At 28.3% G+C, this 144,179-nt stretch overlaps 1 protein-coding gene and 1 long non-coding RNA gene across 2 annotated transcripts; one reads left to right on the top strand and one right to left on the bottom strand.

Moving 5' to 3' along the window:
* Positions 1-26,975: 26,975 nt before the first annotated feature.
* LOC107169787 (uncharacterized) lies at positions 26,976-124,619 on the top strand. Its single transcript, XM_089228587.1, has 6 exons — positions 26,976-27,626; positions 82,881-83,086; positions 84,697-84,832; positions 103,655-103,788; positions 117,829-118,060; positions 124,115-124,619. The coding sequence occupies exons 1-6, from the start codon at positions 27,503-27,505 to the stop codon at positions 124,177-124,179; spliced, it is 897 nt and encodes a 298-aa protein (XP_089084713.1). The 5' UTR covers positions 26,976-27,502; the 3' UTR covers positions 124,180-124,619.
* Positions 42,393-44,552, bottom strand: LOC149055223 (uncharacterized). The gene is made up of 4 exons (XR_016192050.1): positions 43,606-44,552; positions 43,364-43,510; positions 42,868-43,171; positions 42,393-42,802 (listed from the first exon to the last, which is right to left on the bottom strand). It is a non-coding gene; the product is annotated as an uncharacterized LOC149055223 (long non-coding RNA).
* Positions 124,620-144,179: the final 19,560 nt, after the last annotated feature.

Genomic DNA, 144,179 nt, shown 5'->3' with positions numbered 1-144,179 from the left:
AAACGGTCAAATCTAAATGTGAAACGAAAATCTTTGTATGGGATAAACTTTGGAACTACTTATCAGATCTTCTTGATTTTTTTTTTAAACGAAAGAATACATTGAGGAGCAGGCTTTTTGGCTTAAATTTAGTCCAAAAAGTTGCGGGGGTAAGAGGATCATCATACTAAAAATACAATAGTCATCTTAGCCATCTTAGCCATCTTTTCACCAAAAAATATACTAAATAGTAAATATTAAATTTTGTTGTATGTTGTAAGGTTGCTATTGGTTTCAAATTTAAGGCTGTGAATCATTGAATTATTAATTAATTAGTTCGCATTATTAATTTTGCGTTATTAATAGCCGGGTATTAAATGACAAATTAAAGACAAGTCTTGAATTATATAGGATTGATATTTTTAACGAGCAAAGAACTACTGGGGATAGCTAGTAATATATATATATTGTATTTAGTCAGGATGAAAAAAATAATTATCTGATTCTAAAATTGTATTTCATAGAAATAATATTTACTAAGCTTTTTTTTATTTATCTTAATTTTTTTTCATTTTGCTTGGATGATTATATTTTCTTGACACAACATTTTCATGTGTTACGTCCGGCTTGAATTTTTTGAAATTCACATTTGAATAAATATTTCGTTTTTATTATTCATTCGCTTCAGAATCATGACAATGATTTTTAGTAAAACATTTTAAAATTTTAAATCCTGTATACCGTTATGTATTCGAGATAGGCGACAAATTAATGAAATCTTTATGATGACATCGCCAAAACTATTTCGTTTTGTCCGCACTGTAGATTTATAGTTTATATAGGTAAAAGCATCCACGATAACCACATTTTTATTGATTTTTTATTTTTATTTTTACATAATATTCATTTAACTTTTACGAATAATAATAATAATAAAAACACGCAATGGCAGTTACACACAAACACTTAATTATACACGGAAATTCGTAGTACTGTTTTCTGCTAAGTATTTAAAAATGATAAAATTATCTGACCAGTCTACAGTCAGATTATCCATGCCAACTGTCGTGTCTACCTTATCGAGTATTAATAATAACATTAAATTTGTTTGATAAGGATAATATTTCTAGATCACATTCCACACGATGAGATAAAGTATATTACAGACATAAGTGCTGAAAATATTTCGCTGAAACGTCCGCGCTGAACTGTTAACACCATGAATACCTAGGTAACTAAGAAATGGATAGGAAATATCGTATTCATTATGTGTAAGTTTTGAAGTTCAACATGAATAAGAAATTGAGGCCGTTTGCTTACATTTTTGTATAGTATGATCATATGTGTATACAGATAGTTAGACACTCGATATAGGTATACTTGTTTAGCCTCAATCTGTATAATTTAATTCATACGTCTTTATTATCCACGGTCGGCAGCGAATCACTCGCTCCAAAACGACCCATTTCCAATTTTTGGTCTACCTTTGATGAGATCCTCTGAATTGAAACAGATTATATGTTTATAATATCATACGATACGCTTAACGAAGGTATTGTAATATGTACTTCGTTCGTTGAGATTACAGTTTTGATTATATAAAAACAGTGATATTCGGTCTTTTCGTTTATACGTGCACTATTTATTTTCAGTGAAATTACTGTATATATTTTGAATTTTTGTATTTTATTTATTTGTTGTAAATTAGAATGGGTCGATTTGAGGTTATCCTGTCGAACATAAAGTCACACAGTCAGACGTTAAAGTCCCATTGTGCACAACCATCCGCCAAATTCCTTTTTAGATTAGGTTCACTATATTGCTTCGAAACACTTGTTTGTTCAGTTCATACAAGACGACGTCTGTAGAAATTCTCTGTATTTATTTTATTTATATATGTGTATATTACACATAGTATATGCATATAATGTATCTTATATAACCTGTGGTTCCGGATAGATTTTCCAGTTACTGATTATTCCAGGTGACACCATCACTAATCCATACTGATGCAATTAGGATTCAAAACTAAAATAAGAGAAAAACATTTTTTTGGAAATATTAATGCATGCACTATAATAAAGACATCTAAAATAAATAAATAATAAAACATATTTACTTCGGCAAAAAAGTATTTTAAAAGGTTTTTAATCTAATAGCTAATTCCATATCATATACTATAAAAATTATTATACCTATTGTTTATTTATTTAGATAGATAGATAAAGAGAAAGAGAGAGATTGAAAGAGGTAATCTTGTACAAGCATTGAAACAACGTGAATAATGAAGGTGAAATACGCATATACCTATAATGATTGTGTACTCATTCATGTTTCGCATTGTTACTGTTTTAAATTTTATAAACTAGGTAAACCTACTGGCTTAGTACGGTACCAGTGGTAGGTATATAACACGACCGTCACCGGTGACGTAATAGCTCTGATATCGTTTATTGACGCCTCAAAATAATCATAATAATATCGAAATATTGATGATTGAAGTTAAATAATACAAATAAAAGCTAAATTAATAATAATAACTAAGAAAAACAATTCAGGTCAGATCAGGCACATTATAAGTAACATGTTTTGGTCGTAAAAATCCAGATTTGATTAAAATCTGTGTGAAACGTAACTTGTTTATTGTCACTTGTTATTTGCCGTGTTATTGTCATTAAATTATTATTATTATACGCTACATTACACGCCTACCAAATTATTTGACTATAAAAAAGTTCCAATTATATCTTATTGTTATATCCTAATGAATTTGGGTTTAACGGTCAAGAAGTGCACAGGTATGTTATTGTTTGAGTTTCTGCTCTTTTGTACAGCCTAAAATTCATCGATATTTCATATGCATTATGGTTTAAAATTAAGTTCGATATGTGTACTGGAAGGCGATCATAAACAAGACGATAGTTATTAAATTGTCTATGGCTGTTTCTTCGAGATCTTGTTTTTCTCATCTGTAGTCTTGAGTCTATGAGAATCAATCCCAAGTTTAAAACATAAACAACTTTCCTCGTTGTTAGCTAATTAATATTATAAGACATATTCATAACAAATATTTTTTTATTTAAACATTTTAATTTAATTTAATTACATTTTCAAAAGTAACGCAGCCATTAAAACTTTTCTTATTCATGTTTATTAATATGTATTTAATAATTCATTTTTTTATAGTTTAGAAATTATAATACTTATCTATAAAACACTTTAAAAAATCTAACTATCTATGGTATTACAAAAAGACATTGGAACGTTTTAAGTTTCGTGGGCGAAGCTTAAAGTCATCCGGTTTTATCATCCAAGATTATGCAGCCAAACAAATTCCAGCCGTATATTAGAATATAATAATTTTATACTTATCAACGCAATAAAAAATATTGTTAATCCATTAACTACTACGTTACTAACGTTTATTTTAGAAACATTTTTACACTCAACCATAACTTACGCCGTGTCCTACGTGAATCCGGCGAGTGCGAACGAATTCTATTCTGACTATATGCTGTTCATCCGCCGCAGTGCGGTGCGTTCGATACGGCGAAATATAAGCTGTTTTGTTTTTCGCCGCAATTGCCGGACTCACGTAAAACACGGCGTAAATCCTAATTATTACAATTATTAAGTTAAAATTGTTAATTTTATTGCAAAAAAGTGTAAAATCAAAATGTTTAATACGAGTATAATAAAGATTAAATTTAACATTAATTATAATTTACTAAGAAATTTAAGAAATACTTAAACTCATTAAAAATCCACATAACTATTTCAAATATTACGAACGTCCCTAAAGTAATAACATGAGTGCTGCAGCAAATACAATTTTTAATGTGATCAAGCAATAATACATTTTTTATTTATTTTATGTAGGTTACATTAAATTTCAAAATGTATTCACCACCTCTTAATTAAAAACAAATCAGTTTATATATACTACACCATACTTTTTGACGTTTTCATTGAAACATTTAATCATTTTAATCTATATATATATATTTAAAAAATGTCCACGGATACTCTTTAATTTATTCTATTTGTGATTGTTTTGTTCTACTTATTGATTTCCAATTGTTTTGCTAGGTTTTTTCTTAAAAACCAGTTGTTTACTGACACACTGAAGCAATTATCCATTTACTATTAAATTTAGATAACTTAGAAACAGTTATTGATTATCATTGAATAGTTATAATTTACTAGTAAAATTATAACAAATGAGGTATTCCAAATGTTCATATGTATACATATATAGATAATTTTGAGGGAAATATACTCAAACTACGTCGACCTCGTAGAATATATTTCCAGGACACAACCCTGACGTAGAATGATGGTCGCATGATATTATTAGTTATAAATATGATGCCATGGACTTAGGAAACAACATAATCCCAGTAACCCTAGTCTATTTTTTTATATTTGGGTAGTTTAATCCTCTCTATTTAATCAGTGGGGGTTTGAAATTATTATAATTTATAACAACTCATCAAAGTTAGGTATTTATAGAACGGAATAATATGTTTTAAATTCCATTCAATGACTACCTATAGGAAGTACATACTCAACACATTCTACACAGAATTGCGAATATAATTTTTTATTGTTTCTATATTTTAACATTTAAAGTAATTTGATTTAACTAATAATATTTGCATTTCTAGAAGGTCTTTAATCAGGTAATCCTATTTAAAGGTACATAGATATTTTTCAGTTGGTTCAAAGTGGAGTAAATTCAAAAACTTAAATTCTATTCTATCACGATCGTATAAATATTTTTTAATCAGCTTATCGTACTATTGTTATAATATTATGATAGATCAAATATTATACGTGCTGAAAACGATGCGTATCAGAATCATAAAAATACTTTATTAAATACTTATCTTTAATTTTATGAAATTTATTATGTAAGGGAATAATTTTCAGTTACCTTATGGATTCTAATTTGAAATGTATAAAACATTTTAAATCAAGTTGAGTACGTTAATTTTGATTAGATCGAATATTGCATTATTACATTGGAGTTACTAATTCTTTTGATCTAAATGTTTGATTAAAATTACTATAAGTACCAATTAAATTTTAATTCACCGAATTTTGTTTAAATGGTTAATATATCGACTTTATAAAATAAATATATGTTGGCTCATCCCACGAATATTTACTAATTTAAAGCGAGAAAAGGGGAATAATGGAGTTTACATTATAATATATACGAGTATATATATATAAGTTTACATACTAACCTAACCTTACTCTTGCCTCTTCAAAATGGTAAATATTCGTTTTTCATTTTCAAAGTCATTGGTAAAATTTATTACATATGTGTGTATGTGTGCATAATTAGGTTTATATTAAATCAAGTAAGTAATAATATAATCAAACAGTTTGAAAAAAACTCATATTATATTTAAAATATTTACAACTAAAGTGAATTTTTAATGTAAAATATATGAAAACGACTAAACGAGATAAAATATTGGTGCATCTTATTTGTGATTATAATGATATTATGTATTTTCAAAATGTCGGTGGTAAAATAAAGCACACTGAAAATTTATTGAGTAGTGACACCTTTTTTACGTTAGGTATACAATGACTTATCATTATAAAAAAAAGCGTTCTAAGAGTAAAAATTATCCTTATACATAATATGTAAATCAGGCATGCAATTATGCAATACAATTTTATCCGAACAATATTATTACTTAATAAAATATATCTGATAAAATATTGAATATAGGATTCCGAACAACAGTAAAGTTGACGTTACGCGTTGAAACCGTATGACGAGCGAGTAGTATAGCGTTGTGTGTATGAGAATAATGTAAACATATCGTCGAAGATTTAAAGCCATCAAAATCTCAAAATGTATTACTTACTGTAGAGTCCTTCGCTTAGATAGAAATCACGTCTTATAGTTATGGTTGGGGTGTATGGTATACTACAACATCTGTCGCGGTTTGAAGTGTGTCTCCCATTCGTATTTCTGTTTGATGTTACAGTTGCAGTAAGTTATCGCGTTATAGTTATACAGAGTTTCTACTGCAGACAACTACATACGTCCGTTTGTTCCAATATATTGTATTTGTGCTCACGCATATTCCGCGTATATGTACACTATATGCGTGTTGGCGTTAATAAAACCGGCTTTATTATAAAAGAAAAGAATGAGATATATATAGAAGATGGTTTAATATAAAAGTTTTTACGAGTGGTTTATATTCGTCTGTTGTTTTGACTTTTCACGTATAGAGTTTACCAATCTAAACAGCAATAATTATGCGCTGGTACTGTTACATAGTATAATATATACATCATAAGCTGCAGGAATTGAGTAGCATATGGTACAACTGGCGTACCTAATGCACATAACATTATTATCATACAATCTTTTAAACACGTGTTGTATATATGGTACCTTAAATTACACCATAGGATTATAGGAAAATGACTGCATCATCCTTATTGGTATGATTGCGTTAAACTGGAAATATAAATAAAACGGGAAATGTGATAGTGTCCCGGAAAGAAGATAGGTATTCTAATGTTATTAGTAGAAAGCCTATCTATAATAACGAACACATTTGATGGCCTCGTATAACTATCCGTTTTAACACCTTATATTATATATAATTTATATATATAAAGCTATATATATAAAGTTATATTTTTATAAAGCCCTGCAGTGCTTAGCGATATTGCGTTGGGAAACAGCCGATTAGATTTTAGTTCACATAAGACAATACGAGTATTAATATCTCCGAGATAAATATATTGACATGTTTATTTATGTAAACGATATTATACAACTATTGAGGATAATTTTAAGATATTTAGTAATTCTCAATGGTATGTTTACCGTTGTCGCAAATTTCAACATAGTGTGTATACTGTATACACAACATTTACTGATCCGACACAGTGACACCGATTCCCTGTCGAGCGTTTATAACCAGGTCAATTAAGATGATAACGTTGTTGAATGTTGGGGCGTTCAAATGCGAGTGGCCAGAGCTTGAAAGTTGGTAATTCGTTGCGGACGACGACGTTGAAGTCGATTCTATATGAGATGTGAGGAAAAACCACCATCATGAATATTATTTGGTGGTATTTTGGTGGTGCACACATTTGAACGTGATTGTATTAGGTATTCTAATTTACGGCGACTATTAAAAAAAAAAAAATCAGGACAAATAGTTTTAGGCTGTTTGGTTTAACAACTCTTAAAAAACCCCAATCATTTTTTAATAGATTTTTCATTTTACAATTTAAATAATGTTGAATAAGCTTGATATATTTTTTTACACATATCAATATTACAATGATATGGAGATAACGGGATTAAAACGGGACCATCTTCTAAAAACTGTACAAAAAGCGTCCCATTTGATGTATATCCGGACAATGAGACATGATCAAAAAGAAGATAATTTCGTTTTGAACGGGACGTTAACGTTAACCCTATCCTAATTACGGGTATCGTAAAAATCTCAAGTGTATTATTGCTCAATGTAACTAAATATTGTATCATATATTAAATGGGTTCTGCCCGTCATGTTTGTAAAATAAAATAAAATACGAGTGACAGTGTTCTCTATGTATAATAAAATCACCACTACCTCATGGTTCCCTCCTACGTAGGTTAAAGCACAAAGTATGAACTTTAGAGAAATTTCAATTTACTCCAATCTCTCTCTCTTTCTCTCTTTTTATTATACTCATCGAGAAGACGTGAAGAGGTGGCGCTAAATTAACCACCAATGTGATAGAAAAACACCAAAGCACATAATAATAATATGACGTAATCTATATATATAATAGAATAGAAAGAAGAGAAAGGGGAGAGAGGTAGAGAGAGATAGAGTGTGAAAACACAAAAGCTCAAAGAGTGAAGTGATGAGAGGTGGATAGAGAGAAAGAAAGAGTCGGTAATGAACAAAACACCTGCGGGTTATTAACATCGCTAGATAACAGACGGAAATAAGGGTCTCTCCAAGGCGTGTAAAAAAGAAAAAAATCCAAATGGGTTTTTTTTTTGTTTTCTTTTTCACTCGACTTCATCATCCGCTGCAGCGCATCTCTTGTACGCTTTTTAAATGCATAATTGTTTTATTGTGTTATAAGTATGTGGAGGAATTAACCATAAAACCACCTGTTATAAATTAGGCAACTTTTATTAATTTTCTCCTCTACCCGTATACATATTATGACGTATATACGGTCATACGTTTACTAATTACTCGGACCGCCTATTCAAGCCCACGCAAAACAAATGGGATATTTCAAGTGGGTTTACACATTATTAAAAAATTTGAATACATAAAATGGATATACATATGAGAGTCACCGCATGGTTCCACTTTCCTTCTCCAATTACCTTTTCGCTTCTTAAAAAAAAAATTGATTAACCCCATTCAACTTACCAATACATATTTGCCGTGGTTACTAGTTAGGTACATTAAAAATTTAACTTTTTTCGGATCATTAAGTTTATTTTTTAATTTCTATTTGATTTTCTTACATAATATTCATTGAGACGGAGACGGACCATACACACAAAATGTGTTTTGTAACTTGACGAAGTATTTTTTTTTAAAGGCTTTTAAAAAAAGTTAAAATATATAAAATACACACTATATTTCGTTCAAAAGAGTCTATAAATAATAATTCATTTATTTTACAACAAATTTTTACATTTAAGCACTACCACCAAACAAATCATACATATGAAGTTATTCTAATGTGTATTTGATTTAAATACAATATAATAATAATTTAATATATTTAGAAACTAATGATTGAAAATTATAAAATTAATATTTGTTTATTTATTTTTATCGTGAAATCAGGCGTGGCGTGTAGATCTTATACTACTATTATTATATGAATCAAAGTAAACAATACCATACAAAATTATTAAACTAATTAATACTTAAGTAGTCATAGATTATTGGTATATAAAAAACCCATTTTGAAACTATTAAACCTAACTATCGTTAATCATTAAATATAAAATACGATAATTATGTTTTTTTCTTCTGCATGGGCTGTTGAGAAAAAATAGACATAAGATTATAATCACATGAAAACTATGGATATAATTTTTTTATTTTAAATTAATATTTTAAACAAACATATTAGGTAATTATACAGATATGAATATTATAACTAAATGAATACCTACATAATATAATAATTTAAAATGTTTAAGATAAACTTTGTTTTTAATGTTTATATATTTTAAAAACTTGTCTTATATCTTAAAAAATTTCGTAACTATGGTTGATTTATATTTTATATACTATTATGTGTCCAAAAGTTCACTTTTTTGAACATTTAAGTATCTTTGTTGGATTTACACACACACACATAATACAATATTATGTATATGTATAAGTGGTATAACATATTTAAATTAGTTTTTCTTATGAATCTGTTCGAAAACAAAAAAAGTTTTCTTGAAATAAAGTGTATAAAATGTAACTAGTAAAGTATAATTGAAACAAATTAACTTTAAAATAATTTATTAATGCTTTATAAATTATATTTAGTATATAAATGCGTTTCTCATAATGTGTAAAACAACCAAGGTAGAACCGATTTCTCAACAGGATCAAATTTTATAGCTGGTAGTTTGCCATTATTGTTGCCGTATTTTCTGTTTTTGGCTTCCAGTTTGAAAACTTTTGTCCATAATTTGTATTTAACCATTATTTGTTGCATGGAAAAAGTTTCAACCCTAAACATTTGTTCATCTCTACAAACTGTTTACCTGCAACGTTGTGTTCATTCATATTATCTATTTAATACTAACAATATATATTATTGTATATAAACGCAATAAAATACATTATTATTTGTACGATTCGAAAAAAGCATATTGTCAAATTAATACCCTATATTGCCTATACATTCCTTCTAAAGTGGTGTAGACTCTTACAAACTTTGATGGGATTTTGTATTGTTAAGTTGTTGATTTTATATATTTTTGTAAGACCGTGTGTACACAGTGAAAACGACTAGAAAAGTGACTATATGGTATTTATGCAATATATAACAAGTGTGTATAGTATTAAAGTAAGTATTTGTATTGATATTGTTTAAACTATAGACTAAAATAGTCTTGAAAAAACACTGCAGTATCCATCCTGTCGTTAAAAATAACAAAATAGTAGGTAACAACGTAGGCACTTAATGAATATCCATTTTAGGTTTTTATTAAACTTATTTCTATAGTGAATTTACTTATTATTTATATTCAAGAGTGGAGACACAGTTTTTAAATACCTAATTAAAATAGTAAAATGTGCTGATTAGTGATATAACCAATAGTCTTCAGCAGGTTCAATAATTGGTTAATTATTGAACTGTCAACATCAGTATAATTTCATTGGTAATATTCATAATGTTAACAATATACGAGTAAATGAGAGGTAATTATAATCTAACATATATCGTATATACTATTTAAATAATAAAATTAGTTGTTTAAAATACATATATGTATATAATTAATAAGATAAAAATCAAATTATGTGGCTATATATTATTACATTAAACAATTATTTGCAAAAATTAGATTCCAATAACAAATGAGTTACATGATTATCTGGGACTTGCATGGTGAGACATTTTTTTTTATTGAGATATATTACATATTGTTTAATATGTTTATATGGATATAAAAAGTATTTTAGTACAGTAGGTAATAATATTAGAAGATATATGTTAAGATATGTATATATATGTATATAAACCTATTAAAGTTAGTGTCAAAAAAGTTTGGAAACCATTGATTCTGGATTTGATACCATATTACTATAAATATTTTATGAAAATTAAAATTAATTTTTTTTTTAATTAAGAACAATCATTCAAGAAAAAACAAATACATCTAAAGCACATAAAAGTATCTACATAAATTATTATTTTAAAGTGATTTTATTTAATTATTTTTGATTCGTAACGTAAATGTAAAAATAATAATAATGACAATGAGAAATATTATTTAAAAATCAAATACTCTGTATTTGAAAAAGTGCGATATTCGTCATTACTGAATTGTAATTGTTCCTTAATAGGAAGTAACATAGACTATATAAAACAATCTACGGAGGCACTTTATGTATTTGCAACATCATTAATTAAGTATACTGATTGTAATTTAAGACTTATTAGCGAGTGGAGAAGCAAAGAGTCAATTCTTAACTTCAAATGTAACTTGATGTAAATTTAATATTATATTCAGTTTTAATTGTTTGTGATATAACTGTATAAATCACAATGGAAAATCTAAGTGGTTTTTTTTTAATGTATACATTTAAAACTAAGACGAGAGAACATATTATTAGGGCAAAATCTCCACGATACCATAAATATATCATCATGTATTACTGCACTGAGTTAAAAATAATGGCATTAAAAGAAAGATAGATTTATAAAAAATAAAAAGTATATTTTTTTTAAGCAACAATATCACATTTTTTAAGAAGTCTGTGTACATTATTATATCTCCAAAAATTGATATCTTAAGACAAAGTAAGTAAATATTTCTACTTTTTTTTTTTGATGGAATATACAATATATTGTCAATGCGTGATAAATTGTATACCTGTAGATAGTCAAACTATTGTTACATTGTAACTATATTATAATTTATGAAGCATCTACATCATTAAAAAAATAAACATCGTTAGGAATTCAAATTATTATATTTTTTATGAACATAAAATTTTTGAAATAAATTGCTGTCAGTGCAATTTATTATTAAATATATAATTTTAATGTATATTTTGTGAAATATAACATAAAAAATAAAAATATGAACGTACACCATTATCGATTAACTCGAAAAAGAAACTCAAGGTACAAACAAAACTCTATACAAATTACAAATTACTTTCATCCAAAAAATATATATCATATATTTTTTTTTCAAAGATTTTCAAAAAAACAATAACCGAGTTATCAGAGTAATAATATTGAACAAAAGTTCAAAGTACAAAAAATAATAAAACATCAGAGGTTATTTAGTAAAAATATTCTGTTCATGAACAAGTATCATGATCAAGAACAAGTGCATGGTACTTCTCAACTCTACTTACTCCTCAATTCCTGTATTGTAAAATAATCATTCAACGTATCTATATAATATTGCATACAATGTTACGTAAAGATAGGTAATTAAAAAATGTCATAAATGAATATAAGATAGAGTTGAATAACATTTATCAATGTATAGATACAACTAAGAGTGTAGTCTCAATTATTTAGATATAATCAAAATATTATACGAGGTTATTTATCTAGGTTATTAAAATTAAGATAATAACTTTGTAATATTTAATATTTAAAAAAAAATTACATTATATACATAGAAAAAAAGGTAAATATCTATATTTATTTGAGTTTAGTTAATAAATAATAAAAAAAAAGCGGAGAAGTAGTTTACAAGTAGGTTGGTTACTGTAATAGATGGTATTGCATTTGAATTCATTGATATAATATCATTGTATACGAAAAAAGATTCTGATCGGAAATGGTTTGTCAATCTAGTATATGGTTATAGTTTTTTACTATATTAAATATATTGCTATTATTTCAATAAAATGATGTAGGGACCTATGAAATAAATTCCAAATTAATCAATTTAGATTCATTTTGTTAAATAAATAAAAAAATTCATTATGTGCCCGATTCACTCAATTATTCATAGAAGGTATATACAATTTATTATAAATTATTAATATAAGTCATTAACGAAATAAGCTAGTACAATTAAAATATAAAGTATACTTTAGAAATTTTAAGTATCTACGAATAATATTTATTTTTTATTTTTTTTAAATATATTTACAATCTGTATTTACAAGTTATATAATAAGTAAATTGGATGAGATTTGGTTGTTATGAGGGGGAAGTCACCCAGTGGTGGCACCCCGTAAATAATATTTTTAAATTACAATAATATAACTAAAATTGTTCATACCAAGTACATTTTTATTAAGGATTCAATTTTGACCTTGTGGCTAGTTATTATAACATTTTATTGGTGGTAAAAAAATTAAGATATTTTTACAGTGTGGGGGTTGGGGGAATGGATAATTGATCGCTTTTTATTAGTACCTCAAGTATTATTGTCTATATATTTTATACCAGAATGTGTGTTATTACTGTGACGAGGTAAAAATATTATTACCTACCAGGCGATGGTATGAATCGTACGTCACTGGAGTTTTAATGCAAAACAAAAATATTTCGACCGTACGCACTGTGATCAACGATATAATAAACTTTGTTCACCTCGTCGTTTATGAGTATGGGTTAAGTTTTGATGTGCAGTGTGAAAGCTTTAGAAAAACGCAGTGTAGTTGACCTCGGAATTTTTTCACTTCGATCCATGGTACTATGGTACTGACGATCGATTCTCAATCAAACCGTTGGCACACTGTTGGCACGCCGTCGACCGCGAGTGCGTATATTATTAATGGCCGTGTGCAACGCGACGAAATTCCATTGCGACGAGTTTATTATGTACTATCATTATTATTAATTATATAATCATCAATGGCATTATATTATTTGCAAGCCTCATTATTTCCGGTCCGATGAAACTCGTTGCACGTTTCCGGGGATTATGAACCGTGAGGGCGGTTCGTCAATATTGTAAGACGCACATCACGTCACCTACCTATATATTATTCTCAGGCCCTTCGTAGATTTAGACAGGTTATTCATATTATTATCCTAACGCTTTTACTTGTCGTTATAATATTATATCGGTGACGTTATTTAATATACTGTATTATAGGTAATATTTACATATTATAATGTACTTTGCGTACTGCACTGTAGAATATTCGGATACATTTTTTGAATTTTTATGAACAAAAAGTCGTGTAAAATAATATTGATGTGTTATGCTGCTTCCATCAACTTCCATAATGTGGACTATTTTAATATATTTTAATTGGCTCGTCTTGAGAATTCATATAGATAATTAATTAAGTTTATGTTTATTGGCCGTACGAGAAATAATAAATAGGTACCTTACGTCATATTATTTTATTCTGAAATTGAAATAATATAAAGAGGTTCTCGAATTTCACATAATATTTTTCATAAAAAAATGAGCTCAACATTTATTTATCTAGATAAATTAGTTAGTATACATACTATATTGTAAACATCTAAAAATAAAAATAAATTTGGTCGAGACGTACTCATATGTACAAAATGATTTAGTAATTCTGGCATAAAAATATGATTTGTCGTTCATTGAATGCTAGATGAATTTTTGACCCCATTTTTCACCGCACAAGTTGGATATTCATCATAATATTAATATACCTAATATATTATTTGAGTACCTATTAAATGTATTTTATTTTGAAAATAAATGTAAGATTTGATAGCCTAAGAGCACAATAACTAAAAGTATATATAACATACATGAACATTGTAAGTATGCAATTAAGCGTGACATATTTTTCTTAAAGAAACTTCAGCCATTAACGTTCTCAAAATATCATATTATGAATATTATATAGTTACAAAAAGATTGGAAGCAATTTGACTTTGTTTATACAACTTCCATTAAATCACTTAACATTATTTAATTGCTTGTTTCAAAATAATGCAATATGGTATTCCATGTTACTTCCAGAAACTATTATTATGCATTAAAAATCTTGGGACACAAATAACTTAGGTATGTAAAAAAAATAATAAAAATCAATTGTTATTGACGGTGAAATTACAATGAAACTACATAATTTATAGTTTATCTTCATACCAGGTGAATAAAATCTCAATTTTTATAAACTGAATGTATACTACACGAATTAATATAGTTATAAAAGAAATGTTTTGTGAATTATGACATCGTAAAAATAATTATAATATTAAGTAATAAAATAATATAATTATCAGAATAAATATTCTTTTAGTTTTTAATTTTTTAATTTTTTAATTTTTAATTTGTATTTATCGCTCAAACACCTTACTCAGAATTCCAGACAGTGAACTGTAAACTCAAAATAATTAAAACATACAATATAAATGTGGTATTATATTTAGAAACCTATAATTTAAACTTTAATACTGTTTTATTTACATAACATCATTTAAAAATGTAAACAAATAATATTATTATTATTATTTTTAAAACGGAGTGAACGAAATTAGATGTTCTTAAAATTCAAAATGCAAATATTTAATTGAAATTAATGGGGTTTTTTAATACCTATAGATTTATTTAGTTTTATTTAATATTTAATGGCGTTTTTTTTAAATTCTAACAATTAAATTTTATTTATTGGCAAACTAATTTACATTGGATTCGTACCTTTTAATACCTAGCCCAAGGATATATTTTTAAACATTAATTGCTTAATTTGTTTCAATTTAATCAATAAATACCTTTAAAAACAATTAATTAAGCATTACCTATATTATATTGTTCATGTAAATCTAAAAAATTAAAACAAAAATAATATGATTATTGTATACCTATTTTGTTAATGGATTTATATTTTACTTAAACAACGTATTACTTATTACAAGAAATTTTCCCTAATTGTGCCTTTTGTACACAGATACTATTTTGATTATTAGTTTATCTAATAACATATAAGAAAATTAATCAAAAAAATGTAAAAAATTATTTTTTGAACCACAATTTTACTATTTACTAAAAGATAATTTTATTTATACTCATTTAAATAATAAATTAGAAAATTGTTATACATATTTTTATAAATATAATAATTTATGATCTGTATTAATTTTAAAATCATAAAGCTGTGTCTTATATAATAAGTGCTAACCAGCAAAATAAAATGTATGTCATTTCAACAAACTCCATGAGCGCTTTATTTAGATTTATAAATATTAATAACGATAATGTTATCGTTAATAAAATGATCAACACGACTAATAAATTTATAAATAACATAATTTTTTCATAGATACCCGTACACGGTGGAATAACTGGTAATGAAAAAGCAGACGTAATTACAAAGGAAACAGGAAACATCACACATCAACAACATCTCTGGAATTTAAACTCAAACCTCAAACAAATATTTTTAAAAAATGATCTACAACCAATTTATTAATAAATGGTTAAAAATCAACTCTAAATTAAATAAATAAAAAAAAAGAACAGCAGAAAAATAGAATAATCCAATGTCTCTTAAATGAATAGATGAAATTGTACCAAATCAGGTCATACACTCTATACACATGTCTATCTTATCTATCTTATGAAAAATGATCCCCCCAAGCACATTCCAAACATGCTGCTATCCAGCTTTAATTAAATACATCATTCCAGAATGCAAAGACACATAAGAGGCCAGACAAAATTTCGACATATCCGAGCACCTTCACGATGCGCTGGGCACCAACGAAGATTTCATTAAATTGTTTTTATTATTTATCAAAGATATTAAATTTTATAATATATTTTAAGTAATTTTATGTAATAAAATCAATGGCTCTGTTATTAAGGCTTCAAATTTAACAAAACAATTTAAAAAAAAAAATAATGAAATGTATACGAATTTATAATTTTTTTCTATGAAATACGTGCAAAATTTAATTTTTAATTTTCATAAATAAATAAATAAAATAAGTATTAATAAAAATAAATTACTACTAATATTGGAGATTAGCAAATAATATATCGCCATTTTTTTCTCGAGATCCCTGGGTATACGTTTTAGGCTGATGAGAAAATCAAAATATGGTCTATTTGGTACAACAACTGACTTAATAAGTAACATTTCTAATCAACTAAAAAGGTATATGTAACATTTTGGAATACTATCCTAACATTCGAAAATATAACAACCCGCAATACTAAAAATACTCATTACTGTGAAACCATTACAATTATTTTTGATTTTCTCAAAATATAACATTATTTATACTAAGTTACCTTATGAATCTGTTTATTGCGTTTGAGCTGTATCTTTAATCTTACAAAAGACATTTTTTAAAAGTGCTCAATTAGAGGTACAGTTGATTATTTTGAAAATTATTTAAAATAAATATTTGTATAATCAAAAAAAATAGTATTCGAGTAGTAATACAAATATATTAAAGTTATAGATTTTTATAGGTACTTTCAAATACCTGCTTTCAATATTTTTTTTACCGATAATTTTAAATTATAAATCAATAGAACTTATTTTCATGTTGTACGTTAATTGTATAGAGTATTCTATACAGTATAGTTTAACATGACTATCAATATACACGTCTATTCATTTTTTGACGAAGTATTGGAAATATAATTTTTGATAAAAACATAAAAAATAAATTTTTAATTTAATTTTTTTACATGATTAAAATTATAACTAAAACAAATAAATATTTGATTTTAAACACTTACATTGAAAAAGTATTTAAAATACTTTGTTACTTAAGTACATTTTAAAAATTATTTAAAATACGTATTTGAGAGCTTAAAAAGTATTTGAATACTTTTATTCAAGTGCTTTACAAGACTGCGTATTTTATTTGAGTGCTTCTGTGATTTCGTAAAATATTTATTTTCAATTTGTATGGTTTTGTTTTAGCTTTTATAAATATATGTTGATATCTTATATATCTCTATTGATTTGTTCATTTAATAAAAAAATATTTACAAAACAAAATAGTTGTATGAACAGTACACATTGGTTATGTATAATATAATTGAAACTTTATTAAGTTTTACTATATAATCCGTGATTATTTAAAATTAAAATTGTTTTTAATTTGCGTTCTTATATTATTATTATCTTATATTATAAATGTATGTGTACAATTTAATATAATATCGTATATACCTCAAAAATATCATCTAGTATATATCGCTACAATAAACGTGAGTAGAAGTTGAATGTCAAAAAAATACTTGTTATACAAGTTGAATAAAGTTATCTCTAATATTTAAATGGCATCAGGAATATTATTGTACACACAACGAATAGATTGAAATTGTGTTTTTTTTGCGTTAACAAATAACCTTCCGAGTTCTGACAATCGATAATTGAAAGAATAAATGTATAGGTTTTCTGAAGTTAACGAAATGGATTGTTGTAGAGTGGCTAACAGCCAAACAGCTTTTTCGAATAATCGTTTATTTTCATTCATGTGGCTAAATAGAAAGATTTACGAGTAGCCTAATTTATGGTCTACATACTAACAGTTAATTCGATAAATCCATTTCAAGACAAATATCGTGAAAGTTACAGTCAGTGATGTAACACAGAGTATTAATAACATGTAATAAAAATAAAAATAATAATTCAATTAATATAACAGATAGTTTTTATGAAACCGATCATGATTAACGAAATACATACAAAAGAATGCTACGAATGCCTTATCTAAACATTTTAAATAATTTTTTATTTTAATATTTTTTGTCATCTATATAGTAACTAAATGTTGACTTGATTGTATGTTCTCGTGTTGTTTACGCAAGACAATTATTAAAATGTGTGTAATATTTTGTTTGGATATTATAATCGTGTGTTTAGGAAGGGTAAAAATTTTTATATAGAGGGTCGATGAAGGATCTTTAGAATTTATAAAAATTGTATTTTTTTTTTATGGAAAAATATCGGCAAAAAAATGGTATTAATATTATCAATACTCGGAAAATATTCATATTTATCATAATTAAATATTATATTTAATCTAATACGTCATTATGTGAAGCCATGAAAAAATTAATTTAAAAAAAATACTTATGAAATAATCCAGTTTTTTTGTTTTTAAATAAAAATAAATTCTATGATTATTAATTATGAATTATGCATTTTTTATTTTATTTATAATTGAAATTATTAAAACATAAAAAAATAAATTTTATAGTTTATATACGATCTAATTAAAACATAACATATAGATACAAATAAAATATATTTTTTTAAATACTTAATTTCCATAGAATCTTAGAACAAATAAATGTCAGCTATTTGAAATATCAAGGATATTAGTTTTTTTTTTTGTACAAGTTTGTACTTTTTGATTTAGTTTAAAACAACTTACATTTGCGAATTTTTCATTTTTTGACAGTTTTCATAATTTTCTAGAAAACTTTAACACTGGAAAATTGCAAAAACAATGTGTAAAAGTATCATCAGCTGCATCCAATTTTCAATCTATTAAGAGATTGTAAAACACTTAAGAAGAAATCCAAGCTGTTTTAGCAAAAAAATGGTTGATACTAAAGAAAAATGTTTATTATCGAAAAACTAACATGTATTTGCTCTGCTCTGAATTAAAAATGTTCACTGACATCCACTTTAATTCTCCGTAAAATGTTTAGGATGTTTTACGTTATATCATGAACCGTATCTATAAGTAGATATAGGGTGATTCACAAAGCGTGCACACTACCAATTTTTCCTATGATAATAAATTTATTCTAGTTCTGATTTGAAGATGAGTCAAATTTTTTAAATATTTAAATTGGAAAATTGCATGTCATTTATTTCAAATTCGGAACCCTATGAGTATAATATTTATACAGTTTACTCTCAATTATCCGTGGTTTTCTGCGAGACGAACAATGAACATATGTACAAAAAAAAATATATATATAAAAGTATAATGTTCCTTTACATAATACATGTATACAATAAACATCATTACGGTTTCATGAATTGGTCCAACAACGCATAAACGTTAGGAATGGCGCATGTGGTACAGTTTCCAGTTTTTTAGTGGAAGGGTGGATAACCTCGAGTTGGGTCCCAAATTTCAAAAATAGTATGAATTGGGTCTTGATATATTTTATCAAGTACATGAGCTGGATCCAGTCTATTAGTGTTACTCAGAAAACAACACAGGGAGGTTGGCTAGAAGTCTTTCAAACAGATTGTTTTTTGTTACGTAAAGGTAACGGTCTGATTCAAAAATTATTAAAATATTAAAATAATTATTTAATTAGCATTTTTTTTTCTTTTACCCTTTTGTAAGTATAAAATTATTACACAATATTTTATTCGACGATAACTGCCTGCTTAAACATCGTTGAGTAAAATAATATTTAATTAAGATAAAATATTATTAAGGACCCAATTCAACTATTATCAAATATTACCGTGGATCCAACTCAAATTTTCTAGGAGGGTATTTGCTAATATCTAACCCGATTTATAACTTTATAAGTAATTGTATCAAAGAGGTTGGGAATCGCTGTCTTAATGTATATTTAAAAATCAAAAAATCAGGATTTGATTCACTGCTTTGTTGAAGCAAAGGAATGAGCTGCATGCTTGGTTAATCAACCTGTATAGTAGGTAATAAGCTTTATATATAAAAAAAAAATGCCATTTTAATCAACAGTATTGAATTAGCCAATTATATTATGTTTACTCGAAATCTTGTTTAATTGATTAAAAAAAATTTTAATCTTAACAGCTGATGCCACACCCTCTATATTATGATGTAGTTATGTGACTCAGTAACTGAATATATAAGTAATGGTCATATTATTGTATCTATATAAATTTGATCTTAATTCAATTCGTTAATAAAGGTGTAAGTATAATATATTATGATAATATTATGTGCAGGGTACGTAATTTAAAAATTAAGGTCAGTGTATAATGTAGAGTTAGTTTCATGATTTAATAATAACATATAGGTCAAGGATGGAAACTTTTCTAACGTTACGTTACAAAAATTACCTGATTTTATTGTTTTTCGCCATAAAATTAGGAAAAATGTTTTCATAAATAAAAAAAAATTTGGTTTTAAGTTTATTGATAAAAGATTTAACAAAAAAAAATGGAATTTTTACTTATTTATTTGCTTGATGTGATTTTTTGTTGTATTCTTGATTCCAATTAATTTATATTTAACTTACAATTTATAAATTTTAATTTGGTTCTTAGGCGCTGTATTCATTCATTAGTTGGTTTCTTAAATCAGATTTGATAAAATTTATTCTTGAAAAGAGTGAATAACATGAATATAGAGCAATAAAATTGGGTAATTTAAACATTTAAACTCGAAATCGTCAATACTTTGAAGTTTTTCCCGATTCCTAGAATTTAGTACTATTCTATTATCTTTGGATAGCATGAATTTTCGAATAACTTGAACTTTTTGGTAGATTCTTTCAACATTGAGTTAATTAAGTCTGACCTTATTTATTATTAAAGGTAGATAATATACGAGTAGTTAGTAATTAACATTTTGAAACTTCGTTGAAATAACTGTATTACTATTTCGTCACAGTTATTATAGTATAGGTATGTCTTAATAATTACATTGTTTTTGGGTGATCAAAATACACACACTAAGGTCCACAAGTATGACATTTTTCAACGGAGCAGTACTCGAATAAATTATTTTATAATAATATAATATTTTACGTGATCATGGACGCTGGTTCATAAAACATATACGAGTCTGGAAAAATATGACGTATAGATAAAGTATTCGATGCGTGGTTTTTACATTAGGCAAACATTATTTTTACATAATGATTAAATTGAAATATTATGATTACATAGGAATGAACATTGGTGTACATTTTTAAGCTTCTGAGCGGAGTGTGTTGTATCATGCATAATATATAAGAAATATTACAATTAGAACTATAAACTAGGTTAAGTAACCAATCATATGTAAAATACCAAAACAATATTAAGTAATGGCGTAATACAATAACAATTAGTATAATTTTAAGTTTAGTCAGTAAGTATAATGTAACTAGGTTAAACTCAATATCGATATTACCGATAGTGTTTCGATTGTAAAATTTATATTTTAGGAATATGTGAAGACAGAAAAGTGGTCAGTTGGCGGTAGTCGTGTGACTTGATTACTACTGACCACCTGTAGTGTCAGAGCCAGGTGGTGATCGTGTGACTCGATCGCCACTGGACGTCAAAGTGTTCAATAAAAGTGCTTATAATTAATTTGTTCGTTTATTTGTGTACGTCGGTGATCGGTGTATGCGACAAGTGATGAATTTATTGATTTTGCAATGGTTTGTTTTGTATTCATTTTTGTGTACCTATGCTGTTAAATTGAGGATCAGTAAAACTGCTTTAATCTTAAACTTTGAGGGTGGTTTCTGATATAAAAATGGATTTAATAGTTAAATTTCTAGTATATTAAGATGTTTGGGAAAAACAAAAAAAATAAATCACTTTTAACTAAAAAATTTGAAGTAGTGTCAATAGACGCACCCTTCACTTAAGCCTTTAAACCTTGTAAAAAAAATCTTAAATTTACTTATTGTTTTATTATATTACAGATTGTAAATACATTTATTTATAAAAAAATAATAAATAAAAAAGTTATAACTCAAAAATGAATAAATTACTTGGGTTTTTCATAAATTTTTTTGATTCTTAACTATTGTTTTGTTTTATTTCTAAAGATTTCAAATTTTATTTATGCATGGTAAAATTGCTTGCAGGAATTTTAACTTAAGATCCCTTATTAAATATTATTATCATTACTTATAATGTTATAATTAATAATATAATAAATTAGATATTTTTAAATCAGCTGTTTATTTAATATAGTCACAACAATATTTTTTTTAGGCATTTGAAGTTAAAATTCCTTAAAATATAAAAATAAGTAAATTATTTTGTGACTAAAAATGCATCACTTTTCAATTTTAATAATTTAGAATTGGAAATGACAATATTCCTCAAAAAATGTTTTTTGCATTAACTCAAGAGTCTCAAAAATACATAATTTTATATTGTAAATAAACATTTAAGTTAATATTTCACGAAATTGGATACTTAAACGATAAATATTTTAACTACAATTCAGAAATATTATTATTAGAAATTTGAAGCATTTTTGACTAATACTACTAAGCTATATGTTGTTATTTACTATACACAATAACATTTTCAAAATATTGAAATTAATTTAAAGCTATTTCTATCACGAATATACTAACACCATCATCACAAAATTTCTCAACGAGTAAAAATAAATCCTCAACTCCCTTCTAATTGCCCTAACATTCATATTAAACGAAACTTCAATCCCTATCACCCTCACTCAATACCATACATTATATCATCTTCTGTACATCCACATAACATTTAAATACTATTTATTGCAATAATAATGTAATTTTCGAGATAAAATAATTTTAAGTTAAAATATCAATATATTTAACTCAATTATATGTACTAACATTTACAGTATTAACTTTTACATTAATAATTGCTATTGTGATATGTTTTAATAGTTGAGGTAGGGTGTAGGGATAGGGATACCGAGATACTCTCTCCCTTCAACCTCTCAAAATGTTTAGGAAGAATTAATTTCTCATGAGATGTATTTTTTTTTTTTTTATCAATACCTACTTAACAACATAAAACTAAAATTAGGTTTAAGTATGCCAGTTAATAAAATACCTAATATAATATTAAGTATGAAATTTGTTTTCAGTAGTAATCAGTATGGCTAATAAAAAAATAAATTACTAATAAGTATAACAATATAATTATCTTATAGAATATATTTTGTCTTCACTCAGAATCGTCTTGTGTATGCAATGATATATCTTTGAATTAAACCTTAAATATATAAATCAATGACGATTTACACTCGATACTTATTATACAACAAATGGACCTCACTGTTTTTTATTTTTATTTTTTATATTAATCTATAAAATTAATGGTCATTATTATCAATATGATATATTATAATATATGTGTTTATTATCTTGAGATATGGTTTTTTTTTTGTTTTTTATTCTTTCAACCGTTCTATCTTTTTATGTCTGATTTTAAAACCGTTTGAAGCGTAACTGTGGTAGTTAAGTAAAATGCACCTATAGCAGATTTCCGCATAAATAAGAATGTATTTAATAGTGAGTCAAATTTTTGACTCATTTGTATGGTAAGTATACAAATGAATATTACCTACTATTTGAATACTATTTTGAATATACTAATGTAAATTAAATATCTTAGAAAAAATTGACCTTCATCTCTTAAAAGGAATAATACATTAAATTAAATTATTTACTTATGATTTAAATTTTGTATTGTAATTACTTCTGTTTAGAAATATATAAGGAAACATAATATAAAATTTCATTATCATTAGGTACATCAAATATGAAGTTATCTATATATTATATAATTAATATAAATATTATCATAACAAGTCTATATTTTAACGTAGATTTTAATATCATATTCCTCCTATATCAGGCTATTTTCCATAATTTATCAGATAATGTTTAAACTACATTTTTTTTTTTAAATAGCTAGAAAATAAATGAATAATATTGGTAATAAATTGTCCTTTTATTTAGATACATATATGATATATCTTAATGATTACCGTTAAACGTACAACAAAGATAAAAATGTATATAAAACTATATATTATATAGATAACTTCATATTTGATATACCTAATGATGATGAAATTACCTACGGATAAGTTGACAAATGTGGCAAAAGTTTATATATCCATTTAATCTTATCTCTTTACAGACGTTTAAAATAAGACTTTAATGACAAACACTTGACTCGACTTGAAGAGGTTGTCTTTGTCGTAAATCTACACAATTGGAATGGACCAATCTCTCATTTTAATTTATTTTTATGTTATAAATGAGGTTTTTTTTAAAAAAGTATATTTTTGTTGTATTCTTACTAGATTTTCTTACAAAAATCTGTTTGTGCTTGTGCCCCGATACTCAGATAGCAATCAAATGGAATTTTTCATTTATATTATAATATTATGCATTTATGTGATCAAAGCTAGATAAGATAAGATGTTCTCTATTTTTTTCATTATATATATTTTTAATAATTATTATTGTTTAATATGTATATTTGAATGCGAGAAATGGTTTCATTATGGTTATCTTTGTTCATGTTTTTGAGAGCACTGTGACTGCACAAGTGACTGTATAAAATTTTACTTTTTACATTGGATTTATAAACAAACAGATTAAAAGTTCACAATTAAAATTAAATTTTAGCTAATTAGCAACTTCATAAGCAAAGCTACAAATAAATTGGTATACATTTTATTCAAGCAAACTTTTATGGTCATTATTTGAATTTTGAATTTTATTGATAATAACCTAATTGACATGAAAATATTTTAAAATCTCCTTAAATAATCCTATAACAAATGCTTATTTATCTATTAGTAAAGTTTACTGAATATAATATTACGCATTAACAATGATCATATGTCTAAATCACATAATATAATATATATATTTATATAATGCTTAACCAATACATATAAATGCGCTAATTTATACGAAATTTTATATTTAGACCTATGTCTATTATTTTTAATAATACCTTAAACTCTTATATCACTCCACAGTTATAGTAGGTATACGTAGCCCGTATACACTATAAGGCCAATAGGAATAATTATATATCATTGTATTAATGACACAGTATATTATATTATTTACTGAGATTTTTTAAACAAATTGTATACATTATCAGTCTAAATCCTCATTAAATTATATTTCTTACATTATATATAGATGAATTTTGGATTATTGCATAGTTGAATAAGTATAAATTCAAAAATCTGACATTAAGAAGCTCCGATAAATAAACATGTATGTACGTTTTTAACCTAACCTAACTTACATGGATTATTATTATATTATACATTTATCCGTTTTTTGGTTCTATATTTATTATAATAAGTTATGTGTTTTAAGAAAAAAAGATTTCCATGCTTTTCCCCGTGCGTAAAATAAAAAGGCTTTTATTGAAAAATAATACTTATCCAACATGATTAGGCAAATCAAAAACTTATTTATTTTATAACATTTTAAAGTGGTGACTAATAAAATGTCACTGCTGATATCATAAGTAAACAAAATGCAGTAACTATATTATATTGTCTGGAGAAAATACTCATGATAATAATTATTTGTAATGTTTCTCACTTTTTTTTTATCTCCTATAAATCTCAGGCACACTAATGCACCTCTATTAGGAAAATGTCCTGTTTGCTTAGAGCAGATTGTTAAGAAAAAACTAATAAAAACTAATGGTCATCAACGTGGGCAATTCAACTTGCGAAAAACAAAATGTAAATCGTATTTGCGTTTTATATTATAGTATAATAGTATCTGAATAATAATAAAAATACAAAAAGTAAATAAAATACGTTTTATTGATGGGTTCGAAAATTAAGTTCATCCTAAAATTATTATTATCATATACCTGAATATTTCGTAGTGGTTTTGAGTTAGAATTTTGGTCAGAGCTTTTGTTTAGTACCACACTGAAACCATTTACACTTTTTTAGCCATTGAAATATTTTCAAATGCGTGACCTTTTAAACGAGATTGTCCAGAAAACTAAGAAAAACACAAACTCTAAATAAATACCTACACAAATTGTAATAATAATTATTATTATTATTAAAATAAAACCAGAAGTAGCTTAGGGTTAGGTATTCCAGACAACCTTTGAATCTCTGTATTCAATTGAAGACATCAGTAAAATAATTATTTTTGTTTCTTAAATGTATTAATTAATACATTGTATAATTCAATCTAAGTGATTTAATGCAGTGGTGCGCCACCTTTTTTGATCCACGACCCCCCAAAATGATTTATTTTGATAATACGACCCCGCTTCCTACCAACATTAAGTAAGTGTATAATACAAATTTACTTTTTCATTTGGTGTAAAATTATTGGCGATCCCCTAATAAAATTTCGCGACCCCCAGTTAGCGCACACTGATTTAATGAATCATTTATGTGTAGTAAGTACTATTATTATTATTGTAAGTTAACAACATTAGTTGTTGATGCTGTAGCAATAAAAAAAAAAAATCATAATCGTAATTAAAATAATATGATGTCACTTGATGTTGGGTATGAAAAAGTTTCCAGAAAAACACATCGCAATCGGTCGCGAACACGTGTGCTCACTAGACGTCGTTGCGGGCGTCCGGCGACGTACCCTCGGCGGCGGTGCCAATTAGCGGCCGCCCAGAGCGCAGTCTGCTCGCGCGCGTTGTGGTCCACTCTGAAAGAATTTACAAAAAGAAAAAAGAAAAATAGTCATCATTAAAAACGCATCGACGAAAAATATTTATTTCGATTCCATCGTAATAATTTTTTTCTCACAACCGTCAGTTACTACCTGTTCAAACGGTACGATTATTTCGACAGTGTGCAGTTTATTATTATTTTTATTTGTCTTATCCGCTGGTGTGATTCCGACCCGGCCAGGTGTGATCTCAACAGTACAATTTCTTCTACAACTGCCGTTGACTGCCCAGTGGACAGACAGTGATTTCAACAGAAGACGACACTGATTAATCCGATACGCGTGCACTGTGATATTTCGATAAAAAACAACATCGTTTATTATTGCATTTTGTATATTATTATTATTACAATACACATAACGTGCGACGAAATGTTTACCGGGGAATCCGCCACCGCGTCGGCTAACCCATTCCGGCGTCGAAATCGGTTACCTAACCACGGTAACCCGTGATGAAAGATGCGTGTACCGTACCGCGACGTCAGAACCATGTTACCGACTCGTCGTCTGAATAAAACCGCTCGCACGTACTTTGCAATTGTCACCGCCGCTGCCGCAGCCGTCGTCGCTTTTCGAATTCCGAGTAAGTCATTCACCATTACACATAATAATTATTATTCAAATAGCTTCTCGTATAATCGTTGCCGTCATCGCCATTTTTATAATATAATAAATTGTTACATTATACCATTACCAACTTAACGTAAAGTATCGTTTAAGTATTTTTCAACTTGACCATCGTCGTCTAACATCGCCGAAGACTTATTGTTATCACATTACATTTGCGCGAGTCTCGCCTTCACTTAGAACGCGAACTACTTCGTGTTTTAAATTGTGTAATAATATTATGTTTAAATATTTAATGGAAATCGCACTAACTGATACGATTATCATTGTGCAAGACATAACTTAATCCATGCGTTAATACCGCGTGGATTACGAATCCGAAGTCATTTTGTAATAATTGTATCGAAAATCCGAATCCAATTATTTGAATTGCACAATTAATTTTCAACCAATAATTAATTGGAATGAAGAATTGTGTAATTTTTTTATGATGTTTATTAATAATTATGTTTGATCTCAAATTATCAATTGGAAAAATATTGCTAATTTTACTATAACTTTTATTTCTAAGTCGAATATGATCCATAATAATACAAAGTAATATTGTATTAACTTTTAACCTAATCATTTAAATAACTAACTACAAAATGGTTTTAAAGGTAATATTATATCAAATTTATACTCGAGTCATTGTTTTGAGAACTAGGTCAGTAGTTACGTTTTAAATTAACGCGTTCTTTAGAAAAACGAATGTTTTAGTATAACTATTAAAAATTAAATTATGTAATATATAATCATATATATATCTATAAATCAGGACAACACGCTTAATAACAGGCAACACTAACGCCAATCTATTGACGCTGACTTGAATTTGTCTTTCTATCAATTTATTGTTTGACCGTATGTAAATATTAGGTATTGTCTAATATAACTATACTAATACCATTATAATTCAGTTTTATTTCGTAAATTTACATATACATTTTGAAAGGTTTTATATGGGTTATAAAATTAATAAAAATCGCATGTAGGTACATTATTCGATCTTGGGTAACAATTATACAAAAATTAGGATAGATACATACATATAATACAACATTGAAAAGGTCAAAACCCTGAGAACCCTCAGGTTTAGCTTTATGAACACTTACATAATATTATAAAAATTAAGTATTTGTTTTTAATATTAAAGTACCCAATTTCTTAGTATTATTAGGTAAACAATATTTTACTCATAGTTTTGTAAAACTTTTAACTGTGGTTGAAAGTATAGCATTGGAATAATTAAATATTAATTTTAAATAGTTTGTTTTATTTTGCGCACTATCTATAAAATAAATAAAATTGTATTTTTGACTTAAAAATAGTTATTTAATAAATAAATATTATGTTAAATAAATAAAATACAAACAGAATATTTAACTTTTAATATAAATGTATTAGTGTAGCTATTTTTTAAATTTTGGCATTGAACTTAGAACATTTGAATATAAAAAATATACACAGTATTTTTATTGTATGTATGTTAAAGTAAAATGAATACCTAAATCAAAATATTGATTAGTTTGTAAAATTACTTATACTGTCAGTTTAAATATACATATTGTTGGATTTTCACTTAAGATTTTATCAAAATATAGGTTTAACATAGAATGAATTATTTTTTTATACATATTAAAAGTTATATAATATTATAATATGATGTAAATTATAGTTGTTTACATAATATCACATAATTATGAATTATAAAAAAAATATGTCATTTAACATAGGAAAACCATAATAATGGACATCTAAAATAGGTATATCGTAATATACGCATACCAGAATAGAGAAAATATTTTCTATATCCTTTCATGAGACTTAATTGATTTTCTTTTTTATTTAATTTAAACTCATTAATAAAGTACGATTTTAATTTAATAATATAAGAAGAGTTTTTATATCAAATAACTTTGTGCTTGGTTAAATAATTTAAGTGCATGTAAGAATATTTATACAAAAGACGTGATATTATGATAAGAGAGTTTAATAACACTTTAATAAACTTTTACACTAAAATATTGCTATAAATTTAAATTAAAGTAGTACTATTATTATACATTTATTTGAAACATTAACATTTTTCTAAATCATAAAGTGCTCAAAGGAATAATAAAAAAAACACACATTATAATATTTTAATATTAAAATTATCATTATAATACTTAAGTAAATATAACTATTTTTTGGGTAGTTACTAATTATAGATTTTGTTTATCGTATAGATGTTTCTTTTTAATTAATTAAATTGAACCTAATATTCTTCGTTTAAGTTGTATAAATGTATAATTTATTTTTATTTACATATTACAAGTTAATACTTGAGTATAACAATCTTTTAAATTCCTACTCTAAGTGAATTCTAGATGAAAAATGCATATCTTATGCAGTGTGGTATATTTATTTGATTCTAAAGAATGTTTTTATGATTTTATGCAAAGCAATTCACATAGTGATAATCAAAAAATAAGATTTGTTATAAATAAAATTACTATTAACTAATTAATCGTGTTATTTAAATTTCAATGCATACAAATTTATACATAGATCGTATAGATAGATTTGTGACTCATGATCGTAGACTTGTATTTTATACAATACATACATATTAGTCATATTACATAAATGAATATACAGCTATATACATTATTGAAATCTAAATTATCAATAAAATCTATTTTATTATTGTTAAGGCTATTAAGTACCTTTAAATTAATTAATTAATATAATGAAAAATAAGTCCACTACCTAAACTAATATGCGTATTAGTGTATTACATGAAAAATATAAAAAATGTTTAACATCATAAATTATATAAAAATATATTATTATGTTTACTTATTAACTATTTCAGTATACTAAATATTTTATGCATAGAATAATATAGGTAACTAAGTTTATAGAAACTTGTTAATCAATGACTCTGCTATAAAAGTGTGTACATTAATAATAATGCAGTATTATAGTTATCTCATTACAATTTATTAATTGCAGTATATTATTGTGGACTTGCAGTAGAAGTTGAGAACTAAAATGTACATACAATTATATTTTTGTGGAACAGATGCATCAGAAGTCTGAAATAATAAATTTTTCGGAGATTTGTTATTTTTCTTGGCCTCTAAAGTATCGTTTATACGACAAATATATATATATAATATTTCATCGAGAGTGGCCGTCCAAGTGTTTGTCATTAAAACTTGAGTCTGCTGACCGTTTTTGATGGGCTTTAGGACACTTAGATACAATGCAAGCATTGTGTGTCTAAGTAACTTTATATTGCATGGACTATCTGGAGGAAAAAATACGAATTTCTACAATGAATTGACAAATGTTCAAAAGGTCGATATATCCTCTTAACCTAATCTTTTTTTTCAGACCTTCAAAGATAAGCGTTCAAAAAAAACTTTTATGAAGGTTATCCTTTGTCATAAATCTATATTTTTTCCCCGACTACAACAGTTCAATTTCTCATTTTTATTCATTAAATATTTTTTTTAGAAATTTAACGGTACATTAAAAAAAAATCAGCAGTTTAAGGTTTTATCTGCAAATAATGTATTCCCTTTTATAATATAATCATGACAGTATATATGCAATATAAGTGGCAGTATTATTATTACATCATGTTATTGAAAGATTTTCAGGTAGAAATAAATACTTGGAAACGATATCATTTCAATAAGTAGGTATTAAAAAAGTACTAAAGTGTTATTAAATATAAGGTTTTTTTTTGCTTTAGGTGGTTAGTAAGATGATATTAATATTAAATGACTGAAACACATTAGCCGCTATTAAATTATAATTTTTAAAATAAAGTGTTAAAAACCATTCAGGTAATATTTTAACTTATTTGGGTTATTTTCGTTTGCTTTGATAGTTTGATGTACCGTGTAAATGTAAAAATATAATGATTTCACAGTTATATTTGTTACAATCGTTAAATTAAAATAATATAGGCACACTAAAAACGATTGTATTTTGTAACACAAAATGAATAACAAGAACAACCATCAAATGTATACAAAATAAGATTTTATGTTTTTTTTTTAAAATTATTATTCAAATAAGCCCGCGGAAACAGTGGCCATGGTGTAATAATTATAAGATTAAAATATTACATGCAATAATAAGAAATAATACTACGATGTACAAAAAAATGTTATTATAAAGAATATCTACTTTAATACTTACTAATACGGTATTACATATTGAAATGATATGATGAATTTGATTTAGGTGGAGATAGAAGTTTTGGTCTTAGTTGAGTGATGTACGGAAATATTCTGTATAAGCATAGTATTTTCTCTGTCTTAGGCGTATCCTCCACATGGTATTCGGTGAAAAAATGTTTGACATAAATCAAACCTAACCTCACTGGCAGTGTATATTGGGGCGTCATATTTATTCATAAAGAAACTATATAACGTTTTTGTTTAGCCAATTATAAATTCTAGTGATAATGACTTTATGTTTTTATTTTAAATCTTATATTACGCTATTTATTACTGAACAAATACTACTTTCTCATAACTTTATTTACATTAGATACATTTTTATAATAATCTAACAATTTAAAGTATTACAAAGTAATTACCAAGATATTTTAAATAACATATACAATATTTTAATATTCATAAAATTATATCTTAATATAGCTAGTTTGTCTATTTTAACATAATATATTATGTATATATAAATTTATTGATAATAAGGCTTCAATAACAAGGTCATTAGCCTGTGGTAGGTTTACATTATTATATTCACTTAAGTTATAGTTGGGAATTACATGATCATGGGTTAGTAGTTTTCACAGTTTTATATAATATTTAAAATACAGTAAAGTTGTTAGTAGTGAGATTTTTATGGTATTAGATTTTGGTGTCGATGCCAATTTATTTGAAGAAGCTATGTATTAATTGAGTATTGTGTTCTCTTAGTGCTAATATATATTATAGAATAGTATTTTATAAAACTATAATTTTGTAATAGCGGCTTAGTGCCAAAGATGGTACAACATTAAAATACATAGGTTAGTTTGTTCATCTGTTTGTTTATTCGTAACCTAAAAAGATTTGTTAAGACTATTTAATTTGACTAAATTTAATTCCGCTTTATTTATTATCCTTTTATTGCATATTTATAGTTTTAGTTGTAACCTAATTTTAAATTTATCTAAAAAATGAAATAAAATATGATTTAATAAATGTAACATTCAATTTTTCTTTCATGTAAATTTCTCATTTAAAATTACTTAAAACTTCAGAACTTCCATAGAACTGAATTGGTATCAGTTATTATGTCATTTACGAGTATATATAATATATAAAAATGTTATAATACACATTTTCTTGTTCAAACTATTTTTATTATTATAATCTAAAAGTCAGAATTTTTTATTAAAAAGTTGTATTTACCTTATAAAGTTTTTCCTCTTAATCTTCATCCACTTTTGTTACCATTAATTTATTGAATTAAAATAGTTAAGTTTTTAATTTAAAAGTTCGGAAAACTTTAATTAATTTGTACCTGAAGCATTTTTTAATTTAATGTTTAATTTTTGGTATTCATATTATTGATTTTATAAATATAAAATTATCATTTTTTTAGGCAATTTCAATCAACAATCAAATTATGAAATGCATATATTTTTTCAATAATAGACTTTTCCTTTTGAAATTTTGAAACTATATTACTCATAATTGTTGTTTAAACAAACAGCAATGTTATTCTGGTGTAATATAAAAATGTAATATCTTGAAATGAATACAAATAATACAAATAATACAAATTGTGATGAAGTGTGTAATGTTTGAATAAAAACAAATACACGATTATAAGAAAACGTAATTTGTGGTTGTAAAAATTTTCATTGATTGTAAAAATAATGATTACCTAAATAATTTTTTCATCAACTTTTATAGTTGAAATTTGGAATAACGAATATAAACGAAATACAATTAAATACGTTGGCCAGATATGTAACTATCAATTGTATTTTCAAATCCCGTCTTTATTTGTCAACGAGACATCATTCTATTTTTCCTTGAAATTGCTTTGATATCTTGATTTTAGTTTAAGTAGGAGCTTTCAAATAAAAATGCAACTTTTATATTGTAAAATATAAATATTCTATAATATTATAAAAAAAAAAAAAAAATAACAATATACATATAAATTCAAATTGATTGATTATAACTTACTATAATTAACAATAAATTTAACTAAAATCACTTATTGCATGTATTATAAGACTAGTTGAAATTAAACTCACAGTAGAATAATAAAATTATTATAGTGATTGTCATATAATCAAAATAACAATTTATTTGGTGTTTACAATAGTATGCCTTGAACACTAACATATTATTATTAAGTCAACATATTAAATAATAATTGAGTAAAACATGTCTGAACTTATGTGTTATTTTTGTCTTAATTGCTTAGAATTTAAAATCGTGTAGATTTGGTTAGTTAGTATTTTTCTGAAGATCATAAATGTATAACAGTTATTAAAAATCCCGTTGCTTATTATTTTTTTATTTTAAATGGAATTTTGCCAGATAATATTATTTAGGTTCTTTATCAGTAGTTGTTCAAATAAATATAAAATGAGTCAAATTCTCGAAATAAACTATTTGTTAAGGTATTTTGTTAGCACATGATTTGATCATTTTTTATAATTTAAAAGTCCTGTGATAAATTTTCCAGTTAAATTTTAGTATAAAGAATGTGGTAATTATTGGTCTACATACTATTCAATATTTAGTTGTTTTTTTTTTTTATTTTAGATTCATCGAAGTGATGAATGTATTGATTTTACAATGATGTGTTTTCTTTTTTTTTGTCTGTGTACAGTATAACTAGTCGAAATAATGCTTCAATTTCAAATTTTGGTGGTGGTTTCCGATGTAAAAGTGAATATCCTTGGTGCATTATAGAGGTCAAAAGTAAACATTTTCCAACAATTTTCAAAAAATATACAAAGTTTTTGTTTAGGAGCATTACACATAATAATACTTATACGTCATATTACAAACAGTACTTTTGAAAATTAAAATGTAGTGGACATAGTTATAAAATCTATTTGACTTCTAGGTATTTGGATTTAACGCTTACTCAATGGGAAATATTAGTTTTTTGATTCAAATGTATTTCCATTGTTATATTAATATATTTCTGTGTATAAATATTGCATATTTTAATCAAATATGTTTTTTACAATTTTCCACTTTTAAAATATGCAGTACCTACTATAATATTACCTATAGTACCTATTCCTAAAATTTATATTATTTCTGTTAATTTTGCTAATTACAATCTTTTTCTTTTGACAGTGTTGACTGTTGAAACCTACATGATTCTATATAAAGTTTTTATCCTTAAAACGTATGTTATAATATAATTTACATGAATATTATTATGAATACATCTAAACACCTCTGTCAGATTGTTTTTTATATCTATAGATAAACACCTACTATATATGTATATTATTTAATGTTATATTTAAATTAAACCTTCAAATTTAATGAAAATAAGTAAATAAACATCAAAACAAAATAATATAAAGCTGAGGTTTTTAGACATTTTGTAATAAATTATTCTGTATAATTATTTAACATTTGACTAATATAGAATATACTTGCATAGGCAACAACATATGTACTTTTTGAAAATTAATATATACATTCAATATCGAGACACATTACACAAGTGCTTGTCATTACGAAGGTTCATATTTAACTTAGGTAAATTACTTTTTATTTAACTCAATTGTGTAATAAAGAATTATATTAAAGATGGATTGCACATATTATATTATATATGTTCATTTTTTTTTTGTAAGAATAGAACACCATAACTTCTTTAGATATCTAAAAATAAAATTCTGGACAATGTATTTACATATTATTAATTTTATTTTACCGTTATCTAATGTAATGTAACCATTTATTTAAACATAATGAATACGTTTTAAATTATGTTTATGTTACATTCAAGCAATATTATTTCAAAAATAAAAATGATAATATTTTTTTCAAATACACTTTATTTTACAAATATTTAATTTATTACAATTTTTCTTTGAAATCTGAAAATTGGAGGGGGTCCTATATCGTGCCATATTTTTCATGTTCTATAAACCTCCTCATCACTAATACTTGTTTTGCTTAATTGTATAGGTAGTTGTATATTTCGTATTAAATAATAAAAAAAAATTCTGGAACAAATGATCATTCCAATAATTATATAATATTTGAATATCTACATACATATTTTACACTACAGTTATATAATATAGGAAGTTTGATAGACTCAGCGTTTTCAAAAAAATAAATTATGAATGATTCCCAACGCTTTTATATGTTTAAACTTATTTTGTATTTACATAATATTATGTAAATACATGAATACAGTATAAATATATAATTGTATATTATTACTAGAAGTATTTATATGCATATATAACACTAAAAGTATTTTTTAAATAAATCGTTGTTAAAATACTCTAATCGACATTTTATAAAAATATATCATATTTCAACAATTATTCATTATTAAAATTTAGAATATTACATAATAATACTAAATATTTTAACATTGTTGATAATAATTATAAATATTTAAATTTCATATTGAGTTAGATTAAAACATAATTTTGCGAGTTTATTAAAATTAATTTTACTAACATCTGATGCTCCCATACATTTTGACTTTTATTTTGTTATTTTTATTTGAAATTGGTTGGAAAAGTTTAAAATTACCTCTCTATAACACCATCTACATGTTCATTTTTTTAATTGATTTAGATGACTATATAAAACTTTAAAAAAATGTTCTTCTAAAAAGATAATATAATATAGTCAATAAAAAATAGTACTTTCCAATATGCGTTATCCACATGGAATCTAAATTTGTGCACAAATAATATGCATCAACATAATTTACTAACAATTTAAATTATTTTAAACGAAATTATTAAGTATATTAAATGTTTTGTTTACACAATAGAATTATATTTATGCGATGTATAAATAATGTTTTTTTAATTTAGTGTTATTTATTTTAATTTAATTGAATTTAGTGCTAAATAATACTATAAACACCTAATAATTAAATAAAAAATATTTTAATCAATAAAAATATTATCTATATCGACACTGAAAAGATTTTTATAAATTTATAATCTTCAATTTTTACAATGACACCAGATTTAAAGAGCTTATTGGGGAAATATATATAAATATTAAATAACATACACAAATATTTGACAGAATAAACATAATAAACAATTAATTTCCCGTGAAATCGAAAAAACCCAGATGATTTAAATGTTTTAGTTTTTCAAAATACGATTAATCTTTAATGACGACCGAAGTGTATTAGTTTAATCATAGCTAGTATGTGGTTTTAAAACTAGTAACTGAGATAAAAAAAGAAAACCTGTGTCTTTTTTTAGAATTATGTAAGCTGTAGTACAGTTGTAGTACAGTATGTTAAAATAACAGTTAGTTTATGATTTATTTACAGAATATTTACAGTTAGTGCAATAAAATACTGTACATACAATATTGCAATTTTATATATAAGTTCAACGTTTATACATCGCAGCATTATGTGTGTATATATATTTGATTAAAAAAAACCGGAACTAAAGTTAAACCCATAGGTACTACACAATAGCTTATAGTTGTAACGAAAAAAGAAATATGCATATTATTATAATTCAGTATTGACTGCACGCGAACCAACACCCTCCAATTGCAATAGAATCGTCACCGTGGCACCTTCTGATTACTGACACGCAAATAGGTATCTGCGTTAACATTTGGTGTCGATCTATCGAATTTCACACCACGGAAGTCAGTTGTTGTGTGTGTGTGTGTGTGGTGGGGGAGGGGTGGTGATGATCGGAGACGGCTGTATAACACCCTAGAGACATTTATAATATTATTATTACGTGTTATATGATTATATTGTTATTATTATTATTATTATTATTACGATTTATGATTATGGTCCTGCGTGTGATACTACACGAAGCAGGTGACATGCGTAAAATTATCATGTTTCATAGTAGTTATGATAATAATATACAATACAATATTATAAGCAGGCTATTATAATATATATACTTCAGTATAGGATTCTGTGAAAAAAAATTATGCACTTTCAGAATCATCTTCTGATTATCATATTTTCACTGAAGACGTGTCTTGTGACATGACAGCTATTCCATATTAGTCCACATAATTCCACGTACGTCGTATATTATAATATTTATGAGCGTGTGCGCACGCGCTTGCATTTTGTATGCGGTCGTAAAGAACAACAGATGTGTGAAATTCACATTGATGCAGTAGCAATATACAACAAGCCACAAGTAAAACCTGTATAGTGTATAACGCACCTATGTATGTATGTATGTATGTATGTATGTATGTATGTATGTATGTATGTATGTATGTGTGTATGTATGTATGTATGTATGTATGTATGTATGTATGTATGTATGTATGTATCTATCTACGTATATAAGTGTATATTAAGTATATAAATATATACGGTACAGATGAGTGTCATGCGGCGTTGTGCGTGTGCCGAAATCAAATTCGGAAGCTGATTGATGAAACACACGTTGTGCGCCGTCACTTTTCGGTTCAGTAGCAATAGTGTGACTATTATTACTACTATTACAATACTACACTATTACTACTCCTATATATATGACTTTATATTGAAATAGTATAAACTAAGACGTAGACGAAACAAAGAGAGCCCTAAGAGGCTAGACAGACAAGACTATACAAATGTATTGTTTATGTTTTTAACAATCGTTTAACAGTGGTGATGATTTTTCCACATGAATGTGTGTGTGTGTAGAAAGACTGTATAGATGGACTACACTCAAAATGTAATGAAAATGACTAATAAACGTGTTTGAACATAGATAGGTATGCAATATCGTGTGTTCTATACAAACATGCGATATATTAATATAATATAATAAGTATAATATGAGCAATGTTCATTGTATGATAAATGAATTATTGTCGGCTCACCGTGGCCGTGTATCATAATATTTCTGTTATTATGTTTTCACTATCCTACAGCATTGTTGCACGTCGACAGCTCAGCTACGGCGCCAAAAACGTATTATTTCGAATCACTATTGTTATTTATCTACACCGTCGTACCACGTTTACGTATACTTGGATTTCTGCAGGTACAATTACATTTGGGTGAATTTTATAATATAAAATATCATGTTGTCTATTTACTTGCCTGCAGCGTGTATATATACGGTAGTACGGTACATCATATACTGTGTATTTACTTACAACTTACCTATAAATTATAATATATCTGCAACTTGATACATTTTTATATTATTGTGGTTGTCAGTGGTGCTAATCGCCTAATTTATTAATGACATATGTCATAGCAGATTTTTACCTCGTAGACCGTAAGATATTGCAGCCTGCAGAGTACTGAATCCAGAATTTATGTATTAAAATATAAATGATAAAACACTGCAGCATTATCTATATATAGAAGATTTGATTTGCATCTGTAAATGAAACTTAAAATATGGGTGATGATATGGGGCCTTTTTATGTACGATGTAACATATATTTTAAACATTTAAAGGGGGTCTAGCCGGGGTCCTCTCGAGTACCGAAGTGAAAGGGCCCCAAACAATTTTTTTATCGATAAAAATAACTAAATATTAAATACCTACAAAAGTACTATATGGTAGAAAAGACGCATTTTATCACGAACTAAGAAAAATATATATCTTAGTTCGTGCATTTTACTGTTATTATAGTTATTAATTTATTATGGAATACCCACATCAATATTATATGTTATTTTCAAAGCTTAAAATTTTTGAAACTAAACTTAGTACCTATATAATATATTTATAAATGAATAATATTTTAAACCTTTAACTTGGTCATTTGTTGAAGAAGAAATTATCTTTTTAATAAACAAGATTGAAATAATTGATATGTTATAATTTTTAAGCAATGCATTTAAAAAAATTCTGTTTTATCAACTATTAAAAATTAAATATTTTTATTAGGTACATAAGTATTTTATTTGCAAATTTGTTATATACCTACTAGTTTTTATTAACAATTTTATTTTTACAATATTATTATAATGAATGGATTTGTAAAGCATGTTTTGTCAAAATGGCCCACATAAAATTTAAGCCCCGAGGCCCAATAGGTGCTTAATCCGGTCTTGATACTTCGAGACATCAGCATCATCAGTATAATAATGTGCACACTACAAAGTCTGAGTTTATGTGTATATAAAACCAACAGAGCGCAAACTGTGGTACGTAACCAAAACTAAAAGACACACATGAAAACGTTAAATACGCGCGCGCGCGCGCGCGCACACACACACACACACACACACACATATATATATTGTTCTAAGCAACTAAGCCGATGTATTATTGAGGCGCAACCTCGAAAGAAGCGTTTGTGCATTTCGTGGTAACATATTACACATATGGTGTACATAAGACACAAGACGTAATATTATATGATTATATGATTATACTATACGATAGTCGCGATGTGTTTAATATTTGTTGAAATCAATGAATTGCTGTACCTATGTTATTGAAAGTTTGAGAGAATTCCATTTTACTTGATTAGAGTGCTTTCAGGGTTAATTCAATTATTGATCTTGCTTGCTTATAATCTAATCTGATGGCTGCAATATTTGTAAATAAACTTCTGTATCATCAACTTGCAAATATAATAATTTATCGAAATTAGAACCCAGCGCGTGTCTGTGGTTTAACGAAAAAATCATATTATTAATACCTATTAAAATGTTAATTAATAATATATAGATTGTATTGTTTAGGTACACACACGTGGGTTCAGCCAGCTTTATGTAATTGTCTTTCATAGTATGAGCGATCGAGGAAATAATATAACGTTGGCTAAATAATTATGTTAATAGAATAACCAATACAACGGGTATGAATGTTAATTGTTGTATTCAAATATTGTTCATAGTCCACGATTCTATATGTGATAATTATTGTAATAAAGTAATCGAACTCATGTCAAATTTAAAACTGATAAGATAAAACACTGAAATGTGAAAATGTTTATCAAATATATTCTAACAGGCTGCAGTACTCCACACACAAACATATGTGTCATAAGTATATGTATATATATAAGTATATGTCATACTTTTTATCGATTTCATATTACACAAAAAATTCTTTACACTCCATCGATTTATCGGTCAAATCAAATTCAAAATTGTTGAGCGTGTATAATTAGATTACATTATGTATATACATAATATATGTTAAAATATGTATGTGACACGACGTGATGTTTTTTTTTTTTATGAAATGTTAAAAGTTTTCATACGGAGAGGGACAGAAAGAGGTGGAGAGAGAGAGACATAGAGAAAAGAAAGAGAAGTGGTGTGAGGTGTGAGACGGTTGCGTAGAACCGTTAGGGGTGGTATATAATATTATATTATGCAAAGACTACGCCCGCCGCAACGTCACGTAAACCTCTACCACGGTCGTCCATCGTCAACGACCTCGCAACAGCGGCAGCAGTGTTGGCTTATAGTATATATTATATTATATTTATATAGAGTGGTCCATGTAGTGGCGGTAGTTACCACTGTTGATGAGAAGTTCAACGATACGGAAATTTCATTAGTTCGGTCTCCAGGTTGTCAGAAGTTCATGTATATCGATGCAGCAAAAACCAAGTACTTACCTACGAATATCATATTTGTATTATAAGACCTTTTATATATATATATACATACATAAAAAAAATATATGTATTGTATTATACGTATGTGCATTTATTACTCCACACACTTCTCCACTGCATACTCAACAATTCTATATTATTATATAGGCACGCGTTGTATTATATTTTGTATTTTCTCCGAGACATATAAATAATAATAATCTATTGCCACTGTAATACTTTATTATATATGTGATGCAATTTTTTCGTTTTTACATAATATGTAATCACATTTTCAACTATATACTTTACGATCGCTCTAAATGTTTCATTGTGACAGCTGATATACACATATCATATTACTATATTAGTTAATATCATTATTATATATATTCAGATATATCTGAAAGAGGTACTATTCGAAATCATGAACAATATTTACTTACGTGAAGTTTATTTTATAAATCCTGAAATTCTCTTCGTATAGAGTTTTCACCGATTATATTTCATCCATCGTATTATTATAAATGTCACTTTTGACAATAACGCCTATATAATCGCTAGCAAAACGTCAACCATATAAATGTTCGGACTGTCTTTTCGTGATGGGTTTTGAAAACGTCAAAATACGTATTGTAGTCTCCAGCTTTTATCATCGTTTATGTTTAAATTTTGATAACGTGAAATGATATAGACAACGCATTTCAAACCACAATAGTCTAATTATTCAAAAATCTGTACGACCCATGCGTCGCGTTTATACGTCAACTCATAACTCATAAATCATAACTAGTGTTGTGGATTTAAAGATAAAATCTTTGAATTTAAGATCTCAAAAAATGCAAAATAAAATGTACTATAAATATCAGAAATGCATTTCTCAACTTGAAAAATGCATTAGAATCTTAAAGAACTGTAGTATAGGATGCTCTATGAACCCAGAAAAGTGCATTAATAGTCAAAATACAAAATTAAAAAAAATCTATCAAGTTGCATATATTAAAAATAAAAAAATAAACTATATTTTTAACAATTTTCTTCGCTTACGAAAATGTATATAAATTTGTAACTTTGTAAAACATAAATTACTAAGATAAAAAGCAAAAGAAAAAAAATACATATAGTTATAATATTAAAAATTGAATCCAACGGCACCACTTAATTCAAATTTTGTATTGATAAAGCTATGTTATAATATGTGTTTACTGTATAAATTTACAGCCTTACTCATAAGCCATAAGTCATAATATAATATTATCTTGACGTTTAGACACCGTTTCGTGTCCGGACGAGCTGCAGGTGATGAGCAGCGTGAACATTTTAGCGCGACGGTGTCCGTAAGTGCTCCGATTTGTTTTATTTGTTTTCTTTGGCTCATATAATACACCTATATATATTAAAATACATATATATATACCGAAATATTATACTCATCGTCGCGTCGGCACTCACTGCAATTAGTTACTGAGGAGATGCGAGTTTGCACACGTGCACGACGCATCCAGCTAAACGAACCGTATGGACGATGTGAATTGCGCTCGGCCGTGTGCGTGATTCGATTTCCGAGTCCGGTCCAGCAGAATTGCAACGCACGACGTTCGTATACCATATACATGGTATACATAGGTATGTGGATCGCGGTCGGCGGGGGCCTATATTATTATAATACACCGGAGTATTTCAAATCAAATCGGATCGTGGAACGCACACGTTCGTCGTCCCTCAGAAATGAAATTTATCGCGGCCCGCGACCCCTCTAAACAATATAATAAAAATATTTAAATTATATTATATTATACATTTTTTTTTTCTTACTTTTTTTAATAGGATTTTTAATATAATATTTAATATTAGGTATTTATTTAAATAGGTGAATCCTCACGTGACACCCTGTATACGTTAATGGTTTTTCAAGCGGGCTATAAGTTAAAAAAATAAATTATCATACCTTTTTTACTCAGTGATTGCAGCACATCAATTCTAAGAATATTGTTTCTAAGGCAGCCAATATCATATAGGCTTCGTAGTGGGTATTGTAGGCTCGAAATTTATTTTTTACTATTATATAATAATAAACTCTTATCATATTGTGTCACTATAATATTATATCAACGTTTTTATTAATTAATAAGTAATAAAATAATAAAATATTTAATATTATATCATAAATCACTATTTAATAATTTATACTTGTAGATATGTTCAAATTTAATTTCTGTGTTGAAGATTGTTTCTGTCTCCTATGGTCCTAGGGCAGTCAGGCCACCAATTTTCTGGTTATGCCACTGGTACTATATACGTAAAGTTTGACGCATATTTTATTCATCGGTTAGGTTAGGTGCATGATGCATGCTGCATCATAATGCCGTGTCTTACAGGAATCTGATAAACGCGACAAAAAATAAAACAGTTTGTTTTTTGTCGCATCGGAAGTATTTCGACGGAACAGCATGATCACAGAATCACAACAGAAATCGCGCGCACTAATCACACTTGCCGCAATCACGTAAGATACTGTGTAACTGTTAACACTATAATAGCGGTGTAACGTCGCAACGACATACAATACACGTTACAAAAGTAACGATAGATGAATTCGGTACCTATGCCATATGCGGACAGTGACGAACGGTTACGCAAAACTAAGGATAAAAAAACCAAACGGGCTAGTATTTCCCGGAGACGACCACAGTAACGGCGGCATACAGCACGGAAATGTCAAAATAAAAACGATTTGTCATCCTGCTGTCCGATGACGGATGTCCTCAACGTTGTGCGCACAAAAATCAACGATAAACACGACGAACGATAATATAGTACCCGGTCAAATGTTATTTGCAATTGTGCAAGCTTTAGTGACTAGTGAGCAATAATGTTATAGCTGTACAAAAAAAAAATGTCACTGTGGATATGACTCATCAGGCCAGCGTAACAGTAATAATAATCAATAATTAAAAATAATGACAAACACGGTGCATGTTACGGTCTACGGGTAAACACAAACATCGGTCAATTTCGAGTACGGCAGTGACGACGATAACTTTCGTCTGCTGCGTATTCCGGATTATAAATAATATGTCGATTGTAGTCTCGGAGACTGCGCGACGGACGCGATTTCCATTGACCGTTATGCATCATATAAATATATTATAAATTATAATAAATGAACGCGACGGCGGCACTAAATACCATACAACTACACTTGTTATTATATGCGTATAATATATATCCACCAGATAACAATAATACTATTATGTGGTATGCAGTGGCCTACCCAGGATTTTAGTATTATGGGTCAGCCCATCTCACGAGGGGCCACTTGTGTAAATAAACATTTAATAATAATAATAAATAAAACAACTAGTAAATCCAAAACCAATAGCGTTAGTCTACGATTTACTTAATTATTTTAATACACTGAAATCAACATAAGTAACTAACTAGTTTACATAGGTATTTAAATACATTTTATAAACTTAAATAAAAACAGTTAATATAATTATTTTTTTCAGTGTGTTATTTGCTTTTAGAAACAACAGTATATTTTGATTGCCTTTAACAGTCTTTTCTTTTTCTTTAATTAAACGTCTTGCTCCGCCAGACATTTTAATTTTTTTCACTCGAGGTTCCATTATAGAAGCAAAAATGAATGAAAGAAAAACGACTGCACAAGACACTCGACCGATTGATGAATGGCAAAAATAAAACGTGTTATTGTTAAGAAAACATAAATATACCTTATTGTATAATATATTTTACTCTCGATAAGGATGATTGCACAGAAAAAAAATTATTGTTAATAACGATTTTATATTTATATTCGATATTTATATTTATATACAAATAAGATAAAACAAAAATATAAACAACAAGACAGCCAAAGCGCGTCTCGGCACAACACCGATAGACGATAACCACCACTTTTCCAATACAACGCGCCATGAAGAAAGAAATTTCGCTTCGACATATATATTTTTAAACTTCATTTGGCTGTTTACTGAAACATTACCCGCAACATCGGACACCGCCGGTTTGCAAGTTTGCATGCCCAGCATGTAATTATAATAATTAATGACCATATTATTATAATTTATACATTTATAATACTACCTATATGGGTTCATGACTATACTATAGTAATTACAGTATAACAAAAAAATAATATTTTGACAATTATATTATATATTTATATTTGTATATAATATTATGATATTCAAATTTGTAAAATAGGGGCCATATAATAATGAAATAAAAAACTGTGGGTCAGCTGACCCCCCCCCCCCCCCACAGGTCCACCACTGGTGGTACGGCACATAATTACACGATGACCGACGTTCTCACCGGCGCGATGAATATTATTATATTATACCATTTATACCTAAACATCACGCGTTTTATTCAACGGACAGGCGCGCACAAGATTAGCACTGAAACGACGACGATGGCTAGACCGCAGACGGACAAGACCTGCAGCAGATTTGCCTGCAAACACTATTCATGAGCAACGGTCGTCTACAAGTGGCACAAAACTGTGCACGATATCGACGTAGGATACTGATTGCGATGTATGCAAACGACCAATATTAACGATACATATGAGTCGTTATAGCAGTGACGTAACTAAGAGGGATCAGAGGGGGCGGTCGCACCAGGGCCCGTTCGTATACAGGGGCCCAAAGAAATAAAAAAAATTTTTCTATTAATTATCAATAAAAATTTAAAACTGCCTATATTTTTCTATTATAATATAGGTACTATTAAACAAAACATTTTTTTTTTTTTTATTTATTCATAAGGTGAATATTATAATATTTATAATACTAGTAAGGCGAATACCCTCCCCCGGATCTTCTTAATATAATATATACCTGGACGATGGACCCAAATCTTGAAGTTACGCCACTGGTCGTTAGGAACAATAATATTATCTCGTCGACCATTACACGTTTATTACGCTTCATATTGTCGTCGAATGGCGCTGATGTGCGAACTTAATATTATAAATAAAAGGACAAATAACAAACATATTGTTATTGTAAAGGAGCATACACACGAGCGATCGAGCGAACAAAACTAGCGAATGCTCGCGCACGCGCGTGTGCGACTCATCATGCGAGCGTGTAGAAGACGTTCACGAGCATTCGGAAGTATTCGTCAGCATTCGCCGAATAGGTCCAATAGACTCGCATGGCGAGCCAATCACTGTCGGTATTTTTGTCATGTTCAATGGAATACCGCGAGCTCATAATTTTTGTCCATCCACACGAACAAACAGAATTCATCCGAATGCTCATGTGTAATCGTTCGCGTTCGAGTGAGCTCACTTCGAACGTCGCACAATGTACGATCGTGTGTTTGGACCTTAATATGTATAAACCGACGATAAAGAAAAATAATAATAATTAAGCGTTGGAATTAATCCAATTGCAGATGATACGAAACAACGAATCGGTAAGCATATCGAGCCAGTACCAAAGTACAAGCGCGATAGCGACCGCCTACAACACTTTCCTCGGCCGATCACACTGTCATTCTGCGGGTCTGAGTGGGAGAATATCGAAGTCCATATTATTATAATATCTGAAGTTCTACTGGACAGATTTTCACGATTTCTTTTTCTAGCGCAAGCACACGCTATGCAGATGAGCTATCAATAGATAAAAGTCAAAAATATCAATTATTTAATTAGTCATTAGAAGTATAAAGTTTGCCGTATTGTTACATAGCGACGCGCGTTGCTTGCCGTGCCCACACGCACATCTTTACAACCCCTATTACTCCTACGTCTGCTGCAATATTGCTGTGTCGTCGTCAGCATTTTCTAATAAAAACATTATTATTTACGATTTCACAGTTTCGCCTACACCGCACAGCACTTAACGGAAACGAAACGGAATAATAATAATTAATTCTCATATGGCAAGTGATAGAAATTGTTTATTTCGTTCCGTGGTGTACCTATGTAATATTTGGTTAACATCTTCCAAAGTTGTAATTGCTCTTAAATATCTACTATTAGCACAAGCTCTTAGGCAAATCTATTCGGCAGTGTTACCTGTAGATTTTAGATTTATAGTTTTGCAATATTGTTTAAAAAATGATTTTTTGAGAGTATAAATATCAGTTGCCGTACTTATCATCGTAATTTATTTGAAGATCCGATTTAGGGTCTTTAAGTTTACTGCTTAAACTATAAAATTGAAAGAAAGAAAATAATGAAATACATAATCATACAATTTTACTTGGGTAACTATATTAAATGTGTTTGATTATAATTAATTATTTTAAACTAAAATTATTTTAGAAATTATATTTTAAAATCTCAGAAAAAAACAATTAAATTAGAAGTAATTAATATTTTTTTAAATGATTGTCGTATTGAAAACCTAATATTATGTAACTATTATATTTAGTAAAAATATGAATTATAATTGCTTTTAACAAAATATATATTTGTAAAAAAAAAAAAATGTTTGGTACAAGCAACGACACGTGTGGGATAACTAGTATATAAATATATACATAAGCACGGTGACATGCCACCGCATGGTCGGCATACATTGGTATCAAAAATATCCGTCAAGCTTCCACCGCCGAAATAATCAAAATGTTCAGCTATTATAGGTGACGCGTCGCAGACAGACATCGTTTAAGCACTTACAGAATACATTGGCCACAGTTTGCGTGATCGTGCCTGTGCCCGCGCGTGTGGCCACATCACACTATATTAGTAATATAATATTGCATTAAAGGCACGGTCAAATAGAGAGCAGACTGCCTGATCCGACGCGTACGCAGACCGCAGCGGTCAGTGATCCGCGGTTGTATTATTTTACTGAGACCGCGTGGGCAGCCCGCTTTATGTTTGAATGCGCCTTAACGATTAATAGAGAGTTTTTGCAAAGATACGCTAAACTTTACGGTAAAAATAACGTTCCGTTAAATGAGAAATAGCGTAATAAGTAAAACTATAGTTTTTGCATTACCGTAAATGTCGTACCTACCTATATAAATACGGTACCCGATAGTCGATATCATATTTAAATAAATATTTATCATTACAATGTTGTAATTATTTAATTACGTGTTGTTCACATTTTTATTTATACATTTATATTTTTATATTTTTATTCAATATGAATATTATAAATTGTAACTGATAAGCTACAATAGACGCGTTAAAAAATAAACATCAATAAATTATTTTGTTGGTTGTTAATAAAATGGTCTCAATAATTTTAACAAGCTTCAAGTAAAATCTATTTAATCTATTAAAAAAATATCGCTTAATCGCTCCCCCCCCCTTACTGCGCCTATGAATATGATTATGAATTACTTTTTCAAATTAGCACTGTCTTCTTTTGCCCAAATTTTCAACAAATACTCAACGTGTTCTTTTATCGCTCGAAGAGTAAATTGCTTATTTGACCACAGAATAATATTTTTTTTAATGATGGACCATTGTCCAGAATCATTTTACGGATTATGACATAAGACTTCCCGTAAAAGACTAAGTCATCTCCCGTACTGAATCTTAAACGTTCCTTTTTACTCGAAGAGTTCATACTATATTACTTTAATTTTTTAATTTAATAAAATTAAATGTGGTCACTGGTCATTAGTTTACCAAAGACATTATAAGAATATTTATAAACTTTTGATAATCAGTGTATTTTTTAGCCGATCATTTAACGCGATAAATTAATTTACCGTACCTGTTATATGATTAAAAATAACCGATTACGATAATCAAATAACCAAACCGATATTCGGAGCGCATGCGCACAAACATGTTTTGGTAGATAACGTTAACGTAATTTTTAACCGGTGTTGTGCAAAAACTCTCTATTGTTTGTTAGCGTTTCTGTTATATACTCTGTCCGGAAGCTGTCCGTCTTCGTCAGCGTCACTACGCTTTTGTACAGTTCTTATCGTTGTTCGCGCGACCGCCAATATAAAATACCATTTGAACGTCGGATTGGGTGCTATATATCACTCATTATTTTGTGCGGAACTTCAAGACACCTATCGCCAGCATTGGATGACGAGACGTTTTGATTTTGATGTTCTTTGTTGTATGTGGCCACTGCATATTATCGTGACTTACTCACCGTCGCGAAAATTAAACGCGAGCCGTATATATACGCCTTTCGTTTTCCGCTGATCTTCGCAGGCTGTTCGTCGTGTACTCGTGCGTTACCGAAAATCGAATCGTCTGCCGTTACCTTTGTATACGTGTAGTGCGCCTACGGTCACATCATGCTCGTTACACCCGTAATCCAGTATTGCGTGCCGCTGTGAGCGTTACCTATACGCTGTCACACCGCCGTCGGTTACCTTTTTACGTAACGGTTTATTATTACTGCCGTTGTGCATTTGTAACGTAGGTAGGTAGTAAAAAATACACTATAAGACGTTTGATTGAGATCGCTTTTGACCACCATTTGATTAGTACGCCGATCATATTCATTAGTTTATATTCGCTATTGCATCCTCCTCCTCCTCCTCCATCGCGGCCGATTCTCCTCCTCCGCTGCCTGAGCCGCCACCAACGATCCCTCCAACCGACCACACTATACCACCGCAGCAACAACAACCTACGACAGTTTATAACATAATATTACTACCTACTATAGATGTGTATTATCCGGCGTTGTCCAGTAGTTGCAGGGTTCGGTAGAACGAATATTAATATCTAAACATTAATTAAATTTTACAAATCGAAGTAGGAACGATTTTTTAATAAATAAACCATCTCAAATTTAAATGTTTTGCCGCTAATATTACATAATTACATAATATGTACCGCCGAGCTGCCATTGTCCTATTCGCGCCTCCGTCGTGTGACGGTTTCGTGCCAAATATCGTAATGTGAGTTTATTGTTAAAATAATAATAATATATAGAAATGGTATACAACAGTAATGTGTTTTTCAGTGCGATGACTCGCACGCGATATTGTTTTATCGTATAGCGGAAATTCGAACACCAACTGCATAACGTATATTGTGTATACATTCGATTATTACCTATTAATATATAATATTGTTATTAAATCGTTTTAAAATTGGAGTCGCTGACAGACTTTACCACCGTTTCCGCCACCGCCGGTTAACCGTATAATATTATTATGTGTGTTGCGGTGTTTAACGTAGGTACAATATTATTATTATACTATTTCGGCTGTGATACAAATCCACCACACGTTTAATATAATCCCCGTGGTTGATGATAATATGCGTGCATAATATATTATTATTGTAATATTATTATCGTGGTCGGAGGCGGTATAACCGAAATAACAAATAAATAACAACGACCGCGACACCCCTATAATAATATCATATTGCATTTATTTAATATTGTTAGTTTTTATTAAAAATTATTACAATCGAGTTGCTACCTATAATGCGCTTAAAAAAAATAAGCGAGATTTGAGATTTTTTAATGCACTTCGTTTATTCGTCTATTGCAGTATCGTGCAATGTATCTCATGTATTTTTTGTGAAAAACTAAAAAAAAAAAATGTTTTATGGTATATTAACGATTTGTACATCATTGTGTCAGACATCTTGCGATTTTTAACTTAATTAGTTAGTAAAAAAAAAAAAATTGTCATTGTAATATGTAAAATGTTATGCAGCCGGTTCATGATAATCTTGTGATTAGTATAAATTATAAAATAGAAAAATCTTTTTAAATCTATACACTATACATCATATTTTATTATTTATTATTTCTTAAGCACAATACTTTTTATTTGTGTTACAACATGTTGTATGTAGTGACAAATGAAAATGTTCGATTTACGCTATATAACCATAAACTTCTAGTGCGCTTCAGTATTTTGCTACATTGTATGTAGGTATATACCAAGTGTAGCGACGCTATTTTAATCCCTACAAATCATGAAATGTGCTACAACTGTAGTGTCGTTGAATTTAATTACTTTGAAAATTCTTGTGAATTTGTATATGAACGTTCATATACTGAGACTTATTTTGAAGATATTTCTAATTTCATCTTTGCCCCAGAACGTATTCATGAGAAAATGTTACGATGAATTAGAACTAGTGGGTATATGTGCATTTCATAGGCTTAAAAAATGAGACTATTAAAATAAACGTGATTTACTATGTCAATATATATAGTCATAAAATAAGGTATAAAACGTGACGATAAAATTATATGGTAGTAACGTATCTTAAAAAAATAGTAAAAAATACTCGAGTTCTATTAGACGAAAAAAAAGTTATCCAAGTCAACTACATATAATTGGAGTCCGGTGCAAGCGGGATGCTATAAGTTTTTATTGCATATATATGTATATTATGGATGTTTATTACGTATGTATCAAATGATTCAAATGTGTATAGATTTTCAAATCACATGATGCAAATTACATAATATAATAAGATTTGTACCATGTATATCTCTATATATACTTGTAATGTGAGTAGCAACCGAAAATTTATAAACATCTTCTGCTTTCATTTGCTATAAGGTTCCTATGATTCATTAAAAAAAAATATTTGTATGGTATTAAATATAACGTGAAGTACTGAAATCGAAGAAAGTTCGAGGAAAGAAAAATAAATATTAAATTATTTAAAATATAAATAAAAAATCAATATTAAAATTAATAAATATTTTATTTTTTTTTATTTTTTGTATTATTAATTAAGGCATTCCTAGCTAGAATAGCTATCTAAGCCTACTGATATTTACAAATTTTTTACAGTTTTTTTTTGTTTTTTTTTAACAATTTAAATTTATACATAATTAAGATAGGTATAATAATTAAATATTAAATAATATTAAGTAGTAGGTTTAAGCTAGTAATTTTCTGGCATGATACAATCCATATTGCGGTAGTTAGTGGTAGCTGTCATTTTCTGCGGTCGTGGGGTCTTCCTCTCTTGAGACGACGAATTTTTGGAGGGCTTTTGTGTAAGTTATAGTGAACAGTACCATTTGAGTTTGTAAGTGAGTGAAAGAATCGGTTTGCTATATGGTTTATGTGCTCATCGATAGTAGGGATTTTCAAGTCATTATGCAAGGCTTTGTTGCGTACAAACCAGGGAGCATCTGTTATTATACGGAGTATTTTGTTTTGATAAATTTGAATTTTGTTTAAGTGGCTTTTAGCACAACTGTCCCATATAGGACTTGCGTATAAAATTAATGGCCTCAGTACTTGCTTATAAATAATAAGTGAACATTTTTTACTAATAGTTGATTTTCTATTTAAAATTGGAAAGAGAACCCGAATAAATATTAATATATATATATATGTATATTATTTAATTAATATTTAATATTAAATATTCTCCAATAAAAAAGAACATTTCTTTTTTTTAAACTGGTAATCTGTATGTTTTGATAGCTTAAAAATAAAGCTTTATAAGGTATATATATATATTTTATGTTAATTTTTATGTTATGTCTTTATCTACATTGTAAATTAATTACCAATCGAGTTATTGATATTTATATTTTATTAGAATATAAATTGAGGCATCAAAGATGATATATATCAAATTAGTTATTATGATATTATATTATTTCTGTTATAATTAAGCAATCATTTTTGTAAAGGCTCTGATTAAATTTATTGTATTTATTTATATTTAACTACCAAAAAGGGATATTGTACAGATAATGCCAAAGAAGTAAAATATTACATATTAAAATATATCCTTAAAATTATAAGTATAGTAAAAAGAAATTGTGTAATAATAATTATAATAATTTAAAAAATGTTCATAAAAATATTTTTTAATTTTGCTATTGAGTCTATACAAAAATCAAAATTTGATAAATTATTACAATAGTTCAAAACATTATTCTCCAGATCATAAGAAATTAAGTTACTAAAGAAAGATCAAACTAATAAGGGAGGATTATTTCTTGAATTAAATTCTAGTACTTTTAAAATAATTTTTTTAAGAATTCAGTGCAAACAATAGCCCAACAATTGATTTATAAATAAAAATATATGGACAAACAAATGTTTAGATGTTAATGGTTCTAAACCAAATTCTTTAGATACCAAATATATATTTTATAATATCTATTGAAAAAAAGTTGAGAAATATTTATAGCAAAATTTTGATGTCATCGTCTTGGTTCATGTGAAAGAAAATTCGCAACTGTGCAACAAAATAATAAACAGACATTGATTTATATTTATACATATAATATAATATAGTATATATCTATACTATACAGTAAACAATAGTTGTTTTATTTTATTTACATAAACACTTGAAATTCAAATTTAATTTTATCTACAAGATAATTTTATTGAACAACGATAAAAATTCATATTTTCGTAATATTTCAAATGCTCAACTGCAGAACATTTTAAAACACATTATTTAAGTGCTAAACCGGCAAACCGCTGTACTTGAAAATTCAATTTTCGTCCTATATAAAAACAAAACTGATGTGAAATAGTATGGAGAAAATAGAGTAACATTTAAAATGTTAAAGTAAAGTCTTTTAAGCTAAGATCACATTGATAGAAGAATCTTTTCCATTAAACAAAAAAATAAAAATATATTCAATAACATAACTAAAAACCAAATTGTATTACAAATACATTTGTGAAATGTAGTTTTCGAAAATCATTTATTTTCACCCTTTAATGAAAACAAATCTGAATAAAAACTTAATTTTGAAAGTATAAAATCCCATGGTATTTAAAAAAAAATATTAAAGGTTTTTTTCTGTATGTATAACATTTAAATTATCATTATTCTAATCTAAATTTTAATTTGTATTGTCAAACCAAAAATTATACGTGGAATATAGATAGATATTTTTGTTAATTTATTACCTCAATGTGCACTGAAAATTATTATTTTACTATTTTTGTGTTAGTTGTTAATACACGCTTTTCATATTATGTACGATCAAAGGACAAAAAAAAAAAAAAAAAATGACTAATAGATTTGGAAATAGTCTTAAACATGAACTTAATAATTATGTAATAGAAATTAGTCATGGGGAAAAGGGTGAGGTCGGGTGGATGTAATATTATTACGGCTTGATTACTATTCAGTATCAGCCCTTATATACACTCACCCGATCTACATAGACGTTAATCCTTATTATCATTATTATTATCTTGATCATCACAATTACGTAATTCTCGAATGGAATGTGTGAATTAAATTTACTTAAGATTGCGATGCGTGTCGTGGTATAAATTAAAAATATTAAAATGCTGATAATCAGGAAAACGCATTTGCTCGTAATATTATATAAAAGCTTATATCTCGCAGTTTATTAATATAGTACGTTTTAAATGTTTTAATAAACGCTAGCCGTATATTATTATTATTATTATTTATAGGTACGTATTATTCTACATTAAAATCTAATATATTATGATTATATAACGACATAATGTTTATGTGTTATTTAAGGTCGAAATATAAACAATATATTATTTACAGTCATTTCAATGAACAGAAAAATAATGTTTCAGAATCAAAGCCCATAACAGGCTACTATTGTTACAGGATTTTGACAATTATGACTTGAGTGCGAATTTTGGCCAAATCTCAAAGTTTTCAGTGCTTATTGTTACGTTGGATAAATATCAGCTGTAGTTAAGTACCGATATTCTAAATCATCTTCATTTCAGAACAAAAGTTGCAGTAGGTATAGTCGTATAATAGATTCTAAGTTCGTCGTTTTGTGTACGCACACACTGGATATAACGTATACATTATAATATTATATTGAGTTGAAGTTATTTACATATATAATTATTATTCAAATATATATTTTCGACTAGTATATAATCTTTGTTACAACTTCAACAACTATTACTTTATTAGAATAGCGTACCTACGATAGTTGTTCGGAATACATTAAATACCTATTCGCAAATGTTAAGTTTTGAGTGTGCGTTTCAGCAAAAGTTTTTGAGACATAAAAACCACCAATAAGTTCGTCACACATCTACACAAGTTTGAAAACGGTCTGTATACACTTAGCGTAATCAATTGGCATTAAAATCGTCGTTCAATATTAAGTTAAGACATAAATTATACCCTGGGAAGAGCGTGATGTACATACTTCAGCTTATTTAAGGAACCATCGTCTCGATTTTCACACTTTGGATCAGGGTAATAATGGATCGTGGTATATTGAATAATTGTAGGTGAAAAATAATAATCATCGTGTTAAAGATAATGCATTTTTTTTTTACTTGATTGTGTTCATATTTAATTCTATACTTACCTTTAGTATAGTCATATAATTTTTTATATTTATAGGAAAACATCTCTCAGGCAGAATTTTTTTGTTGAAATACTTAGATAGGTACATTCAATTTACTGAAAAAACCGCCAATAACAACTTACAACGTATACACGCAGAAAACTCAATAAAATCATGATTTTAAATCTTATTATTTTATTTCAGAAATAAAATGTGTATACAGTACAACGCTATTGCTTCCTTTAAAATTTAAAATAATACGAGCTTAACGCTAGGTAAACCAAAAATAAATATTTTTAAAAACACTATTTATTAAATGGCCACAAATTATTTATGTGTGGAGTTGAGAAAGAACCAAATGCATTAAAAATTCATATTTTATGGTAGCACTTACCGATAAAATATAGTTTTTATGTTAAGATAAATTCATAATAATTGTTAACATAAATAATTTTGTCGACAAGACAAAGAAGTGAATGAAAACTGGGTTCAGATCCACCCTTTAGTGATGTTAGAATATACATTGAAAGTGTGCTAATTAGTGTATCATTATTTATAAATTATTAGTCGGACGTATGAAGATAGAAATAAAACGGATTAATTTTCCGTTAAAATAATATTACAAAATAGATTCATTATAAAAAGGTCAACTATTAAATATTTTTAATTTTTGTGGGACTTCGTTATGTAGATAAAAAAAGAAACTGTTCAGTATTATTTGTTACTTGTTGCTGTATAATTGTCGTAAGTTATTACATATTTGTTTCCCTTAGAAGTTTGTTGTATTTTAAAATATTCATTTTTTACAGACCAATTGAAATTTTATTTAAAACGTGTAAGTATGAATAACTTGTTATTAGTTATATTTGTTATATATAGTTATATGCATTTATAACCAAACGTGAAATCTGCTATACTAAAATATATACTAAAGTACTATTATGACTCAATTTATTTATTACTTAATTACTATTTTTTTTGACATTAATTGTTTGTACATAAAAACAAAATATTGTATAAAAAAAATATCCGTTTGAGGTTATTGGATTCACGTATTTTACGTCAATTAATAATATTTACTCATAACTTATTGCTCAGGTTTTAAAACAGTTTTAATTTCCAAACTTGTAAATATTGTTTTATGTTAAAAGCTTTGGATACAACAAAAAAAAACCCTATTTAGGATTTTATAACAGAAGTGCATAATGTCGTCTATATATTATTATTAATTGGGTTAAAAATGTAGTTTTCAATGTCATTTTTTCGAGGTAAAAATAATATTTTTGTGGCAATAATCGCATTCCAATTATTGTTTCGTGTAGGTATTAAAATAATAATCCATACAATCAGACATAATAAAAAAACACATAACAAGTAATAATGTGTATGCTAAAATTATCATAATTGTGTATAACCTATGATGATTAACTATTTAAGGTTTTTCTATCGTCAATCCATATTATAATTAACATTCCTGAAATTATTAGAACAATGTAATCGGTAAAAACGATTTATTCTATAGTTTTAATTGGATAAATTAAGGCACAACAAATGCAATATAATAAATGCCTTCAATATAACACGCTTAAATAGTAATATGTTGGAATAGAAATTCGTTTACTAATCAAATAGGTAGCTTTTGCGTGAGTGTAATCGTAAGGTAAATGTAGCGAAATGATCGAAATCTAGTTCACTGGTAGGATTTATGCACGTAGATGATAAACCCCGCAGAATGACAAATCAAATCTGGAAAGCGATCTTATGAATTAATTTCGTTTCGCTTATGGCGGTCGGAATTGAGTATTCGACGGTTACCGTCACGCGTAATATTTACCGAAGCACAGATAATAAGTATATTATGATTTATGTTTCCTGTTTCGACGTATAGATGCGAAGACGATGATCGCACGTTGCGCATATAATAATAATAATAATAATAATATATATTATAGGCACATACACGTTGATTTTTTGAGATTCGATTCGTGATTTCGGCGGCAGAGGGCCGAGATAAGGAACGTGTGTTGCTATATTATATATATTTCGGGAATACGTTTTAACGAAATTGATTTATCGAGCGATATGTGTGACGCGGTTGTCACCGGATTACGAACATCTGTTACTGCAGTGGTATGATATATATGTATATAAGTATATAGGTATCTACCGTTTTACACGAGCCCATAAAATACAGTATATTTTATCAGCTGTACCATGATATACGAAACGGAAATATTATGCGACGTAATAATTAATAAATGTCGGGCGATGCGGTAGACGACATGATTAAAATATTATATTATAACTCACCTGCTAATATAATATATTACGTATGGGTTGTATATGGATACGATGATGCGCGTGTATATAATGTAGGCTGCGCGGAGTGTGCGTAGACTGCGGTCTGCGGTGCACACACATCTGGTCGAGAAAGATATTACACCTATAAGTTCTCTCTTTCTATATTTCTATATAGGTATCTATTATGTTTATGGTATAAATATTTGCTTTTTTTTACTCACTCGTAGGTGTACAGGATGTCCCGCGAGGATTTACCCATTGCGATATCTCCCGAAATAATGGAGATATTAAAATTCTAGTTTTGTTATAAGACTCACAGGGATAACAACTACAATTTTTTGATTTTTAAATTTATTTTAATGTTTTGGTAAACATTTTTTTTATTTAATTATTTTCTAAAAAATTAAACATTACTTACCATTTTGTAGAGTTTGATTATATTGACGTTTTAAAATTTTATTTTCATTAATTTCCTGGTTTTCAATAGTTTTTCTAGTCTTGAAGAAATAAAATATGATTATAACTATAGGCACACTGAAATCGATTGTTTGGACGTACGAGCACGTGAGTGGTGCTGTGGCGTTTCACATGTTTGATAACACGACGGTGTAAAATTAAAAATAGGGAAATTAACGAAAATAACATTTTGAAACGTCAATATTTTCAGAAAAATAAACTCTACAATATGGCTGAAGCGATTTTTGTTGGTAATGACTAAATAAAAAATATGTTTTTAAATTTTTTATCAAAAATTAAAATAAATTAAAATATGAAATAATTGTAGTTCTTATATTCATGTGAGTCTTATTACAAAACCAGAATTTTGATATCTCCTTATTATTTCGGGAGATATCGCAATGGATAAATATTCACGGGACACCCTGTATTATAATATATACTATTATCATACGCTTGGCGTACGTTCGTTTATAATAAGTCTACGATGAACGTAAAATATTATTATGATGTCGTACAGCCCGAGTTTGATTGGATTTCGGATCGCTAACAAGAAAAAATAGGACCTTGAAGTCGGCGTATAAATTATATTATAATATAGGGTAAGTATAATAATATCATGATGGTGTACGTGGAATATCATTGTATTATAAACCTAAGCGCTGAGTTGTGATAATATTTTATAATATTATGTATAATATAGTACGAAACCCGTGGTGAAAAAATGAATAAGAACGAATATACGATGATGATGTTGATAAAAATAAAAATAAATTAATAATAATAACATTCACAAGACGAAGGTGTGGGTAGTGCAGAGCGTGTGTGCCGGAAGTGCAAGTCCGTTTAATTTGATTATCAGGTCAATCCGACCATGCAGGTTTGGTTTATCGGCTACACGGGTGCCCCTATGACCAATGACCATCCTCTTTTTTCACCATCTCTCCCGCGATGCGTGTACCCATGTATACCGCGCTTGAAAAGTTATCGAAGTCTCCTTCGCGCTAGATGATCCTCCAACCAACACTCCTATATTTTATACTTGCATCCCTACGAACGGCCATCTCCTCCGGTGATCACGGCGACTTCGGTGTCTGCGGTTCCGACAGACGAAAATGCAAGATCGGAAGTCGCCACCAGGATCAAGCGACACGAATATGTAAATGTCGACGGAGGTGAACCCGGAACCGTGCCAAAATGTTTTCCGGCACCTGTTTTATATAACGCGTTTAACGGCACATAATAATATAATATACAACAATATAAAAGTATACATATAAATGTCTGCGAGAGTAAAGAATTTTTCATTTCCTCGAATTCACCTCTTCCGTAGGTATTCTATTACGAATAAGACAGCAGCTCGTCGCCACTTGGCACAACACCATTTTACAATATAACATTACAAGCGTACAAATGTATACAATGATAATACTATTATAGTGATGGGAATACATTTTACCATACATCATTTCGCATATTATACAATAGCAGCTGTGTCATATTATACATATAAATATATACAATTTGTATAATACAAAATACAAATATATATATAACAACACAAATGACATAAACGATACTGTATCGTATATTATGTTTATTAAATTTATTAAATAGTGGTTGAAAAAATAATTCTCATTCACAATTAAGTAATAATCGATTAAATCAATAAACCATTTATATTGTTTTTTAATCACAGTAATCGTAAGTAGATATTCAAATTATTAACGTGGTAATTGTAGTATGAACGCGTCGTCGATTTCACGAATAATCCAATGACCAGAGCTATAAGAATATTCGAAATATAAAATATAATCCAATTATTATTAATGTATAGTGTTAAGTTTCCCCGATGAATTAAAACTAATTTTTTTTTTTGTTTAATTGTAGTTTAGTCGACTATCATGTTATTATTTATACACAGTAAAGGGTTTTTTTATTTATAAAATAAATAAAAAATACATTTTAAAGAATAAATTTAATGGTCGTCAATATTCAGAATTCATAATTATGTTTAAATAAATGAATAAATAAAAATGAGTATGATATAACGACATATTATTAAACCTTATGCGGTTTTGGGAGTTAATGAGAGTGTTTTTGATCAGAAATTGATAAAATTACAATAAAAAAAAAAAAAATGGAAGAATACGAACGTTATTTTTTTCTTTTCACGGGTAGTTTTATTTGGTTGAGAACAATAGATAAAATAGTAAAATCTATTAAATAAATTTCGTTGTTGTTAAAACTACAAGATTGAAATAATTCTAATTTCCCGAGAATAAATAAAAAAAGTCACATGATATGATGTACAATATTCAGTCATATAAAAAGTAATATGTCTAGTATATCGTTTCACTACAAGGTTTTAACGATCGCTAAAAGACGTTTTACCAGAATTCTTGCACGATCTACCCCATCCTAGGAGGGGAGACGGACGGTCCGCGAGTATCGTTTTCATATGTATAAACACGATTCGTTTTAACGCCTATTCAATATATTACAAACGTCGCTCCAGTACCCTTTTTATCGTTTTCTTTTATAACCGAAAAGCGCGTGTACTGCATACATGTTGTGTTTGATATGTGAATGATTGTTGTTGTTTTGTCGATTTTGGTTTTAATTGATGCCCTTTAGTTTTATTCTTTTCCAAAGAGTTTTTTTTTTTGTTTAGTTATACGTATTAAATTCACTACAATATCATTCTGAAACCAAACAAACTCCAAACGATAAATGTTCTTCATGACGTTATTTTATGACTTCACTACGCGAAATAATAACCGGATAAACAAAAGTAAACGAATCTGTGTAATTTGACTAAAATTAGTAAAGATGCTTATTTTAATAAACGGTTTTGGTTACTCTTGAAATAATATGGGAAAAAATTATTAATTATTTACAAAACAAAAAAAAAAAAATAATAATAATAATAAATGAAAAAACCACGCGATGTTATAAAATATTGTTTCATCCGTTAATAAAATTATGTAGATTAATATACGTACGCGTCGATGGTTTAAAGCGATTATTATGCCTAATACTTTGCGGTTAATCATAAATAATATTTATCTATCTCCGATGATAATTATTATATGGTACCTATACTAAATCATTAGCAATATAATAATAATTTATCCACAAAATTATTGTTAGAATAATAATTATAATTTTAGAAAATGATACTGAGGTGTTTTTAAAACAAAATTGTGTTTACTCGCAAAACAAAGATCCGCTATCAGTTATAATTCTTCTTCTTCTTCTTCTTATCGTGTTGGGTTAGTTTAAACTAATATTTATAGTTTTGAACGGATCAATAAAGGCTAATGTGACGGTGAAGCTTGTATTTGGACATTGTACGTGTTAAAGCTTGACTGTTTTACTATAAATATGTATATACTATATACAAATAAATATTTAATATAATAAACACATATGTTTGTGAATCGAAAGTAATAAGTGGCAAATATAAAGCATTACAGCTGTACAGTTAAATAAATTTAAAAAAGCATGCGTTTATTTTAATATTTTTTTTTATATAATTTACAATCTGTTACAGAATAGAACAATGAGTAAAAGTGATGAAAGAATAATGGCTTGAGTGAAACACAGATTAAAGAAACCTTTCAGTAAAGGCACTTCGACAGTTAGTTATGTATATAAATATATATGGGTTTATTACAATTTAAAGTTTTTAGATTAGTAGGTCCCGACACCACCGCCTTTTTAATCTTTTCCTGGGGTTACCAGGTATATTTGCTGACGCAAGACCTTTGATTAAGGGATTGGTGTAGTTTTGAACATTTAAATTGAATCACCTGTAAAAAGTTCTAGCTACGTCGAGGGCGGGATGGCAAGGTCATTGTGTAAGGACTGATTAGATACGTAAAAAGGTGCTTTTGTTATTTGTTTGGGTTTTCGATTGGAAGCGCTTATGCGGTTCATGTTTGAGATTTTTGCGGAACCCCATAACTAGATTCCGTACGTCTATATTGGTTTGAGGTAAAGTTTGTATATTAGTAGCTTGGTAGATAAACGCATATGGCTGGAAGTTAGTTAGAAGGGAGCGGAGAAGACGGAAACGATTATTTAAGGATAGTAGTTTATCACGGAGATGAGGAGACCAGGTAAGACGTTGGTCGATAATAATGCCTAGATAGCGAGTTCTCACTGCGATTGGCATTTTTAATATTAACATTAGTTTATAAAATCTTCACCGCAAATTATTAATTACCATTCGTTATATTATATTGGTTAGTGATTATTGTAACATTAGATATTATTTTGAATTCCTTACGGCATGATTTTAACATAATATTATATGTACCTAGGTAATGCCGTATGTATAGTTGACGACATAATGATGCTTTTATTTATTTATTAATGCATAAGCTTCAGCTACTAATGTTATTAAGGTTTCTGAAATACATTAAATCTTAAAAATGTATACTAAATATTTTAAGTATGATACACGAAAGACTTAATATGTTATCTTAAATATATTATGATTAATCTATGTAATAATTTGGATTTTCTGGATCAGGTTCTTCTCATTTAGTAGTTGAAGAATTAGGATGCTTTGTTTGTTTTAACATCGTACAAATTATAATATTGTAATTTTGAAGAAAATAAATATTATGTGTTCACATGGGGCTGTTAAAATTAAACGGTAGGTATTGACCTCGCTCTAAAATGCATTTAACTTGAATTCGGTGTATTCGTTTATTCATTTTATAAAATATTCTGAGAAATGAATCATATTTAATTTTTTAGCTTTTGTGTTGTCATATTTATCGATTATAGCACAGCAACGTTTTGAGAATATTTTAATTATAACTTGCTGCTTATAATTTTAAGATATGTCTTGAAAAATACTTGAATTAATTGAAATTATTTATCACTGTGTACAATTGAAATTAATTAAAACGGAAAATATTTTATTTTTATCTCTACAGTCAGTTAAATATATTGAAAAAGTACTTATAATATATTATAGCTAGTATATCATCAATTATATTTTATTGTTGAGCATTTTATAGAATTGAAATCACTATAACTGTAAATGTTTTTTTTTTAAAGTTCAAGCTATATTATTTGAGTGAATTGCATTACTTAATTAATTCCAAAATAAAATAGTGACGTTAATCTGTATCAAATATTTGAATATGCCCGAAAAGCATATCAATTATTTTACGTCTCAAAAATATAATATTATTCAAACATTTTTAAAAATATATATTCACAAGCTTCCATTCCCAGAGGATGAAAAATGTTAATTAACGATTAAGGAAAATCCGTTGTGCCTGTTAATTATTATTGCTCCCCACACTATGTATATCCATAAAGAAAAAAATATAAAACTGAAAGATAGCAAAACACTATACATGCTTTATATATACACCTATATACCTATATAAAAGGGGTTTATTTTTTAATGTAATTTTACAACAATAATTAGTCTGAATACAGCACGGTTTTATCGGCTTTCAAAACCACACTTTCGAGTAGAAAGCTTATTATAATATAATAATTTGGTTTTATTCATTTGGTGTTGTAATATAAATATACCATATTATGTTAAGTAATGTAGAACATTGTAAGCTGGTATGATGAGATTATTTTTATAATTTTCACATTTAGCCGCTGTAGATATAAATAGGTAGACATAATTTTCTACAATTCTAGGTAGAGGTATAAACGTGGAATAAAAAACAAAAAACTCACTTGAGCACAATGGCAATATCATAATCAAAAATAATATGAAATAAAAATAGATTTTTTTAAATTTTTAGTTGTATCGAATGTACCAATATAATATATGCTAGGGGGTGGAGTGACCGAGTCGGTAGCGACGCAAGCAGTCGCCGGTTCAAATTTCGGTCACGGGAGGTATCACTCTTTGGGCATTTCGCGATGTCTGGAGAGAGAGGCCGCCGGCCCCCAACAGGGCATGGCAGAAACCCACGGGTGCCCATTCAAAATTCTGCCAAACACCCGTGAATTAAAACCTTACAGTTCCTTCCCCTACAGTTCCCCAGGCTAATGACCTCAGTTTTCGAAGCCCTAACCATAAAAAAAATATATGCTATTTTTACAACTACATTTACTATATTTCAGATGGAATTTGACACATTTATTAATTTCATATTTTATTAATTTATTCTACAAAAAAAGCTATTTTTTAATCCCTATTCCAGGATAAATGTTTGAAATAATAAAACATTTTTTACATATTTTCCACTATTTCAGAATTTATGTATTAGTTATATTATAGTTGTGTTTCGTGTTCAAAGTATCGAGAAAACTATTTCGAAAAGTATTCAATATACGGGGTGATTCTTTTATCATTGAACACTCATTATTTAAAAAAGTATTTACTTTTTTGAAAATATTTTTTTACATAGTTTCAAGTTGTTGAAAAACCAACATTTTTATTAAAAAATTATATTTTTAAATATTTTTTATCCTTATCATTTTTTAAGTTTTTTACTTTTTTGAATGACAACATAGAGTTTTAATATCATATTCCAAAGCAGAATATTTTTCTAATTATTTTGATACGTAAAAATCGAATTTTGGACGAGTAGTTTATGAGTTATAAGTATTTAAAGTTTAGATTGGCGGAGTGGAGTGGTACAGGGTTACCCCGCAAAATGTTTGTCCACTACTCCGCTTGTCTAAACTTAAAATACTTATAACTCATAAACTACTCGTCCAAAATTCGATTTTTACGTATCAAAATACTTAGAAAAATATTCTGCTTTGGAATATGAAATTGAAACTCTAGGTTGTCATTCAAAAAAGTAAAAAACTTAAAAAATTATAAGGATAAAAAATATTAAAAACGTTGTTTTTTTAACAACATGAAACTCTGTAAAAAAATATTTTCAAAAACATTGATACTTTTTGAAATAATGAGTGTTCAATGATAAAAGAATCACCCGGTATATATATTATATCTATTGGGATAGTGAAATGCCAATGATAATACAGCCATTGTTTCCAAGTTAATAGTCACCTACAGCGTTTAGATTAAACTAAACCAAGCCCTCTAAAGTTTAAATAATGCGAATCTAAATTGTAAAGATAATTATAACTTATACATTTACCTAAATTCAGACCACCTCTCACTTTGATATTTAGTAAATATTAATAATAATTCCTCAACTTATTCCGTGTTTCGACTTATTATTATTCACGTTCATTAAACCGTTGTTGGAGGGGATACCGATGACACATTAAAACGTTTATATGTTATGCACCTAAGTTGTATCATTTTAAAATTATTTTTAAATGAAACAAAACGCATATATTATTATACGCTGACAAGGGATTTAAGTATTTAACATCGTTATAAAATATAACACGCGTGATATGATAAAAATTACTCGAACATCATATATATATATATATATATATATATATATATATATATATATATAATAACCTAACCGTTTTGATTATAATACAGATTTAAAAATGTGTTGTAAAATACAATTTCATTTTATATGTAAAACATTTTCGTTTTTTTTTTTTTAACATGTTATGTTATTTGTTCTTTATACCTATTTTTTATTTTTTTCATAAATATGAATTGGATGTGAATTAACGTCGTACGTGACGGAAACATTTGAGGGAAAAATATTTAAGCTTAAATATTATAGCTAGTGAACTTAAACATGGTGCAGTTAGAATTACTAAATAAAATGGAAGGTTTCTGTGGCAAACAGATTAGGGAAATAATGTATCGGACAAACGCAAAATATTGTGCCGTAAACAGTTGTAGTTTTTATAATGCGAATAAAATCGCTAAGCTGAAGTGATGGCCTGGATTTTAAAATATTTTTAATACGAAAGACTATCAGGCATGTCCTTTGTATTATGTCAGTTAATTTAAACGGAGTAAAAATAAAAAAAAATACGAAAAAAAAATCGGGTAAATTGTATTAATCTCAAATTAGATGCACAGTGAGACACGGCGCGGGGTTGTGGGTTTAGTCGTGAGACGATAGATTTTTATATTCATGAGCCGTTTATTCGAATAACTAGTTTTCGTTTCGTTTAGTTTTTTTTTATCCTCTCGACCGCCTTTAACGTATAATAATATATTAGGTAACTCCATATTGTTATAAGATTAAGTTTAGTCAGTCCGATATACTAAAATGAGCGTACGTGATGAAAAAGAAGAAACTAAAAACAAAAATGTTAATTTAACGAATTTGTATAATGTACTAAATGTACTTCACGAAATCGTCGTTCGACCGAACAATTATCGGCATACTTATGAGGACGCCACACCCGCATGTGTTGTCTCCGTCGTACAAGTGCGTAGCATAGTAAATTTTACGCTCAGCAGATCACGTTTATCTCCGTTATTTTAAAATTTAGAGTGAATTGACCTATTATAAAAATTAAAGGCAAGATTATTACCGAGTGCATCTCATAGGCTTTTTATTATATTTTAATTTTAAGCCGAGTTATGAGTATTTTTAGATATTAAAATTATTTATAATTTTAAAATACTCATAACTCGGCTTAAAATTAAAATATAATAAAAAACCTTTGAGATGCACTCGGTAATAATCTTGCCTTTAATTTTTATAATAGGTCAATTCACTCTAAATTTTAAAATAACGGAGATAAACGTGATCTGCTGAGCGTAAAATTTACTATGCTACGCACTTGTATGACGGAGACAACACATGCGGGTTTGGCGTCCTCTTATAAAAAATTTAAACCTATTCGTCATTTCGACTGTCTCAAATTTCCAAAAATTATCTTTGTACACAAGACACTAGCAAACGGCCGGGCTGGTGCAAAGAAATCGTATTGATTCCACCCAAAATAATAAGGATGTGCTGACAAAATATGAGTAGTAAATTCTTTTCAGAAATATTTCGGTGTATAAAACAATCTAGAGCGTGTGCATTTTTCTCCGAAAATGTCTATTTTCCAAAATGTTAGTATATTAAGACTACATATATATATTTTGGGGATATAAAATTAAAATTACACATTTTAATATTCCAGAGGAAATTTTTTTTTTAATGTTTAAGCTTATTAATACGGAATTATTAATGTATAATTATTATTGACACTCATACGATAGTGATGTGGTACTCACAATGTGAAATGTGATTATAGGTGGCAGTCTATTTTCTAATAGCCCCTCCCCTGCTACGTTTTCGGACTGTGTTCTTACAACCATTAATATATTGTGCACGTTAATGACTCTTTTTGAACATATTTAAAAATAAATTATTGTTAGGGAAAGGTAAAATAAAAAGTTATAACAATTGGTAAAGACATTTTAATTGCTTAAGGAAATGCAAATCCTTGTGACGCGTTTAAAACATATGTGTTATGACAAAGATTTATTATTGGAAAAAAATCTTAAGATAAAAATGTGGTTTTAGAAAATACGGCGAGTATCACGTCAAAACAATTATAGGAACACCTGGAACATGGAATGGAAATTTAGCATGAAAATAATATTATTTTTAACACGTGAGTCGGCAAAAATATTACGATTTTGCGTGTAATATGAAATAGCGTGTACAATTAAATGTAATCTTTCAAAACAAAACTAAAATAATGATATAAATCTATTTACCTTTTTTCATTTTGAAATATCCATGGTATGGACAAATATTTGATGTCAGAATTGATATGCTGACGTTTGTTCGTTATTCCAAATTCATATTACCAATTCAATGAAAATCTCCAAACACAGAGTTTTTTTTATTAAACGCATTGTTTAAAACGTATAAAATAATCGCGAAGTAAAAAGTATGATTTTCTGTACTAATTTTATGGAAAAAAAATCGATGTTTCTAATTGCAAGCGTCTGAACGAACTGTAAGTTTAACTAGTAAACAAACAATTTATTACAATTTATTTTGTCTTGTATTCAATTCATAGTTTGACAAGTAAAAAACAAAGGTTTTCTTTTAAATCCTCTCCTTATCCCGGTACAACACCTCTGGATCTAATGATCGACATATAATTATTTTCACGTTTATTTTGTATTTTAAAATAATAATGTTACGTTTGCTAATTATTATTATTTTTTTTTTTTTAGTTTTCTATTTTGAAATTCGTACGACTTATTTAATATCATTATTTTATATTAAGTTACCCTGTAGTAGAATACGTTCTTAGAATAGAAGTTTTATTACAACGTAACATCAGTTTGATTGCGTTTATTGTTAATCGACCTTGTCATATTATATATATATATATATATATTATGATTTACGCCACAACATTTTCGAGAAGGACTTTAAAACGCTTCATCCGAGCTTTTGTGGAATGCACAATCGTCATGATAAACAATCAGCTACCTAGTTAAAAGACAGAATACCAAATCTGGGTGACACTCGAAAATTCCAATAAGTAATAATAATAATATTATTACTATCCCAGTAATGGTGAAAATTCTAAAAGTGAATCTCTCTGCCTACCTCCGTGAAACAATCGTTCCAAATAGTTCACCTCGTTAGACGAACTTTTTGATAGATATTATAGAAAATGTTAAATATATTTACCAACCATGCTTGTAGTATGCTCGTAAATGATGAAGTTATAAGAATTCTGATTTTAAGTTATTTGTGGTGACTGTGGTTTAGGTTTATATTATGTTTTACGCAATAACATCAAAAACATGTAATATCGGATCTATATTATTATAATACCAGAACATTTTTGCAAATAATAATAATTATTAAATTTATATTAATTACTTAAATAATGAACTCATCATAGCCTTTATATGATTTGAACACATTATTATGATCCATTGATCTATAACCCTTATTACGGTCATTTTTATAACTGAAAAATGACTAGTAAGAATTTTGAAATTAATATATCAACATTTTTAGAAGAAAAAAATAGTCGCTTAATAATTTACCCCAGTAATCAAGGGAATTCTCGATTGGGGAAAAAAAGTTTGTATTACCATAATACACTCTTTAAGTAATACAAAACAGTCTCAGGAATTTGAAAAACAAGATAATTAAATATATTTAAAATTCTTAAAAATCAGAATTCGAAACCATTTACTATTGAAGGAAAGATTTGAAGTGAGCATATCAGTATATTACTTTGTAAATTGTACAATATTATAATCAATGCATTAACAATGATATGTTAATATACATAATTCATATGAAAACAGTGTTTCGATTTCAAATATGTATATAAACGAAGTGAGAATACATATTATATTATATTTATATGAATAGCATAGGTGTCAATCGTTGTGGTGCCGTTGACTAAGCCCAAAAATCATTTACCGAAATCAACCCTGTATTCAACTTGGTAATACTGTCGAACCTTTTAACAAAAACGTGACACATCGTAGTAGGTATATATATAAACGTATATTAAACTAATCGTTGCGATTGTCTTTGAAGAGGTTGTTGCATTTTACTCGGAAATGGAAAGAAATCGATCCGCTTTGAAGTACTCGTAATATTAGACAATATATTATTGCGATCCAGTAGGTACACAGAATTTAATTTGTTGGGGAGGGGATGAGGGTTAAAATACCTGAGTCGGGGTTCTCTAACAGTATAATTAATAATAGTAATTCTTCTAATTCTACGTACTTTAATTTTCAAGGATTTGACTTCCCCCTTCCCCTATGTGTAGCCCTGATTGAGATGTGTGAATATTTTGCTCGTGTGAAAAACTTATTCGCTGTTAATAATTTTGTATTTATAGTATTTAAATGATTTTATTAAGTATATATATATAACGTTTTCTTCGTCATGTGCCACCTCGTCCCCCGGCGATAGTATTGTTGACAGGGCCGGCCGTTCGGTGTTTCTCCGCGGTATCCAATAGATAACAGTCGTGTATCGTCCATGCGGCGTGAGTCGCTGAGTGGGTCGTAGTATAAATTGGTGTCCGGCAACGGGTTCACTGGGTGATCGGCAGTCGGCGGATAACGGCTTGTGCGTTGTACGTCGTAGCTGATGATCTTCGTTAACTTGAGTTTCCAAATGATTCCAGTTCTTCGTAATTGATTGTTCAGTAGTTGTTGAAGAGTTGAGGTTTGAAATTGGAATGGAATGGCTAGATTGTCGAAAATGTCTGGTATTTATACCCTTTTCGGCAATCTAGTCTGGCGCTAGTAGGTCAACCGGGTCTTCGTTTGACAAATGAAAATCACACCGTTGTTTGGTCGTTTCTGTGTACAATGTGTGATTTTCACTTGTCGTACCGTTTTAGTTTGTCTATCATCTTGTTTGGTTGGTGGTCTTGAGAAAGACCTTTTTCGAATGTGTGGTTCTGTTCCGTAACATATCCCAAAAGGTTTTCAGCAAATCTTTTTATGTTACAAAATTAAAAATTATTATCAATTTTCAATTCTTGTCACGTTTGCTGTTTATGCGATGATTATAGGAGTTGTTTAATATATATAATATACATAAAAGTTTTTTTAACGAGCTTGATATATACAACGAGTATCTTAATCGTGTCAAGGTTTCGGTGACATTTTTATGGGACACGATAAAGTGTTTAAATGGATAAAGTTTTAAAGAACGAATTTCGAGGACTCGTTTTGTTTTTAAGGTGCTATAAGAACCGATGGAAAATTACTAGATTTTACGATTCTTTTTGGAAAATTGTATCATCTATTTTGGGCGATCAGAACCATTTATTTTTCGTGTTTTATTGTAATACTGTTTTGTGTACTTCGATATACTATCGTAATAAATTACATCGTATGTGATTGCACGGAAAACTATAGTAGAACACCATAATGTACCAAATGCAATTTTCCGTTTTTTTTTTTTGAATTATGACATCAAACGTTAGTGCTTTTAAATGTGTTTTAAGCAGTATAAATTATAAATAATCGTATTTTCTTTTACGTGTAATAATATTTATTTATTTTATCATGTTAAGAATTTTTCTAACCATCTGTTAGTAATAATATCACCGCAAAGGCAAAGCTCCCCTCTATATTATATAATATAATTTTAATTTGCGTGCTTCTCCAGGTTGCACTTTTTTTCTCAACTACGGCCCCTTAAATAAAATGTACACACCAATAAATATTTATTTTTATTAATCATTAGTTTTGTTTTTTACTTGGGACATTAAGCACTTGAAAATATACAACTTTCATTATAGGGCGAGAGATTATTTAAATGTTATTTAAATACATGCAATTTTTTATAGTAGATGTAGGACAGATATACATTACAATACATCTTGTTTCTACACCAGGGGTATGGAATCCAGTTAAAACATGATCGGGTTAATATTAATTTAGAGGTTTTTTATTTAATAATATGTTCTTACACAGTTGTGCGTAAACTTAAAATAATAGATTTCTATAATGGCTTGCAGTCAACAAGCCAACAAGTGCTAATCTCTTCTATTATTTATATTACATTATGTTATAATTATAATTCGACAGAATTGTAAACTTTTGGATTTTAAACGCCTGGCTGATGCTCTATTCAATTAAAAAATTATCAAAACTTGAATACAGGGATGAACATGCTAGTGATGAGTGTTTTGAATAAAGTACTACCATAGGTTCAATACTTTTGGTGTTATTCTAATATTTAAAATCAGAACTCTATACACCAGGAACGCTAAAAGAGTCTAGAACTTTAGTTTTGTGACGATTTTTTCCTTGAGTTATTGTTTTGTTTTCCCAAAGTTTCATGTTAAAAACGACATTTTTAAGACTGCGGAAATACGACAGAAACGTCGGAAATAACGGGCAGATGAAATACTACTCCCGGATGTCGAGCATGTAAATAGAAGAAATCTATAAAACAATTTTAAACTCAGAACAAACTATTTGATACACCTCTTCCAGATTGTTTTCCAGATATTGGACATACAGATTAAACTTATTACGGTTAAATCGAAATTATCAATGCTTGAGGAATATAAAACAATCATTTAATAAATCATTTAACAAATTGACTCCATAGTACTTGATATTTGAACTAAAAAAATTTTGATTTTTATTTACTGTCCATTTTTTGTGATAGATAATGATTTTTGTAATTACCTATTAGTAAACCGACCAATCTATTAGGATAATGTCTTGCTAAATTTACTTAAGTGATTTCAGTTTATTCTCTAAAAATGATAGTCATATATTTTACAAAAGTAAATTTATCTTGATGCTGTAGTTTTGACTATTTTCTGTGTTATAAAAATGTGTACATTTTAATAAGAGATTCACGTTGACGCGACGGTGTTCAAACTATTTAATTTGAAATGTTGTTATTGTTAACAATTTCATAAATCTAAGTTTAACATTTCAAACACACCAACAAAGTTGTAATTTGCTAGTTTGTTAAGTAAGTCGTATATTATGCAAACACAGGATGTAACGTAGCATTTTGATTTTATAAAAATAAAACTGTAAGTATAAACGGTCTGAAAAACCATAGTGCGCGAATAATTTGGTACATTTTACTTCGATATATAGGTACCTAGAATATATTATATTTTATTAGCAAAATAAACAGTTTAGATAGCTAAGATTTTATTATGGAGAGTTGTAGAAAGTTGAGTAAAAGCACACATTGTTGAGAATTGTTTTTAGTTTAATAAATCATGCGAACAAAAGGTGCTACTAAACGAAATCGCGTATGTACTACCGGTCTGTTATCTTAACATATATTATTTTAACCATACCCTTAATGAACTACCCCCTAACTACTATAATCACACACGTGAATTTCTTTTTTCACATGCATATTATCTACTTAGTGTTTAAAAATCGATAATTTTTGTCACATATTTTATAAAGTGACACATTTATCTTATGCACAGACATTAAAATTTTTTTTTCAAATGTACAATATTTATTACATTATATTATGATACAAAATATTTTCATAGTCGTAAAAGATGTCAGTAAATCACTTTGAACTCAACCTCATCAAATACGTATTAGTCCTTAAGAAACTGTTCGAAAAGAAAAATAATTAGAAGATGATTCATACTATTTATGGCATTTTTCTTTCTTTATTTTCATTACGAAGATGTAACAAAATTTCTATTTATCTATACGTACCGTTTCTTATGAGCTTTTCAACCATATATATATATATATATATATATAATAGCGTTGTATAAAAGAAAGTGTACCTCCTACAAACATATTATTGTAATTATAATACGCGTTTAAAATGGAGCAAACCGAACGAGTGCGTATAAACACATAACAGTAAATCTCCGAAGTAAATTTATGCTTATTTTAAATCACATTAAAATATGGTTAATAACAGAAATAATAATATCATTATAATGTCGTGTTTGTAATCCCATTGGGAGTTGTTCGATAAGTATATATTTGGTTAGTGTATATTTCATTTGCTGCAGTATTATCGATGTTTGAAACATGCTTTAATTAAGACATATTATGTGGATGTTACGTAGATGTTACCGTGTGTATACATTTAACTACGAATTTCAATTAACTTACAGTTGTATCAAAACCTTGTTGAACCCAATAACATATATAGAGCGAAATACTTTGACATGATTTATGACGCAATATATTGTACACAATATATTATCCATACATGTTGACATGTTGTGTGCATGTGTGGCTACGAGTGTGTGTTTTGAGAAATAATATGTTTAGCATTGTCCTCGACTAGTATTATTCCCAAAACGCGGTGAGTAGTACAAATACTGTTTATAGTGCTCCAGATAATCGATTCGTACGTCAGTCTATCTCTTACTATTATGGCATTGTGGTTGTAGTAGTAGTACTAGTGTATTAGCACTTAGCAGTAGCATTAGTCGTAGTAATAGTAGTAGTACGGGAAAGCAAAGCAATTGTGCCAGTCTCCCCCGAGTCTGGCAATAATAATATAATAATAATAATGAAATGTATAAGTATAGTATTAGTTTGTCGTTGCCCGTTGGTGTCAGAAAGAAAGGCATGACGAAATATCAAAAGAGGCGTGGATAAAGCGACTCTTACCTATAACATCCATAATCGGGCTGACCGAGTATATGGAGTGACAAGATACTGCTTGACCCAGATGCTGCATTACTGTTTCCAGGCTTACCTCCATAGGTTTGGCAGAGTAGAAAGCCGGGAGGGGTGGTCCACTGCTTATCTTGAAGAACACACTTTTTTTAGATGTGGTCGGTGGGCAAGGAAACTGGTAGACCTGGAAACAGCGGTTAAATAAAATGTTATCTCAGAAACGATGATAACAATTGTGCTACAAAGCAAAGGCGACTGAGAAGCTGTGGAACAGTACTCAACACTAATCCTGGGGAATAAAGAAGAAAAAGTGGGTGAACATGCTAGTCTGAGACGGACGCAAGGCCATACATCAAAGGTGTAGTGTACTGTTATTTTATCATACTTAAGATTTGGTGGTTTTAATACTGGGATATTGATGTTCATTATTTATTTTACTCTGTTTTTGTATATACAAAGTTTGAATGTTTAGTATAGGACATAGGTACTATGTATAATGCATGTTTATATAAATAAAAGATGGTAGCTCGGCGGGAAAGCAAAACAAAGGCAATCTTTCCTCGTGTTTGGCCATAAGTTAATAATAATAATAAAAATTGTTAGTGAGAATAGTAGTAATAGTAGTCGTCAGAAGTCTTTGTATACATCTAATATTGTTCCGGTTTATATTTCTTTACACAAAGTTCGTTCGTCTGTTGAATGCTATTCATATTATGGTTAACTTTGAAAATTTTCTTATGTGTCTCAATCCTTTTATCATAATAAGTACATGCGTATATATATTACGGGCATACGGTATAATTAAGTTATTATTTGTATTATTATTGCTTTTATCATTACTATAAAATGTCAGTGTAAATAAATGCTTCGCATTCCTTATTGATGGTAGTGCATATATTAAGCTCCGTGTCTTACTATATTTTATAATAATGATTGTGCATAAATATTTGCTGTGGCAGATTATCTCACGAGAAAAGGGTGAGTTATATTAACCCACATCCCGTGTCACTATAATATTGTAATATTCCAAGATTCACGACATTATTATCATGTAAAACATTATTAGTTCTAGCAATAACCATTATTTTCATGTCGATTCTATGGTACTGGTGACTTAAAATTGAATAAATTATTTTTAAACACGTTCGAATAAAATATACCGGTATGAATTCAATGCTGCGTACTATCGTATAAGCTTTACAAGATCAATGGGTAGATTATTTTGAAATTTTATTTTGAAATCCTATAGCCTTTACATTAAGTCTAAGATTCATCTAGGTATGTTTCCTACATATTATGTATGATTGAATAAATAATTTTTTTTATTTTCAATTATTAAGTTTCAATACTCATTTAAAAAAATAAACATAACTTCATGGGATATAAATTTTGAAAAATGTTTTCTTTTACAAAGCCAACAATCAACTGAACAGAGAAAACATTATAATCAAAAAATAATATTAATAAAGGCTACCTATACCTAGGTAAATGAGGGTTACCGATCCGGGCCGTGGTGAGTTGTGAGTGTAAATATCCACTATGGGTTGAGCTGATCGTCCATGGAGTCTTCTTCCAATTCGTGTCATTCTTCGACTGTCTGGAGTCTCGATCAGTCATTATCTCGAGGTGTGCGAGAAACCCTACTCGACGTATTGCTTGTTTTGACCACAACTAAAAATTTCTCACACTCAGCATATTAGCTGTACTCGACGTAAATAGTATACGATGTCGATTATGACAATAATTGTTACACCTTTCGTTACCAACTTGTTTAGTACATTATTATTAGAGTGCGTTTATAGTACAACACTGTGACGAATAATATTCAAACGTCAAAATGTTGTAATAGGTAAGTAGTAAAACACGTTTTAACAAGCTGAAAATAAAAACCGATAATAGATCATCGAAAATCACAACAACACTCACTCGAATAAAACTATCGGATCGATCAATAACCGTCGTCGTATATGCAACACGTCTGTCAAACGTTCACACACACCGTAGTCGTATTCGTAAACGATTTGTCTCGTTTAGCGCGTAACATTTGGCTGTAACTTTTTGTGTTAATTTCGTAAAACGCCGGTCGGGCGTTGTAATCGTATATATATATATATATATATATAGTTTGTAGTTTGGAAATCGTGTGAGAAACACTTGCAGCGCTCGGATAAAATAATATATGGCCCGGCCGGGTTTCTAATTCGCGGCGATGTTTGGCGTCGGGACCGAAACCGTTAAGCAAAATAAAATAATAAGTAGAAACTTCTTTATCCGTGCAGAGCGTCGAGTGGGCGCCACCACCGCCAGTCACCGATGCTTATATGCGATCCGTTATACTGCGCCACAATGAGGGCGTACATAGTGCAACGGCGACTCTTTTATTATATCCATGTCGTGTATAGTCGCCTGTTTCGAGCAAATCGGCTGCAGCGGCGGCGGCGAAGACATTAGGAAAAAACGCTCTCCTCAGTCCCCCCCCCCCCCCCCCCGGAAGAAATTTAAACGAAATATATTGTATTATGTATGTATACGCACATTTTATATTATTTATGGAGCTCGTGGGAAGGGTTTTCAGCGGTCGACACAAAAATATAATGCACGTTTTCAGTACACACCCGGAGCAGCGGTGTGGTGTGACGGCGAGAAGCGTGCAGTGTCGGTTATGTGTTGCGGGTGGTGCGGGTGCGCGAGTGTGTGCACACCGATATATTAAAGAGTGCGAGGAGTGTTATTGACATCCGAGGGCAGTCCTTTTGCCCGATATTCACTCCCTCCCCTCTCCAATGCATTTCCACACCACCGTTATAATCGGCAAACCGACCCTCATCCCTGCGCCACGACAACCCTTCAAATTGGAATGTCCTTTAATGTAAACACGCGCGTCGGTGGTGATGGATTCATCGCTTACTCATCATTGTCGGAGATCGACGTGACCGTTTAGTCAGACTTAATGTCTGTTTGCGTGCGTGCGTGCGAGAAATATAATATATGTACCTAAATAATAGATGATGTTAGTGTGAGCCGGGCCATGGCCGCTGGGCCGCGAGCGCATCCGGGGCCTGCGCGCGTATTTGTGTCAAGGGTTCTCGATATTATTAAAAATATAATATTTCGCTACTTATAATCATTTTTTTTATCATTTTATAATATAAAATTTTTGGGGACTTCTGAAGAAATGCATCCAGGGCCCTTTAAGTACCAGACCAACACAGGATGACGTATATACATAAAATATTATGGATTTCTGTGTGATAATATTATATTGTACAGCAATCTCAGTCGTTCGTAAAATGTGACGAAGAGTGCGGGATGCACCGGATCACACTGTCCCCGATTTATTTGTAACCTATAACAATTATGATTAAATTATTTAAACTGTGCATTTCAGATTTTGAGCGGTGGATAAATACTGCGGGATCGTATATGGGTTATTTATTGATATATTTTCTTATTACTATTATCGCCATAATAATATAATATAATATATTATCATCTTACTCTCCAAACGGGGTTTTCGGGTAGAAGAATTGTGCTCCTAAAGTTTCTCGTGACCCTGCTGTCTATTGATTGAAAATCGAGACCATAATATTATTATAGTAGTATTTGGTACTTGGAATACGGAATAGGTCATTTTTCAAAAACACTCTCGGAGTTTTTCGCGTATACGCGTGCAAAGAAAAACTACACATCATATCATATATGTATAAGAACATACGCACGTTGAAGAGGTGAAGAGACTTGAACTATAGCGCAATTTTAATCGAGAATCGTTTTTCGAACGTGATGATTTATCATCGATTTCAAAATTAGGTATTGAACATCGCGACGCACAATACCTACCTCACTATATATAACATATTAACACTACTGTCGCACACCACGTGTGGTCATCGTATCCACTTCGGCTTTGTTTGTTTGGCGATGTAATATTTCGTCTAAAACCATTGATCGAATTATAATATATTGTAAATGATGTTTAAATTATACCATATAATAAATTATGCGTACCGCTTCAATCCTCTCCAAATCATAACGTAAACGAGATTGGATATATTGTTATAATTATAATCGTAATTATTAATCGTTGTTATTGTTCGGTATAGTATTCTGTGCTGTATACGAAAAACTACAAACGCGCTTTTCCTCTCACCCGAATCTATGAACATATTATTATTATTATTATTAATAATAATAATATGATAGTATGCTGGTTGAAAATTCGTGTTTTTCGGTAACAAAAGCTAGGTTTAGCCACATTGTAGGTGTGTACGCATATAGTTTACGCGGAAATGTTCTGGTAATTATTTAAGTACTGTTACAGTGTTGTTGTAGCTTTGTTGGACTGACTACGGTGTTTGTAGAAGTCGATTATGCATACATTACAACATAGTACCTATTTTATAACACTTTAACGGCTAGATTGTATTTTAATAGTATTGCCACGACTATAATGTAACAATATGTTCATTAAATCAAGATGGTCCTCTCAATACATACATTGGTTGTATGTTTTGCTGATAAGTTTTGTTTTGAATTTAATGAAAATAATAATTATAATAACTAAAATATATCACTACGAATGACGCACCATTATGGGTTTTAAGTATATTTAACATGTTTGAATTAAATCCATTTTTGTCTCATTTAAAAGCAAGTAAATATCGAATAAAATAATATTTGTGATTATTTAAATTAGATTGTGTATCCATTAAAAATAAATTAAATTAAAATGTGTTATACACTAAAAAACAACAACAAAAATATCAATTAATATAATAATATATAAAATTATAATATTATGATGTTTAATATCATTTTTATTTGAAAGCGACTGGTGTATAAATATGCCTTTAGAATATTAATTAGCATAAATAATTATTATGTCTGAACGCGCTAGTGATTATACCTAAAAAATGGTATTTATTGCAGTTTAATTAATGTTCGTTTTTAAAATTGATTTTCAAAACGAATCCTCAATTTTTATTACTGTTACTATTTTTAATCATAATATTATAGCTGCTGCATTTAGTTGAAAATCATAATCAATCACATAATATATAATGTTTTTAATTATACCAGTTACTGAGATACCTAACACCTACTATTTACATTCCTATTATTTCATGTGTAATTTATCATCTAGAACGTTTATACGTATGCATATAAATATATACATTATTATTTTTCTAATAAAAATGGCGTTTGAAACAATAGCGAATGATGTTTGAAACAATTGTAAAATAATAATTTATTGGACAACTTTTGTGATAAAAATTAAACTAAAATTAATCGTTTCACGTTGATGCCGCAAATAATATGGTCGTATGAATCATATATCCATGATGATATTATTAATACATTTTTTTCATTCTGATATTAAGTATATTTCATACTTTGTATTGACAAGATAAATGTGTTTATCAAAGCTTAAAAGCAAAAACCGATTTTTTTTAATGGAATAAAAAACAGCAAAAAATATACACGTTTGTGGTGTGCTCAATTACCTATATAAAATTAAAACAAATTACTTACAGAATAAATGTGATGTATACCGTACAGGTGTCACAAGCAAATTTATTTCCAATGAGTTTGACGAAGAATAAAACGTATTCTATTGAGAGATACATGAGAATGTGAAATGAAAACATTTGTATTATCGAATAATGCCTTAATATATATATAAGTAAATGTTAAAATAATAACTTATGATAATGTATATATATATATATTGTATAGATATGCTATATTTTATTAACAAATGTCAGAATCAAATATTTAAGTTTATAAAAAAATCGACGTGTGTATAAATAACTAGAAAACTATTTAATATAAGTGACTCTATACGCGAAATACTTTTCTAAATATTTAAGTAAATATAATAATTTTATTTGTTGCATATAACACATAACATTATACTCTAAACCTAAAATAAAAAATTATGTTTAAATTTTTGGACATCACTTACTTAGTAAAATACTAAACGGAATATATGATGTAACTTCTAAGTAATTTCTTAAATAATAGCTTCTACACGAACACTGTAAGTTAAAATAAATTACTAAATATCGGAAATTTCCGAGATTTAAATATTATTAAGTTTAGATTTATTTTATGATTGAATCAAAATATTGTTTTTTTTATTAAAAAATCGCAAAATTTTATCAATTTTTATCATTTAAAAAAATATTTAATTTAATTTTAAATTGATTTTAAATTTAATATATTTTATTCACCTTAGTAGTTATTTTTAATCTTTTACAAGAGAGCATAAATAATAATAATAATAATTTATTACGTTTTATATTAATTACTAAATTTTATAATTATACATTTTAAAATTCCGTTGCTTATGACTCGATAATATTATCGCTTGTATTTAAAACTATATGTTGGACTTGTATATTTTTTCTATCATCGTATTTTTTTCAAATACGCTTAATTAAATTAAAAAAAAACTTTGTTGAAATTAGTTATGAAAAAAAGATTAAAATAAACTCTTGGTATGCATTATATTATACATATTTTATACTATACATAATAGAATGATTTTGTTCGAAATATGATTTTGATAATTTTATTTATTAGTATAGAATACGTCATAGGTATATCATAAATTAAATATTAGAATAATATGTACCTATATTGTATGTTTATGATGAAAACTTATGACTTTAATACATTTATACATTTTATTACTGTGCATATTATAATATTCAATGTATATTATTATAATAATATTATACGCATAGCAATGTAGACATTTAAATAAATAATTTCAATTTTATAAGTTTATAGTATCACAGTAGCCTCTCTTTGCAGCATATGGCTCTTACGCCAGATGTTAAGTACAGATACACTATACACTGTACGTGAGGTATGAAGCCTGTAGAGATGTGTTTTTTCTTTTTAAATTACAAAATAAGATATGAAATGAATTATTTATTTGCAATGTCTACAAAATAACTGCAGTCACGAGAAGTTGTTGCTCACATTCCCCAGAAGTTGTAGAATACAAGTTCACACTATTCATAATTTGATGCTCTGTTATTAGATCGTTTGTTTATTTGACAAAGGAAATGGAATTTAATTTTGCAGGATGATTTAAGAATGAAATTTGACGTCAAATTTGTAGTTTGTACCTGTATAATAATGAACATAAATATGGTTTTTAACATAGCGTGAGTTTTCATATTTTAGTTTTCCTGACATTTTGTAGTACTTTGATACTGTTTTATGTTTCTTTATTTCATCTTGAAATTCATTGTTACCAAACTGATGAAAGTCATGTATATAAAATCTATCTAATATATTTCCTAATATAAAATAGTTCTGTTTGATAACTTTTATTTTTTTGACCTATATTCCTAGAGGTTTTAATAATATTATTATTTGATTGAAATTTTAAAATCAATTAAATGTTCTGTAGTGAATTAAGTTGTGTACTTTATCTAAGTATTTTTAAGCTTTAAACGGAATAAGCTTTGTTAAAGCATTGATTTCGTTAAACTATTGAGTTACATTCACTTGTATAACTTTAGCTATTATGGTTTATAAGATTCAATAATGTTTGTAGAGTGTGTTTTTTCTTATTATTTGTTTAAAATGATAAAATGTTAAGCACTAAGCTTATTGTCGGTCGCAAAGTTGTACTTTTAATAATATATATATATTTCTTATAAAAATCATGTCAAACTTTTAATATCATACATTCCCAAAAATCGTCATCAGGCAAGTTGCCGAAAATACAGAAAACGCAAAATTTGGTTTAAAGTTTTAAAATATTTTAAAGTTAAAAATAACGTAAATATTCAGTGAGTTTCCACGACGTAAAAGTATTCAACTTTCACTTATATTTTTGTAGAGATAAAATAATCTACATTAAATTATATTATTTTCCGATTATTGGGTATCAGTGATGTATTAATGTACTATACTATAGTACCATCAATCATAAATCTTGTGTAATTTTAATCTTAGAGAAGAATATATTTTTAGTTTTAAAAGATATATTATGTGTAATGCATTTAACAGGTCTGGTGTGTAATTTTCCACATTATCACATATGTAAAGCATATTGTAAATATTTTCCATACATAATGTTTTGTTCCGACTTCTCGCAAAACAAATATTTAACTGAAATTATGTTATTTTTAAGCTTCATGCGTTGAATACGTTGTATTCTAGTATAAAATATAAATTGTATACGTTTAAATCATATTCGATTTTGTTGCACACTCGCAAATATTTGCTCATAAATAGCTTTTTAGAAGTGCAAAAACTAAAATGGAATGATCCTGAAAATCACTATGACCACTGAATACCTACACAAATTTGAACGATCAAAGCCGTTATATAAAATGCCACTGCTTATTAAAAATAATGATGGTTGCCGTGCCGATACTTAAATAATACGTCGTATCACGACCACGATCCCGGACTCGAATGATGTGAGTGTGTTTTCATTAATCTTGCGTGTCATTGTGTTTCAGAATGCGACAGTTTGTCCAACATGAGCATAACGGTTCCCGTAGCCGTGGCGTCCGGCGATTCGGCCAAGATGACGTGCACCTACGATCTAGAATCAGATCCACTGTACACTGTCAAGTGGTACAAAGGTCGTCAGGAGTTCTTCAGGTACGTGCCGAAGGAACTGCCACACACCAGAGTTTTCCCGTGGCCCGGCATAAACGTGGACGTAAGTGTACTGCAATTATTACTCGCAAGACAATAACTACTACTAGCCAAGGAGGTGGGTGGGGGGGGGGGGGTGCACAGGGTGCAAGTGCCACTCCTTGCGGTTTATTTTATATAAACGATGGTAATAAATGTACTTTTAGTTCTACTAGAGAAAAAAAATAAAGTGCAACCGTCTGCACACAAAAATTAATTTACTGGCTACGACATTGATAACAATAATAAAAATGATATACCATTATGCAAATTATCATTATTTGGGTCACCACATAGGTATATAAGCACGAGCAATGAGCATGTGTGTTTGCTGTAGGTCGTATAGCCCTTTGGTTACTCGCGTTATTATTGTGTTAAAAGCTGCACACGTGCGTCATATGCGAACCCGGACTGTTACGTTTTTACATCAAACCCCTACTGGAAATTTATCATTTACCATTCGGAAACACTCCGCAGAATATCATCATAAATTATTGTATTTATATTATACGAAACGTTAATAAATGATCAAACATTATAATGGAGAATATCTAGCATATTATATTATGGGATGCATACCGATTAACGTGAAATAATACGATTCAGTAAACTGATATTGTTTTTTGTATATAATATTTATAAAATGTTAGGAATGCATTGTAAAAGACAATAATTACATGATACACTTTTTTGAATTTTTACGAAATTTTAGTCACAAAATTCAAAAGTTTTATCAAAATGTAAGATGTAATCGGCACTCTAAAGTAAAAATTAAGTTTAACAATTATAGTAGTAAATTGTTCAATTACAGCAATCTCCAAAATAAGGAGCGTTGTAGAATTTTTTTTAATTGTATTTACAATGTAATTTCATACTATTATTATGTCAAATATTTTATTTTCAATTAAGTCTTAGGTAATTACTTTTATTAGTCCGCAACGAAAAAGTATTATTACTTTACTCTTTTATCCGAAGCGTTTAATTAAATATAATGTAAGCTATTTTTTTAAATGTAAAACAATCATGATATTATATTTGCATAATATGTAACCTTATACTTTTCTAATTTCAATTTAATTCAGACAGTTAATTATACCTAATATAGTTTAAGTAAATATATTTTTTGTGTTTTAAGAAAACCGTTTTCTTTGAACAAAAATAGTACTTTTTATAGATGTTTTGAATTCTTTATGGGTATTTATATTTTTTCTTACGTAAATCTTATTAAAGCTTTTTCTCTGTCAACGGCGTATTGTTCTTATTGTATACATGGCGATTTATCTTAAAAGTTTATATTCAATTAGCATACATACATTTTTATTTTGAATATCGTGCTTCTATTATTTTAAATAAATTCCTGCTAGTACCTACCGTTTCAAGTTTATGACAATTATTTGTTTTTAAATTTTAAAGTATTGTCAAAATCGGGGAAAATGTGTAAAACGTTTTGTAATTTGAAAATGTTTCGTGGTTATTTAATTTCAGCGAATAATACGATAAGACAATATAGATCTAGTTGGCTTATGTACAGTACTAATATATGTCCGCGTATTTTTAGCAGTACTCAAAAATTATATTTTTACATATTCTCTCATATAATTAATCACACTGATTTTCTGTTATATGTCAAATCAGGTTAGCCAATCAGGACCTAATCAAGTGGTATTACGAGACGTAAAAAGACACTTGTCAGGAAAATACCGATGTGAGGTATCAGCTGACGCACCGTCATTTCACACGAAAATCGTGTCCTCATGGATGCACGTTGTCTGTAAGTATTAAAACATTTAAAACTGTGTTTGAACAACACTATTTCATACAAAATATATGGATTACGTCGACAAGTCACAAACGATCATATAATATATATATTGCGTGTATGGTTTTTCCTGTTTGTATTTAGTTTTACGATTTGTAAATTCGAATTTATCGATTTAAATTATAATTTACTACAATGTTTATTGTTTCGGAACCTGTCGATATGTTTCTCACTTTAATCAAATACTTTGAATTGATGTTGAATATGATTTAATTTAGATATCACTCAAGATTAGTGGTTTTGAAAAATATCGAGTGACAGCTGACGATATTAATCGATTTTTTTCATATCGTATAATATAGAACAGACGTATTACGTTTCAGCCGACAATGTACGTTTATTAATGATAAAAGATTCGTTGGTTAAATAAAAAAATAAAAACCCAACGTAGGTACGACTAATGTTCTGTTTTATAACAATTATTATTAGCCGTATAATGATATGTCATACACGTCAACCGCACGTTATACAAAATATGCCATTTTTTATTCATGAACTTCGGTCATAAATAATGATGAGGGGCTTAAAAGAAACATTTTGTCGAGTTATTATATTTTCTTGTGGATAAGCCAGCTCTTTTTTAAAAATTAAACCCAAATGCCAAGTTTCTCTGCCTTAATTTCAAGGGTATAATTAAATCCAATTTAAATAAATTATTTTACTACTAAATAGTACGATTCAGTTCTACGCGCTCTTGATTGATAAATATTTTGAAATTATATGACGGTTTGAATAATGATTCAAAACAACTATAGGATACATGCACTTTGATTGTACAATTTATTTCATATATTTTATTTTATTTCGTACATAATATGACGAATAAAATTTTACTCTGAAATATTACAATTGACATGTGTTTCATAAAAATATATTGTGGGAAATCGTGAGTGGTAGACTGGTATTCAAATGTCTGAAGGTTTACAGAAACCCAAGAAAGACAGTTGTAAAGGTTCAACCGTAATCACAACAACCGCGTAATCATCGTAATTGGCATTGGTGCTAAAAGATGTTTGTAGTGAGTTGCTACTATTAAAACAAGACTGTATCTCGGTAAGTACTATACAAATTTTCGTAAAACCATTTTGTATACATGTATTACATACACCTACTACTGTTAAAATTTACAATAATATTATGCGTTGGAAATTAAAAGCATATTAAAAATAATACTAAGTTTCTTATTTAGTACCCTACATTGGATTTAGTCATTATTAAATTATAATATTTGAAATACAACAATAAAATAAATTAACTACATCACTTATACAACTGACTCACATACTTTGATGTATTGATAGTTAAATAAGAAACCATAATTTTTACAACTAATTATAAAAATAGTGTAGCTAAATTGCCTATCCGGATCGCCGGATCACCATGAAATTATTGTATATAATAATACAAAATTAAAAAATGCATGTCTCTTGAAATAAAGTTAATAATAAAAAGCGAGAAATTCACTTAAACGTAGTTATAAAAGCTTCATTTTGATAATAGTGATATAATGTAGTCGAATCGGTAAAAAATTGTCTAAGTAAGCATAATATTCATCATTCTATTTCAAATTTAGATTTTTGTCTAATCCATTGATTGTTTTAACTCCAAATCTTATTTACTTGGATATTCCAATTCAGGGTAATATTTTGCATTTTGTCGTACTTTATCCGAATACTAATTTAGTATGATGAAAACCATTTTTTTTTTACTACAGTTATATTTTATAGCACTTCATCTTGGTAATAAAAATAATAAAAAGTTTATAAAAGTTTAATATCCTACAGTTTGAGTTCGTTATTTTCCTATATTGCACCAATTAAATTGCAACCCTGTAATAGTTCAATACACAAATTACGTCTAAAAATCACGAATAATACAATGCCACGCCCAGGAAAACCGTGTAGCGGAACAAATCTTAACTTTAAATAACAAAGACGATGTTCATAAAAATAACAGTCGTCGATCGTCCCTCAATCACATATAACACGCTTTTGAAGTGACAGAAGACTAACAGAAGTGACTTTACTCATATTGTATTTGACTTCCTCGTAGTCTGCACCTAAATTTCCACCCGAAGCTGCGGGAGTGTAGTTCAAACAAATGTCGAGTGTGTTACAACACGGTTATTATACTGTACAGATTAATACGCGCGAACGCCAACGACGTTATTATTTTATAATATCATAATGTATTTTAATTACGGACCGGCGGCGGAAGCCATGGGCGTTTGACGTAAAAACGTAATCGGCGTGGTGGCGGCGGTGGCTTGATGATATTTTTATACTAAAGCGGTTGGTTTTTTCATAGTTTTTTTCGTTCCTCTCGCAACACTCGTCAACCACGCTTAAATAATATTATTGCGCCCTATCGTGGGCGGCCGTAGTGACGACTATTAATAACATAGAATTTATCGAGTTTTTTTTTTCGCGCTTGTTTTGGTGGTTTCGGACCACCCGCACAAATCCGACCATTAAGACTATAAAAGTAATTAAGCTGGATGACCGCGTAACGGATGTGTGTTTGTGTGGTGAGTGAGAAAGGGAGAGTCAGGGGTGAAAATAATATTGTTTTTCCCGAAAACCGCCTGAAAGAAAGCCGTTAGTGACAGCTGTGTTTTTTTCGCGAGTCGCGTCGTCGTCGTGTAAATTTTAATCCCGGGTCGCCGTGGCACGCAAAAATATCATCGTGTCGCCTTGAATGTGTGTGGTGTTTGTGCGAGTGTGCTACTGTGCTACTGGTGTGTGTGTGCGTGCGCGCGCGTGTTCAATCTCGCACCCGGCAAAGATCCAAAACAAATAAACCGTAACGACGGGAGATGGAGAACGTGAACAAGACCAGAAAAAAGAAAAAGAGAAATACCGAGAGAAAAGTTATACTTGGTTTTGTAGTTTACTCGCGCGGTGGCATCTTTTGCCCGACAACTTTGACGGGTTTTCAACCGATAGAATATGAAAATGAAAAACCACTCCCGCTGCTCGATACATACAATAATAATAATAATAATAATATAATAGTAATTGTAAAAATGTTTATTACACAGTTTTAAATATTATATTATTAATAAAATAATATTTTTCGCTACCGGTGTCACCGGCGAATTATACCCCCTATACATTTTACCGGGGGGGTAAAAATCGCCTGAGGTAAAATTCCCCTACCGTAACAGGCGATTTTTACCCCCCTATAAATTTTACCTAGTGGGTAAAAATCGCCTGAGGTAAAATTCCCCTACCGTAACAGGCGATTTTTACCCCCCTATAAATTTTACCTAGTGGGTAAAAATCACCTGAGGTAAAATTCGCCTACACTAACAGGCGATTTTTACCCCCCCTATAAATTTTACCTAGTGGGTAAAAATCACCTGAGGTAAAATTCGCCTACCCTAACAGGCGATTTTTACCCCCCCTATAAATTTTACCTAGTGGGTAAAAATCACCTGAGGTAAAATTCCCCTACCGTAACAGGCGATTTTTACCCACCCTATAAATTTTACCGAGAGGGTAAAAATTGCCTGAGGTAAAATTCGCCTACCGTAATAGGCGATTTTTACCCCCCTATAAATTTTACCGTAGGGAGGTAAAAATCACATGAGGTAAAATTTTACTGAGGAGGTAAAAATCGCCTGTTATGTTTGACGATTTTATTCTTATTAAGCTTGAAAACACTGGAAAAATTTTTTTTTCTTAATCGATTAATTTTTAAACGTTTAAGAAGATTATGAGAAAAACCTACTTTTATAGATCATTTCTTTTTGAATTACTTACCAGAAATTATACAAAACTGCAAAAATTAATTAATGTGTTCCAAATACTTGAATAATACTAATAATAGTAGGTACCTAATTATCGAATTAGCGAACTACTTAAATTTATTATTGTGGCTATCCAACTTATGTTATAAAGTTATAACTTATAACTAACTTATCCGTTTTTAATATTTTTTTTAGTATATTTCATGTACTTAATTTTTTTTTATAACATCAATTATTGAAGTTTAGAATGTTAAAATTAAGAACACAATTTTACTTAATATTTTAACATTTTGCTTAATATTTTATGGTTTTTTTTCATAATATTACATTTAGACCATTTAGTTACATTTTAATTTGATTTTTTATGTAGGTAGGGTATCTAGGTACCTACAATAATATATTATACTTAGGTAAGTAATTACCGATAAAAAAATGATAAAATTTGTTAAAACATAAAATAAAATTGATCATAATAAAAAAAAAAAAAATAAATAAATATTCATATTAATGTTACAAATTTAACATGGTTATCCCTTGGCTTTTGTAATAACTGCATAACATAATACCTATATCTAGTGCAGTGTTTCCCAAAGGGCGTGCCGTGGCACACTAGTTTGTCGTGAAATTTGAAAGGTGTGCCGTGACAATTTGAACTTATTATTCGATAAGTAGATAATACTTAACCCTTGATTATATACGATCTAATATTTATCCAAAGTGTGCCGTGACTTATAATAACTAATAATAATGCGTCGTGATGGGAAAAAGATTGGGAACCGCTGATCTAGTGTGTACTAATTGTACACCGGAAAAGCATATGTATTATAGCTGATATATAACAAATGCAAACGTTTTAGATAACTTTTTAACTAATATCCAACAGTCCAAGACACTTTGGAGAACCGCAACAGAAATCTATAGTCTTGTTTGTCAAAGAATGTAATCATTGAAAGCCAAGTTAAAAGTGAAAAACATTATGCAATGCTATGTGCCTGTATTATAATAATAAAATCGCCACAAATACTACTTCAATAAAATAAATTACGAAAAAGAATTCAAAGAATAGTATAAGGTTAAAATTTAATTTGGATTATATTAAAGGTACGGCAGTCACAGCATAGAATACTCTATGAGTCACAGTGACCCGTCTGTCAAAGGTAACCGATAATGGCGGTTGGCGATAACCAAAACGTTACTATACGTATACTACTCAACGGTTCGTAATAGTTAGACAGGTAGATAGACTATTGTTATATATTGTTACTTGTGACAATACACTATACAGTAAGTAGAGCCATACGCGTTAGACGCGCTTAGTATGCATAAAGAACATACCAAAAAATGTTGATAAACATTAAACCCATACCCATATCAACTATACTATAGTTAACAGCTTATAACTTCTTGGTAAAAAAAAGTAATGCAATGTCAATATCTGATATCTTAGAGATGAGGGAAGAAGGGGACAAAAAATAATAATATAGGACCCATTAAAGACATTTTAGACTAATTTCAGATTATTATTTTCATTCCCGTATTCACCTTCGTTCTGAAGACTTCAACACGGTGTTACAAATTTTTAATGTGTATATTTTAATGTAAACATATGTGTTGTGCGTACGATATTTAAATTATCGATTTTTTTTTATCAGAATCTTCATTTATAATCTCCGTAAAGGGTAAGTACCTAAATAAAAATATTTTAATTAGGTATTATATTATAATTAATGTACTTTTAATATAACTAAATAAAATAAGTAATAACCAGGGATCGGGTATTTATGCAATTGTATATTTGTTCGGGAAGTAAAAAGAATAAATCTGATCTAGTAAAAATTTGTGTTGTGGTGTTTGGAGTTAAAGTTTAAAACTTTATTGTGCATATTTTTGCATATTTTGGGATTTATTTCTACAAATGCATATTTTTAAGATTTATTGATTTTTATTGCATATTTTAAAATAGTTTTTGATTATTTACCCTTAAATCAATTATTTAGTAAAATAATTTTTTAATACGTAAAAATTTTAATTGCTAGGTATAGTCGTATAGAATATGCTGAATGTTAAAAAAATCCAAAGACCTCCAATTCAACAGTTTGGCTTTTTTTAAAAATAATATAGTACCTATGAGGTATTCAATAAACAATTTTAAAATTATACACTTATTCAGTGAATTATTATAGCAACGTAAATTATCCCGAGCCCATATTTATCCTTACCATTATGTATGTAAAAGTCATAAGTGTTAAATTTATATTATATTTAATGGAAAGTAATCGTTGTAATTCAAAGGCATTATTAGTTGGGGCTTATAGAATTGTACTTGTACACATTATACTATAGGCATAGTATACCGCAGTGTTCACTAATAATTTCGGAAACACTGAATTTCTCGGCCGAAATATATTGGAATAAATCGATATTTTTACGAGCTAATGATATATAAATACACTTTTCAAATAAATTTCAAATATTTAACCCTTTCGGTAAATGCATAAACCATACAATTTGGATTAAATAGTAACCGGTGTTTTCAATACCAAATTCGGATAGACTGATTTTTAGATTCAAACGAAGTGATGAATGTATTGAGATTTTAAAATTATGTAAAGACGTAAAGTGTATATCATTGGTGCATTACAGAGGTCAAAAGTAAAAATTTTGCGATAGTTTTAAAAAAATCGGAAAAAACAAAAAATTTCTATTTTAATTTTATAAAGATTCAGCAGGATGTTTCGTCCATGGGATGATATCAAACAAACAAATGAAAATGAAGGGGAGAATTTAAATTCTTTGGATTTTGTCGATTGTGATATGTATAGTGATGTGCTACATGGAAATTTAGAAGATTGCAATTATAAGAAAGGTAATAATAATTGTGTATTCATGGAAAAAGATACAAAATATGCAATTATAAATAGAAATAATGTAGAAGTAGAAGATATCGATAAATTATTTTACTAAAAAAAATGGGAATAAATATTATTTATTTAGAGTGTTTTCGTTTTCTATAGGTTAGATGAATTAAAAGTAAGTACTTACGTCTTGTTTAAAGATTTAATGCAAAGAATAATGCAAATTATTAATGAGGTTTATTTTGGAAAAGTAGGTTTTTTGATAGCTAGTTAATAATTTTATGTATCAAATATTATTCATTGTACAAAATTTCCCCAGTAATTTTCTTGAGCGTAGAAAAACTAATATTATGTGTGCAATTTTTTATTTTTGCAAATTAGAAAATTTTAACTTTAAACTAAGTTAAGTTACTTTTTTTTTCAAAGTTAACTTTTAACTTAACGAGTTAACGAAAAAAATATGATTAACTTTTAATTTAACTTAACTTTATTATTTTAAAATAACTTAACGAGTTAAAAAAAATCGTTAACTTGCCCAGCCTTGTTTTATTCAACATCGGTTTTCGATAAAATAAATTTAGTTTTCTTGTTTTAATTCAGAAAATATTAATTGTTATATACACCTGATATTTTTACCAAATATTTATAATATACACTCTACTTTTTTTTAGATGTTATTAATTATCCCACGTGACCTGCTAAATTTTAAAGTAGTTTAATTATATAATACCGTATATTATAACATTTTAATGTATTTTTATTAGAATTTGACGATAACATTGATGCTGCAAAGAATAATGATATTGACACGGAACGAAAGTATAAGCGTGCCGAATTAAGAGATGTGATGCAATTTTTAATAAATAATAATTATCCACCGTACATACAGAAACGGAATGATAAATCAAATTTTCGGAAACAGTGCAAACCTTATGCTATTGAAGATGGAATATTAATTTATAAGAAAACTAAAGCACGTGTTGTATTCGATAATACCGAAAAAATTAAAATAATTAAAATGATTCATTGCGGATCCAACGAAAGTGAAGAATCATCTGCATTATCATCTCACAGAGGACGAGACACAACACAACGCTTGATAAAAAAAAGGTTAACATTTTATTGAAATATTAAATTAATTAATTTTTACATACGACTCAACATAAGCAATTTTTGCTTTCGCATAATTTAATTGATATTTTACGAAATATTAAAGAAAATATGTTAGTGTTAAGTTTTAATGCATATTTATACAGTATGTATCTACATATTTTAATACATAATCTGTTATTTTTAATGTAATTTTTTGTTATATTACATAAATATTTAGATTCTATTGGCTTCATATGGCAGAAGACGTTCGTACTTTCATTCAAGAATGTGCTGCTTGTCAGAAAGTAAATCCAGCTACTTTGAAAGTTGTTCCAGAAATGCAATCCATCGAAGTTCCAAAACAGGTAATGTGATAACAAGTTAAGATTATATGATACATATAAAAATTTATAAGTTATATTGTCAGACCTGAATGTAGACAAAATAATATTTTTAAAATATTCCTCGATGTAGTTATTGGTGCAGAGGTTCATTGGAGTACAAGAGAGCAATAATGCATTTCTCCGCCACCGATCATATTATATTTACTTTGTTTACACAAAAATTGTGTAAACAATTTTTTTAGATTTATTGGTTGCAGTATTTTTTTTTTTTATAAGAAACCTTGTTTTAATTCTTCAATCCTAGGTTATACAAATTGATTGTACATTTTATAAATTTTCAACTTCAAAATAAATTACAAATTTTCACGATTTTGGCGAATATTTTTAAAATTCTAGTTTCGGATGATCATAAAAAATATTATGGATTTACGTTCAACTTTTTTACGTAAATTAAATCTAATTAGAAACCTTGTATTAAATTTTCATGTTTTATAACCAAGTGGAATTTTGTTTTATCATAATAATTAAATTAAAAATAAAATAATAAAAACATTTGATTATGTACAATACTAGCTCAAAAAGAGTCAAAATATTTAGAAAATTTCATGGTAGATATAAACAGCTAATATGAATATTTGAAGAAAATGTCATATATTTATGGGTATTATTAATATAATTTTTTTTTTTTTAGTTATACTAAAACACAAACACAATTTTTTTTGTTAAAACAAATTTCATAGGAATTTTTTTAACTATTCCTAAATATCATTATTTTGTTTAATTTTTTACCATAAATTATGTTGAAGTAGAAAATCAAAAAAATTTTACTGCCCCAAAATATGATAACAGAAAAAAACATAGGTATCATTAAAATAATCAATACATTCATCATTTCACTCAAAATTTAAACTATGAAATTTAAAGCCTTGTTGGAAAATGAAAACATATGGTCACCACTAAATAATATGTAAAAAAATGTTTAATCTCGGACCGTGATAGTTAGGTATTATATTATTGTATAATAATATTTTTGGTTGGTTGTTTTATGTTTTTATATTCTGTGGTTTTCACATGAGAACTCAATATTTATGTGACCCAATAATATGATAGTCTGGAAGAAAAATAATTTTTAAATATATTATAGTAAATAATTTGTTGAACTTGTAACTTTATATATTTTAATGATTAATTATTATTATACCTAAGTATCCATTAAAAAATGGAAAATATTATTTTCAATAAATAGGTAAATTGAAATTTTTATAAGTTCGACACTAAAATAAAACTATTTTTTATTGCATAGTGTTTCAAAAAATAACAATAATACATTATTAATCCAAAACAACAATTTAAAAATTAATTATATTGAGAAATATAAATTTATAATTTAATATTATTATAGGTGTTCCGACAAATTGGAGTCGATCTAATGACACTTCCTGAGGTGGACGGTTATAAATATGTTATAGTGGCTATCGACTATTTTTCAAAATGGTCCGAAGCTAGGCCGTTATATGATAAAACTGCGGTTTCGGTAGCAAGATTTTTGTATGACGATGTTATTTGTCGACACGGGTGTCCCAGGATTCAAATCAACGATCAAGGACGGGAATTTTTGAATTCACTTAACATCGAGCTATCTCGGCTTACAGGAACTAAACAAAGGGTTACATCTGCATACCATCCACAGGCAAATGGTCTAGTCGAACGACAAAACCGAACAATTAAAAATTGCTTGCTCAAAGTTTTACAAGACAATGTAAATAAATGGCCTTCTATTTTACAAGGAGTTTTATTTGCTCACCGAACTGCTCAGCATTCCTCAACAGGCTATTCCCCATTTAAAATGCTATACCAACGTGAAGCTATACTACCAATTGATTTAGATGATAGTATTGAAAAAGGAAAAGAAGAAGATAAATGTAAGACAGAAGATCCATTCAATAAAGACGATTTTGATAAGACGTTAAATCAAATGATAAACATGAGGAACGTTATGGAAAATCACGCACATAAAAATATCGGAGAGGCCCAAAAACGTCAACGACTGTCATATTCAAAGCGGCATAACACAGGTCAAATATTTAAAAAAAATGACAAAGTTTTGGTAAGAAATTTAAAGAGAGATGACAGAAAGGGTGGTTGGAAATATGTACCATGGGAAGGACCTTATACAATTGTGTCAATTAACAACGGAAATACAGTTACATTAAAATCCAAAAATAAAACATTAGCCAAAACACAACATCTTAGTAACCTAAAACATTTTAAAGAATCTGATAATATGAAAGAAGTTGATTTAAAAAATAATTTAGAAGGACAGATATTAGAGGAAAATATGAATACAGAAGTTAATGAAGATAAAGATGATACTGAAAAACAAGAAAATAGTCAAATGGTTTTAAATAATGACACGGTGAGCCTTTCAGGAATGAATAAAAGTCGAGTTTTTAATCCAATTGCAAAACCATGGCAGATTTTAAAATGCGAACAATTAAAATTAAACCTAACTGAAGTCTTGAAATTCAAAGGAAGAGGAAAATTTTTAAGTGAACCCGCAGAAACAAAAAACATTTTAGGAGATGGTAATTGTTTATACAGGGCATTATCATATTGGATAACAGGCACAGAGGAAAACCATAAAGAAATACGTAAACATATTGCTGAGGTATGTAATGTACAAATTTAATAGAAAAAATCTATGTAAATAATATTTTTTTAAGCAATTTTGTTTCTAAATTACTCTAGGTGGTCAAGACTAATACAAATATCCATAAATACGTTGGCAAGGAGGATGAAATTGATATTTATCTAGAAAAAAATAAAATATATAATGATGGTAAGATTTATTTTACTAATGTATTATATACAACCAAAAATACAACAGAATTATCGAGAACTTATGTTTTATGGATATACATTTTTTAAATATATAATATAACATTATGGATCATGTAAATTTTATTTTCGTAGGTGTTTGGGGTACTGATGTAGAGATTTTTGCTGCAACTCAATTATTAAAAACATCAATTTACGTTTATACAACAGCAACGAACACTTGGCAACTTTTTAACAAAAACTTTAGTTTAAAAAAAAATATTTATCATACAGAAAGATGTATATATATAAGAAATATAGGTAACGTACACTTTGATGTGGTTTTAAGTGTTGTATAAAAAAATTTGTAATTAATTTATTAAGTGAACAAATATGCTAAAGTAAGCTTATTAATTAGATGTTTAAAAATCAAACTTAAAAAAAATGTAAGAGATATTCGTTATTTTATTATTTTCAATTCATATCTATTATATTATTATGATGTATTTTCCAATAATTAATAATTTTATGTATAGTTATTTAATTTTAAAATTCTTGTTTTACATAATTTGTTATAATATAATATTACTATATGTGCGTAAATATTAACTACAAATTTGTTGTTATTAATACAATTTTTACCTTTGTGATTGTATTGAAGTATTCGATGTTTTCTAATGTTTTCAAACAGGAAAGCTCTCCTATTAAGATTATATCCAGCTCGGATAACTACATTATTTTTATCGTTTAATTCAAATTGCTTTTTTTGAGTATTTTTAGATCACATTAATGTGTAATATTTTTGCGTCAGATAATTAACAAATAGTATAACTATGCTTAAAACAAATTTTTGGAATTAATTGTTCAACAGTTTAATTAATATATTTTAAACAATTCTATTAGGTATTCATAAATTGTTAAAAATAGTTAAATATGCGTCAATATAGCAAATAAATCAAAAATAAACAAAGTAAAATTGTACAGTTGAATTTCCCGCACTATAAAACGCATTTGTATAATAATCTACAATGTTTCACTAAATCTATGATGGATATTGGATATCCAATTTTCTATTGGGACAAATTTTGTCCCGAACCCTGTTAATAACTAATAAGGTAATAAAGGTAAAATACTTTATGATTATACTCGTATGGTAAACATTTTTCAAAAGAATTATTCATATGTAAAAAAATAATATAAATGTAATTTATAGGTACCTATTTTACTATATAAAGGCTACTAAGATGGCATATTTTCGATATTGCAATTTAAGTTTGATGAAACGATTTATAAGTACCTACCAGTTACCTTAAATTGAAGTCTTAAAAATAATAAAGTAACTGTTTCAAGTAAGAAAAGGAGCTATAACTATCTAGGCCCTAGGGGTGGCTAGGGTGTAAAAATTACTTACTTAACTTAAGTTAAGTATAACAGGCGATTTCTACCTCAGGTGATTTTTACCTTCCTACGGTAAAATTCATAGGTGGGTAAAAATCGCCGGTTATGTTAGGCGATTTTTACCGCAGGCGATTTTTACCTCCTCAGTAAAATTTGTAGGTGGGTAAAAATCGCCTGTTACGGTAGGTGATTTTTACCTCAGGCGATTTTTACCCCCCTCGGTAAAATTTACAGGGGGGTAAAAATCGCCTGTTACGGTAGGCGATTTTTACCTCAGGCGATTTTTACCCCCTCGGTAAAATTTACAGGGGGGTAAAAATCGCCTGTTACACCGGCATTATATAATCTAATTATATTTGAATCGACGTCTTCAGGTCAGGTCATCGTTATATTAAATGCACTTATAGTATTAAATTTCACCAAATGTTTTACTATTAGAGAAAGAAAAAAAATACTTTTTGTTGTGTATAGCTTGATTTAATTACAAAAAATAAAAATCACATTTAATAATATAATGTATATTCGAGATTTGATTAGTAATCGTTATGAGATGAAAACGAATATATATTAAATATAAATAAATAAATATTTATATATATATGTTATATTTAGTTTCAATATCGTTTATAAATATGTGGTAAAGTCGTAATATCGACTTTCACAGCATTGTACTTACAAAATAAGTAGACGATATTAACCCTATCCTACATAAATATATGATAATGTATACGTCATTCAGGATATTTGGAAAACATATAATAATATATTTTGTGTTATTAGATTGTTTATATGTGTATGTTTATTTTTTCTGTGTTCAAATACGCGTTTTCTTCAATTCTTAGAATCCAAAACATCGTAACGTGTTTGTTCAGTATAATTCGATTTTGTTTATGTTTGTGGAATTTCCAATCATGGTTATTCATTGTTTATAAATTCCGAACGAGATGATTTGTATTGATTTTACAGTGAAGAGATGAATTTCTTAATTTTTAATTTAGTTTTTCTTGGTATGATTCAATCTGTAAATTTTTAAATATAATATATAGTAAAAATTAGGTGTAATTGGAATTTTAGCGGTGAAAAAAAGTAAAACATTATTTATGGTACTCGTAGAACGCAAAAACAAAATAGTGGCTTGGTGAGGCGCGGTCGTACGTACGCTCAATCTGCGAAAACGCACTGAGCGTACGTACCGGCCGCAGTTGCTAGCTCCCGGATGGGTGACCACCCGGGATTTTTAGCAACATATCCTTGCCAAACATACACAAACACGTGTTACAACCCTGCCCACTTAAAAACCTACAAACAAATATACAAAAAAAAAATAACCCCTACCGTACCACCCCACACCCAATGGCCTATGTTGCCGCGGGTTCTCCTTACAAAAAAAAAAAAAAAAAAACAAAAACAAAAAACAAAAACAAAAAACAAAATAATGAAATAATGTAAGATTATGAAAGCTTATGCAAAATCAGTTTTCAACAAGCTGTTCTCATAATGTCTCACAGTCGTAGGTAATTATAATATAAGTAATTAATTTAATCAGGGAGTTTGATTTTTTATTAAACATGAATCGTACTACATTTGTATGAATGTCATGATACAACTATCAATATATTTGGACTCTTTTTGTGCCATTTAAAGATTTTTAAATGTATGGTCATGATTTTTACAATCGTTTAATATAATATTATTGTCAAAACCACAAAAATGTTTTTAAAACGTTTAGTTTTTATTAGTTGAATACCTGCGAGGTTTCTCCTAATTTTATATTATTATAGACATTTCAAAATAACAAACACCTAATTTATATTTACAGATATTTTGAGTTCAAATTTTGAATTCCGACATTAAATTGTTTTATTGTAATCACAAAAATTTTCTTCGAAGGAAACTTTTTGCCATTTCCTTATCAAAATTACAAACAGAAAAGTTAATTACTATGATAAACACATTAAATATCTTTAGCAATATAGGCCTACAGATAACTCTCCACCCAGAAGCATCTTTCGTGTACAATGATTTATCTTTGATTCAAATTGAATATATAACGATCTACAGCTTGCGACCGAATCATCGTTTATGTCACACTCTACGAATTTGCTTAGGTTCAGAACACAGAAACGTTGAGTACGATCATATTATATTATTGTTATTTACATAGGTGGTAGTTTCAGGGTTCGTATTGTGCACTATAGATAGACTGGAACAACATTCAACTCTACGTTTTGAATATATAATTTTAAATCAATTAAATATAGGTGTAATACACTAACCTTATCACCATTAATTAATTTAATTGTTTAACAACTCGTTCTCCACTGCACCTGTGATCTTAAATACCCCCTCAAGAACGGGGTTACTCGGGTGACAGGTCGTGTACTCACTATTACACTGTAAAGTATTATTGCATTACTATTTCAGGCTCCTATCAAATTACATATGTGTAAACGTTATAATAATAATATTTTTATGTATGCGTTATTTAATCTTGTTAGTTTAAATGTAGGTCATAGATTTCTTGTACCTGAAAAGTAAGTATAACTTGGAAACTTTATTTATACAAGTCCAACAATTCGGTTCGCGAGACTAGTTCGTTTAGTGAGAATAGCCAACCAATATCCCTCATTAATCAGAGAGGATTGAATGGAAAACTTAATTTATACAAGTCTAACTATTCCACAAGAACAATTCGTGTAGTGTGAAAATTCAATTAACTATCATTATTAACCTGATGGAATTAGGTATATATATATATATATATATATGACAACAACCACTTGGTTTGAATGAACGAGCGAAGATTATGTTGCAAACACATTCATTATATATAATGATTATAGTCGTGACCTACTTATAATGAAGAGGTGTATCCGATACCCACAACTATAATAGAACAGAACGAGTTTTCCGTTTTTTTTTTTATTATAGTAGTTTAAATTGTGTTATTATGGTCGTCTATTGGGGTTTCTTAGACATTCAAATTATTTATTTATTCCTCTAACACAATAAGATACGTCGAGTTGATACTCTTGAAACACAATAAAAATACAATATACGTATGAATAAGAACACGACCGTGTTCAAACTTAAAACATTCAATATTCGCAATTAATTTCCAGAAATAAACACGCCCAGATGACATTCCCGCAAAATAAATCAAAAAACTTATTCAGGTTATCATGTCATTGTAAAGTAACATCAATGCGCTTTATTATTTTGCGAAATAAAAAAAGTACCCCACTCCGGGGCATGGCAGAAACCTACGGGTGCCCCAATAGAAATTCTACCAAAACTCTCACTCATGTGTAACCAACCTACCGTTCCATAAAACCTACAGTACTGCCCCCTTCCCAATGGCCTTAGTTGCTGCGGGATAGTTAAAAAAAAAAAAATGTTTTTATTTGCATAAGCTCACTATGCTCAGTAGTGTTCATTTATATTTTTGTGTATACCTATGAACGCAGATATTATAATTATTATTTACAATGTTTACCAATCATTAGGATTTTTTTATTATATTTTTTTTTTAAACACGTATATAACATCTAATGTTATGCATTTATGTTTTTACTTTCTCTGTTTCAAATAATAAATTATACATACTTTTGCTTACAGTCACAGAGTTCACGAAAAAAAGAAATTCTCTTCTATACAAAAATTCGTTTGTTGAATTAGAATTTTACGCGGAACAGTGTTTGAACAAAGTTATTAAATAATGTTTTTTTTTTTTTTTTTATGTAACGTTTATTTAATACAAATTAAGTTACAGTAGGTATTATACTCAGTTTATGTATATATTTTTTCTATTGTACTCTTTTATATTTTTACATTCAATATCAACTATTTTGTAAACCACATTTATGTACAGTTTTTTTTTTTTATAATTTTTTTTTTAAACTCTTATCTAATAAATAAGAATTCAACCCTAGCTTCCAATGACAATCACTATGTATAATGTACAACTTATAAATAATTAATTATACGTTTTCATGTTTATCAACATAATTCTTTATGGTTAAATTTTCAAGAGTGTGGTGTAAGTTTTAAGCTGTATACACATGGCAGGTACATAATAGGTATCATGTAATTTGTAATTAATAATGATATGTAGGTAAGTATACCTACTAACTGTTTAACTATTTTATACTTAGACGGCTAGAGTCTTCAGGTGTTTGATCAAATTACACCATTAATTACAAGAGAATTTGGTGTAAATATAGCAAACAAATTCAACATATTTTAATGAAACGGCTATACTCCAGGAAACAACCGAAGAATATAATAATTTATGAGTTTAGTTCGCAAAATATATAAAATAATAGATTTAATGATTTCGATTACATATTTTATTTATGAAGGTTTTCATATTATTAGGTACATTATGAATTTTATTATATATTCCGTTTATTTCGAATTCTCATTGTTAATTCTAAATTTACAGGACAAAACACAAAAAAAATATTATATGTTATTTTTAAAACAAATGGTGGCACTGTATTTATGTTTTCGGATACTCCTGCCCCCACGTACTTACTTGTATAATAACATTTTAAAACAACACTTAAATTGATTAAATATTATTATTTTGCTACCATCATGCAATTGATTTTAATCAAACGAAATTGTAACGAGCATATTGTTTTAGTAGGATATAATACTATGTTATGTGCATATTGTGTACAAATAATATTGACCAATACAATATACATGTATATTGTTTTAGAGCATCTGGAAAATGTAAAATTTTCGTTTATTTTATACAAACAATGTACGTGGAATCACGCGTGGGCATGGAGATCGAAAAAGTGATTTTTTAACCCGTCGCCGATGAAATGTGTATTATAATATATGTATGATTGACCCATGTCACGACCCACTAATGTAAATGTCTCCCTATGGGGTCGACCAAACTACAAGAGACGACGATGACAACAACGAATACAACAATAATGTGGTCTACATAACATTATTATAATATGTATTATATTATTTGCATAGGTGTTTACAACCCCTTGGTTGATTCAGAACGTATGTCACGGAGTGTAGGGTGAAACCTAGTCACATCGTGAACAATAATTATTATAACGATTACGGAATGCTATTTTGGTGTTATGTGTATAATACGCGTTATACATTGTGCAGATGTTACATAATTATTACATCATGGCAAAACTTATAGTGTTTAATAATACATATAACTGGTGATTTACCGAGCACGCTCAACCCAAATTTCATTTTGATAGTGAGTATTTTATTCAACTTTGTTTATGAAACCTTTGAGCGTACCATATTTTAAAATAATTGTATTGCCTATAGAATATTATTATTGTGTTCACTATTTATTATACTTTTCAGTGGTTAAATCGCTAAAATATTTTTTGAAGTATCTAAAATACTAAAATAGGCGTTTTTTGTATAATTGAATAAAGAAATATTTAATTATTTATTCAAACACATTGATCTTAAGTGTTTAAATATTAATTTATTCTATAAGTATTTTAAGATACCAGAAATGGTTTTTAGTTTTGATGATCATTTTAAATTCTTTTTTCAAACGTTAGGCTATCTTTCTGTATGTGTTGTATTAGAAAAAAATAAGTATTGACGTATAACTTTTTAGTTGTAATTTTGTTTTTATACTCACCACGTGTCATATTTTATATTTTCTTAAATAATATTTATTTATTTTATTTTATTTTTCTTTTTGTTATGTTTTTTTTTTTATATATTAAAATGGTTAGTAACAAATAAAAAATCATTATGTACTAACCATATAAGAGTAATATATTTTCACTTATAAGCTATAAACCATAATTTAATGGGGAAAAAAATAACGGTACAAAATAAATCTTTCGCTAAGTGTCACTAACGGGTGGCTCGTGTAACTCTTTATGTTTTTGCCATTTATCGCATACTCTTATTGTATATTATATATCTAATTATATCTATAGACTTTATAGCCACTATATAATATTCGTCGTTGATAGTCACCTATTATTGAGAAAGGGGGGAATTGTTTAGTTAAGGTGAAAAACATCATGGATCAATAAAAAATCTTTAAAAGAATTTTATATTTTTAAATGCCTTCAAAATACAATAAGATGTACCCTCTTCAAATATTTACCAAGACATGTATGATAATAATATTACACCAGCATATTACATAGGTCATTTTTATTTCCAAAGGTAAACAATAAATATTCTATATAATTCTCGGTGGATCTGCATACCAAAAAATATAGTATGACCACCCTCGTCATAATATTACATAATATCTACTCTATGTGTAATACGTCGTCGTGATCTATAATTGGCTGTAATGGTCGTTTTGAGATATAACTCTGCACTTGGCATATTATAATATTATTGTTAAATCATAATTTATACGTTCCCTCGTGTGCGCCCACACAGATGATTATTATTCTATTATCATTACCTACGTACGTATTCTACGTAGGTAACGCGATCGCCACTATAATTACGCCGTTAATGTGTGCGACATGTCTCGTTTCAGACCCACCTGTCGGACAACCCGTGCTGTCGCTGGAGAAACGACACTACACCATTGGAGACACGTTGAAAGGCAACTGCACGTCACCGCCATCAAGTCCGCCGTCCAACGTCACGTGGTACTTAAACGATAAATGGGTATGTAAACCGAACCCGACCTACCTAAATCGGTGTTGGGAAAAAATCGTTATACATGTGATTATAGTTGGTAACCGGTGGTGAAAATATCTGTAAAATAATTTATTACATTAGTTAATAGTTTTTGAAACCTTAACGATATTTTTGTATATATTTAGGTATATTTTCATTGCTCACGGTAATGTTGAATGTAGGAAAGACCCAAAAGATTCTCTTGAGAATGTTAAAACGAAAGATTCAGTTTTACCAGGATAAAACTAATTAGGGAAATTAGGTGAATCAATCATGGTGCATAATTAAAAATTTAATCATCAGGACTTGTGCATAAATGCATGTACTAAAAAGCGCTTGAATATGTAAGCAGCTATGCTGCTAAAAATGATCAAAATATACATGGTGTCCCGCGAGGATTTACCTATTGCGATATCTCACGAAATAATGGAGATATCAAAATTATGGTTTTATAATAAGATTCACGTAGTTTAAAACTACAATTATTTCATTTTAAAATTTGTTTTAATATTTTTGTAAAAAATTTAAAAAATATAATTTTTTAATTAATTATTTCCAAAAAAATTAAGGATAGCCATTTTGTAGAGTTTATTTTCCTGAAAATATTGACGTTTCAAAATTTTATTTCCATTAATTTTCTGGATTTTGATATTTTTTTATAGTTTTGAAGAAATAAAATATGATTATAAATGTATTACTATTAGGAACACGGAAAGTATCACATGTTTAATAACATGGTGTTAAATAATTTGCAATTTTTCTCGAAACTAAAAAAAATATTAAAAATCAGCAAATTAATGAAAATACAATTTTGAAACGTCAATATTTTCAGAAAAATAAGCTTTTCAAAATGGCTATCTTTAGTTTTTTTGGAAATAGTTAAATATAAAAATATATTTTTTAACTTTTTTACCAAAACATTAAAATAAATTAAAATATCCTAATTTCATTTCTAACTTGTTTTAATAAATAAATTTGTTTATTTATGTGATTTTTACAGTCATTAATATTATTATATTTTTATATGAATAAATTAACAGATTAAACATAATTTTAAACTCTTTTTTTAAATGCATCTATTTTAATATTATTTTTAATATTTTCAAATTATGTAACTATTTACATTAAACTACTATATGTTAACAATAACTTTAAATATTTTAACTATTAACAAATACATGATCATACAAAAATATGCTAAATATACAAAATAAAATTGAATAGCATACATTTTTTTTAGCTTTTATCAGCTCAACTATATTGAGCAATATATAATAAATAATTTTTATTCTATTATATTGACTTGTATAGTATTATATTTGTTGCTTGTATGTTATATTTATTTGAGTTTTTGAATTGAAAATTATATGGATAATGCAGTCATTATTAACGTAAATAATCATCGGTTAATCATAGTGTTTTTTATGAATACACATCTAACTAACATATTATGCTACATTGTGTAACCGTACGACGGTTAGGTTGATATACACTGCTAGGTGAGAACATTGCGCAGGACGATATTATTAATATAATTTAATGAAGAACCCAAGAGACTCTATAATATTAATAAAACGAGTGTTTAAATTGAATTCGTCATCAGTGAATAGACATAATATTACGTTAAATTAGATGATTTCATACTACCTATAGTATACATTATATTATATTATATTATGTCTGAATCCATATATTATAATTTCTTTTTTCAATCAGCTGCATGTTCATACCAACTATATAATATATAAGCTATAAAGTGATACACATCTATTGTATTCTTGTATAATGTAAAATATTATATAACGCCCTATAAATATATCTATATTAAACTGTCGAGTAAAAATAAAAAAGATATTCTGATGTAGCTCATATTATGACAAGAGTATATATGCCTATTCATGGGGTGCACAGATCAAGTCATGTACTGGTCACAGTACTTGAAACTTCACTTAAATATTTAACACAAGTATATCACGATCATGAGTTATAACTTTCAGTGTTGCAACTACTTTATAGAGGATCCATTATAAATTAAAATGATGGAGAATTTTGTAATAATTTTTTTAGGTTATACAACATTTCGAAACACTAATAATTTATTAGTAATAAATCAGAACAACTTACATAATTGATTACACTAAGTATGTAAGTTATACATTAAACAAATAAGCACCTCGAAAATAAAAATTATTTCATTTTTACTCAAAGAATATTACACTTATATGTAACTAATTAGCGAGGATAATAATTGTTTCACCGAAAATCGTATACCTACATATTTACAAAAAACTATTCCTGATATTGTTTCGTCGTAGAGTAAACATATTTTACCATCAAATACCTATTATATATATTATTATTATCGACCTCATGTTACTGGCAGATAGTAATTAATTATGATTGTTTTTCAAAAACGATACTTTAAAGTTTTAAGCTTAAAGACATAAGTTATTACTCACAAGAGTCTAACAGAACATACCTACAGCAAAATTTATTTAACCGCAATATAATTTCATTTTGGAAGTACAATTTAATAACAATAATGATCATTTTTTGATCTACTTAAAAGTTCAAGAAAAATAATATATTAGGTATCTTTTACAATATTCTACTGATGAGTACATAATAATATTATTGTTGTGTCATAACATTCACACTCAATATTATTATTTACCTTCATTTATTTTTTGTATTCGTATATTTATATACGATGTTAAAATTATGTTTACGTAGGTATCAAAATCGATGAAATTAATTATAAAAAGTTGTATAATCATTATATTTTTATTTTATTAATTAATTCGTGGCAACATAGACCATTGGGTAGTTGTACTTTACAGATTTTTAACTATGGGAATTGGTACTGTAAGTTGGGAACACGTGTACGTGTGTCAAGGTTTGATGATAATTATTATAATTATTATTGATTAAAATATTGTTGTGTATGACATAATATTCAATTATAATTCAAATACAATTTGTCTCCACCTAATTTTCGATTTATTTTTTAATTTTATTTCTAAGTAATTAAAAAAATCCATCTATAATAATCAGTTATAAATAAATATTATATCTACATCAAATCGTATAAAAAGTAATTTACAATAGAATGTTCATACTATGACCACAATTTAAAGTATCTGAAGAATAATATGATTGGGATATAATGTTTTATTAAACTATAATACTATGATATTGTGGATATTATATTATGTAATATTTAGTTATAAATAATTTATTATATTAATTGGTAATTCTTCAAATTATTTATAATTAATTTATTCAAATGTAAGGGACAAATAATGATTCGTCAATTAAACTTTTAAAATCATATTACCGTAGCGGCGGTTAACAATTATTAAGTCAGGCAACGCAGAGGAATTAAATTTGAGTGAGTTTAAACTTTCGAAAGTGGGATAATGAATATGTCATAATGAATTAAATATCCTCTAGGAATTATGAGATTACGAATTAGAGTTGGCGATTCGTAGAAGAGCAATGCTTGCAATTATATAGTGCTGATAATTTAATCTAATCTGCGGAAATGCAACTAAATAATACTAAAAGAAAAAAAAAAAAAAACTAAAATACAGAGAGCGTTATTTGATTCTGTTTGTCACGATGTTATAATAATTGTATAAGACGGTATTAATCGCCGAATTAAGCACATTTTTATTATAGCGTTAATATAATATAATCGCTTGTTTTATCGCTTGTTACTTATCCGAATTCGCTTAATATCGAGAGAATTTAACTGAAACGTTTGTGTCGCATTAAAATTAAAATTATAACACCCAACAACACAATAATGATTTATGTATTATAGTTTATAGCACTTCACCATTCTCCAGCTGTTAATGGGTAAACACTACTTACCTATATACATATACGTAATCTAACCGTGGTGGTTAAACATTTATTTCCCATAATAGTTTAAAATAGACGTTCGTATAAATGAATATACTATACACATATAGATCTAGCGCATTATATAGTGAATAGTGGCGTCTAAAGGGCACTTGAACTCTACTGCATTTATTGAAATACTAAAGTGTTCTCGTATAGAGTAAAACCGAATGTGTACAGACAAATTTACTATTTCGTGTTTTAGACGTGTAAGAGAAATTTCGAACAAGTATCAAACGCTGAGCTATGTCTTTTGGCACGCACACTCACATCCCCACATCTACACACGCCCATAAGCACACTCGCCAGCGCGCGTGCACACACACACACACACACACACACACACACACACACACACACACACACACACACAAACACACGCTAGGTATAAACTGAACCGGACGAGTGGTAATATAATATGCCAACCTAACCCATTACATCGTATACCTTTATCATAAGTTATAAAAAGTACCTTTATCGACGATAATATGGAAATTAGTTCGGTCGGTGTATATGTTTGAAACCGACATACCTGGTAAAATATTTACATACTCATATATGCGCATATTATTATTAAAAATAAATACTCACCCAGGTCATGCTCAGACGAGATTATATTATTATTATTTCATACGTGAACACCATAATGACTCCGACGCACAGAGATTCGGAAGCCTTCTTTTGGCGTACCACTTATTTTTTCATTATAGTAGATTATATTTTCGAGTGAAAATAGAATTAGGTAATGCAAATTTCGCAATTCATTTTTAATGATAATAATTTCGGTACATTTACAAATATATGTACCTATTACCTAAAAAACAAAACTAATATTTGATCCTTTACAGAGAATAGTTAACATATAAATTTATTAATTTCCTGTATCACACGGCATTCCACGTACCATAGTTTGAGAACCACTACAGTCTATCAGATCGACGATTCGTGTTTTTTAAAAACAGTTATATGTATATGTATAGATGTTACTCCGGTGTAGGGTATATGGGACAAATTATTTTGTAGGGATGAATAAATTCAATTTTACTGTTATATAATATAAATAATGATAATATAATTATGTTATAATAATACAATAATAACTAAAGCCCATATTATATTTGCGTTAATTGATCATATTCATATATATTCGATATCATCTACTAACTAACATACCTTAAATTTAAATAAGAATAGTTTTCCCGAAAAATCTATGCACCACGCCACAATTTCGAAGACGTTAGATTAGTGTACGTAATGTTGAATATTTTATGACGTTGGTAAAAGATAAACAGTAATACTATATTTGCTACGTAGCTCATAGGAATTTTCCAATTTTGTATAATGTGTATTTTGATGAAATTTACTTTATTTGTTTTATTACCATATATCTCTGATGTAATCTACGTTTGAAACGTACGACGTGTTAACTTTAATTTCTCATCGTTATAATTCATATGTGGCTTATGGGTTCAGGACCACGACAAACATTCAAAGTCTAAGGCATATTTTGCTTTTATGTAGGTAAGTATTGATATTATACTACTTCAGAAATAGATACATACGTATAATAACAGGGAAGCGAATGTCCCCCAACGGTCACATTCAAATATCGGACGTTTTCTTGGGAACCAACTATAAACTTTTTACAATCTAACCTAACCTATTTTTCTGAATATCGGGCACCTCCGAATATTAAACAACATTTTAGCGACGGAGAGTGTCCAGTATTTGTAGTTTTCACTGTAATATAATAATATAATTAACTTCATAATGCCTGTCACGCTGTTTACGCCTAGGAAATACATCCCGAAAAATCTACGGTAAAATGTGATGATGTCAAATGGATAAATTATTATTTTTAACTATTGATAATGTGATACTTCCGTTATTGCACAATATAATATTCAGTGCGTGTGATTTTCCTGGAATTTACAAAAATATTATACGTAACCATATTATAGGTATAAATATACCGGCTGTATTGACCGTGTTTTTTTTAAGCTTTTAAATATCGTCCTTCAACAACTTACACCTCATATTTATATTTTCAAAAGAAATGCCATGTGTTATTGTTATTACTGTAGTTATGTATTATTTATTTATTTACAGTAACGTTTGCATATCATGTTACAACATAAGTTGAAAATAACATAAGGAATATTTTAAAATATTTTAAATAAAATCGTGATTTTAAAAACTATTTTAACTAGAATATAAATCTAAGATTTTTTTTTTTTAATTGTACATATACCCTCAGCAACAGTGGCGTACCCAGGGGGGGGGCTTAGGGGGCTTCAGCCCCTCCCATTGGCCATGTTTTGGAATACATTTTATATTAAAAAAGACAAAGTACAAACCATGATATTTCTAAAAAACGGTATTGAATACAACGTATTATCTTTAGTAACAATGACCTAGTATAAGCAAAGCATAAACGTTGTGTTTATTATGGTACCGAATACCGATATAGATTTAGCCCCCCCCATTCCAAAATCCTGGGTACGCCACTGCTCAGCAATATAGGCCATTGGGGTTAAAACGAAATAATTAATTACATAATAATTGTATAGTTATTGAATCTAAGTGTTAATTATATTTTTGTTTGGTGCCTGTAATGCATTGGATGATATTTTCTATGGATTGAGGGTATTGCTTAGTATTTCTGGTACTGATTTGGTAAGGTATTCTAAGATTTATCATCATCTTTAGATGTTTTTTTTTACACATTTCTTCTAATTTTACACGATTTTGTTATAAACCGTATGTTACCACATCAACCAATATTTATTATTCATAATGCTATTCAAATTCTCAAGGAATTTTTCTTCTTTATTCATATTTCCTGAATCGTTGTTATGATTAATAATACTCATTAATACTCACATTTACCAGATTTGCGTTACCCTTAAGTAGGTATAAGAATATAATATTTTGTTAGTTAAATTAAAAACGACTAATGAAATATAAATTATAATTTACTTGAAAATTAAACATATTGAACATCACTCTAATAATAATATATTTTTATATTTTTATTTATTATTTATGCACGTATACCTCCTAGCGTTTCTTTAATTTCCGTTTATATATTATTATGGTGCTTTAATAGTATTCACAAGTAAAAATTAATTAATTTATTGTTCGTATATTTTGATTAATGGATTATTGTTAAAATAAAATGATTGAATTTAATTTTCAATCCACAAGTTTGTGCGATTCATTTTGCGAAATACTCGTATGTTCTGCGTATAATATTATATTGTTTAAATTCTCATTTATTTAAATCACGTATGAAATCAAAAATAAACTGACTTCCCCCAGTTCCGAGTGATATTGTGAGAAGTATTTTAATTTTTTTTTTTTGTATCAAATACAATAACGGATCTCGGTGTTCTATGTGTACGTGCAGAGGTAAATAATAATATTTGATTTATGCTTGCTAGGAAAACAAAAAGTTAAAAGTCACATATTGATAATTAATTATACGTATATAGCTTTCAATTTGGTTCAGTATTATTTTGTTTTGTCCAATTTTATTTCCATTTGACTACACATATACTTTTTTGTAGCCCTATAGTACGAAAATATTAATATATTACGAACGATTATACATTATTATGTACCAGTGATGCGCATCTGTATCGCAAATGCTGTCGCTTTATTATTAGTAATAATAATAATAATAATAATAATAGTAAGCCCAATGGCCTATGCTGCCGAGGGCTCTTTCCTAATAAAAAAAAAAAAAAAAAAAAAATAATAGTAACAATATTATGTTTTATATCGAAATTTCGGGCGTCACCGTTTTCGGCCAAAATGCACCCTTCCGTTTTCGGCCAGTGTCACTTTTCGGCCAACACTTACCCTACTCTTTTCGGCCAAAACTTAACGTTTACTTTTCGGCCAGCACAGTTTTCTTTAAAATTTACAATTTTGACAACTTATGAGTTATGATTGTATCAAAAAATGTGATTTTTTTAAAAAAAATATTACATAATACTTTGTGAAAAAATAATAAAATAAAATGTTATAATATAATACATCTGTCGAATAAAAATATAATAATAATTAAATAAGCATCTAATACTTTGTGAAAAATAATAAAATAAATAAATTGAATAAAATGTTATAATATAATACATCAGTCAAATAAAAATATAATAATAATTAAATATGCACAAAAATTAATTTTTATTTAACAAATGTAATAATTTGTTCAGTTGTTAAAATTGTAAATTTTAAAGAAAACTGTGCTGGCTGAAAAGGAACAGTAGCCGAAAAGTAAACGGTAAGTTTTGGCCAAAAAGTGACACTGGCCGAAAAGGGGGCCGCCTGAAATTTCGTGCCGGAAGACATGTTCATTCATGGGGTATACAGGAAAGGGGGTGGGAGTTACATCCTCAATATATATTTCTATTTTATTTTTTGATTATTCAATATTTTAAGAAAAATATTAAAAACATTTTTTTTATTTTTTTTTTATTAGGGTTAAGGCTTCGACAACTGAGGTCATTAGCCTGGGGAACTGTAAGGGAAGATGCTGTAGGTTTTTAACACGTGGGTTTTTTTTTGGCAGAATTTTGAATGGGCACCCGTAGGTTTCTGCCATGCCCGGTTTGGGGGCGGCGGCCTCTCTCTCCAGACATCGCGAAATGCCCAAAGAGCGATGCCGCCCGTGACTCTCAAAATATTTTATTGATGTTCATTTTCATACATTTAAATGTAGCTATTTCACTTTAATACTTCAACAAATGAATCTTTATTTTTCTTGGTCATATTATAACTCGAGAACGCCTCTACCAATAATTGCATTTTTTATTTTTTTTTAAGTTTTCTATTTCTTTATTGAAAGTTCTTATGGAAAGAACATTTTTTCAAAATCAACTGGAAAAAAGGAAATTCGGATAGCAAAAATATAAAATGAATAATAATATAATATTTTTGTTTATATTAAAATTGCGATTAGTTGCGAAAATTAAAATAGTAATTGTATAATTTTATAATAAATTGGACAAAACAATATTTTTCGACTGTTGTTTCCCGGAAATCTCACTTGGCACTCAATGTGTCATTAAAACATTTGATCAAGATGTTGATGTCCAGTAAAATACAAAAACATATCATAAACCTTTTTTTTAATTATTATTATTATTCTTATAACATATTATGTATGATATAATAATTGCGACATAAGGTATATTATAATATATTATATTGAATAATGTGGAACGAATTAATTTATTTTGTTCAACTGGTCGTGCTGCGGGAAATTACCAGGAGAATGTGCAGTTGTTGCGTATATAAACTTTAAGTGCGCTAACCCAATGCATTTGGTTGTACAAAGTTTCATTCGCATTTCACCCGACATTGAGCTGCACCGCACGTTCAACATTAGGCGATTATACAAAGTCTTAATTGTGTTTAGAGTTGCTAATACAATTGAGTTAAAATACCGAGAGAAAAATGGGGGTTTGTCCGCTGTAAACCACTCGAGATAGCAGCCATAGTGTTTATTAAAACGTTACATTTTAATTATTATTATACTATATATTATTAGAAATTATTTGATCACATTTTAACATTGTGTGGGTAGGTAAAAGCCGTTATGTGGTTTTAAACAGAATTTTAAATTTAGTATAAACATATTATTATTTTACCTACAGTGTATTCAACAAAAAGTAAAATATAAATAATTTTAAATGGAACAGTCTTAAAGTTTCTATTAAATTAATACCAACAAGATGTATTTTGAAGCTAAAGTTCTCTAAATTATAGAAATATTTTCCAGTATACAAAAACAGTTTTTGTTACATTTTTCGTTTATTGTGTTTAAATTATTATATTTTAAACCATTTAATATAATATATTAAATGCTAAGTACTTCCGAGTAACGCTTTAATAACATGTGTAATGAACACAACACTACCGTCAATACAGCACTACGATTATTTTACGCTAAAATTTAACGATACAGCGCGCGTACTGGCAATGCGTTTTGGAGAGTAGTCGATTAATTGATTGTCATAAATTAATATGCGTTAACTGACCAAAACTATGAATAAAAGGTATTATCCATTTTAATATCGCTTTTCGTCCGGATTGATATATAATATCGGTAAAAAAAACAAGGGAAACTAAGTAGTGCGCCCTTACACATCTACCGCGGACGCACTCCATCGGACATCAGTCAAAGGACCATCGTATCCGCTTAAAAATTACATTCTCAAGTCCCAACACGTTTTGGTAGCGTATGTACCTACCTGACTACTGCAGCTCTCGGTTTCCAATTGTCCTTTGGCCGGCTAATGAACGGCTAGAAACAGTCGACCGACTAGACACGTGTCGAAGTGCGTTTTTCCGCCACGCTGCAGTTTGCCGCCGTAATTAATCTCGTATTCCTTATATTACCCGCGCCGCATATATCTACGTGAATTTGTCACCGCGATCGTACTCATGTCGTCATTTTATTAAAACTATATCTATATTTTTCACTGTCGCAGTCGCCTCCATCACACGATTTATATATTATATTGTTATTACCATTGTCATAATATCTCTTGTCAAATACGATATTCATCCATATTTTTGTTTGCAACAACACCGTTTAACATCACCAGCGTATGTATATCATTATTATTAAATCATATACCTATATAGCTGTGTGTAATTAATATATAAGGTATATGTTTATGAGTATATCTTGTGGAAAATATTAATTGTGATTTAATATTTTCTAAATCCACAAAGTAATTTAAAGAAATTATTTTAAGTTATCGTATCTTTCTCATTATATTCTTATATAATATGTATATGCATGTATGTACAATTATTTGAATTATATTATGAATATTAATGTGAATAAATAAAAAATTTTGTTAATGAAGAAAACTGAATTCTCAGCCTTAAAAATTCATTACACATGTCTGCACAATACCGTTTATATTTATTATCGATCTGGTGTGCTTGGTATTAGACAATTATTTTTTAAGAGTTTCTGATAAATTTAACTTTAAAGTGTATTTACACATTAAGTTAACATTTCTGTTGCTCTGGGGAGGGTCTAAATTATACAAGATTACCTGTATGTAATTCATTTAACTTTAATGTAACATTTTATTGTAGTCTTTCAACAACGTATTTATTGCGTCATTTGTAATTAAAAAAAAAAAATGCTAAAATCACATTTTATAATTTACAATAATAATTTAATATTATAATGCGTTACAATTTTATTAGTTAGTTTTTAAATTGAGGCCACTGGAAACAAAATCACTTGAAATTTCAAATTTACGAGGTAAATATCTAGGACATTATACCTAAACTGTCATTTATAATTTATACTCACTATTATTATTATGTAACATGGTCAGGACCGCAGAAAATCCAAGGCAACGCGTATACCTATACCTGCTGTTCTGTTTTTGTACCCTTAGCCTCTTCCCAGCTCTACCCCTCGTGTTTATTACGACACTTATAATAATATATCATTGAATTTTTCACCATAAATGGCCGTGTAAAGTTGAAAAGGTTATACTGTCCAATTAAAATTTATTACAAACTTGGGCACAATATGAATGTGCATATTCGACGAGATTAATAATGATAAAAATAATGATTGTAAACGAATGTGTGTCAAGTCTAGAATTATAATTAAATATTATTAATACGTCTTATAATTGATCTTAACTGTGAACCGGTCTCACTGGCTTAATACAATATAATATATATACATCTAATCGACAATCGACTCTATGTCATGTAAAAATATTCATTTTTTTGTATTTTATTATTATTCGCTATTATATTGTCTCTAATGGTTTCAATGTAAATAATAATATGTTATTTCAAGATATAATATTGGATGATGGGAAAATATATCTTTTTTATTGATTTACAACAATGTCATTGCTTATTAGGTACGATTCTGTTAGATAATATTATCTAAACATCAAAGGGAATCGACGAGAGATCATTAAAAAACACATTTCAATTACGGATATTGTGTATTTTATCTGCAATCTGCATTCAAATAATTTAAAAAATAAATTATCATCATGTAGCATAGTGAAAAATATAAAGCCGGTTCCTTCTAGTGAAACTTCTATACAACGAACTTTTTATAAACAACATTTTCTGTTTAATGGATTATTTTTAAGAACGATGAAGATCATTGTTATTCATGCGTAAATTCTATTTAACAAATTCTTCTATATTACGAATTTATTTCTGTTCGCCATGTGACTTTATTGTATGGAAGTTTCACTGTATTTGTGTAATGAAGCCAGATAATATATCGGGTTTTCTAGTACTTTTATTATAATATTAGTTTCTAATAATCAGTTATTATACTCCCGAGGTTTTATTTTTAGTAATATTTTCCAATCCCCTCACCAGTGCGACAAGCGTGAAATCAAATTTAAAATGAATAATAATAATGCGTAAAATATATCATTAATGTATCCAAAAATACCACGAATGCGTTCATTCATTTATAAAAACTTATACTTTAGTCACGAGCATTTATCAGTTGTAGCAAATTTTAAGTGTACTCAATAAACAAATTAACGGAGCTAATAAAACACAATTGCCCATGAACTGAACGAAAATTCGTTTGCAATGCACCTATATATAATAATAATATCAGATACACAAAAGAAAAGAAATATCGTTAAAACTTTGTCGGTTTCCTGAGCAGACATATCGATTGTTATTAGCGCTTTTATTATTTTTTTAAACGGACCCGGTTAATAAACAATACAGCAGTATAAAGTGACGCGACATTTTTGAACGCCTCCGTGGCATTAAAAGAGCAAAAGTTCAAATTAAATTGCAGATAAGAACTTACTTTATAAATTCAGCATCCGATATCAATGTGAAAAGTATATAGACCCGACCGTGAAATATGTCTGAACACGCAGTATCTTATATGCATATATATATATATGTATATATAAACAAATGTCCGCCATAAACGTCAAAACGCACGTGCATTTGAAACCCGTTCGAGTACCAAGAGGGCAATAAACGAGTCAAAGTAATATATTGTAATATTGTGAATGTATGAATTTCGTTTTTTTTTTACGTCGTTCTGACCATAAATAATTTGTTAGCCATTTAAATTGTTTTTGATATCGGAGAATTTATATGAAAACCCATATCTCTCTCGCGGGGACCGCGTTCGACGCCGAGAACACTACGACAACATTTCATACCTGTACGTGTATAATATCATACGCGATACTCGAAGATGCTATTATTATATTTAGGTCGTAACTAGTATGATATAGAAGGACATGCATACTCGGACCACGAGAATACGGAAAAAAATAATAATCTCGACAACAAGTGGTCCACGATATGATATCGCATCGAGTATCGGATTCCGTCAGTGGTTATTTTTTTCCTACTCAATCCGTTATGTAATGTTTTTTTATTTTTGTCGACGTAGGAACACTTTAATAATTCGAAATTATATATATTTCCTAGAGTTTTGTTAGTGAATATCAATTTTGTGGCTAGGTTAAGTAAATATATAGATTATATTTATTAGCGATGCGTACAGTATCGTATAGACTATAGAACGATATACGAATTGTTGTAGTACGGTTGTTTCTCTGTGTATAAATGTATAATGTTAACATGAATTTTGAATCAAACGAAAAAAAAAAAATAATAAAACCTATTCTTAGGTAGTCATAAACACAGTAATAGCAGTGTTATTGTCTGCCACAAATAACACGTACCACTGTGGTATAAGATATGATATTTCCTACAGTGTACGGAAGTATCCGTTACACCAATTACGTGGTATTATGACTAGCACGATATTATGGCACCGTAGTAATATTATAGACGATACGTGGCGTTATAATTACAGCGCCGACATGTAATTAATAGTACCGCGAATGACAGCCACAGCGACGTGTAGGCATCTATCGATGATCGATTGGCGGGCACGTGATATAATCACACATTCCGCACCTGTATATAATATAATTATTAATGGATAACGTACACGCCATAATAAATAACATCGACGTTTAAATTATTATTATTATTATTATTAGTTATTATTATACCATGATAAACATTACGGTTATGTGCGGTGTGATGTGGTTACAGATGAATTCGAGTTACGGCCGGTCTTCATCGTCCGGTCTGGCGGCATCAGACGACGCGTGGCGGTCGACGAACACGGTGGGACTTAAGCTGGAGGTGAACAGTTTCAAAGTGGGCAAGATGCGTATCCGGTGCGTGGCTGAGCTGTACGGAGTGTTCAAAACGTCGGCCGAGACGGTGCTGGACGAGGAGAAACCTCGCTTGGCTTCGATTCTGGGCACGTTTTCGTCTACAGGTAAATTTAACGACACGCGCGCACAATGCATACATACACACGTATAAAATATTATTAAAACGTCGTCCGATTATTTGATTGATATTTTTGTTGCTACTAAACATTGTATAATGCCCATTGTCGATTGGTCTCGGTGGCGTGGACGCGGTCTCCCGGGTAGGAATCCGGGTCGGGGAAGGGAAAATAAAAATCTGCGCGCCAAGAAAAATCTGTCGGTCTATGAAAGCAGGAATAGCAAGGAAATGAGGGAGGAGACTGTGTATACTTTATATACACAACCACACATACACACATAGACTTTCTCGACCAGCGAGCGGGTGAAAAATGTAGTGTAAAATGGGTTTACGGGGGATTAAGGCCACATTCTTCGCGTCGTTGTGATGTAATGGTCTCCAGTCGTGTGGAAGGCAATTTATTTGCTCGATGGTCTGTTTTATACTATACATATATATAACATAATACGTATAATATACCGCACTTGCGTGCGTGTGTTTGCGAGCTGCTGCTATCGCATATATCACACAGCAATTCGGCCGACATCTCCGTAACACAACGACATCGCCGACCTATTCTAAAGGAATACGTACTTTGCTCTAATCGAAAACTGCGCGACATCGTCCCCCCCTCCCATCACAACCGCCGCTGCCAGAGTTATCTCAGCAAATTCCGTCATCGCGGGAGGCGGTGACCTCACTCGACTTTCACCGTTGTTCTGACGATAACTGCTAGGGTGGTTGTCCCGTGGTTGCAGTCCACCACTGAGAGTAGTCCGAGAGTATAAAATCTGTAGTGCACAGGTGTGATGAGTAAAATTTCTTTCTGATATTAGTTAAACGTTGTATGATATAATTTTATATATTTTGGTTGATATATCAGAACTTATAGAAACTGTGTGATCAGGTAAAACCTGGTAATACGTGGCCTTAAACATGGTCTTGAGAAAGATGGGGGTAAAAAAGAGAACGGTGCCCGTGATCAACGGATTGACTGCGTTTTTATTATTTCGTAACATAGGATGTTATGATTAAATTATAGTCCATAGTTTTATAATTACGTTATCATAGATTACGTACGTGGCCAACATCCTTAAATATTACAGACACAATTTATAACTTAAGAGTCAGATAACTCCTATACCTCATACCACTATTTAAGATAGACTATCTTAAACTTTGCAGCTTGATGTTTTAGAGATGTACAGTGTCTTAATCAGCAGTCGCTTCCATGTTGTTATTTGATACTATATATACGTACATATTTGGTGCATGTATGATTAATATTTAATTCACTAGATAACGTAGTTTTGAAATAAACACTGTACTTTACGAGGGTAAACAATTTCAAATGCATGCTCTGAAAATTTTATAAAATGTCACTTACCATCTCTGCGCACTATAATACAATCAATATAAGCAGTGCGGGAAATATACTGCGTACTACGCGAAACCACTCGTAGTGGGTAGTAATAAATATAGTGTGTACTGTGTATATTATCGTGATTTCCCTCGCATTGTGTTATAAAAGGGAAATCGGGAAAAATCTGTGAACCACCTTGTATTTGCCACACGCTCAGATAATAATATATTTATACCTTACGGCCTTTTAGACGAAGACGTTTTATTGTGTTTGAAAATCCTCCAACCAGCGGTTTACATACGCCGGATATAAGCAACAGGTTTCTTTTCTTTTTTTTACACCTTCACACACTCGGAACGGGCTGAAAACACTTTTCAATCTTGGCGAGCTTTAAATACATAATGTATTGAACATTTCACGTGGTGTTTTATATACGTTTAACCTTACCACAGTATACCTACCGCTTTATAGATAAAATAATCGACGAAACGTCAAATAGGCGATAAACCGGGTTCTGTGCAGAATCGTTTTCAGAGTGCAATGATTCATCGTGACGGCCTCTCTTAAATATAAAAACACCCCAATGGAGAAAAGCCCCCAAAAAATAATCCTGCAGAATTTGCAGTTTTTTTCCACCTTCGAGCGCATACATAATATTATATCCGAGTGTCAGGTACCTATACCTATCCAAAGTATATATAGTTACGTATAGTTACGTTACGTATAGCCGTTTACTGCGAAAATCGATCCCTGCGGGAGTATATAAAATTATCAGACCCAACGCCGCGTGGATATACGTCAAACGAAATAACATAAGGGTTATTTTCAGGGAAACCACGGAGGAAATAATGGAAAAACAAAATCCTAATGTGGATGATATAATATATGTATGTAATGTAACTAGATAAATACGTATAGGTAGCAACGACGTGATGGTGTGCAACGACACGCACGCGTAATAATCGCCATTTATTTCGTGTGGTTTTTTCCATCACTTTTCTTTTCTTTTTCTTTTTAAGTCTAACGACACTTTCGACGTGTCTACTAATAAAATATCGTGCAGAAAACGCGTTTCGTATTAAGAAAAAAAAAAGACAATAAATGTGCAACATCATTTCGCCAAAACGTTTCGAAACCTATACTCATTTGACGCGTATGACTCCCCACATGTGTTTTATGTAAGTTTTATACATACCCAGGTATAGTGTATAGTAGAATCGTACCCACGGAGATAATGTATAAAACACGACGACGTCGACGTATTTTATATTGACAAAAACCTATCGTCCGTAACAGTCTGAAACACTCTATCTGTTTATATATATAGGTATAATACACTATAGCTATTTTATTGTTTCACAATGATATATATTTTTATTTTCACCACGACCATAATACACATGCACAAGCTGCAAAAGTTGGTGGTGCAAATAAAAAGGTAAAAATGATTTCTCTTACAATCTTAAACCACCACCACTGCAGTAGCAACATAAAACGTGTCACACATACATATTCATAATATATAAATATGTATAATATGCCATTCTGACATTTGCATATTCGTCGGAACTTCCAAACCCATATTTATATATATACCTACATACACATGCATATTATACATATGTGCTTTATTATTTAAACAAGTGTATATTTTTATTATTATAATAAGGATAATTACAGCAGTGTTTCTTGATGCAAAACTACATTTTTTGTGCTTTTTTTCATATGAAAACGTAATCATTTCGCACAGCTGCTGTTATTAATTCGGCCGCACGCGTCAAACATTAAAATATTTAATCCAGCGTAAATATTAAATGTAATTTTACTTTCGGAGTTTATTTTATTATCGTAACCGTCCATTGATATAGTTCACATATTGTAACTTTTCGTTTGAAAGTTTATATTTTATTCCATTGGCATATTGAATCGGATGTGGTCGGCGATAAGAGAGTCGCAAGCAATACAGTATGAGTAAAAATAACTTGAAAAGCGGGAAAAGAAACAATACCTATTATTGTATGAGTAAAAATGTTAAGAAGCAAGTCAACCATGTTGGTATAGCATATCCGAATTTCTAAATGGTCAATATAGTATAGTACGTATACTAATTAGTATACCCAATATAATAATTAAAAATAACGAAAGGATAATCAAAGCAGTGTTTCTATACGCAAAACTAAATATTTTTTTTTTTTATGTGAAAAATGTTATACCTAATTATTACGGAGTTGTTAATTTGACCACTAGCATAACACATTACATTCCAATCAAGTATATATAGGTATAAATATTATATTATAGCATTTTACTTTCAATGTTATCATAATCGCACCGAGTTCGACATTAAAGTTCACATATTGTTATTTTTATTTATAACATTTTTTTTCAGTGGCATGATAAACTTGCACGAAAGTTTATGTATTGTAAACCAAAAAATATAATAATTACGTAGTTTGCATATTATATGATCAAAAGTTTGATACGTAAAATATCTGGTTGACGATGGATAAGAAGAGAAACATTAGTTAAACAAATGATGTAGTTGTTGATGGTAGATTGAAAATAATATTCATCATACACATATTAATATATTATTATAACTACCTTTATGTCTTACGTTATGTGTGTAATTGTAGTATAATCAAAATCGTTACCTGTAAATGTTTTCTTTCTTTTCGTTTTGTACCACACAAAGATATTATTGCAAAATATGTTCAGGATTTTGTCATGCTTGTCAAGTGCGATTCGCAAAAAATATACGTCCTAAAACCAATTATTTTTAATAAATGTACATTATAAACGAGTTAACGGGGAAAAAGGGAAAATGATAACTACAACAATTCCTTTAGAAGATGACTTTTTATGGTTAAATTAAAATGAATAAAAACTTTAATCCAACAAAACCTCGGGAAAAAAGAATTGGTTTTGTTAAAGCCTCAATGTTTGAAATATTTCTATACGCAATATGCAAATAAAATATTCGAATTTAATAAATAAAATGTTTCACTCTTTATGTATATAGACGTGAGAGCTTTTACTAAAAATATTTTTTTTTTAAATGTAACTGCAGTTTTTAAAGGATAACACGTTTTATATATATATATATATATATATATATATATAAATGATTGAACAAGTTAGAATGATTGTTAAAATTATAAAATACATTTCTTAATATTAGCTATGTCATAATAAGGTACATTAATTAAATAAATATAACGTTTCATTCTTTTTTACGTCTCTAGGCCTAAGATCTTTTTGTGTTAAAAATAACTTAAATTACAGTTTTTAAAGGCTAAGGAATTTTTTATATATAAACAGGTCAATAAGTAAGAATGACTATTATAATGATAAAATAAATTTCTTGATAATAAAAATCACCTCATAATAATGTACAATAATTGAATAAATAAAACGTTCCACTCTTTTTGATGTCTCTAGACCTGTTTTCTTCTTATTATGTTCAAAATAATTTTAATTACAGTTCTGAACGGCTAACAGGTTTTTTAATATAAATTGGTAAATAATTTAGAATTATTATTATAGAGATGAAAGAAATTTGTTGATTGGAAAATTAAAAAAGAAAAATGAAGATTGAAAAAATGATAGAAAGTATTTAATATTATTATCTTTAAAAAATAATTTGGAATTTATAAATTTTAAATTTTCTCATTAATTTTTATTACCATAAGTATAAACTCAATATTTATTTTATTCTAAATTTAAATTTATATTTACATTTTAGGTTTTTAATTTATTAAAGTAGTTGTATTTTTATTTTTATTTTTATTATTTTACTATAAATTACATTATGTACAATATCCTAAAAATATTGTATCAGTAACATAATGCAGTTACAAAAAAATAACTACAACTACAGCAATGGATAATTTTAAACTAATTATTTATTTAAGTAGTTACCTATAGTTAAACATATAACAATATACTATTATATTGATTTAAAATCATTTTGACACAAGTATTTTATACCTCTGTTTACATTTACAATAAATAGTTTTGTTTCCAAGTTTTAACATTAGTTTTATGAGAAATTATATAATAATCATAAATATGTAGCCTAAAAATGGAAATTATGTGATATTGTATATAATAATATCATATGATGTAATCGCTGAAAATAAACGCGACGATCTGATTGGATAAATCTTTTTGAAATTAAAATATACCTAGTATTTGATGCCCATTACAGTTCAGTTTCATATCAGCATAGTGCCAGTACACGAGGTACCGGCAATTACTACCGTATGCTTACCATATCCACAATCTCGATCTTTGTGTCACCGCTTCTATAATCCTTTCTATAATTAAAGATTTTGAATTTTAATCACATTTAAAGATGAAAAAAACCGTATATATTTTCGACTCTTGTAATGCGCTTAACACCATCCCGGCCACTCACGATTAAATACATACTGAAGTTAGCAAAACGACACGGTACGTTGTGGAATTAAAACTTAGTGCAGACCATAGCTTAAGTACTGCATGGAACGTTATTTAATAGCGATATTTAAAAATCCGTTATTTTTCATGTAATCGATATTAATATGCATTGCGAAAACAACTGATTTCTGATGTGATTATTAAATACAATATGATAATTATTTTACGATTGTTGCAGTGTTATACTTGATCGATCGAGTTAAATGTTATTATGTTTTTTTTTTTTTTTTGTTTCAGGTGCATCACACACGTCTTCTTATTTTTTATTGATTGTGATATTGGTCAGCGCATGGATGAGATAACCATATAAAAATCCAAAACCTGAATACAAAATAAACGACCGCATTAGTGATTTCGTTGATTTTCGTTTTATGTAAATTTATAACATTTTTAAGACGCGTTATTTTGGAATCCAAAAACTATCTTCGTATAAATATTTATGTATTATGTTGTATATATAGAAAGATTTTAGAAAAAAAAATAAACCATAGACTATTATATCGGTTATTATAAAGTTACATTTTTATGACTTTATTAATATTATTAAATTGTATAATATAATATATATCCATTTAAAAAATGTACACTAATTAATAATACATATTATTATATAAATTATCTCTTCGAATTTTGAATAATCGAAGCCAAAAATTACTTAGTTAATATAAACTTCAGAGAAGATTCCAATGCTGTTTGTTATGATTTAATGTTTGTATTGAATAAACCATCGGTGCATATATAATCATATTATAATCATATTGTGTTGTTATTGTTGTTGTGTTATTCTTCTTACGATAAGACGGTGCTCTGGATAGTCAATTTAGGTACATCCTTGCGTAGATTACTGTCGTTTGTGTATCACTGAAAGAAATATAATATTTTATTGTTATCAACGTTTTATTTTTTCATACAAGAGAATTACACGCATTTCAAAAACTTTTGGCTTATTTTGTTTTATTTATGCACTCGTAGGTGATACAAATGTACTCAAAGTTTTGTTTGACAAAGTTACTGACAAAGTTTAATTTCTATAAAACTTACAAATACCAAGTTTTAAAACAAATCGATTATTTTAATTTGGAAGTTATTGACACAGGTACTAAAATAATTTTATAGCATGTGTAAGATTTTTGAGGATGAAGCAAGAAAATAATAAATTAATAAATTAATATAATTTGTACATAAATAATATTATGTTTGTGTACTTACGTGTCACTTTCGAAAACATGTAGGTACCTATAAATTATTTAAGGGTATAAACTTAACTGCCGGCTGCCATTAATAAGAGTATAAATATTTGTCGTTATTATTATCGAATGTTTATCATCCTTATTATGATTTCTTAATGTTCTTAAATAGACTAAACATTTTTTTGTTAATTTATGAAATTTTTTAGTAAATTACCAATGAACGAAAAAAAGAAAAAGCATTACACATAAGTATGATTACTAATGTTTAAAATATGATACATTTTGTTTTTCGTAATTTCGATTTCAAATTTAAATGACTATGTTGTTTAATTTGTTGAGCAATAATTAATAATCGATTAAAATATATATATTAGTTTAAATGTTAAATTTATTTTTGTGAACAATGTAAACTGCTGTATTTAACTTAATCGATTTTTATTCAGTATCTCAATATTTGTATTACAACTTCAATATAGGTGGGCATATTAAATTCATTAAAGTATAAACGTTAATTTTATTTTATTAGTTTTGAAATGAAAATTGATTATAATTATGTAATTAACAGAGCTCTAATACATATTGACTAAGGTGACAGTGAAATCTTATAATTTATTAGTAGATTTTTTTCTAGAAAATTAACAAATACTGTTTCGAATAAGATTTTTTTACTTATAGAATTCAGTAAAACGTTGAAATTTTAAAGATGAAATAAACTGCATGTTGATTTTTAAAAAGTAAGTATCTTTTGGTTTTGGTGTTATACCAATAAATTATAAAATAAACTTCAACATTCTGCTATACATTAATTACATCTCGGATTGTAATAAATAATAATTATTATTATTTAAACCGTAAGTTATGAATATTTTAATTAAATTAACAAAATCATTTATTCTAATAATAATATCAACAATAAATAATGTTATACTAATATTTGAAACGAGTTATTAGTGGTATTTTTACTCACAAAATAAACGAATAGTCGAGTAGAAATATCATACGTATACGAAAATTTATTATAATTTAAAACTAATCCGTTAGTGTACGAATATAATTCGCATAAATGTTATGTATTTTATCAAAATATACTCGAAATAATGTGACAAATGTGATACTATAAGACGCCTAAAATTGAAAACTAAATGAATAAATTCAACTAGGATTCGGCAAGAAATATAATTAAAAACAATATGTATATATTATTATACGCTTAGTTTTGTGATATTCTAATATAAAATCGTGATGATTTATTTTCGTACTGTTTGACTAAACGGGTTACTAAAAATGTTGGGCTGAAATATTATTACGTTTGCGAGTTCTGCGCACCATAATAGTTTTTTGAGTAATTGCTTGAACATTATACTGTATTTTGTCCATCTTTAAATGCATAATTATTATAACGGCGCTATTATATTGAACCATCTTAATAATATAAACTATAAAAATATGATTTACGTACCTAGATAAAATGTGTTTGGTACGAAGCTCGAAAATATGAAAACGGTGGCGTAATAGGTGGAGGCAGTTGGACAATAGAAAAGGTTCTCATAACTCTTTGAATGTAATAGTAGTTATACCTACAATGCAATTCTCAGTGCGTAAATACATATTTTTTATTATAACGTATGTGTATAAAATAATAGTAATATGCTTTATGACGGTGCGCGTTGAACAACAACAATAATTATTAATTTTTAAGTGTGTTTTTTACTCATGACCTATATAGTATTAGAATTTTTGTGTACATGTTTAATAAGAATTGTACGCGTATCCCGATATCCCATTTCACGTATAACTACACGATCAAAGTCATTTATCGATGAATGTTAATTTTAAAATGTTTTGTAACATTTGTTATACTCTGTAAATAAATTATATACTTGCTGTGAATTGACCAACAAAAAATATTCACACTTAATATGTTTATTCGACATTGCCCAAATTTTTACTTATTATTGAAATTACACACGATAGACAGTTTGGTAGTGTCACTCTAGTAAACTAATTGATTCAAAACTTTTAACAGTCATCTTTCAATTTGATAAAATACTATTTTAAATATATTTTTTTAAACTAATTTTTCTAAATTTTCAAACCAAACGTGTTAGTTTTTTATTGATAAAAACTTCACATACAAGTGATCAAATGCTCAGATACGGGAATCATATCCATATGATAAGGAATACAAATCTTTTCCAAAAGGACGACTAATATCGCAAAAAGGTATCCCCTACCTCGTTACAGCGCTTGTTTATTATAAGTTATTACTATTTCCGCACATTTATTGGTTTTGGTAGGAGACGTTCGTAGTTTAAGCGATCCAATAGTACACCTGTTAAAATAACGATCGGTGTAATACATAATATTATTTACCAACGAGAGATTTTACGGCAAACCATCATGCTAACACTGATTTATCCAGTGGTTTTTAAAAGGGTTCGACTTACATGGACGTTTTTCAATGTCATATTATTCCATGGTACCCAAATCATAAATTCACCATGGATCAGTTTATTCAAGTACTCTTAGGTAAGTTTAATCAAATTATGATATTTTTGAATATTTCAAATACATCATAATAAATCAGTGTTTGAAGTTACTATGATCCATTCATGTATTTAAAAATTTAAAAGCATTATTTTTATTATTCAATGTCATATTATACATAAAACAGGGGTGAACGTGGTTAGAGAATTAACCTCCATGTCTTGGTATATAGGTAGATGAATGAAAATATGTGCTCGTGGACCCTAGGTATCGTGTTTCGTGATGTTTACGTAATATAACCACTTTGATTGTGACCCCAATTAAAATGTGGTCAATTAGGTATTGACAGGTACCAAAAAAGGTCAATTCGAATCGACAACGCGCTGACGCTATATTATATATGATGATGACATAATTGGTGCATTTCCAGCAGTTTCTGAATACCATGTTCATATTTTGGTCGACAGTCTGTGGTAACCATATTCACAGTATTTAATAACACACGAAATGTTGTACTTATAGTAAGGCGTCTATCGTATTATACCCACCTATATATACGTGTGTCTGAGTGTTCACGTCCTCCGTACGGCTAATTGATTCTCATTCGACCACAGCCGATTATGGTTTAATTCTGTTTGCTTGATATACAGTGCAAGAAAAAATCTCGTTCGATATCAAAACGAGAACGAAAAGTATTTGATTAAACGAGATATTATTATTAAATTACAGGCTTCCGTGGTGGTATTATAATTCGTTCAATCATAGACCTAGGGTTTGGAATATTAGTAGTAAGGCTTATCGATGCACATTGTCGTATACCTACCAAAGATATTAATAATATTGATTCGGTAAACGCCGCTTAAAAAATTCGTGTCATAACGATATATAAAATTCAGTCGCTTGTTAAACTCAAAATAGGCTGAAGTAGTTCGGAAATGTCCAAAAACAAAAATTCGATTAAAAGACTCACCGCTTTGGATATAAGACTAAAGTTTCAGAATAAACTTTTCTGTAAGTTATTACTGATTTTTAATCATGCCATAATATGACATCGTTGACTCCTAAAACCGCACACTTTTAATAAAGTACAGAACAAAACCGCACATTTTTAGTAGGTTAAAACCGCACACATTTAATAGGTTAAAATCGCACAATTTTTAAAATTGTTGTATCCAAAAACCGCACATTTTTTATTTCGACCCCAAAAAGGTTATACTTACCTAGATTAGATACATTTAATAATTTATTCAAAAAAAAAAAAATGTATTTACAAATATTCAAATTTAAAAATGTAAAAATGTATTCAAATAAAAATATGCATATACACGAGTATTCTAAAATGTAAAAATTATAAAAATGTAATCAATCAAAAATTTAAAAAATTTAATATTATATATTACTACATACTATATACTGTATACACAAGAGACAAGACCGACTATATAATAAAATAATAACGAGTGGTGACTAAAATCTTAAATCGTGTTAGTATGATTATTGCAGTATATCTTATAATCTTATCTTATCTAATCCGTTAGTTAGCACTAAAAATAGTGTGCGGTTTTAACCACTATAAGTTTGGGGTATTTTGTTATACAATGACCGAAAAAGTGTGCGGTTTTTGTCTATTGACCTTTTTCGGGTCAAAATCAAAAGTGTGCGGTTTTCGGATGCAACCTATGACATATACTATACATTATAAACAACACATTTTATCGCATATCAAATGTGTCACAATTATTATCGTGTATTTAATATGTATGTATTGTATTCATTTTATAATATGTGAAAGTATCAAATTATAGTTAAAATGTAATTTAATAAAATTTTCATTGGATTTTTTTTCACTTCTCCTATAAGATTTAATCGGTTATATTATTCACTTTGTGTTGGTCTCTGGTAGATGGATTATCTGGACATGGCGTGGGTGGCTGATGTGGTCTTGTGATAGAGAGATTGCAGTAAGGAGCTTATTCGTGGGGTCTGAGTGATCTGCAGCCCTCCTTCGAAATTTTAAGATAATCTAAAAATGTATTCATGGTATAAGAGTGTCGCTAAAATAGTCTTAATTTGCATTTTATTGAATTTTAATTTGTATCTTTATTTTGTTGACTAGCTTATCTTATCGGGCACGCATAAAACTTTGCCTCTGGAGAGCGAATACTGGGAATCTTATATACAATAAATGTTAATTATAAATCTGTGAATAACGATTGCAGAGACTGAAGCAATGAGGCACAGTCTATGATTTTCTAAAAATTATGTTATCAACATTTTATCGATTCGGATAATTTTCTCGTTGGTTTAGCATTATAAAATATTCATAAAAATACTTTAAGCAGATGATATGATTTTTACATGTTTTCCAACAGTGGACGAGTCAGGAGTTAATTATTACAGACATTTAGTAGATTCTTAATATACATTTTGATAAATATTATTTTATGATGGCACGTTAAATGTATTTTTTTATTTTATTTTACAGCATAACGATATTTATAAATTTTGATTGGCTAGCGCTCTCCCTCCCAAATACGACTCGTACAATTCTAGATACTCAGTTGAACATGATGTTCACAAATTCTAGTGCGCATGTGCAGTGAACGTGTACACGAGAGATCAACACATCGCCGGAGCTACATTACATAGTTACTCGGTCTAGTAGTATAATGTCAACAGTGCCTGTGTTCTCTGTAGGTCAAATAAATAACTTATTCAACCATGGTTTACCGTACGGTCAATTTCAGTTTAATCTTTGTAGCTGCCGGACACTTTGGTCCACCACACAAGAGATGAATCTCGTTCGATATTGAATCGAGGACGAAAAGTCCACACGAGATAATATTATTATTGTATACAGTAGGCTGCTTGTAGTATTATAAAGCGTTCGATTATAGACTTCGGGTTATTCGTATAGCAACAGATATTAATGCGCCCATCGAAACATTAATAACGAGATAGTTGTATGGAAAACTGCGAATACTACTGTGATAGCAATATTATTATTATTATTACATTGCCACGACGGAAACTATCCGTATTATAAGATGAGGAAAATTATTAAATTCGTCTATGAATGCCGCAGCAATTTCACGAATAAAAATAATGTAATTTCAGAATATATTATATTATTATCAATAAGAGCAGACAGTTTAACTGTGTCACAATACGGCCTATGATATTATTAAATTTGTAATTGAATCTCGAGGAGGAATCGAAACCAATATGATTTTTTGCCCTTAAAAACAATAGGTATAAATATATTATATCATATAAAATAAACAGATTAGGTAATCATATGATTTATTTTTTGATTTTATAGATGACTAAAGGTGTGTTTTGTTATTTGATAATTGCATGAATTTTATACAAGTATTCAAAGTGTATTCAACTGCGATAATTTAGTGACATTGTGTAGTTGTATATAAAAACATCTCAAAAAACAATTTTTACAAGAACTTTTTTGTAATTTTCTTCAGATCTTATTCAGATGTAAGTATTTGAACAATTTAAAATTACAGCATTATCATGTAAATTTAATTTGAAGATAATTTCAAAACGCAATGCTTTGCCAGTGGTTTTCTCAAAAAAATGACAAAATAAGCAATATGTCTGTAAACTGTATTACTTACCAAATACATATGCTTATAAAATGTTGTTTATTAAATGATTATATTTTTTGACAATTATGAACTATTGGAAGACCATAGAATGTATCGGTCTTACAATGTGTGTATATTAATTTGAGGCGTTTATAGTTTATCACATTTATATTATTAATTGTTTTTTTTTTTTTTTTTTTTATTAAGAATAAGCCCCCTCGGCGACATCGGCCATTGGGAACAATTAAATTACATTATTTACAACTAATAATTTACAGAATTTACATTTGAATAAGTGTAAATTTTTTTTTTTTTTATTTTGTTATTAATAATTGTTATTAATAATAATCATTAGTTATTGAATACAAATATAATTTAATCATCTTACCGGCAGTCAACTGACTTAATTTAGAATCAAACTTTTGTTAAAAAAAAAAAAAAAACTATATATTATTTTTTTTATTATTAATTTATGAGATGCTAGAAAGAAAAAAGAATTAAATATCTATGCGTTTGGTTAGCTTTTTATTTTTTCCAAAAAGCAGATATTATAAATTACCAATAATAATGATTGTAAGTTTTTCAAAATTAGAAATAAAAAGTAATACAACGTTTTTCGTTTAGTATTAATAACAAATGATTTGTTCATAAGCTATATATTACTTAACCAAAGTTCATTTACAAACCAGAATAAACAAACAATTAAATATAAATAATTATTTTTAAATGTTACATTTTAATTGTTTCATATTCGTTTTTAAATGTAGTAAAATATTTACGACATTTTAAATAATTACATAAAACTATTATTAGTTAACTTTATTTGGAACAAAGAGAACAAAATGGTACACCAAAAAATGTAATTACTTCTTTGTAAAACTGCTTTAAATTGTAATTTTTTTGAAGTTACAATCATTATATAAAGTATGACATTCTCTTTTAATATAAATATATAATTTGTATCTTACGTTAGTGTACATTTCATTGTACGTTTGGTTACTAAATCAGTACAGATAATAATTAATTAAATGTGTATTAAAATAATGACAGATGCTAATTTAATTATTTTAGAAGGAATTGGTTTTTTGATAGGTAATAGTTTTTTTTATTGGCTAAGCATAAACTACATAGGTTATTAGCTTTATTGATAATATTATTGAGATGATAAATATGATGACACAAGTTATTATTGAAATTTATTGAAAAATTATATTAAACAACGTATTTAATTTATTTTAAGAAAACATTTTAAAATATAATGTTATAAGAAAATACATGATAAATTATTCTTATAATATTCGTATGTACGTATACTAATACTAATTATGGGATTAAATATTTATTTCTACAAATAAACGCTATTAAATGTTGTAATTTTATAGTTTTCAAGTTTTCAGTTCAAAGTTCAAATGTTGGTTTAAACCGTCTGGATTTTTTACAACCTGTATATATTCAAAACTGATTGAATACTAAATGTATTGTTTGGTTATGATTATTTGATAACTTAACATATTAAATTAGTTTTTTGAATTTACTAACAGTCACAGTAGAATTGTTATACGACATGTACCTATATAACTCTGATATTCCATCAACTAACCATCCAAACACAATATTATTATTCGTTTCTGAAAATTGGAAATTTTTTATGAAACGATAAAATATCAATATGGTTTATTTGTCAACGACGGTTGTCAGCAAACTGAGAATATATGAGTTCTATATAGTGAAAACGCCCATACAACATACTCGTAATTATACTGAAACATTCCCGTAACCAAATTCTTTCATTTTTTATCATTATTTATTTATTTTTTTTATTATTTATACGTACGATTCTATAATTATGTGTAAATCTTGAACGTTAGTGAAAAATTAGCAATTTAAAATTGAAAAGGAATGTTGTACAGCTGTAAATGACGAATATTCTGAGTTTCTGTGACCGATGAAAATTAGTATTTTATCTAAGTAGCGCGTTCAATGTAATGAATGCAGTATGCGATACATATAACGTATATTATTTTATCGATTAATTTGCCAATTATTTTTGAGTAAACTCTTAATACTAACAATTTTATTTTAAAAGTTGTATTTCACATTAAACATTGATAGTAAACATAATAATATTTCATTAATTATTTGTTAGTGAATGAATGATGAAAAATACACTTTAGTTTAACATTTTTAGTATGATCACAAGAAAATATTGATAGTAGAATATACCAAAGATAAATATCGTACTAAAAATAGTATGACACTGCGCGGGGGAACTTAAGGTGGGACCACTATGGTGGTAACGGTAAGAATGGATTCTACTTGAAGAAATCTGTACAAATGATAGATACCATAAAATATGGTCCGTGCTTATAATCGGAAAAATAGAATGAGTTCAAATAAATAAGAAAATATTTTAAAACTAATAAAACTTTGCGGTTTCTGATCGGAAATTGTTGGCTAGTGCCATAGATATGAACTAGAAAGATACTCTAACCGTCGAGCGATGAGTTATTTTTGATTTCATAAACAACGACCAAAAAATAAAATAACTGTGAATTTTGATTTAGCTATTTATATATATATATATATTATTATTATATCCTATTACATTTATTCATTTTTATTTTTAACATATTATAATAATTATATCATGTTATTAACGAACATATTTTTTTTTTTATTTTACTTAAAAACATTAACAGCAAAGGTTATTAGTTTTTTGTTTAATACACAATGACATCGAAAATATTAATATGATATCATATTACAGTGTTTTCATTTATTTGTTTATTTTCAGTTTGAAAAATGTTTCAGGACATTAAATCACAACTTTATTATTTGTTATGATAATATTGTTAATATTCTACATACTGATTGTATGGCAAGAAATAAAAATAAAAATGGTATTAATTTTAATGACATTTCTAGTGAAAATAGTAAAGTAAACATATAGTATGTACTTTAAAATGTCTTGCTCCGATGATAAATATCCTAGGCGTGGAGATATTAGGAGATCTCTTGAAATATTTAAGGTTACTAATATTTATTGTTAGTTTTGCTTCCTGTGATGGTAATCATGGACTTCATCCAAGTCTTTGAGCTGGGCGTAGAACACTGTTTACCATGATATTACCGTGAAAAAAATACACGTGAAAAATACAAATGTTTCTACTAGCTGAATTAGAGTGCAACCACTTATCGTTTAATCAGTGGGTGATTATTTTATCAAACAACAATCATTATTTCAAAAACTATTGATTTTTTTCAAAATTTTATATCTATCTTGTTCTAATACTATATAGGTATTTATCAGGTAAACCATTATCAACTTTTGATTTTCAAATACCAACCTATACTTAAAATTTGATAAACTAAAAAGGCTATTTTTCAATAAATTTTCATTTTTCGTTATTCCGTAGACAAGATATAACCTCCCAAAATTGCGTGATTTTGGGTGATGTTTGTGTGTTATAAGTGTATGTTAGGTATGGAGAACGAAACATCCAGAGTGGTGGACTCCGGTCGGCTCGCCAATCGGATGACAGGCACGCGGACTCCGGTCAGCCCGAGAAAGACAGGAAGAAGTCAAGTAAAACTTGTAATGTAATTAATATTTGATACTGTCAATAAACGATGGCGGCGCCGCGGAAGCAATGCGAAAGCAGATCCCGCGGCGTCGTCGGTTAAAACGGAAAAAAAAAAGTGTATGTTAGGTGGTATTTACTCACAAACACCATATAAGTGTTGTTTGATAAAAGAATCAACCTGTATAAATTAATAGAATATAGGTGATGTAAACCATAGGTACTTGCGATGATCTGACTACTTTTCTCTACATACGTGTTTTTCGTTTAATTTCATCCATACATCCACAGAAGATCATATTTTATGGCAAGTGTCGGGGGAAATGTAAATTATGTAGATTAGTTGCAACGTATCTAACTATATTCAGCATAGAAACTTAGCCATCCTGACTGTCAAAAACGTCAATCGATATACGGGTTTGTTCATCAAAATGAGACGTTGTTTTAGTAAAATTACTGTAACGTTTTTATAGAAAATTTGTGTGAATCAAACACACTATTGAATAAAATAAACCTAAACGTTATATCTAATTTTATTTAATAATATTAATTTTAATGGCATGTATTATTAATTATTATAAATATATCAACACTTTACATGTACGTTATAACATAGTGTCAGTATTGTTGAATCAAAACAAAAATAAATAAATATATAAACTAAAAGTAATAATTAATCTTAAGGTTACTGGTTTTAACCCGTCACCGTATTATTAATTTTACAATGTAACACCAAGACATCAATAATATTCATAATTGTTCTCGTATTTTTTAACCTGTATAATTAAATTTCGTTAATACAGTAATATTATCATAGAGGGGTGGAAAAACTAGAAGAATAAACTTATATTTTACTACAAAATAAATTGTTTGTTAAATAGGGTGTACACCCTGTCTTTTAAGATTTTTAGAAATCTTGCAGGTATATCATGCTAATAAGTTAATAATGTATATAAAACTAATCTCTTCAGAATTCTATAAAATCTAACAATCAAATTACTAAATACTTACCAATCTAATTTAATTTTAATTGACTACCTACCTTATTGATAACTCTACGTTTACAAAAAGGTAATACTATTCAATTGTTTACAGAATAATATGAATTTGAAAATATTCCATTTTTATTAGATTAATTATGTTTTTATTAATTATAATACTGAATGACGTTATTTTGGACATTATATAAACATCTGTAAAAATATAATTCGATATATTTCAATTTTCATAATTATATGGTAAATTGTAACATATTGATGCACAAAAAATTCAGTATTCAGTATTTAATTAATCATTCAAATATGAATAATTCGTTAATTATTTTTCCATTTCACAAATAAATATTAATTTGGCTAAACTTATTATATTATATACATAAAAAAATATTAATTACCAATAATCTGAAGTATAATTAACTTTTTAGTTCTATTGATTTTGGGCGCATACATAATTCAATTATTTATTACAGAAAAAATTAAAGCGAAAATTTAATAACTAATACTTGAATTACAAAAAAAAAATAAAAAAAATACATATTGTTATGAAAACTAACCAAAAAAATAAAAAATAAATTTTATGAAAACTCAACGAACATTTTATTTAAATGTTGGCTTATTATGTAACATTGTAACATATTGTATGAAATCAAAGCTTTTTATAATTCGTCGTCTGTAAAATAATAATAGAAATTATTAATACTCTTATTCGATCACATGCACAATTTGGACTATTTTTGGTACATATAATAGTGTAGAAACAAAAAAAAATATACACCTATTATAATGATTTAAAAATGATATCTTAAAAGAAAATAATCAACACATTTCATAGAAGAAGATTGGTATAATATGTTATGACTCATAATTCATGCGTTGTGATGATTTGAATAAATATGTCATTCATAGATTAAAATAGTCTATTATTTCTACTAGAAATCAATGAAATTCGGATATTATGGTGATCCTTTATTGCTTTCGTATACAAGTGCCTTTAATTTTATCTTGAAAACTTGCTATCATTCAGAATATAATTTTGTTAAGATCCCATTAATAAGACGATAGGATAGTGTTATGTAAAATAATCTGAAAAAAAAAGTTTTAAAGAATATCATAATTTAGCTTATTAATTTCCAAATAGTCTGTTGACTTATTGCCCATGAATATCGTTTATAATATACATTTATAATTTATGTTTTAAGTATTTTTTACGATATTTACAATTATAACTAATAACAATATAATGGTGTGGAGAAGACACAAAGACTTAATTCCATGTAAAATATTATTTAATACCTTGTGATATACATAAAATAAAATATTATACTCATTATCAAGTAAAGAATAAATAACGAGGATTGAGCTATTACATAAAGCCTTTCTAAATTTACCTTACACTTAAGCGGTCTCTTACAGTAAGCTACATAGAAAAAACCTTATTCCACTGAATTTCACGGTTCAATAATTTAAATTCAAACGAAATATTTATGCTTTAGGAGTCACTTCACGATAAGATCTCAAAGCACATGCGATTTAAAAGATCAGGTATTAAGTTTTGAAATTCAAAACAGGGATCAAGTATTTTCTTATTGATAGAAGATAACTACTGAAAACTGTACGTTATGAAATTTTTTAAATCTTTACGGTTGACGGTTATTGGATTCAAAACTATTTAATCCCACTAAAGCTATGCAAGCACTTCAATGGAAAAAAAAAAAATGAAAAACCTATAGTGTCAGTATGACATTCATTGGTCGGTGTGGTTGAAGTTTGTGAAGTATTTGATTAAGTTTAATTTAAAAAAATTGTTTAATGAAATAGTTTATAAGTTTTTATTATACTAATATATTATTAAGTTATGTCTATGTCATTTTAAAATTACTTTTATAATATTTAATTTCACGTTTAAACTTCTACTATAGAGTCTACCTAACCTTTTAAGTTCTTTCAATGACACACATAAAATTTATGAAGTCGTGGGCAATAATTAGAGTCTTTTCATTTTAGAAGATCTCAAATTTAAAATACTTAACTACATAATATTTATTTATTTGAAAACACGCTTTGTTACCAGAATATAATTTTTGATTTGATACGAAACATTTAAATCTATTCACATTTATGATCGTGATTAAAATTATATTGACTATTGAGCATAATATTATTATTGTTATGGTATTTGGCGGTTCGGTGTTGACCCAAAATGTTGTAAAGCTGTTATTATAACATGATGATTGCGATAGCGTCGTAGTTTGGCGAATGTTTCGTCGGGAAGTTCCGAGATTGCTGCAAGCAGAAGGTTTGAACAGTGCGGAAGTCGAGGTCCGATTCCCCGAGGGTTATGAAAAGGACTAGGCTATCATTTTATCGAGTCTTTGCAAAAACAGCGACTAATGATGTAAAGACGATTAACACGTCGTCGTAAACTTACCGCCACCGTTGTGGCCAACAAATGTTGGTAACACATAATGTCTTCGACGAAACGAATTAATTTGTTTGATATAATAAAACTATATCCATATCACGATTTTCTACAAACAGTCAACCGTAGGTAGCCATGATCTACGTCAAATAGATCGATTATATAGGAATTACCGCTAATAACCATTGCCGTCTCATATTATTATGTGTTATGTGAGCTCCGGTTGAACTTACAGCGTTGGACTGTATAAAATAACTTGAAATATTAAAAGACTGTCGACGAAATAAATCTATTCGTTTAATATAAGTTGCATAATACAGCTAGGTATATCAAAATTACCTTTATGTACAAATAGACCGTGCTATACATATAGAATAGAAGTGGAAGGTTACTCATTCATAAAATAATAAGCGTGCTCTGATCGGACACGCGTTTTTGGACTTCATGATACACAATAATGCAATGCAAAAATTTTAAATAATATTGTATTTAATTATTGTTTTAATACTTTTGACTGTTGAAAGCTTGAAGACGTTTAATTCCTTTTTTTCAATCAGAATACATTATTATATCGATTTTGAGAAGGCAGCTTTTATTTTTTTTTCAGTTGTTATATTATGTTTATTGTGCAGTTACAGAATAGAATAGCTATTAATTTATATATTGTAATATAATATTAGATGAAGGCAGTATGACACTCTACTACTCGGGCCAGCGTTCGCCACGATAAAAGTGTCTAAAAGTCTTAGCGTCTTAATGTTATTGTAAGTTGCAACAGAAACACCGCCATCGGATGGGAAAATATCTCGTTAGATCGAATGTTAAATCCACAAGAACTAGACTCTTCGTAGTCAGTCTGTATTATATCTAAAGCGACGATCACAACTCGACCGTACTAATAATAACATAATTATAGTGCATGATATTATATGATATTTTTTTACTCATTACTATACTCAATGTTTATGTGTCGTATCTATAAACATTTTTGAATATCTGCCCGTTTTTTTGTCCATCTTTCATCTGTCTATCTATCTGTTTGTAGTATTAATAGACGCCGAAAAATTACTAGAATGTTATCAATAAATATATAATTAAACATTAGAGTTGAGACTATTAAGATGTTCATAGTTTATCTATTCAAAACTTATAGGCTTACGGGTAGCTTGGTTAAACGTGAAGTTAGTTTTCGTATGATGAAAAGATATTATAATTTTTTTTCTTATTGATTTATAGAATTTCTATTCGTTACATATCCTATGACTTACTATTAAAACTACTATTAGTATTTTTCGTGTTGCAATGTATATACATTTCTTCACAAATATATATTTAAAAAAAAAAATAAGAAATAAAAAAACAAAAAACAAAAAATAATCTGGTACAAGGGAAATGCTGGGATTACGAGAAGACCAGATAGACGTTATGTATAAGATTTAGATCCACTGAATTCTAATGACTTTAGTTATACTACATCGCCGAATTACTTAATATCGTGCCTATAATAATATAATATTATTATCTCTGGCACAAAGCGATTGGCCCATCTGGTCATGTTGTTATATTATAATTCAAAATTATATTTTCAAACGGTCTCTATATAATAAACTCGGGAACTTCCAAACCAGTAGAAATACATGCCCACGTATATTATTATCATAAAGCCAATTGATCGCTCCAATATAATTTGGCCTTTGAACAAGCGTGTTTGATCGTGAACCGTATATTATGTACCACTAATAGGGTAAGCGATAAAAGCTTTTATTAAATTCAATGTGACTATACAGTCTCTGACCACGTATAAAATATACTGTCGCTTTAATGATCTGAATTTCAGACAAGAATCAATCTTTGGATCAAAGTTCATTATCAAAGAATACAATATAGTACGATCAGATCATAAGCGTGTGTGTATATATGTCACTGCATGTATATACTACCTTTTCAATTGTCAAGTTACAATAACTTTAAATTATAATCTCTTTCATAAAAAACTTTTGTGGAAAAGTTTATTAGCTTTGGAAGCGGTGTATTGTATTATAATAAAGTTCAATATGGAATGTACCTATATTCTTGTATGACACAAAGTAAATAAGTTCAAGATTTATTTATTAATTATTTTCGTAAGACAAAACAAAGCCATTGATTAAAAATTCAGAAAGCAATAAATTGTCTAACCTTTTGTTGAAATTTGTGCAGAATTATCTGGACATTTCTTTATTTACTGAAACCCTTTGACTATTATCCTCGAATAATCCAAATTATATTCATAAATAAATATTATTTTGACCAAACATGAAATGATTTGGTTTAAGCAGTTCAACAATTACCAACATTTAAACGAAAATATGTTTACCAAAATTATTGCCTTACGACACATCATGCATATTATTTTGTAGATAACCTTAATGATAAATACAGTGATATTTCGCGCAATGTATTATTACTCATAATAGTCAGTCAGCATAAAAATATATATGATCATTAAAAGAACTTTAATTGTGTAGACGGCCAATAATCAAGACGAATAGGAAATACGTGTGAGGGTTTATTTGTTTAACATTTTTTATATTAACCTCGTGTTCACCATTTTTACTTTATATTGTTTATTGTTCCTAAGCCCAGAAACTAAATAGATATTAGCTGTTTGTAAGGGGAAACGGTTAGTTTGGAACGTTCAGAACACGTATCATATATTTATTTCTGTGACAAGGATTTTGTTGTTGAAATTCCTAGGTGGTCACCCATCCGAGAGCTAGCAACAGCCAATGCTTATAATCAGGGCTTGTACGTAACTGAGTGTAGATACCAAGCCATCAACATGTTTCGAATCGATGTTTATGTATTATATTTGCATATAAATTACTCATGGGGTAGGTAGTAATAAGATGAGTTGCTAAAGGTACCTATCGAATAAGGTAATTATTATGTTTATTTTATTATTACGAAAAGAAACATTGAAATTAATTCACAAACATTTTTTTAATTTTTTTAATTTTTTTAATTTTTTTATTTATGATAAGGCTTCAATATCGTAGGTTATTAGCCTACAATTTTAACACTGTGAACAGAAGTACAATTTAAAGGTATTTAAAATTAATGGTTTAAACTTTAAGTGTATGTAATGAAAAAATTTGAAAATTGCTTCGGTGTTTTCTTCACTGTAGGAGAGCAAGCCGGAGGGAAGTTGTGTTTTTAAAAATTGTCCAAGTTTCCGTGTGTTTTGGGCATCTAGTGATAATGTGGTCGATTGAAACGTTCATGTTGCATGTGTTGCATACTGGAGCAGGTTTCTTAGTGATGAGGAAGGAGTGGGTGAGGTGAGTGTGGCCTATTCTGGCTCGGGTTATAATGACCTTGTCTCATTTTTTTAGGCTACAAGGAAAATTCCATTTTTTTTATGGAAAGCTTAATGTTTCTTAGTTAATTTGAGAGAACAATGTTGGTCTATTTTGTTTACCTTTTACAATTTTATTTTGTGAATTCGAGATTCTAAAAATTGTTACGACATTACGCTAAATTATTTGAATAAACACGTTAAATCGAAGCTAATGACAATAACATTATATATAGTTAAACTGCTGTCACCCCTGTCACTCAATATTATAATATAAATGTACTTTTATTTTTAATTTGGTACCTCGTATAATAAAATTATAGCTAATCGGCTTTCAGTAACAGTAGTATGCATATTTTATTTCGATAAAAAAATTGGAATGTTAGAAATAAATTTGTTAGCAAATATGACAAGATTATTGCGACGATAACAGTGATATTGTTACAATGGTATCTAATAATTATTGTCTGTTGTACAAAATATTTGTCTTATGTATAGACGTTATACTAAGTTTAATAGTTTAATAGGTCTTTATGGTCCTAATACTTTTATTTATGATAAAAGCAAGGGAAAAGTAAACAATGACTACGTTCCTACTTATATACCATGTAACAAAATAATATCAGCTTAAAATAAGTTATAAACAGTGACCGGTATTTTATAAAGTACGATATTCGATGATTGGTCGACAAAAATTGTTTAAATCTAACATTAACCTTCACGAAGGGGAATGCAAACTATTTTTAAATTTAAATCGTCGTCTTTTGCAAAATACATACTATTTTAATATGCTGTTATTGATTCCACCGAACCGAAAGCTCTGTTTTTACTGATTTATAAAATTCAACATGCAAACATTAATTATTGACTGTGTAATAGTTGTTGATAAAAACACCAATACAAGTGTTAAGTATCTAAATATAATATAATAAATTAGTTTTTAGAAAAAATCACAATTATTAATAATATCAGCTACATAGAGGTGCATTTTTGTAACACCCTACCTCCAAATTTTGGATTGAAACCAAAGACTTTCATTTGTGCTGCATATTGTTTGAAAACAATATGAGATTATTTCACTAAAAAAATCAATATTGGTTTTTAGGATTATTATTTTCTGAGTTATTAACAGAAAGAAAATCAATATCTCTTTGAATTGAATCACAAGTAGAACAATTTCTTGTTCTTCTTATTTTTTTTTTTTTATTTAGTAGCTGAAATCCATTAGTTCCAGGGTGGCTTCACACATACATTAAATATATTTAAATGTGTTCGTCTAAAATTTAATATTATATTATGATTTAATGTTTTTCTGTAGACATTTTATAATTCGTTTGATCCAACCAGCAAAAAAAAAAAAATTAAATATACATAGCCAAAATCTAAGTCAGGGTTAGCATTTTTAGTTGGATTTTATTTCGGTTCATTTGTATTATTATACATATAACACATAAAACTATTAAAAAGTACCAGATGCTGTTTATTTTTATGATCAATAGTTATGATATTCAGTATACACAAAATGAATAAGCAAAGAGTCGTGGGATTTCTCGAATGTATAGATATTCGATATTGTAAAACGTCGGCAATGATCGTCTCTCTTTATCTTTCTATATAAATCTCTTTCTAATAAAGATTTAAAGCTTCCCAGAATTCAGAAAATATTATAACATATATATGTAATACTTTCGAATCGATTATAAATAAAACCCGTCGGTTGGGATTCAATTCCGGTTGAAGTTATATTAAGACAAAGATTAAGTTGTTGCGTAAAAATTCAGAAAGCCCGTAATACGACCTACTGTCGCCGTAATAATAATTCCCATACATCTTATATAAAAAGTTTGCATCTCGACCGGCCACGACCTTTATCAACGATACTGAAAACTTATCGAAATCGCAGAAAATATGGTGTATATCATCCATGCCTACGTAAGCAGTATTATTCTATACATCACTTGAAATTGTAATATGTATCATGCGTACCTGTAAATTCGTGACGCAAAGTCGATTTATTTATTTTTTACATTAAAAAAAATAATCATTTGTCGTTTTCGGTTTTGCATGCATACGTGCGTAAATGACACACCAAATGCAAACTTATATATATATATATGTTACCGGAAATGTTGACAATTTAGAAAATGATGACAGTTCCTAGGAAATGATGACAATTCCTAATAGCGGAAGGAAATGATATCATCGCCTAGGAATTGCCATCATTTCCGTTATTTTTTAGGCAATGTTATCACTAGGGCTCGGATGTTTATGAAATTGCATATTTTTTGCTATTTATTCAATTTAATGTTAACCTAGGTACAAATTTAATTCATGTTTTACTGAATCAAATAATACTATTTTTATTTTACATATTTTTGTGTTTTTATTGGCTAAAAATACATATTTTATAATTTTATTTATTTACATTAGAGTAGTTTTAAGTGCATAAACATTCGAGCCCTAGTTATCGGTTCTTATACGAAAACATTGGCGATTATGATGTTGCAGGTCATGTGGCTTTACGATGTAAAGCTATTATAACGATAACTATTAACTAACTTCGAACGGTGAGATGCTAAAAACCATTATACTGCCATTAATGTCAATATTGTCCGTGTTCTATAAAAAAATAGCAGGTGGGTAATGACTGATATCGTTAAAATGGCAAATGTCATGTCTATCACATAT

This window comes from Diuraphis noxia, unplaced genomic scaffold (genome assembly GCF_037042655.1).
Source record: "Diuraphis noxia isolate RWA-SAM2 unplaced genomic scaffold, SU_Dnox_SAM2 contig0005, whole genome shotgun sequence".
Lineage (NCBI taxonomy): Eukaryota > Metazoa > Arthropoda > Insecta > Hemiptera > Aphididae > Diuraphis > Diuraphis noxia.
Note: the sequence above shows the minus strand (reverse complement) of the source record. Positions and strands in the feature narration are given on the sequence as shown.

Bases quoted from the DNA above. Each gene is read 5' to 3' on its own strand.
- LOC107169787 (XM_089228587.1), top strand. From the start codon at position 27,503: ATGCGTGTACCGTACCGCGACGTCAGAACCATGTTACCGACTCGTCGT. The intron at 84,833-103,654 runs GTAAGTATTAAA...GTCTCGTTTCAG, and splicing joins CTCATGGATGCACGTTGTCT to ACCCACCTGTCGGACAACCC. The intron at 103,789-117,828 runs GTATGTAAACCG...ATGTGGTTACAG, and splicing joins GGTACTTAAACGATAAATGG to ATGAATTCGAGTTACGGCCG.